This window comes from Stenella coeruleoalba (assembly GCF_951394435.1).
Source record: "Stenella coeruleoalba genome assembly, chromosome: 13".
Lineage (NCBI taxonomy): Eukaryota > Metazoa > Chordata > Mammalia > Artiodactyla > Delphinidae > Stenella > Stenella coeruleoalba.
The window spans coordinates 65158868-65303046 of NC_137159.1; the positions used below are offsets into that span (position 1 = coordinate 65158868).

Below are 144179 nucleotides of genomic sequence, written 5' to 3' on the forward strand. Positions count from 1 at the left end.
ATGCTGACAGCAGTTTCTAGACTTCTACATCTCAATTGCAGTGGTATGACTATGAAGTCAATAGTGAGGTGATTTTGAAGCCCAGCAGCAGTGTCTTGACTTTAAGTACTCCAGCCCCTTTGGTAATTCCCTGCGTGACAAACCTTTCTGCTCAAAATAGTTTGAGTAGTTTCTATTTTTTGCACTAAACTGTGACTAACTTCCATCCCTGTGTGTGCATACACATACACACACCCCATGAGAATTTAAAGTTTTATGGGATTATCAATGAAAACTTCCTGGCCACAGGATAGGTACATGAGGTACCCCATGAAGGGTACATGATGTACCTTTGGACAGTGTTTCTTCCAGGAATATGACTTAATCAGGGATAGAGTTCTTTTAGGAGAATGATATCTTCATAGAGGAATCTACTTCTTAGATTGCAAGAACTAAGGCCTGGCTAAACCTGGAGCTGCTGGAATACACTGCCTGAGGATGAAGCAGAAGAAAGCACAGTTATTAGATGATGAGTGGGAGAGTCTAGTGATGATGGTTGAACCCCTGGATCCAGCTTTGCGTTGAAGCCACCTTTTGGGCTTCCCAACATGAATGAATACATACATACATACATATATATATATATATAATGTATATATATCCTTGCTTAAGCTAGTTTGAGATTGGTTTCTATCCCTTATATCGTAAAAATTACTGCCATTACAGTATTATCATATCCATTTTACTGATGTAGAATATCAGGCTCAGAAATGTTATCAGATGTTCAAGGTCATACAGCTATTAATAGTAGGGGAGAGAACCAATGTTTAGCTGCAAGCCTATTATTTTTTTAAACATCTTTATTGGAGTATAATTACTTTACAATGGTGTGTTAGTTTCTGCTTTATAACACAGTGAATCAGTTATACATATACATATATCCCCATATCTCCTCCCTCTTGCGTCTCCCTCCCACCCTCCCTATCCCACCCCTCTAGGTGGTCACAAAGCACCGAGCTGATCTCCCTGTGCTATGCGGCTGCTTCCCACTAGCTATCTACCTTTCATTTGGTAGTGTGTATAAGTCCATGCCACTCTCTCTCTTCATCCCAGCTTACCCTTCCCCCTCCCCATATCCTCAAGTCCATTCTCTAGTAGGTCTGTGTCCTTATTCCCGTCTTACCCCTAGGTTCTTCATGACCTTTTTTCTTTTTTCCCTTAGATTCCGTATATATGTGTTAGCATATGGTATTTGTTTTTCTCTTTCTGACTGACTTCACTTTGTATGACGGACTCTAGGTCCATCCACCTCACTACAAATAACTCAATTTCATTTCTTTTTATGGCTGAGTGATATTCCATTGTATATATGTGCCACATCTTCTTTATCCACTCATCCAATGATGGACACTAAGTTTGCTTCCATCTCCTGGCTATTGTAAATAGAGCTGCATTGAACATTTTGGTACATGACTCTTTTAATTATGGTTTACTCAGGGTATATACCCAGTAGTGGGATTGCTGGGTCATATGGTAGTTCTATTTGTAGTTTTTTAAGGAACCTCCATACTGTTTTCCATAGTGGCTGTATCAATTTACATTCCCAACAGCAGTGCAAGAGTGTTCCCTTTTCTCCACACCCTCTCCAGCATTTGTTGTTTCTAGATTTTTTGATGATGGCCATTCTGACCGGAGTGAGATGACATCTCATTGTAGTTTTGATTTCCGTTTCTCTAATGATTAATGATGTTGAGCATTCTTTCATGTGTTTTTTGGCAATCTGTATATCTTCTTTGGAGAAATGTCTATTTAGGTCTTCTGCCCATTTTTGGATTGGGTTGTTTGTTTTTTTGATATTGAGCTGCATGAGCTGCTTGTAAATTTTGGAGATTAATCCATTGTCTGTTGCTTCATTTGCAAATATTTTCTCCCATTCTGAGGGTTGTCTTTTGGTCTTGTTTATGGTTTCCTTTGCTGTGCAAAAGCTTTGAAGTTTCATTAGGTCCCATTTGTTTATTTTTGTTTTTATTTCCATTTCTCTAGGAGGTGGGTCAAAAAGGATCTTGCTGTGATTTATGTCATAGAGTGTTCTGCCTATGTTTTCCTCTAAGAGTTTGATAGTTTCTGGCCTTATATTTAGACCTTTAATCCATTTTGAGCTTATTTTTGTGTATGGTGTTAGGAAGTGTTCTAATCTCATACTTTTACATGTAGCTGTCCAATTTCCCCAGCACCACTTATTGAAGAGGCTGTCTTTTCTCCACTGTATATTCTTGCCTCCTTTATCAAAGATAAGGTGAGCATAGGTGCGTGGGTTTATCTCTGGGCTTTCTATTCTGTTCCATTGATCTATATTTCTGTTTTTGTGCCAGTACCATACTGTCTTGATTACTGTAGCTTTGCAGTATAGTCTGAAGTCTGGGAACCTGATTCCTCCAGCTCCATTTTTCGTTCTCAAGATTGCTTTGGCTATTTGGGGTCTTTTGTGTTTCCATACAAGTTGTGAAATTTTTTGTTCTAGTTCTGTGAAAAATGCCAGTGGTAGTTTGATAGGGATTGCATTGGATCTGTAGATTGCTTTGGGAAGTGTAGTCATTTTCACAATGTTGATTCTTCCAATCCAAGAACATGGTATCTCTTTCCATCAGTTTGTATCATCTTAAATTCTTTCATCAGTGTCTTATAGTTTTCTGCATACAGTGCTTTTGTCTCCTTAGGTAGATATATTCCTAGGTATTTTATTCTTTTTGTTGCAATGGTAAATGGGATTGTTTTCTTAATTTCATTTTCATATTTTTCATCACTAGTGTATAGGTATGCCAGAGATTTCTGTGCATTAATTTTGTGTCCTGCTAATTTACCAAATTCATTGATTAGCTCTAGTAGTTTTCTGGTAGCATCTTTGGGATTCTCTATGTATAGTATCATGTCATCTGCAAACAGTGACAGCTTTACTTCTTCTTTTCCGATTTGGATTCCTTTTATTTCTTTTTCTTCTCTGATTGCTGTGGCTAAAACTTCCAAAACTATGTTGAATAAGAGTGGTGAGAGTGGGCAACCTTGTCTTGTTCCTGATCTTAGTGGAACTGCTTTCAGTTTTTCACCATTGAGGACGATGTTGGCTGTGGGTTTGTCCTATATGGCCTTTATTATGTTGAGGAAAGTTCCCTCTATGCCTCCTTTCTGCAGGGTTTTTATCATAAATGGGTGTTGAATTTGGTCGAAAGCTTTATCTGCATCTATTGAGATGATCATATGGTTTTTCTCCTTCAATTTGTTAATATGGTGTATCACATTGATTGATTTTCGAATATTGAAGAATCCTTGCATTCCTGGAATAAACCCCCCTTGATCATGGTGTATAATCCTTTTAATGTGCTGTTGGATTCTGTTTGCTAGTATTTCGTTGAGGATTTTTGCATCTATGTTCATCAGAGATATTGGCCTGTAGTTTTCTTTCTTTGTGACATCTTTGTCTGGTTTTGGTATCAGGGTGATGGTGGGCTCATAGAGGGAGTTTGGGAGTGTTCCTCCCTCTGCTATATTTTGGAAGAGTTTGAGAAGGATAAGTGTTAGCTCTTCTCTAAATGTTTGATAGAATTCGCCTGTGAAGCCATCTGGTCCTGGGCTTTTGTTTGTTGGAAGATTTTTTTTTTGTCGGTGTGCGGTCCTCTCACTGTAGTGGCCTCTCCTGTTACGGAGCACAGGCTCCAGACGCGCAGGCTCAGCGGTCATGGCTCACGGGCCTAGCCGCTCCACGGCATGTAGGATCTTTTGGACTGGGGCACAAACCTGTGTTCCCTGCATCGGCAGGGGGACACTCAACCACTGCGCCACCAGGGAAGCCCTGTTGAAAGATTTTTTTTTTTTTTTTCTCGGTACGCAGGCCTCTCATTGTTGTGGCCTCTCCGGTTGCGGAGCACAGGCTCCAGACACGCAGGCTCAGCAGCCATGGCTCATGGGCCCAGCCGCTCCGCGGCATGTGGGATCTTCCCGGACCGGGGCACGAACCCGTGTCCCCTGCATCAGCAGGCGGACTCTCAACCACTGCGCCACCAGGGAAGCCTTGTTGAAAGATTTTTAATCACAGTCTCAATTTTAGTGCTTTTGATTGGTCTGTTCATATTTTGTATTTCTTCCTGGTTCAGTCTTGGCACGTTTTGCATTTCTAATAATTTGTCCATTTCTTCCGGGTTGTCCATTTTATTGGCATAGAGTTGCTTGTAGTAATCTCTCATGATCTTTTGTATTTCTGCAGTGTCAGTTGTTACTTCTCCTTTTTCATTTCTAATTCTATTGATTTGAGTCCTCTCCCTTTTTTTCTTGATGCGTCTGGCTAATGGTTTATCAATTTTGTCTTCTGAAAGAACCAACTTTTGGTTTTATTGATCTTTGCTATTGTTTCCTTCATTTCTTTTTCATTTATTTCTGATCTGATCTTTATGATTTCTTTCCTTCTGCTAACTTTGGGGTTTTTTTGTTCTTCTTTCTCTAATTGCTTTAGGTGCAAGGTTAGGTTGTTTATTTGAGATGTTTCGTATTTCTTAAAGTAGGATTGTATTGCGATAAACTTCCCTCGTAGAACTGCTTTTGCTGCATCCCATAGGTTTTGGGTCATCGTGTCTCCATTGTCATTTGTTTCTAGGTATTTTTTGATTTTCTCTTTGATTTCTTCAGTGATCACTTCATTATTAAGTAGTGTATTGTTTAACCTCCATGTGTTTGTATTTTTTGCAGATCTTTTCCTGTAATTGATATCTAGTCTTATAGTGTTGTGTCGGAAAAGATACTTGATACAATTTCAATTTTCTTAAATTTACCAAGGCTTGATTTGTGACCCAAGATATGATCTATCCTGGATAATGTTCCATGAGCACTTGAGAAAAATGTGTATTCTGTTGTTTTTGGATGGAGTGTCCTATAAATATCAATTAAGTCCATCTTGTTTAATGTATCATTTAAAGCTTGTGTTTCCTTATTCATTTTCATTTTGGATGATCTGTCCATTGGTGAAAGTGGGGTATTAAAGTCCCCTACTATGACTGTGTTACTGTTGATTTCCCCTTCTATGGCCGTTAGTATTTGCCTTATGTATTGAGGTGCTCCTATGTTGGGTGCATAAATATTTACAATAGTTATATCTTCTTCTTGGATCGATTCCTTGATCATTATGTAGTGTCTTTCTTTGTCTCTTGTAATAGTCTTTATTTTAAAGTCTATTTTGTCTGTTATGAGAATTGCTACTCCAGCTTTCTTTTGATTTCCATTTGCAGGGAATATCTTTTTCCATCCCCTCGCTTTCAGTCTGTATGTGTCCCTATTTCTGAAGTGGGTCTCTTGTAGACAGCATATATATGGGTCTTGTTTTTGTATCCATTCAGCCAGTCTGTGTCCTTTAGTGGAAGTATTTAATCCATTTACATTTAAGGTAATTATCGATATGTATGTTCCTATGACCATTTTCTTAATAGTTTTGGGTTTGTTATTGTAGGTCTTTTCCTTCTCTTGTGTTTTTTGACTAGAGAAGTTCCTTTAGCATTTGCTTTAAAGCTGGTTTGGTGGTTCTAAACTCTCTCAGCTTTTCCTCGTCTGTAAAGGTTTTAATTTCTCTATCAAATCTGAATGAGATCCTTGCTGGGTAGAGTAATCTTCGTTGTAGGTTTTTCTGCTTCATCACTTTAAATATGTCCTGCCAGTCCCTTCCTGCTTGCAGAGTTTCGGCTCAAAGATCAGCTGTTAACCTTATGGGGATTCCCTTGTGTGTTATTTTTTTCCCTTGCTGCTTTTAATATGTTTTCTTTGTATTTAATTTTTGACAGTTTGATTAATATGTGTCTTGGCATGTTTCTCCTTGGATTTATCCTGTATGGGACTCTCTGTGCTTTCTGGACTTGATTAACTATTTCCTTTCCCATATTAGGGAAGTTTTCAACTATAATCTCTTCAAATATTTTCTCATTTCCTTTCTTTTTCTCTTCTTCTTCTGGGACCCCTGTAATTCGAATGTTGGTGTGTTTAATGTTGTCCCAGAGGTCTCTGAGACTGTCCTCAGTTCTTTTCATTCTTTTTTCTTTATTGTGCTCTGCAGTAGTTATTTCCGCTATTTTATCTTCCAGGTCACTTATTTGTTTTTCTGCCTCAGTGATTCTGCTATTGATCCCATCCAGAGTTTTTTTTTTTTTTTTTTTAGTGGTACGCAGGCCTCTTACTGTTGTGGCCTCTCCTGTTGTGGAGCACAGGCTCCGGACACACAGGCTTAGTGGCCATGGCTCACAGACCCAGCCGCTTCGCAGCATGTGGGATTTTCCCAGACCGGGATGCAAACCTGTGTCCCCTGCATTGGCAGGCGGACTCTCAACCACTGTGCCACCAGGGAAGCCCCCCATCTAGAGTATTTTTAATTTTATTTATTGTGTTGTTCGTCGTTGCTTGTTTCCTCTTTAGTTTTTCTAGGTCCTTGTTAAATGTTTCTTGCATTTTCTCTATTCTATTTCCAAGATTTTGGATCATCTTTACTATCATTATTCTGAATTCTTTTTCAGGTAGACTGCCTATTTCCTCTTCATTTGTTAGGTCTCATGGGTTTTTATCTTGCTCCTTCATCTGCTGTGTGTTTTTCTGTCTTCTCTTGTTGCTTATCTTACTGTGTTTGGGGTCTCCTTTTTGCAGGCTGCAGGTTTGTAGTTCCCGTTGTTTTTGGTGTCTGTCCCCATTGGCTAAAGTTGGCTCAGTGGGTTGTGTAGGCTTCCTGGTGGAGCGGACTAGTGCCTGTGTTCTGGTGGATGAGGCTGGATCTTGTCTTTCTGGTGGGCAGGTCCACGTCTGGTGGTGTGTTTTGGGGGGTCTGTGGTCTTATGATTTTAGGCAGCCTCTGTGCTACTGGGTGGGGTTGTGTTCCTGTGTTGCTACTTGTTTGGCATAGGGTGTCCTGCACTGTAGCTTGCTGGTCGTTGAGTGAAGCTGGGTGTTGGTGTTGAGGTGGAGATCTCTGGGAGATTTTCGCCGTTTGATATTACGTGGAGCTGGGAGGTCTCTTGTGGACCAGTGTCCTGAAGTTGGCTCTCCCACCTCAGAGGCACAGCATAGACTCCTGGCTTCAGCCCCAAGAGCCTTTCATCCACATGGCTCAGAATAAAAGGGAGAAAAAGTAGAAAGAAAGAAACGAAGAGGATAAAATAAAATAAAATAAAGTAAGAAAAAATAAAAGTTATTAAAATAAAAAATAATTAAGAAAAAAAAAAAACCCACAAACAAAGACAAAAAAAAAAACGGATGGTCAGAACCCAAGGCAAATGGTGAAAGCAAAGCTATACGGACAAAATCTCACACAGATGCATACACACTCACAAAAAGAGAAAAAGGGAAAAAATAATACTTCTTGCTCTCAAAGTCCACCTCCTCAACTTGGGATGATTTGTTGTCTCTTCAGGTGTTTCACCGAGCAGGGTACATCAAGTTGATTGAGGAGATTTAATCCACTGCTTCTGAGGCTGCAGGGAGAAATTTCCCTTTCTCTTCTTTGTTCACACATCTCCTGGGGTTCAGGTTTGGATTTGGCCCTGCCTCTGCGTGTAGGTCGCCGGAGGGTGTCTGTTCTTCGCTCAGACAGGATGGGGTTAAAGGAGCATTTGATACGGGGGCTCTGGCTCACCTAGGCCAGGGGAAGGGAGGGGTACGGATGTGGGGCGAGCCTGGGGAGGCAGAGGCCGGCGTGATGTTGCACCAGCCTGAGGGCACCCTGCGTTCTCCCGGGGAAGTTGTCCCTGGATCACAGGCCCCTGGCAGTGGCGGGCTGCACAGCCTCCCGGGAGGGGAGGTGGGGATAGTGACCTGTGCTCGCACAGAGGCTTCTTGGTGGCAGCAGCAGCAGCCTTAGTGTCCCATGCCCGTCTCTGGGGTCCGTGCTCGTAGCCGTGGCTCGCACCTGTCTCTGGAGCTCCTTTAAGCAGCGTTCTTAATCCCCTCTCCTTTCGCACCAGGAAACAAAGAGGGAAGAAAAAGTGGCCTCTTCGGCAGGTCCAGACTTTTTCCCGGACTCCCTCCCGGCCAGCCGTGGCGCACTAACCCCCTGCAGGCTGTGTTCACGCCACCAGTCCTCTCACTGTGATCTGACCGAAGCCCGAGCCTCAGCTCCCAGCCTCCGCCCTCCCTGGTGGCTGAGCAGACAAGCCTCTTGGGCTGGTGAGTGCCGGTCAGCACCGATCCTCTGTGTGGGAACCTCTCCGCTTTGCCCTCCGCACCCCTGTTGCTGTGCTCTCCTCCGCGGCTCCAAAGCTTCCCCCCTCTGCCACCCACAGTCTACGCCCGGGAAGGGTCTTCCTAGTGTGTGGAAACCTTTCCTCCGTTACAGCTCCCTCCCACTGGTGCAGGTCCCATCCCTATTCTTTTGTCTCTGTTTATTCTTTTTTCTTTTGCCCTACCCAGGGACATGGGGAGTTTCTTGTCTTTTGGGAGGTCTGAGATCTTTTGCCAGCGTTTAGTGGGTGTTCTGTAGGAGTTGTTCCACGTATAGATGTATTTCTGATGTATCTGTGGGGAGGAAGTTGATCTCCGCGTCTTACTCTTCCGCCATCTTCCCTCTTTCCGCCACCTATTATCTGAATAGTTATTCTATACTGCTTTTAAGGAGCTCACATTCTAACAGAAGAAATGGCTATGTGAACAGAAACTTGTGAGAACTGTGGCAAGTGATATAGTACAGGTATGCAGAAAGTACCATGAACACATGGAACAGAGAGTAATTAATTCTTTCCGGGAAAGATTCATAGGAGAGGTCAATGTGAGCTAGGTTTTGAAGAATGCTTAGGAGTTTTCCAAGCAGATAAGATGAATTTTGTTGTTATATAAATAAGAATCCCTGAATCTAAAAATTTAGACATTTATGCCATTCATCTGTTGGTGTAATCTGCCTTTTAAAAATCCCTCTCTCATAAATACCCAAATAACAATAATAACAACAAAAAATCAAAACATTAGTTTCATTGGTAAAGTTTCCTTGGAGAACACAACCTTGACCTATTAGACTAATACTTTTCTTTTGAATTGAATTGGCTTTCACAAACTAAGATGGAGGAGCTAAAATACCTCAAGTCTTCCTCTCCTTCAACTACAGTGCCAGAGCCTATTTCTATAAGCAACACTTAGAAGAGAGAAGACAGCTAGCATCACTGTGAGGGCTGCTCTGAAAACAAGAGAGGGGACCTCAGGCTGCATATGCATTTATCCTCCAAATCTCCCCATCAGACATATCACCCCCGCCACACACACACTTTATACACCTACCCTGTAGGGAGAATGAGTGAAGGGAGAGGAAAGAAGCTCTCTTCTCTCTTCTCTATACTTCCTAAAACTTTCTATTTTATGGACTAAAATAGAAATTTAGGGAGAGAAAGAAAATTGTTCTTCCTATCCTGGGATGTTCAAAAATAGAGATTAGTTAATGAGGGGTATGAGTAATGTTTCTAAAGTTTCACGAGAAATGAAGTAGCAGGGAAGACCCAGAGAGAACAAAATCGAATCTGTGCTATATACATGTCTCTGTCTAGGAAACTTCTATAGAGCATGTCTTATGGGCCGGAAGTTATTCTAAATTTGAGAGTTTGAAAGGTGAATAAGATGTGGTTCTGAGGGGAACTCATGAGTAGTTGTTTTCAATATGCTACATTGTCATTTAGGGATCTTTGGATGCAAGCAACAGAAACTGACTAAAAATTTTATTGGTGAAGCTACTAACATGAATAATTCCAGATTAATGTTTCTTTAGAAATTTCTAATTAAGGCTAAAGAAAGAAGGTTGTCATTATTGTAAGGGATTTGGGCACTGAAGAAACAAAACTGATTTCCTGCTAAATTCAGAAGGAAAATTTTAAAAACTCAGATTTTATAATGATTCTCCTTTGAGAGACCTAAAGTTGCTTAAAATATGTTTTGTTTCTTTAACTGATTAATATTCTTTATAGATACTGCCTCTCTACTTCTACTTTAGACACTGCTGCTTTATCACAACTTGCTCTTCTTGTTTGCACAAGAGTTGATAAAATCTATCGATCTACCGACATATCAGTCAATCATCTATCCGTCCATCCATCCATCAGCAAATAAATTGGTATAACTTATCTTTCACCAAAGGGGATCAAATATTCAGATTATAATATCTCCTTAATTAAATGGAGCAAGCTTATAGAGACAATATTAAGTGTTTTTATATATGTTAAGTACAAAAAACTGAAATATGTCTAAACTACTGATTCTCAACTGGGAGCAATTTTGTCTCCCCAGGGGACATCTGGTAATATCTGGACATATTTTTGGTTGTCACAACTGGATGTGTGTATACTACTGATATGTGTTACCTAATATTTTGTGCCTGACTTCTTATCATAATGTTTCTGAGATTCACCCATGTTATTGTGTGTATTTTGTTTGTTTGTATTGATGAGTAGTGGTCCATGGTATAGTTATACCACAGTTTTTTTACCCATTCACCTCTTGGTGAACATTTGGGTTGCTTCCAGTTTGGGGCTATTATGAATAATGTTGCTTTGAACATTCAATTACCTGTTTTGTGTGGACATACGTTTCCTTTCTTCTTGGGTAAATACTCAGATGAGAAGAATTACTGGATCACATTGTAAATGTGTGTTTAACTTTATAAGGTACTGCATACTGTTTTCCAAATTGGTTGTACTATTTTACATCTCAAGGTACAAAATTTCAAGTTGTTACACATCCTTGTCAACATCTAGGATTTTCACTCTTTTAAATTTTAACCACTCTTTTGGGTATGTAGTAGTATCACATTGTGTTTTAGCTTACACTTTTCTGATGACTAATAATGTGGAACATATTTTTACGTGCTTATTGGCTATTTGTAGATCTTCTTTGTGAAATGTCTATTAAAATATTTTGCCCATTTTGATTTGGTTGTAGGTCATCTAATTATTGAATTGTAAAAGTTATTTACATATTCTGGATACAATTCCTTTGTTGAATATATGTGTGGCAAAAATGTTTTCCAAATGTATGGATTGCCATTTAGTCTTTTTTAAAAAAATTTATTTATTTAATTTATTTATTTTTGTCTGTGTTGGGTCTTTGTTGCTCTGCCTGGGCTTTCTCTAGTTGCGGTGAGCAGGGGCTACTTGTCATTGTGGTGCGCGGGCTTCTCATTGTGATGTCTACTCTTGTTGCAGTTGCAGAGCACAGGCTATAGTCACGTGAGCTTCATTAGTTGTGGTTCATGGGCTCAGTAGTTGTGGCTCATGGGCTCTAGAGTGCAGGCTCAGTCGTTGTGGTGTATAGGCTTAGTTGCTCCATGCATGTGGGATCTTCCTGGACAAGGGCTCGAACCCATGTCCCCTGCATTGGCAGGCAGATTCTTAACCACTGCACCACCAGGGAAGCCCTCCATTTAGTCTTCTTAAGTGTGTCTTTGGAAAAAGAAAAAAATTTTTAATCTTGATGAAGTTGATATTTATCATTTTTTCTTTTATACTTTGTTCTTTAGAATGTCTTAAGAAATCTTTATCTAACTCCATGTCACAAAGATTTTATGCTATGTTCTCTTCTATAATTTTAATAGTTTTAACTCATACATATAGATCTATGATCTATTTTTAAAGTTGATTTTATATGTAATGGAAGAGTTGGGGTTTATTTTTTCCATAGAGAGATCTAATTTTTCCAGCACCATTTTTTTCCTCCATTGGATAGCTTTGGCAACTTCTGTTGAAAATCAAACTATACTACAAATCTACAGTAATTCAAAAAGTATGTTACTGGCATTAGAATAGACAAATAGACCAATCAAATGGAACAGAGAGCCCAGAAATAATCCCCTGCATATACAGTCAACTAATATTTGACAAGCGTGCCAGAACACTCAATTGGGAAAGGACAGTCTCTTTAATAAACCTTGCTGGTAAAGCTGGATTTGCAGAAAAATAAAATTGGACCCCTACCTTATACTGCTCACAAAAATTAACTCGCAGTGGATTAAAGACTTTAACATAAGACCTGATACCGTAATTCCTAAAAGAAAACAGGGAAGAAACTTCTTGATATCAGTGTTGGCAATTATCTTTTTGGCATGACATCTAAAGCACAAGCAACAAAGGAAAAAAATAGCAAGTGAGACTACATCAAACTAAAAAGCTTCTGCACAGCAAAAGGAACAATCAACAAAATGAATGCAATATATGGAATGGAGAAAATATTTGCAAATCATATGTTGGATAAGAGATTAATATCCAAAATATATAAAGAACTCATACAACTTAATGACAACAACACCAACAAACAAACCAAATAAAGAATGGGCAGAGGGCTTCCCTGGTGGTGCAGTGGTTGAGAGTCCGCCTGCCAATGCAGGGGAGATGGGTTCGTGCCCCGGTCCGGGAAGTTCCCACATGCCGCAAAGCGGCTGAGCCCGTGAGCCATGGCCACTGAGCCTGCACATCCGGAGCCTCTGCTCCGCAATGGGAGAGGCCACAACAGTGAGAGGCCCGAGTACCGCAAAAAAAAAAAAAAAAAAAAAAGGGCAGAGGAACTGGATAGATATTTTTCCAAAGAAGAAATACAAATGGCTAACAGGTACATGAGAAAATGCTCAACATCACTAACCATAAGGGAAATGCAAATCAAAACCATGATGAGATATAACCTCACATCTGCTAGAATGGCTATCATCAAGAAAAGAAGGGGGCTTCCCTGGTGGCGCAGTGGTTGAGAGTCCGCCTGCTGATGCAGGGGACGTGGGTTTGTGCCCTGGTCCGGGAAGATCCCACATGCCGCGGAGCGGCTGGGCCCATGAGCCATGGCCGCTGAGCCTGCGCGTCCGGAGCCTGTGCTCCACAATGGGAGAGGCCACAACAGTGAGAGGCCCAAAAAAAAAAAAAAAAAAAAAAGAGAAAGAAAAGAAGAACCCTGAGAAAACCATAATTCAAAAAGAGTCATGTACCAAAATGTTTATTGCAGCTCTGTTTACAATAGCCAGGACATGGAAGCAACCTAAATGTCCATCAACAGATGAATGGATAAAGAAGATGTGGCACATATATACAATGGAATATTACTCAGCCATAAAAAGGTACAAAGCTGAGTTATTTGTAGTGAGGTGGATGGACCTAGACTGTCATGCAGAGTGAAGTAAGTCAGAAAGAGAAAAACAAATACCATATATGGAATCTAAAAAAAAAAAGGTCAGAAGAACCTAGGGGCAAGATGGGAATAAAGATGCAGACCTACTAGAGAATGGACTTGAGGATATGGGGAGGGGGAAGGGTAAGCTGGGACAAAGTGAGAGAGTGGCATGGACATATTTACACTACCAAATGTAAAATAGATAGCTAGTGGGAAGCAGCTGCATAGAAAAGGGAGATCAACTCGGTGACCAACTTAGGTGGCTTTGTGACCACCTAAAGGAGTGGGGTAGGGAGGGTGGGAGGGAGGCAGATGCAAGAGGGAAGAAATATGCGGACATATGTATGTGTATAACTGATTCACTTTGTTATAAAGCAGAAACTAACACACCATTGTAAAGCAATTATACTCTAATAAAGATGTTTAAAAAAAAAGAAAGAAGAGTTAATAAGTGTTGGCAAAGATGTGGAGGAAAGGGAACACTTGTACACTGTTGGTGGGAATGTAAATTAGTTTAGCCACTATGGAAAACTGTATAGAAGTTCCTCAAAAAATTAAAAATAGAACTACCATAAGATCCAGCTTTTGGATATATATCCAAAGAGTATGGAAACAGGATATCAAAAAGATATCTGCACTCCTGTGTTTATTGAGGCATTATTTTACAGTAGCCAAGATATGAAAACAACCTAAGTTTCTATCAGTGGATGAATGGATTAAGAAGATGTAGTATACATATACAATAGAATATTATTCTGCCACTCGTGACAACATGGATGGACCTTGAGGGTATTATGCTGAGTAAGATAACTGAGACAGAGAAAGACAAATGTTGCATGATATCACTTATATGTGAAATGTAAAAAGCTGAACTCATAGGAATGGAGAGTAGAATGGTGGTTACCAGGGTCTGGGGTGTGGGGGAATCGGGGAGAAGGTGTTAAAGGGTGCAAATGTACAACTAGTAAATAAATAAGTTCTGGAGATCTAATACACAACATAGTGACTTATCTTTTCCCTTTCTTGATGGTATTACAGAAAAGGTTTTAGTCTCAATGAAGCCAGTTTATCTATTTTTCTTTTGTCACTTGTACTTTGTGTCATAGCTAAGAAATCATTGTCTAATATAAGGTCATGAAGATTTACACCTCTGTTTTCTTCTAAGAGTTTTATAGTTTTAACTCTCATTTTATGTGTTTGATCAATTTTGAGTTAATTTTTGTATATGGTGTGAGGTAGGGGTCCAGTTTCATTCTTTTGCATGTAGATATCCATTTGCACCAAGACCAGTTGAAAAGTCTACTCCTTTCCCATTGAATGATCTTGGCACTCTTGTTGAAAATCAATTGACCATAGAGGGTATGAACTGATATTTGGACTCTCAGTTCTATAACATTGGTCTATGTTATTATGCTGGTACCACATTGTCTTGATAATTGTTTCTTGGTAGTAAGTTTTGAAGTTGGGAAATACTAGTCCTTCCATTCTTCTCTTCTTTTTAAAGATTGTTTTGTCTATTCTGGGTCTCTTGCATTTCTACGTGGATTTTAGGCTTAACTTTACCATTTCTGAAAAACTCAGTTAAGATTTTGATAGGAATTGAGCCAAATATGTAGATCAGTTTAGAGAGTGTATTAGTCTGCTCAGGTTGCCATAACAAAATATCGTTGACTGGGTGTCTTAAACAGGAATTTGTTTTCACAATTATGAAGATTAGACAGCAAAGATGAAGGTACTAGTAGGGTTGGTGTCTGGCAAGACATCTCTCCCTGGGTTGCAGATGACTGCCTTCTCAATGTGTCCTCACATAGGGTTGTAGTGGGGAGAGAGAGAGAGAGAGAGAGACTGAGAGATCTTCTTCTCAAAAGGTCACAGTCCTATATCTGATGAGAGCTCCATACTTATGACCTCATTTAACCTTATCACCTCCTAAAGACCCTATCTTCAGATACAATCACATTGGGGGTTAGGGTTTCAACATATGAATTTTGTGAAAGCACAATTTACTCTATAGCAGAGAGCATGACATCTAAATAATGTTAAGTCTTTCAATCCATGAACTTGGGATATCTTTCCATTTATTTAAATGTTCTTTAATATCTTTCAGCAATGTTTGTAGTTTTCAGTGTACAAGTCCTTTTGTTAAAATTTTACCTTAGTATTTTTTTTTGGTGCTATTGTAAAAGAATTGTTCTAGTAATTTCATTTCAGGTTTTCATTGCTAGTTTATAGAAATACAATTGATTTTTGTATACTGATCCTGTATCCGGCAACCTTGCTGAACTTTTGTTCTAATAGTTTTTAGTAGATTGCTTATCATTTTTTGTTTTGCGGTACGCGGGCCTCTCACTGTTGTGGCCTCTCCTGTTGTGGAGCACAGGCTCTGGACGCGCAGGCTCAGCAGCCATGGCTCACAGGCCCAGCCGCTCCGTGGCATGTGGGATCTTCCTGGACTGGGGCATGAACCCATATCCCCTGCATTGGCAGGTGGGCTCTCAACCACTGCGCCACCAGGGAAGCCCTTGCTTATCATTTTTATATATAAGATCATGTCATTTGTGAATATAGTTTTACTTCTTTCTTTCCAAACTGTTCCCACCATCTAACTCTTCTGTGTTTTGTTCTTGTCGTTCCTTTTCTGTTCCCTTCCTTTAGAATTATTTGATTTTTTAAAGATTTTATTTTAATTTTCCTGTTGAATTTATAGCTTTTTAAAATTGAGGTATAGTTGACATATAACATTATATTAGTCTCAGGTATACAACATAGTGATTTGATATTTGTATATATTGTGAAATGATCACCACAATAAGTCTGGTTAACATCCATGCCCATTTATAGTAGTTAATCTTTATTACATTTTTATAGGGTTGCCCTATGGACTTCAATTACATTCATAATTTTCACAGTAAAGTTATAGTTCTATAACTACATATGGTTATATAGAACTATAGTGCAGTTATAGTTATATGCTTCACTTAAAAGATAGAAATATTATAGATAAACAACTTATTGAATATAGATCCCTGTGCTGCACAGGGAACTATATTTAATATCCTGTAATAAACCATAATGGAAAAGAATATGAAAAAGAATATATATATATATATATATTAAAAACTGAACCACTTTGCTATACACCAGCAACTAAAACAACATTGTAAATCAACTGTATACTTCAATAAAAAAAGAAATCTTGCAAACTTATAAACTCATATCTCTTCACCCTTTGTGTTATGATTGTTATATGTGGTATAACAACATACATTAAAACTTCATAAAATAGTGTACTACTTTTAGCTTTTAAACAGTTATATGGATTAAAGAATACTGAGAAGAAAAAGGCAAAAATAGGTTTTTTTGGTTACTTTTATCCAGATGTCCATTTCTTTCTTTTTTTTTCATCAATGATGTGTTTATTGCTGTGGAAAAATAAAGCTCGGGTTGGGCAAAGAGAACAGGAATTTATCACCAGGGCAAGTATCAGTTCACATAAGAAAGACACTTTTATTTGTCCAGAATGAATCTCTCTGGAATCCACAGCTAGAAATCAGGTTGTGTTAGTCAAAGAAGCAGTGATAAATGGTTCACTGTTTTCAGTAAAGCTGCTTGGTTCAAACATTGGAGGAAATAGGAAATATGGTTTCCCAAACATGCATTTCAGAAAATTACACTTACCTTCCTGATTAACACACAATCATGTATTCATCACAGATGTCTTTGTTTTCATTCAGTTTCTTTTTTTAAATTAATTTTTATTGGAGTATAGTTGATTTACAATGTTGTGTAGATGTCCATTTCTGATGCTCTACATTGTTTTCTGAAGATCCATATTTTAATCAAGTATGTTTTCCCTTCAGCCAAAAGAACTTTCTTTACCATTTATTGTAGTGAAGTTATGAATCTTCATAGTTTTTGTTTATCTGAAAATATTTTACCCTCATTATTGAATAATATTTTTGCTGGATATAGTATTCCGGGCATATATTATTTTCTTTCAGCATTTTAAAGATCTCCTCTGATTTACATGTTTTCTGATGAGAAGTTAGCTCTTAATCAGATTGTTGCTCTCCTCTCTATAATGTTGTTTTTATATTGCTGCTTTTATTGTTTGTTCTTTATTTTTGACCTTAATAAGTTAAATATGATTTGCTTCAGCATGGGCTTCTTTGTGTTTTTCTGCTTGTTGCTCATTGAATACCTTGAATCTCTCAATTTCTGTCTTTTATCAATTTTGGGAATATTTCAGCCATTATTTCTTTGCATACTTTTAATGCCCCAATCTGTGTCTTTTGTCCTTGTCTGTTAAGTTGTATAGATTATGGGTTGTATTATTTTTCTCTCATGAATATTATTTCCTTTGTTTTAGATGGTAATTTCCCTGGCTGGTCTTGAACTTCAAACTTTCTTTTGTTTTGTTCAGAATTTTTGTCTTAAGCTGAATTGCTTTGAATCTGTTCTGCATATGTGCAGATGCGGGTAGACAGAATTTGGGGATTCCCTCTCTGGCTCTTTCCTTTCCAGGAATATGGTAGGTTTTTTCCCATGTATCTATGTTACTGCTGTGTAGATGATTCAGACTGCACTTAGGCCAGACTAAGAGTCTCAGAAAAGAGGAACTTATGCCTATAGCTGTCCACATCCCCCTTCCATGTGAACATAAACTCCCCATCAGTATCTGTCTGCTGCTGTTTATTCTCCAGTACCTTCAGGTAGGTTTTCTTCCTCTTAGGTTTTTTTTCTTTTATTTACTTATTTATTTATTTTATTTATTTTTTGGCTGCGTTGGGTCTTCGTTGCTGCACGTGGGCTTTCTCTAGTTGCAGCGAGTGGGGGCTACTCTCTGTTACCGTGCGCGGGCTTCTCATTGCAGTGGCTTCTCTTGTTGAGGAGCACGGGCTCTAGGTGTGTGGGCTTCAGTAGTTGTGGCTCACAGGCTCTAGAGCGCAGGCTCAGTAATTGTGGCACACAGGCTTAGTTGCTCCATGGCATGTGGGAATCTTCCCGGACCAGGGCTCGAACCCATGTCCCCTGCACTGGCAGGCAGATTCCGAACCACTGCACCACCAGGGAAATCCTGCTCTTAGGTTTTATCATTGCTTTCTGGCATGTGTGTGTGTGTTTGTGTGTCTGGCAGAATATTAGTCCATCGTGATACCTGGTAGCAAATCTCCTTATCTTCATAAAAATGAAGGATATTTTCAATGGATATGAAATTCTTGGTTGAAAAAACTTTTTCTTTCAGCATTTTAAATATTTCATCATCCTCTGGCTTACATATTTTCTGAGAAATCTGTTGTACTTATTACCTTTGTTCCTCTATGTCTTTTTTTTCTGGCTACTTAAGGTTTTCCCTTTTATCTCTGGTTCTCAGCAATTTGGTTATGAAATACCTTGGTGTGATTTGAGTGTGTGTGTTTATCTTGCTTGAGGTTTATCAAGGTTCTTGAATTTGTAAGATGGGGTTCTCATCAAATCTGGAAAGTCTTCAAATATTATTTCTTCATTTTTTTTTCTGTCACTCTTCCTTTTTTTTATGGGATTCTATCTATTGTTAGACTTTTTGATATTGTCCAACAGGTCACTGAGTCTCCATTCATTTCCTCCTCCCCCTATAACCCCAATCTCATTTTTCTCTGTTAGAAATCTCATAATTCTTTTAGATTATTTTTATTATGATGTCCTCAAATTTACTAATCTTTTCTTGTGAAATGTCTAACCTATTATTAATCACATCCAGGGAATTTTTCACTTCAAACTGTTTCATTGTTGTAAGTTCCATTCTTATATTTTCCATTTATCTCATTATGTTAATTTTTAAAAATCCTTAAGCATATTGAGTATACTTAAAATAGGTATTTTAGGGTATTTGTCTGTTAATCCAGCACCTCTGTCATTTCTGGGTCTGTTTCTGTTGACCGATTTTCCTCTTGGTTATGTGACACATTTTTTTGCTTCTTGATATGTGTAGTGAAGAATTAAATTTATCCAAAGAGAGGTCTGGTCTTTGTGCCAGTTCCTTCGGGATAGCCTCTAAACCCTTGGGATAAAGAATTTGGTTAGCCCTTTCCCCAGTTCTGGAAAGTGGCCCCGAAATCCTTGGAATTTCCTTAGTGATAGGAGTATCTTTGCTGTTCATGGGTGCCCTGATAGTTTATACTAAGTAGATGACTCAGAATGGGGGTTGGCCATGCCAGAATGACCAACTGTGTGATTAGAGGGTTGGGATTTGAGCCACGTGATATCAGCCTGACCTCTGAGGAGCAGAGCAGGGCTGGAGATTGAGTTCAGTCACATAGCCAGTGATCAATCAATTGTGAATGAAACCTTAATAAAAAATATGGACACTGAAGCTTGGATGAGCTTTCCTGGTAGGCAAGCCACTGCAATTGTCACACACTGATGTGCTGAGAAGGTAGTGGATCCTGACTCCATGGGGAGAGGACAAGAAAACTTCATGTTTGGGACCACCCCCCTTGACCTAATCTCTTTTTTTGGCTAGCTCTGATTTATGTCTTTTTGCTATAGTAAAGCTGTAATCGTCAATATATTACTTTCCTGAGTTCTGTGAGTTGCTCTAGAGAATTACTGAACCTGAAGGTTTAGTGGGAGCCCTCATATTTGTAGTGAGCTGTTCAGAAGTATGTGTGGCCTGGAGACCCCTGAAGTTACTTGTATCTGAAGTGAGGGCAGTCTTGTGGAGGACTGTGTCCTAAACCTCTGAAGTTTGGCTCAACTTGAGTAGTTGGTGTCAGAAGTCAACACAACATGTCTAGTAACTTGGGGGATGTTAGATATTGTGAAGGCTACATTGTTACTTGTCTGTATGTAATTGTCTCCCTTTAAAGAGGGTTGGACATTGTTAAATTACTTGTGAATCATCTTGATCTTTTGGGGGGATTGATTGAACATTTTGTTAGGATGGTAGTCTTCACTGTAAAAATAAATTATTCCTACCACTAAAGCATGACCTTCTGGGATCACTACTGAATTTCCCAGGTGATCTCTTTCTCTGTCTGACACACACACACACACACACACACACACACACACACACACACACATATGCACACACCAGCCATACCCCAATCATCTCTTATATCAGGCTCTTATACTCTGGACCACTATTCGCCTGACTTAATCACCCCAGTGCCAGGTACCAGCCAACTAGAAATAACCCCTACAACCAACAGCCCACTGAAAATATTCAAACTAGCCAATCCTAAGTCTGCTTACCTTACCTTGTCCATTCCTTCCTGCAGAAACCACAATAAAGCTCTTGTCCATGATTTCCTGTCACTCCCTCTGCCTACTGACTGAGCCTGATTCTTCCCTGTGTTGTCTTGTGTGGCTTGCTGTGTCTCCTGTTTCTGGGGATCTGTGAGTATAAACTTCCTTCATGATGGTCATTTCCATGTCTGCATGCCTCACCATACTGATTAAAGTAAATTTCCAGTACCATTAAAACACACACGAAAAGTAAATACTGTATGATTATATTATGTAAAGTTCAAAAGCTGGCATAACTAATTATGATGTCAGAAGTCAGGGTGGTGGTTATTCTGGGAGGGGATGTAAGGAGGCCTGAGGGGAGGATGTAAGGAGGCCTGAGGGGAGCTTCTGGTATGCTAGCAATCAGTTTCTTGACTTAGGTGCTGGTTGCAAGAATGTGTTCAGGTTGTGCAAATCAATCAAGTTGTATATTTCCAATCTGAGCACTTTCTTTATGCATGTAATTCAGAGCAGTTGCATTACTGGTTCCAATTCTCTACCTCTCCCTGTATCCCTGTCCTTTGCCACGTAACTTTGCATTACTTTCCTATTCTGACTGTGGAATCCACGATGTGACTTGATTTGGACAACAGAAAAAGTACAAAATAAGAGTGTACTAGTTCTTGGCCTGAGCCTCAAGAGGTCTTTTGTGTTTCTTGTCCTCTTGTACTTCTGTTATTGAGACTGTATAGATATGGTGGGGCTAGCTCACTTATGCTAGGACCAGAGCCATGTGGAACAGAGCTGTCTCAGCTAAGGTTCTCCATCCAAACCCAGCCTGGAGCAGGCCTCTCAGTTGCTCAGCAGATGAATGAGTGAGATCAACCAAGCCTAGCCTAGGACAGCTGACCTCCAGCTGACTCACAGATGCATAATCTGAAGATAACTGACTTTTAGGGTAGTTTGTTATGCAGCAAAAGCTAACTGATACAGTAGTGGAAAAAAGATGATGAGGGCCAAAATTGGGCAAAGTTGTAAGAAAAAAGAGGAGAGAATTGGGACAGGAGAAATTTCATTAAAAAAAAAGTATTCCATCAAGTTGGGTTTGAAATGTCACACTGCCTATTATCCTGATACTGTATGTTATCAAGAAATATAGGGACTTCCCTGGCAGTCCAGTGGTTAAGACTTCACCTTCCAGTGCAGGGGGTGCGGGTTTGATCCCTGGTCTGGGAGCTAAGATCCCACATGCCTCATGGCCAAAAACCAAAACATAAAATAAAAGAAGCAATACTGTAACAAATTCAGTAAAAACTTTAGAAAGGTCCACATCAAAAAAATCTTAAAAAAAAAAAAGAAATCTAGAATTTCCTGAGTCTGCAAGCCAGCCTCCCAGGGAGGCTATGGCTATATCGGACAGAGAAGAGGTAACCAGGAACACAGAGGGAGGATCTGGGTGTGGGTGGAGGAGAGTGGAGGGGAAGATAAATGGGTTTAGTTTTGGGTAGGGTTGAATTTGAGGTCTCTGAAGGACATCCAAGTAGAGTTGTCCAGCAGGGAGGAAACGCAGATGAGAAGCTCCAGTCTTTGCTGGAGGTCTAGATTTGGGTGTTCTCAACTAGCAAGTGGTAAATAAGGAATCTGGGACTGGATCTGGAAAGCCAGTGCAAATACGGCTCTAGGTATCTGTGAGAGCTGAGCCTGGCCACTCCATTGAGAGTGCTTCAGCCAATATGGGTGGTTCCTACAGGGTGGTCAACTGAAAACTGAAGCCTATTTACAATTTAATTTTTAACCCAACAGGAAAGTGGTGAATACCTCTTCAGCAAGCAGAGGGCATCACCATACACCACCGTGTCCCAGGAATCAGGAAACAATCTCAAACTGGGCAGGTGAAACACTATGTACCTTTCATTGGAATAGCTGGTAGGACAGGGCAGGAGTGGATGGAGTAATACTGAGTGGGGCTCCTGAGCGGCAGTTAGTGGGAACAAAGGGCAAAGGATGAAGAAAGCGCCCCAGAAAGGGGAGGGAGAGCAAGGGAAAGATGGGTGGAGCCTGAAGTAGGGACAAGAGAAGAGAATTAACAGGGATGAAGCAATCAAGGGAGGTGGGACAAGAAGATGAGGAGGCAAACAGCAGGTGGGAAGAGGAGGCCAACCTGGGAGGAGAAAACTGGATTAAAGAAAGAAGAGGGAAAAAGGGGTACAAAATATATGAAGAAGGCAGTTAAGCAAGTCCGGATACTGAATCAGAGAAGGGAAGAGGAAACAGATAATGAACAGATAATGAATGACAGGAGGGCAGCAAATAGAAGGGAGAGAGAAAGAACCGCGTCTTAGGTGTTCTAGAGCCCAGCTGCACTTCAAAGGGCAACATCATATAGGACTCGATTCATCCGCTCCAGGAGGCTGAAGCCCTAGACATGAGCCTGAATCTGGACCAGCTTGGGAAGAGGAGAGGCTAGGGCAGACAGACAGGATCACTACTCAGGGTCGAAATCCGTGCTTCCACGCCCACGCTCAGTCGGCTCGTCTCTTTAAAGCAGAGAGAAAGCAGAGGAAATAAGGGTGGGGAGAGGCTGGTACCTGCCTGGGGGCGAGGTGGTGTGGAGGGGCCACTAATGACGAAAGTGGCCAAGGAGAGCGGCGCCCCAGCGCAGAAGGCCTGGGGGACGCGGGAAGTGGCTGGAGGCTGGGCCTAGAGTCGAAGGAAGGATTCAGGGTTGAGTGGAAGCTGGCGGAGAGTGAAGGAGCACAGGGAACCGGAGGGGTTGGGGAGATTCTGGCTGCGGATGGTCAGAGGGTGGGGACTGCGTGGCCACCACACAGAGGGTGTGTGTTAGAGCGGAAGAACTACCCTGGCTAAGTCGTACCTGTAGTTTTCTATTTCCTAGTCCCAGAAGTTGCAGCATCAGAGGTTGATGGGTGAAGAACAAATCTTCGAAGGGTAGTTAGAAGGAGAGAACAGTGGCAGGATGTGGAGAGGGGCGGACGCGCGGGCGACGGCGCGAATATGGGCTAAAGGAAGGGCGCAGGACACTTAAGTTGGCTCCACGAAAGCCTTCATCCACTCTCCGCCTGGCTGCTTTCCGAAGTGCCAGCCCTGCGAAAGGGGCATCGCTGCTGAGCCTAGCCAGGGCTGGCCCCTCTGAGATGGGAGGTAGGATAGAGGGGCGGGAGCCAAGGCCGAAGGGGCGGACACGGGGTGGCGTCTAGCTCTCCATAAAGGGGCGGCGAGGGCCGCGCTCTCTTCTGCGCTGGCAGCGGCCACCAGCGGGGAACAGGGCGCAATGTCCGTTCGCTGCCAGGAGAGTCCGGTGCTGGCAGGCAGCGCCACTTTGGCTGTCCTGGGGGCACTGGTTCTGTGCCTCGCGGAGCCCGCCGGCTACGGGAAGTACACGGAGAGCCGAATTCCCGTGGCTACCCGCCTGTCCGCCCGCGCCGCCTGGTTCCTGCAGGAGCTGCCCTCCTTCGCGGTGCCCGCGGGGATTCTCGCCTGGCAGCCCCGCTCTCTCTTCGGCCAGCCTGCGACTGTGCTTCTGGGCCTCTTCTGCGCACATTACTTCCACAGGTAGCATAGCGTTTTCCCTTGAGGGTGCGGAGCGCAGCGCACAGCCAGGCTCCCGGCGTCCAGGAGCGCAGCGCGGCGCGAGCCGCTGCAAGGAACGCGGAGTGCCGCGCGAGGGGAGCACCTGGCCGGGTCGGGGCTGCGGGCCAGACGCGGGCTAGTGGAGGAGCGATCGCGGGCAGACGCCGCCTTCACTCTCCACGGCCCCGCGCGCGTCTCGGGTCCGCTTCGAATCCTTGGCCTGCTCCGGGGAAAGCGGTGGAGCGGGGCGGGAGGCAAGCTGGAAAGCTCAAGCTGGGCAGAGCTCTTGGCTCAGACAGTTACCTCTCCAACTCCGCGCCGTCCCGCGTCACCTGTGGCGTCTTGCCCACCACCCCTTCTCGTTCTTCCTTCACCTTTCCTTTGCAGGGTGGGGGCGGGCTGGTTCTGAGATCTTGAGGGAGTCTAAGTATTGGCATCTCCCGAAGGAAACTCGGCTCAGAGGGACTGGATCAACGTATCTCCGCAGGGAGATGGGCAGACCCAGACCCTGGACTTAACGGTGAGAAAGAGAACGTGATGGGAACCCACTGACCTGAGCAGAGTCCCACTTCTCAGGAACCACCGAAAAGGGACCGCACTCACCACCAACTCGTTGCAAATTCCACTGGCACTAAAGTGTGGATGGGTTGAAGTTAACTTAGAGCTCAAATGTTCTGAATTAAAAATCCCAAATTCAGGAGAACTTTACCTTCTGCTCTGAGAAGGAAAGACAGGAAAGAAACCAAGGGCTTTCAAGATTCGGAGAATAGATGTTCAAAAGAGACTCCTAGGAGAAGAGAAGAGCTTAAGATTCAGTTGCCTACCATGCCTAGTCATTTACCGTCTGTCGTCCCATGTAGCCCCATAGTAACCTTGTGAGATACGTATTTACTGTGCCCACTTTATAGACAAAGGAACTGAGGCTGTGTCAGGTTAAGTGACTGAATGAAGATGATACAGCTAGTGCCCAGCCAAATTCAAATCTAAGCCTGTGAAACTCCATGGTTTAAGACTTTCCCACCATGTTAAGCAGGCCGATACTCTGCAAGGAGAAAACAGGATCCATGGACAGAGAAAAGTTGCCAAACCAAATCAAGAACTGGAACAGAGGCACAGCCTTATTTTGCGTAGAGAATTTATGGGGTAAAAAAAATCAAGGAAATCTAGATTAGAAATTAGGGTAAAGAATTCCTCTGGAAGCTGAAAGGCATGATCCTCTCTCATAAGGATCATAAGGGAAAAGTGATGCCTCATTTTGGGAAAAGGAAGTGTAGAGAAACAAGTTTTAACCTCTCTTTCCATATAATCCCTTCTTATCTTCTGGATCTTTTTTATTGGTCAAGATTTAATATTTATGCAATTTTAACTGGGTTCTCACTCTTTTAATAATTATTGCCAAGCAACCATTTCATAAATGGGTGTCCTTTCTGGAGCTATTTACTAACCATTTTATTTTATCCAGATTTAGGTGGTTTAATTTGCACAGAAAGAAGGATGTTGGGTGTAGGAGATAAGAGACCAGCTTTTGATTTCACTGTTTTTGGAAAAGACATTTGACAGAAAAATGTGATTTTATCAGGCAATTACTTTTAACTTCTAAAACTACTGTCTATTAGCACCATAAACAATATTTTTATGAGTTCATTTCATCTTACAGTATTGATTAGTGCTTTCTGACACTCCTATTTACATAAGTTTTAGACTTGTTTTTAAAGCCAAAAGGTACTTTGCCTTAGTAAATTATGACAAGTACATTTAAAAAACCAAGGAAGTAATTACTCATAAAATGAATATCAACATACTGTTCACCTTCTTCAGGGGAAAATTTAAAATGTAAAATTTAGAGGATTTGGGGATTGATTCTGCCTGAGGGAAAATTGCCCACAGAAAACACAACTCAGAGTGAGTTGTCCCTAAGGAATGAAGATGTGATGTTTGTCCACCATTCCCTTTGTGTGAACTCTTTCTTTGTGGCCACTGGACTGTTGAATCTATTATCATTTTGAGTGCTTACAAGGGGTTACGCTCTGTGCTAAACACTATGTGAGTTATCTACTAATCCTCATACCAGCCCATTAAGGAAGCACTATTATCACCCCCATTTTGCAGGTGGGAAACTGGGGTGAGAAAAGCTTAAATAACTTGCCCAAGGTCACAAAGTAACCAGGGAGCCAGGGTTCAGATCCAGGGAATCTGAATCCAGATCTTAGGCTCTTAGCTACCATGATAAACTGTTTTATATTTGTTCTTGCTGCCTTGTTCTTGCCTTTTAAAAACTATATTTAGGCTTAAAATTATTTTTTAATTATAAAAATAATGAATGTTTACTAAAGAAAAAATGAAAAGTACAAAAGTAGAAAAATTCCCATAATTTCAACACTTAAGTACATTAATTGTTAATGTTCTGGAACATTTCCATCAAGGTTCTTTTTTTTTTTTTATCTTTATTGGGGTATGATTGCTTTACAATGGTGTGTTAGTTTCTGCTTTATAACAAAGTGACTCAGTTATACATATACATATGTTCCCATATCTCTTCCCTCTTGCGTCTCCCTCCATAAAGGTTCTAATTTTTCTTGGTCAATTTTTATACATGCTTGCTATATTGAATATATGTAGGTTTTAGTTCTGCTTGATTACTGTCTATAATAAATATTTTTCCACATTATCATAGAATCTTAGTAAATATCATCTTAGTGGCTGCTTGTTATTTCATCTAAAAACAATAATTTATCCATTAATCTATAGTTTTTTGATAATTTTAATATTTTAAAAATATAATTTATATTAAATTGGATATTTAACTTGTCTTTTTATTTTGGCTAAATAAGGTTATGATGTACATTTTTGCACCTAAATTTTTTTCAGAAGTCATCACTATTCTCTTAGCCAGGATTCCCAGAAGTGGTTCAAAGTTATGAGCATTTTTGCCTTGAGGTTTTAGGAGTCATTAGGCTTGATAGTGAGGGCACATTAAGGAAAAAGCTCCAGGCTGCCTTGGCTTTACCCTGTGCTGTGCGTAGCTATGACACAGAGTATACGATGGAGGAACAGGGGTTCAGGAGAAAGCTGGCTCAGCTGTGGCTTAGACTCTTTTGCAAAATGTCCCTTGGGGGCTATTCAGAAAAGCAATATGTCCCATTGGATAGAAGGTGAAACTCTGCACTTTTCTCCATACAAGGGTGACATGCTAGAATGTGAGTCCCACAAGGGCAAGGATTTTTATCTCATTTGTTCATGGCTGTGTCCTCAGTGTATAGAAAAGTGCCAGTACATATTTGTTACTCACTAAAATTTGTTGAATGCATGAATGAACTCTACTTCTGACATCAGTACAGGCAGTCAGAATTGTGGGAGGGCTAGCAATTACTTAGGAATCGTTGCTGAGATTGCATGGCTAGGTCAACTCAGATAATTCTCTTCCCTTCAGAATCTATTGTTGTGGATATTTGGTTGGTTTAGCTACATGAAAATGACTGCTGTGTAAGCATGTTGCCTAATCTCACATCTAGAGTTGTTTGAAGTCAGAGTTATCTCACCTCTTGTTGACCTTGACTATGGCCTGGAATGATCCTTTCCCCCCACTCTCTGATTCATCATTTTCTCAAGATGCCTTGGTGTCTCACGCAATGGTCATCACAACACCTATGCCTGTGGGAGCTTATGTTTTTTCAAGACTTGGGTGTGACCTTGGTATTTAGATGAAAAAGAAAACTGTTTTCAAATAAAGGTGACTATTCTGTAAAAAGTTGCTGGCAGTGTGACCTTCCTTGATGCACATGCAGAAGCAGACGGCAATGCACACATTAGAGTCTGTTTGAATTTGGAAAGAACTTTCCTGGGGTTTAGATGCTGAAAATAATGACATTTTCTATTCAGCCTAATAAAATGATGGATTAAATGGGAGGTCTTTTTTTTCTTTCTTTGAATTTTATTTTATTTATTTTTTTATACAGCAGGTTATTATTAGTTATCCATTTTATACATATCAGTGTATATATGTCAATCACAATTTCCCAGTTCATCACACCACACCCCGCCCCCCCACCACTTTTCCCCCTTTGTGTCCATACGTTTGTTCTCTACATCTCTGTCTCTATTTCTGCCCTGGAAACAGGTTCGTCTGTACCATTTTTCTAGGTTTCACATATATGCGTTAATATATGATATTTGTTTTTCTCTTTCTGACGTACTTCACTCTGTATGACAGTCTCTAGATCCATCCACGTCTCTACAAAATGAGCCAATTTCGTTCCTTTTTATGGCTGAGTAATATTCCATTGTATATATGTACCACATCTTCTTTTTTTTTTTTTTTTTTGCGGTACACGGGCCTCTCACTGTTGTGTGACCTCTCCTGTTGTGGAGCACAGGCTCTGGACACACAGGCTAAACAGCCATGGCTCACGGGCCTAGCCGCTCTGTGGCATGTGGGATCTTCCCAGACCGGGGCATGAACCCGTGTCCCCTGCATTGGCAGGTGGACTCTCAACCACTGTGCCACCAGGGAAGCCCCCACATCTTCTTTATCCATTTGTCCGTTGATGGGCATTTAGGTTGCTTCCATGACCTGGCTATTGTACATGGTGCTGCAGTGAATATTGGTGTGCATGTGTCTTTTTGAATTATGGTTTTCTCTTGAGTATATGCCCAGTAGTGGGTTTGCTGGGTGATATGGTACTTCTATTTTTAGTCATTTAAGGAACATCCATACTGTTCTATATACTGGCTGTATCAATTTACATGCCTGCCAACAGTACAAGAGGGTTCCCTTTTCTCCACACCCTCTCCAGCATTTGTTGTCTGTAAATTTTCTGATGACGCCCATTCTAACTGGTGTGAGGTGAAAACTTGTAGTTTTGATTTGCATTTCTCTAATAATTAGTGATGTTGAGCAGCTTTTCATGTGCTTCTTGCCCATCTGTATGTCTTCTTTGGAGAAATGTCTATTTAGGTCTTCTGCCCATTTTTTGATTGGGTTGTTTGTTTTCTTAATATTGAGCTGCATGAGCTGTTTATATATTTTGGAGGTTAATCCTTTGTCCGATGATTCACTTGCAAATATTTTCTTCCATTCTGAGGGTTGTCTTTTCGTCTTGTTTGTAGTTTCTTTTGCTTTATAAAAGCTTTTAAGTTTCATTAGGTCCCATTTGTTTATTTTTGTTTTTATTTCCATTACTCTAGGAGGCAGATCAAAAAAGATCTTGCTGTAATTTATGTCAAAGAGTGTTCTTCCTATATTTTCCTCTAAGAGTTTTATTGTGTCTGGTCTTACATTTAGGTCTCTAATCCATTTTGAGTTTATTTTTGTGTATGGTGTTAGGGAGTGTGCTAATTTCATTCTTTTACATGTAGCTGTCCAGTTTTCCCTGCACCACTTATTGAAGAGACTGTCTTTTGTCCATTGTATATCCTTGCCTCCTTTGTCATAGATTAGTTGACCATAGGTGTGTGGGTTTATCTCTGGGCTTTCTATCCTGTTCCATTGATCTATATTTCTGTTTTTTGTGTTGTGTACCATATTGTCTTGATTACTGTAGCTTTGTAGTATAGTCTGAAGTCAGGCTATAGTCTGATTCCTCCAGCTCCATTTTTTTCCCTCAAGACTGCATTGGCTATTTGGGGTCTTTTGTGTCTACATACAAATTTTAAGATTTTTTTGTTCTAGTTCTGTAAAATATGCCTTTGGTAATTTGATAGGGATTGCATTGAATCTGTAGATTCCTTTGGATAGTATAGTCAGTTTCACAATATTGATTCTTCCAATCCAAGAACATGGTATATCTCTCCATCTGTTTCTATCATCTTTAATTTATTTCAACAGTGTCTTATAGTTTTCTGTATACAGGTATTCTGTCTCCCTAGGTAGGTTTGTTCCTAGGTATTTTACTCTGTTTGTTGCAATGGTAAATGGGAGTGTTTCCTTAGTATCTCTTTCAGATTTTTCATTATTAGTATATAGGAATGCAAGGGATTTCTGCGCATTAATTTTGTATCCTGCAACTTTACCAAATTCATTGATTAGCTCTAGTAGTTTTCTGGTAGCATCGTTAGGATTCTCTATGTATAGTATCATGTCATCTGCAAACAGTAACAGTTTTACTTCTTTTCCAATTTGTATTAATTTATTTCTTTTTCTTCTCTGATTGCCATGGCTAGGACTTCCAAAACTATGTTGAATAATAGTGGCAAGAGTGCACATCCTTGTCTTGTTCCTGATCTTAGAGGAAATGCTTTCAGTTTTTCACCATTGAGAATAATGTTTGTTGTGGGTTTGTCGTATATGGCCTTTAATATGTTGAGGTAGGTTCCTTCTGTGCCCACTCTCTGGAGAGTTTTTATCATAAATGGGTGTTGAATTTTGTCAAAAGCTTTTTCTGCATTTATTGAGTTGATCATATGGTTTTTATTCTTCCATTTGTTAATATGGTGTATCACATTGATTGATTTGAGTATATTGAAGAATCCTTGCATCCCTGGGATAAAACCCACTTAATCGTGGTGTATGATCCTTTGAATGTGTTGTTGGATTCTGTTTGCTAGTATTTCGTTGATGATTTTTGCATCTGTATTCATCACTCAGTGATATTGGATTGTAATTTTCTTTTTTTGTAGTATCTTTGTCTGGTTTTGGTATCAGGGTAATGGTGGCCTCGTACAATGGGTTTGGGAGTGTTCCTTCCTCTGCAATTTTTTGGAAGTGTTAGAGAAGGATGGGTGTTAGCTCTTCTCTAAATGCTTGATAGAATTTACCTGTGAAGCCATCGGGTCATGGACTTTTGTTTTTTGGAAGATTTTTAATCACAGTTTGAATTTCATTACTCGTGATTGGTCTGTTCATAATTTGTATTTCTTCCTGGTTCAGTCTTGGAAGGTTATACCTTTCTAAGACTTTGTCCATTTCTTCCAGGTTGTCCATTTTATTTGCATAGAGTTGCTTGTAGTAATCTCTTAGGATGCTTTGTATTTCTGTGGTGTCTGTTGTAATTCTCCTTTTTCATTTCTAATTTTATTGATTTGTCCTCTCCCTCTTTTTCTTGATGAATCTGGCTAATGGTTTATCAATTTTGTTTATCTTCTCAATGAACCAGCTTTTAGTTTTATTGATCTTTGCTATTGTTCTCTGTTTCTATTTCATTTATTTCTGCTCTGATCTTTATGATTTCTTTCCTTCTGCTAACTTTGGGTTTTCTTTGTTCTTCTTCCTCTAATTCCTTTAGGTGTAAGGTTAGATTATTTATTTGATATTTTTCTTGTTTCTTGAGGTAGGCTTGTAGAGCTATAAACTTCCCTTTAGAACTGCTTTTGTTGCATCCCATAGGTTTTGGATTGTCATGTATTCATTGTCATTTGTCTCTAGGTATTTTTTGATTTCCTCTTTGATTTCTGTAGTGATCTCCTGGTTATTTAGTAACGTAGTGTTTAGCCTCCATGTGTTTTTGTTTTTTACGTTTTTTTCCCCTGTAATTCATTCTAATCTCATAGTGTTGTGGTCAGAAAAGATGCTTGATATGATTTCAATTTTCTTCAAGTTACTGAGGCTTGATTTGTGAACCAAGATGTGATCAATCCTGGAGAATGTTCCGTGCACACTTGAGAAGAAAGTGTAATCTGCTGTTTTTGGATGGAATGTCTTATAAATATTAAATCTATCTGGTCTATTGTGTCATTTAAAGCTTGTGTTTCCTTATTTATTTTCATTTTGGATGATCTGTCCATTGGTGTAAGTGAGGTGTTAAAGTCCCCCACTATTATTGTGTTACTGTCGATTTCTTCTTTTACAGCTGTTAGCAGTTGCGTTATGTATTGATGTGCTCCTATGTTGGGTGCACATATGTTTATAATTGTTAAACCTTCTTCTTGGATTGATCACTTGATCATTATGTAGTGTCCTTCCTTGTCTCTTGTAACATTCTTTATTTTAAAGTCTATTTTATCTGTTATGAGTATTGCTACTCTTTTGATTTCCATTTGCATGGAATATCTTTTTCCATCCCCTCACTTTCAGTCTGTATGTATCCCTAGGTCTGAAGTGGGTCTCTTGTAGACAGCATATATATGGGTCTTGTTTTTGTATCCATTCAACCAGCCTGTGTCATTTGGTTGGAGCATTTTTCCATTCACGTTTAAGGTAATTATCAATATGTATGTTCCTATGACCATTTTCTTAATTGTTTTGTGTTTGTTTTTGTAGGTCCTTTTCTTCCCTTGTGTTTCCCACTTAGAGAAGTTCCTTTAGCATTTGTTGTAGAGCTGGTTTGGTGGTGCTGATTTCTCTTAGCTTTTGCTTGTCTGTAAAGCTTTTGATTTCTCCATCGAATCTAAATGAGATCCTTGCTGGGTAGAGTATTCTTGGTTATAGGTTCTTCCCTTTCATCACTTTAAGTGTATCATGCCACTCCCTTCTGGCTTGTAGAGTTTCTGCTGAGAAATCAGCTTTTTTTTTTTTTTTTTTAACATCTTTATTGGGGTATAATTGCTTTACAATGGTGTGTTAGTTTCTGCTTTATAACAAAGTGAATCAGTCATACATAAACATATGTTCCCATATGTCTTCCCTGTTGCGTCTCCCTCCCTCCCACCCTCCCTATCCCACCCCTCCAGGCTGTCACAAAGCACCGAGCCAATATTCCTGTGCCATGTGGCTGCTTCCCACTAGCTATCTACCTTACTACGTTTGTTAGTGTGTATATGCCCATGACTCTTTCTCGCCCTGTCACAGCTCACCCTTCCCCCTCCCCATAACCTCAAGTCCGTTCTCTAGGAGGTCTGCGTCTTTATTCCTGCTTTACCCCTAGGTTCTTCATGACATTTTTTTTCTTAAATTCCATATATATGTGTTAGCATACGGTATTTGTCTTTTTCTTTCTGACTTACTTCACTCTGTATGACAGACTCTAGGTCTATCCACCTCATTACAAATAGCTCAATTTCGTTTCTTTTTATGGCTGAGTAATATTCCATTGTATATATGTGCCACATCTTCTTTATCCATTCATCCGATGACGGGCACTTAGGTTGTTTCCATCTCCGGGCTATTGTAAATAGAGCTGCAATGAACATTTTGGTACATGACTCTTTTTGAATTATGGTTTTCTCAGGGTATATGCCCAGTAGTGGGATTGCTGGGTCATATGGTAGTTCTATTTGTAGTTTTTTAAGGAACCTCCATACTGTTCTCCATAGTGGCTGAACCAATTCACATTCCCACCAGCAGTGCAAGAGTGTTCCCTTTTCTCCACACCCTCTCCAGCATTTATTGTTTCTAGAGTTTTTGATGATGGCCATTCTGACTGGTGTGAGATGATATCTCATTGTAGTTTTGACTATCAAACTCTTAGAGGAAAACATAGGCAGAACACTCTATGACATAAATCACAGCAAGATCCTTTCTGACCCACCTCCTAGAGTAATGGAAATAAAAACAAAAATAAACAAATGGGACCTAATGAAACTTCAAAGCTTTTGCACAGCAAAGGAAACCATAAACAAGACCAAAAGACAACCCTCAGAATGGGAGAAAATATTTGCAAATGAAGCAACCGACAAAGGATTAATCTCCAAAATTTACAAGCAGCTCATGCAGCTCAATAACAAGAAAACAAACAACCCAATCCAAAAATGGGCAGAAGACCTAAATAGACATTTCTCCAAAGAAGATATACAGACTGCCAACAAACACATGAAAGAATGCTCAACATCATTAATCATTAGAGAAATGCAAATCAAAACTACAATGAGATATCATCTCACACCAGTCAGAATGGCCATCATCGAGAAATCAGCTTTTAACCTTATGGGAGTTCCCTTGTATGTTATTTGTCGTTTTTCCCTTGCTGCTTTCAATAATTTTTCTTTGTCTTTAATTTTTGCCAAATTGATTACTATGTGTCTTGGTGTGTTTCTCCTTGGGTTTATCCTGTATGGGACTCACTGTGCTTCCTGTACTTGGGTGGCTATTTCCTTTCCCATGTTAGGGAAGTTTTCGACTATAATCTCTTCAAATTTTTTCTCGGGTCCTTTGTCTCTCTCTTCTCCTTCTGGGACCCCTATAATGTGAATGTTTTTGCATTTAATGTTGTCCCAGAGGTCTCTTAGGCTGTCTTCACTTCTTTTCATTCTTTTTTCTTTATTCTGTTCTGCAGCAGTGAATTCCACCATTCTGTCTTCCAGGTCACTTTTCCTTTCTTCTGCCTCAGTTATTCTGCTATTGATTCCTTCTAGTGTAGTTTTCATTTCAGTTATTGTATTGTTCATCTCTGTTTGTTCTTTAATTTTTCTAGGTCTTTGTTAAACATTTCTTGCATCTTCTCCATCTTTGCCTCTATTGTTTTTCTGAGGTCCTGGATCATCTTCACTATCATTATTCTGAATTCTTTTTCTGGAAGGTTGCCTTTCTCTACTTCATTTAGTTGTTTTTCTGGGGTTTTATCTTGTTCATTCATGTGGTATGTAGCCCTCTGCCTTTTCATCTTGTCTATCTTTCTGTGAATGTGGTTTTTGTTCCACAGGCTGTAGGATTGTAGTTCTTGCTTCTGCTGTCTGTCCTCTAGTGGATGAGGCTATCTAAGAGGCTTGTGCAGGTTTCCTGATGGGTGGGACTGGTGGTAGGTAGAGCTGGGTGTTGCTCTGGTGGGCAGAGCTCAGGAAAACTTTAATCTGCTTGACTGCTGTTGGGTGGGGCTGGGTTCCCTCCCTGTTGGTTGTTTGGCCTGAGGCAACCCAACACTGGAGCCTACCTGGGCTCTTTGGGGGGGCTAATGGCAGACTCTGGGAGGGCTCATGCCAAGGAGTACTTCCCAGAACTTCTGCTGCCAGTGTCCTTGTCCCCAGGGTGAGCCACAGCCACCCCCCGCCTCTGCAGGAGACCCTGCAACACTTGCAGGTAGGTCTGGTTCAGTCTCCTACGGGGTCACTGCTCCTTCCCCTGGGTTCCGATGCGCACACTACTTTGTGTGTGCCCTCCAAGAGTGGAGTCTCTGCTTCCCCCAGTCCTGTCAAAGTCCTGCAATCAAATCCCACTAGCCTTCAAAGTCTGATTCTCTAGGAATTCCTCCTCCTGTTGCTGGACCCCCAGGTTGGAACGCCTGACGTGGGGCTCAGAACCTTAACTCCAGTGGGTGGACTTCTGTGGTATAAGTGTTCTCCAGTTTGTGAGTCACCCACCCAGCCGTTATGGGATTTGATTTTGTTGTGATTGCGCCCCTCCTACTGTCTCATTGTGGCTTCTCCTTTGTCTTTGGATGTGGGGTATCTTTTTTGGTGAGTTCCAGTGTCTTCATGTCAATGATTGCTCAGAAGTTAGTTGTGATTCCAGTGCTCTCCCAAGAGGGAGTGTACCTACGTCCTTCTACTCCGCCATCTTGAACGAATCTCTCAATAAGAGGCCTTTTTGCTCGATTGCTCAGTTCATTCTCCAGCACCATGAATTCTTCCCCATCCTTCCAAGACTCAGATCGGGCATCACTTCCTCCAAGAAGGCTTCTCTGTGTCCTTTCTCCTTTTGTAAGTCAAGGTGTGGTTTTCATAGCAGCCAGCGTGGCCTTCCATGAGGCACTTCACACACTGGATCATAATTCTCTATTTTAAGGAAACGTCACATCTGTCTAGCCTCCTCATTTTATAGAAGCAGAGCACCACAAAGTTAAGACAATTAGGGGCAAAGAGGGCACTGGAACTTGAGTCTCATCATGTGCCGTGTCAATGCTTCTCCAATCTTATAAGACCTGCAGATGTGTCAAATATTCAGAAGTAATCAAACCTCATGAAGGAAATTATTCATTGGCTGAGAATCAGGAGGATGATTAATACGGACATTGGAAACCACCTAGAAAAATCTCTCCTCTTACACACTGAGAAGGAAGTCCCAGGCAGAATAAACTGAATTCTTGTGGTCACTTATTCATGTGTTAAGGACATTCATGAGGCATAATTTGGATCAATTAAAATGGGGGTCAGCAAACATTTTTCTGTAGAAAAGCCAGATAGTAGCTGTTTTAGGCTTTGTAGTAATACAGTCTCTGTCACAACTACTCAGCTCTGCTCTTGTAGCATGAAAACAGCACAGACAATTATGTAGACAAATGAGTGAGGTAATGTTCCAATAAAACTTTATTTACAAAAACAGGTATTGGGCTGTATTTGGCCTGTGGGTCATAGTTTGCTAGCCTCTGCTTAAGAAAACCATGTGTGGCATAGCTTTACATTCAGTGCTCTGGTAGTTCTATTATAAAATTTTGTTAAATCCTATAGTAAAGTACTGGGCATAATCTAGAAAATTTCTGCTACATTTAAATAGGAATTTGGTAGTAAATCTGATTTTCTGTGAATTCCTGGGTTGCAAGTCATTTATTTGATCTTTTGTGGGAAATAGTAGGACTCTTGGAGTTTACATTCTAAATGGGATGACATCATAAGCACATCTGAAACATATACAGCTATGTTTGCCAAAAATGTAAACAAGATTTAGAGATCTTGACCACTTTTACCACACTGAAGAAAGGTCCAACTTATTGCTCATTTTAAATCTAATTTAATGTCACTTAACAAACAAGATAAGGAAACAGTGATCCAAGCTGGTTAAGTGATGTGTATGAAGTTACATGGTGAGGAAGGGGCAGAGTGGGGCTTGAACTTAGGTGTCCTAATTCTTTATCAGAGTTCCACATGCTCAGAACTGTGCTGGGTCCTAGGGGAGCACACAAAAGGAACACAAAGCTGGTGCTTGCCCTCCAGGAGAAAGGCAGGAAAACGCATCATAGTGTGTCTGACACTCTTTCTGGTGTGAAAGTTCGGTGGTGGTAATGTCAGTGTGAGAAGCTCAGGACAGGTGGGAAAATGCAAATTGAGGGACATGTGGGCCATGGTCCACAAGGGGGACCATGGTCATGCCACTGAACATGCTGAGGTCTCTGGTGCCTGTCTGTGTTTGAGTGTGCATGGAAGAGTGGGCAGATGGGTGGGTGGGTTTTGAGGGAACCCAATAAATGGCACCCTTCTTCCCCCACCCAAGTTCATAATCAACTGAGAGACAGATCCAGGAATTAGGCAACTAGAGACAAATTACTACCCTTATTAGTGGTAAAGCTGGTTTGGGGCAACATGGCTTCCCTTTTGGATCCTAACACTGTCCCTCAGAAAAACTCAGTGACAACGATGGCTGAATACTACGGGCCTTACCCAGTGGTGCCTGTTTGGAAAGATAGCAGAACGGAAGAAGGGCTGAGCTGCACACACCCCTTGAGAGGTCCTGCTTTCAAATTTACCAATTGGGTAATTTACTCCTCCTTTCCTGAGGAGCAATGAGTGAGGGAGAGTGGAAAGGCAAGGAGGTATACTCAGATGAAAGGTCCTCGGCCAGCAGGAGGGAGAATATTAATGTTTTCTGTTACAAGATAGAATATGAAAGTTGTCTACATGTTGATTTTTGCCAGAGCCTGGCAACTTGGTTCTGGAACCTGGGGCACTTCCCTTTCTGCTTTTTGACTCCTTGCCACATATGGCAATGGAGACATTAAAGGCTGGACTCAAGACGTTTAAAAAGTTGCTGGGCTCAACCCAGCAGCCTTTAAGGAGACTCATCATAGGAGCTCTAAATTTTAAAACCCTCTGAACCAGGGCCAACAATGCAATTTGCCTTCCATTTGGTTATGGAAGGGGGGATATGGGAAGGAGAAACCAATATTTATTGAGCTCCGGGTGTTCCAGGAATTATGTTACGTGTTTTATATCAGTTATCTCATGTTATCCTTGAGACAATCGCTGTTATTAATGCAATTTCACAAATAACTGCACTCTGTCTGATTGCAGTAATTGGTGGGAGTGAGGGGGAGTGATGACTAAGCACTTAGCTGGTCCTCTAAAGATGGTCTATGTGGGTGGGAATGAGATGTTCAGTCGGGAAAAGGGGTCTGTTTGGTGACCTATGACTTAAAATTGCCCTGTGCGCCATATGTACTCCGTCTTAGAATACCTTTTTAATACCAAATATCTTTTGTTTCTTTTAACATCTTTATTGGAGTATAATTGCTTTACAATGGTGTGTTAGTTTCTGCTTTATAACAAAGTGAATCAGCTATACATATACATGTATCCCCATATCTCCTCCCTCTTGTGTCTCCCTCCCACCCTCCCTATCCCACGCTTCTAGATGGTCACAAAGCACGGAGCTGATCTCCCTGTGCTATGCGGCTGCTTCCCACAATACCAAATATCTTTTGTATCTATGCCATAATATCTGATCCTACTATCCAAGCCTTAAATCAGGTCTGGGCCATTTTCAAAATTCTTCCATTTACTTGCTTCATGTTGTCAAGGCTGATCCTAAAAGTTACTGTGAAGAAAATAAGGCAATTTGCTTTTGATATTTTTTCTATTTGACCATGAAAAACCCGCAACTCCCTTTCTGTGTACAGTCTCTGTTTTTCTCTTCTGCTCTATCTGTCCTCTTTCAACAGCAGTACTTGGTCTCACTTCAGTCTCCCAGTGAATGTTCTTTACTTACCCAAAGTTACTATCTGATAAACAAATCTAAATACTAGTGTTTTGGGTCCTTTGTTTTCTTATTATTAAGTTTTGAAAGTTCTTTATATATTCTAGATACAAATTCTTTACCAGATATATACTTTGCAAATAATTTCTCCTACTCTGTGTGGCTTGTCTTTTTCATTCTTTTAACCATATCTTTTGAAAAGCAGAGGTTTTTAATTTTGATGAAGTCCAATTTTTCTATTTGTCTTCATGCAATTAAATCTAAGAAATCTTTGCCTAGTCTAAAGTCACATGGGTTTTTTCCTTATGTTTTCTTATAAAAGTTTTATTATTTTAGGTTTTACATTTATGTCTATTATCTATTTTGAGTTAATTCTTATATGGGGTTAGAAATATGAATCAAAGTTCTTTCTTTTGCCTATAGATAGCCAATTGTTCCAGTACCATTTGTTGAAAATACTTTTCTTTCTCTAATGAAATTGCTCCTGCACCTCATGATATGAACAGATACTTTGCTAAAGAAAACATATGAATGGGAAATAAAAACAGGGAAAGATGCTCAACATCATTAGTCATTAGGGAAATGCTAATTAAACCACAGTGGGATACTACTATGCCTCCATTAGAATGGCTAGAATAAGAAGACTGAACATACCAAGTGCTACTGAGGATGTGGAAGACTAGAATTCTTATACATTGTTGATAGGAATGTAAAATGACTACCACTTTGGAAAACATTTTGAAGTCTCTTAAAAAGTTAAACATAAACATACCATGTGACCTACCCATTCCATTGCTAGCTCTTTTCCAAGCAAAATAAAAGCACATGTCTGGGGCTTCCCTGGTGGCGCAGTGGTTGAGAGTCCGGCTGCCGATGCAGGGGACGTGGGTTCGTGCCCCGGTCCGGAAAGACCCCACATGCCGCGGAGCGGCTAGGCCCGTGAGCCATGGCCGCTGAGCCTGTGTGTCCGGAGCCTGTGCTCCGCAACGGGAGAGGCCACAACAGTGAGAGGCCCGCGTACCGCAAAAAAAAAAAGCACATGTCGACACCAAGACTTCTATACAGATGTTTTTAGCAGGTTTATTTGTAGCAGCCAAAAACCAGAAACAACCCAAATGTCCGTCAAAAAGTGAATGAGTAAACAAATTGTGGTATAACCATATAATAGAATACTACTCAGCAATAAAAATGAGTGAACTATTGATGTGAACTACACTAAGATGAAAGTCAAAATAATTATTCTGTGTAAAGAAGACAAGCAAAAAATATAGTGCATGCGGTTTTTTTTTTTAATAAATTTATTTATTTTTGGCTGCATTGTGTCTTCATTGCTGCGCACAGGCTTTCTCTAGTTGCGGCAAGCAGGGGCTACTCTTTGTTGCAGTGTGTGGGCTTCTCATTGTGGTGGCTTCTCGTTGCAGAGCATGGGCTCTAGGTGTGTGGGCTTCAGTAGCTGTGGCACGCAGACTCAGTTGTTGTGGCTTATGGACTCTAGAGCACAGGCTCAGTAGTTGCAGCACATGGGCTTAGTTTCTCTGCGGTATTTGGGATCTTCCCGGACCAGGGCTCAAACTAGTGTCCCCTGCATTGACAGGCGGATTCTTAACCACTGCGCCACCAGGGAAGCCCAGTACATGCTTTATGACTCCATTTGTATAAAATTCTATGGAATTCAAACTAACCTATGGTACATGAAGTACATCAGGGGTTTCCTGGGGACAAAGGGAGAGACAGAAGGATGAGATCACGAAGAGTATGAGCAAAATTTTGGTAGAGATGGATATGTTATTTTGATATCATGATGGTTTTAAAATTTATCAAATTGCATACTTTAAATACATGCAGTTGATTGTTAATTATACCTCAGTAAAGATTAAAAAAAAAAACTATAGGTAGGCCTTTGAAAAAATCGTTGTATGTGTGGCCCTGTGTCACTGAGAATTGTTCAAACTTTCTGTGAAGCTAATCTGGCAATGTTTAACAATAGCTGAAAAGCAGTTCACTTTTTTTCCCCCAGGAATTTCACTTAGGTAGAATACTCAAGGGCAATAGTCCAAAAGAAAGAAATCAATTTACACAAAGTTATAGTGTTACTATTCACAACTGTAGAACACTGGAAGTTACTTAAATGCTCTACTATTAAGGGCTGATTGTAATCAATATGATTGAATATTACATATAATTCAAAAATATTACCTTCTTGGATCTATATCTGTGATGGAAATAATATAAAGTTATTTAGTGAAAAAATAGCACACAATGAGTATGCTCTAAATAAGTCCACATCAACCCATATGAATTAATATAGATAATGATTAGAATATAAAGTGATGTGAATAGCTGATACTTTTGGTTTATAGATTTTTTAAAATAAAGTTTTAAATTTATTTTTGTCTGTGTTGGGTCTTCATTGCTGCGAGCGAGCTTTTTCTTATTGCAGCAAGCGGGGGCTACTCTTCGCTGTGGTACACTTGCTTCTCATTGCAGTGGCTTCTCTTGTTGCAGAGCACGGGCTCTAGGCATGCGGGCTTCAGTTGTTGCGGCTCATGGGCTCAGTAGTGTGGCTCATGGGCTCTAGAGCGCAGGCTCAGTAGTTGTGGGGCACGGGCTTAGTTGCTCTGCAGCATGTAGGATCTTCCTGGACCAGGGCTCGAACCCATGTCCCCTGCATTGGCAGGCGGATTCTTAACCACTGTGCCACCAGGGAAATCCCTGGTTTCTAGATTTTTATGTAATATTTTCAAAGTGTTTAATGGCATAACTCCCACTATACCTAATAGAAGAAGTAATACTGACATTACAAGATTTTAAGAATTACCTCGCAAACTGAGCATGCAATTAAATGCCAATAGAGATCAAGACATTTCTACAAATAAGCACTGCCTTGAGGGAAAAGTCACCATTAATGTATAAGATCTCTCCCACTAAGCCACTGTGATATCACTAACTTCTGAAATTGTCATCTTTCATATTGATCCTTTGAGTTAGGATGTTGAAGATCCCTTAAAAGGCAGATGTTACCTGGTAAAGTGTCAATACACAGATATCCTTTTAATATGTATAGAATACATGGGGATGTCACCTGTCTGATTCTTGATAATGGTAATGTATGTCTTCTCACTTTTTCCCCTACTCTGTCTAGCTAGAGTTTTATCAACTTTATTGATATTTTCAAGGAACCAGATTTTGGTTTCGTTGAGTTTCTCTATTGATTTTTATGTTTCCTGTTTGTTTTCTGATTTGATCTTTATTATTTCCTTCCTTCTTCTTACTTTGGGTTTAATTTGCTCTCCTTTTTCTAGCTTTTTAAGGCAGAAGCTGAGGTTATGCATTAAGACCTCCTTTTTCTGATTTGGCATATATTGCTATGAAAATCACAAAATACTGCTTTTGGCACCTCACAAATTCTAATATGTTGTTTTTGTTCTAATTCATTTCAAAATACTGATATTTCTCTTTTGATTTCTTCTCTGATCCATGGGTTATTTGGAACGGTACTATTTAGTTTCCAAATGTTAGGGCTTTTCCAGATATATTCTGTTATCAATTTCTAATATAATTTCATCATGGACAGAGAACATACTTTATATGACTTAAAGCCTTTTACTTGTTGAATTAAAACTTGTTTTATGGCCCAGAATTTGGTCTGTCTTGGTAAATGTGCTCTTTAAACTTGAAAAGAATAGGTATTCTGCTATAAGGAGGAGTCTTCTAAAAATGTCCATAGGTTAATTTGATTGAAAGTGCTTTTCAGATCTTCTATATCCTGCTGATTTTCTGTCTACTTTTTCTCTAAGTACTGAGAGAGGAGTATTGATTTATGTCTGATTAAAATAGGACTTCCCTATTTCTCCTCAAAGTTCTATCAGGTGTTTTTCATGTATTTTGAAGCTCTGTTATTAGATGCATGAGCATTTAGGATTGCTATGTCCTTGATGAATTGATCCTTTTTATCATTATTCCTTTATTATCACTACTTCATTATCATTACCCTTATTCCTGATAATATTCTTTGCTCTGAAATCTACTTTTATCTAATATTAATGTAGTCACTATGGTTTTCTTTTTCTGAGGGTTGGCATGGCATATTTTTTCAACATTTTACTTTGAATCTGTCTCTGTGTTTAAATTCACTGTATGTTTCTTGAAGGCAGTATATGGTCAAGTCTTGCTTTTTGCTCAATACTGACAATCTCTGCTTTTTAATTGGGACTTTTAGAATGTTTATAGCTAATGGGATTATTTATGTAGTTTGGTTTAAATCTATCACATTGCTATTTGTGTCTTTTTGTCTCTCTGTTACTTGCGTTCATTTTCCCTTTATCTTCCATCTTTTGAATTGAGTGTTATTTTATTCCATTTTATAGCTTTTGTTGGATTATTAGCTATAACTCTTTCTTTTGTTAGTTTGAGTAAAGCTTTAAAGCACGTATCTTAAACTTATCACTATTTATTTTCAAGTGATGTCATACCACTTCATGTGTACTGTAGGAATGTGAAATAATATACTTCCCTTTCTTCCCTCTTGACCTTTATGCTATTGTTGTTATTTGTTTTACTTATACACATGCCATAAGAAGCTTCAACCTATTGCTGTTATTTTTGTTTAAACAATTATCTTTTATAGAGATTCAAATAATAAAAAACATGTATTTGCCCATGTATTTGCCATTTCTGATGCTCTTTACTTTTGGAGGTTGATCTATACTTCTATCTGATATTATTCTTTCTTTTGTCTGAAGAAATTAATTTTGTTAGAACAGTTTTTTCGTATTTTGAATATCTGAAAATGTCTTTATGTCTCCTTTGTTTCTGAAGGTATATAATTCTAGACATAGCATTCAGATTGACAGTTATTTTCTTTCAGTACTTTAAAGGTGTTGCTCCACTGTTATCTAGCTTGCATTGTTTCCAAAAAGAAACCTGTCGTTTTCCTTATCTTTGTTCCTCTGTACATATGTCTTTGATCTCTGGCTGCTTTTATTTTTTTTGCTGTATGCGGGCCTCTCACCGTTGTGGCCTCTCCCATTGTGGAGCACAGGCTCCGGACCCGCAGGCTCAGCGGCCATGGCTCACAGGCCCAGCCGCTCCGCGGCATGTGGGATCTTCCCAGACCGGGGCACGAACCCGTGTCCCCTGCATCGGCAGGTAGACTCTCAACCACTGCGCCACCAGGGAAGCCCTGCCTGGTAATCTTTGATTGGATGGTCAGACATTGTACCTTGCTGGCTGTTGGATATTTTTGTATTCCTATAAATATTCTTGAGCTTTGTTCCGGGGTGCAGTTAAATTACTTGGAAGTAATTTGGCCCTTTCAGGTCTTAATGTGGTTTATTAGGTGGTTCTAGGAGAGTGCTAGTGGAAGGGCTAATTAATCCCCTCCTCTGAGCTAAGGCCTTTCTGAGTACTCTACCCAATGTCCCATGTATTGTGAGTTTTTCAGTCTGGCTGGTGGGAATGGGTTCTATTCCTGGCCCATTCCAAATGACATCAGGATCCCTCTAAAGCTAGGCTGCAGTATAAAGCCAAACAACTAGAATTAGACAACCACAGCATCATTTTTGCAAATAATGAAAAATAAAGGAGACAAAATTACAGCTTAGAGAAATTATGTATTTGTGTCCAACAGTGAATGTGTCTTGTCCTTATCTTACCTTAGTAGCCTTGCTGAACTTTGTACTTCAAGCTGAAGACCACCCCATGTCACAATTTATAATTTATTAACTTGGTCGTGACCAGTTAGCATGAGTGGCTGAGGAGATGTGTCTACACCATGCCAAAACCCACACCAAAGCAATCAACTTAAAGAAAAAGAAAAGGTAAACTAGTTATTCAAATTAATTGATTAGTTACTCAGGCCGAGAGATTGATCTGGTTCTATTTGTACACTAAGATTTTGATCTTCTAGGGTATAAATAAATAAGGAAGCAAGCAAACAAACAAATAAATAGGGTCAGTGGTCTGTAGCCTGTCTCTTGTAGGAGGTTGTAGCCTCGATGATTACTCTTTTCATCATTCAGAAGATCCTCAAAGTTTCTTAAAACCTTAGTAATTCATTGGATGTTCAGACTGAATTCTGCTTTGATGCAGAGGTGGGAAGAAAGAGGAAAATTGAGTGAGTGAGCAGTCCCAGGGTCTCCCAATACTACCAGGACACAAAGATTAAGAAATAATACAGGAAAGTTAAAAATGGTGTACTGTATTTTAGATCTTCATGAGCTAATCATCTCAATAATTTTAGTATATCTACTGGATCATGACCACCAGGTGGTTCACACCGGATGACGTCTGCAAGGGGTTGACAATGGGGCCTGTCTGTCCTCACTTCCAGGGCATCAGAGCAAGATAAGAAGAAGTCTTAGGAGCTTTGGGGAAAACTTTGTATTGAATTTTTCCCATGGTATCACCCTTAGTAGAAAGTGATCAACCACTCTATTGCAGGAAAAAGAAATGTAGTTTTATTGAATTGAGTCCCTTAAAAAAAACTAGATTTGGCAGTCTAATTTCTCTGTGTGTACATAGTCTTTGGAGAAACCAAACCATCTGGTCACTTCCAATTTGAAAAAGTTAAATTTGCCATTGAAGTTTATGCTGTTAGTGGTTTTTAACCCTGTCTGCACATTAGAGTCATCTGGGGGGACTCGTAAGTGCTACTGATGCTCAGGATCCTATGCCTAAGATTCTGATTAATTTGTCCTCAGTGTGCCTCTTCCCCTTTAGTGTTCCTAAAGCCCCTTAGGTGATTTGAATATGGAACCAGAGGTGAGAACCTCTGGTGTAAACAAATGCTCATGAAACTGATGTTTTTCACACAGTGACTGCAAAGCAAAGTGCTCAAGAGCATAAACTCTGGAAACAGCTCCACCTGGACTTGGATCCCAGCTGTGACATTTCATAGCTGTGTCAACTTGGGCTAATGTAATCTCACTGTGCCTCAGTTTCCTTATCTGTATAATGGGGATAATAACAATATTACCTATCTCCTAGGGTTACTATAAAGATTAAATGAGTTAATGTGTGCAAAGTACTTAGAACATTACCTGGAGCATAGTAAGCAACGTATAAATATTAGCTGTGTGTGGTCCTTTGCTGGCAGTTCCCTTACCGGATGTCTGAACTGAAATTAATTTCAATGACCTGATATTACTCTAACAAGGTGTATTAGTTCCCTGTAGCTGCTATAATAAATTACCACAAATGGGGTGGCTTAAAACTACAGAAATTTTTTCTCTCATCATGCTGGAGACCAGAAGTCTGAAATTTTTTCTCTTGTCATTCTGGAGGCCAGAAGGTGCCAGCAGGGGTCCCTGTGGAAGCTCTAAAGGAAGATCTGTTCCTTGCCTCATCCAGCTTCTGGTAGCTGTCTGCATTCCTTGGCTTGTGGTTACATCTCTATGCTCTGTCTTCACATTGCCTTTTTCTCTGTGTATCTTTCTTTTCTTCTGCTCCTTTCTTGTATAAGGATACATGTGATTGCATTTAGGGTCTATCCAGATTATCCAGGACCATCTTCTCAAGATCCTTCATTTAAACTCATCTTTTGCCATGTAAGAATATTCGCTCTTTTGTTATAATTAAGTAGTATTCACAAATTCTGGGGATTAGGGCATAAACATATTTTGGGGGCCACCATTCAAACCACAACACAAGGTCCATAGTAAAACATAAACTTGGATGGGATGCACCACTGACTCATTCTGTATTTAGTCACCTTTGCATTTGGCCTGCACTTCCCGCTTTCTAATATGTCCGAAACCATTACTTACAATGACAGGTATCATCTGAGTATATAGACAAATGACTGTTCGTTGTCACTGTTTGTTATTTCTTGGGAAGGACTTGGGGAAGTGGGCCAAGGGCTCAGAGGACGGGTTGGCCTAATGCCCTTTGGCATACATAGAGGCTCCAACAAGGAAAGACCTCTTGGTGAGTTCTGCTCCAAGAAAATAATTTTGGGGAAACTCTGTTTTATGATTAAATGCAACTCAAAACCTTCACCAAGTCTGGTTTCAAACTTGGAAAAGTTTGATGCTTATTTCAAAAGAGAACAGTGTGGTGATGCATTAATCAGGACTCTTTCAGTTCCAAGTGACAGAAAATTCAAGTAGGTTTAAGTAAAACCTGAATTTATTAACTCTCATGACCGGAAAATTCTAATTTAAGGTCCAGATTGATGTAGTGGTTCCAAAGATACCATCAAGACCTGGTTTCTCTCTCCAACTCTTGGCTCTACTTCTTTTACTGGCTCTGTTTTCAGAAAGGCTGTCCTTTGGTGGTGGCAAGACAACTGTAACATCTAAGAGTATATGTACTCTCAGATCCAAGGCATGTGGGAAAAAACAGTTCTAGAAAAAAACATAAGGGGTTTGTTGGGTCATGTGCCCATCTCTGAAACAACCAGTGTAATAGGGCTGTCACTGTTCTGATTGACTGAGGATGAACCCTCTCATGGGCTAAGATGGAAAGGGAGTGGAGAACCAGGGTAGTTACCATAAAAAGGAAGAATGAATGCTGGGTGGCAAATACAACAAATGACTACCAGAGATGCAACAAGATCCTTAGACTAAAATGACTGAAAACCAAACATGGATTCTTTTGAAGGGCATGTGAGATTTTTTTTTCCAATTGTATGTTTTGATGTGAATTTTCCTTTCCAACTGGAAATGAGTGAGTTGTTTTGAAACAGGAGACCCTCATTTAAATCTCATCTCTGCTGCCCCTTTGTAGCTGTGTGGCCCTAGGAAAATTACCATACCTCTGTGAGTTTCATATTCTTCACTGGCCCAGTAGTAGTAACACACACGCACACGCACACACGCACACGCACACGTACACGCACACGCACACACACACTCAGGATAGATGCCTTCTTATCAGGACAGCAGGGTGCATAAACAGAATAAGCCTACCTGAACACAATCTGATCGGTACCAAAAAACCATCTGCCCCTACAACTTTTTTCTGTGGCCCTGAAACATGTCTGAAATTCCTACCATTCAAGTGTTTTCTTTGGTTTAAAGCGATGTGTCTCCAGGGAGCCAGGTAAAAAATGCAAAAAAACCCCAAGGAGAGGTAACAGGAAATCTTGCATCACTGACTACTCTTTATCTGCCGTCTTGGAGGGGATGAACCCGAGAAAGTCACCTTGTGAGATGATTTTTATTGCCACATGCAAGGCAACAATTAAGACCTGGAGAAAAATGTTTTCTTTTCCTTCCTCATCTATTTTAGGATTCTTCTCTCACTGTTTCTCCTTTCACTCAGCCAGGGCCTTCATGTTCCCTAGCGATACCCAAAGCCACAGGGAACCTCCACAAGGAAAAACTCTGTGTAATGTTCTCCTTTCCCCAAGTGTCTCTAGTTGTGAAATGACTCTCTTCTCCATAATCGCAATTCTCATTTTCACACTGGAACTGATGTTAGGTAGGGTGAGTGCCATCTGATTACTATTTGATTAAAGTATTTATGCAAAGCATGAATGAGGGACAGGCTCAACTTTCTTTCAGGGGATAAACAATATTTATCTTCAATCTTCTATTTTGGCATAAGAGGTTTTTTTTAAAATTAATTTATTTTATTTATTTATTTTTGGCTGCATGGGTCTTCGTTGTTGTGCGCGGACTTTTTCTAGTTGCAGTGAGCGGGGGCTACTCTTTGTTGTGGCGAGCGAGCTTCTCATTGTGCTGGCTTCTCGTTGCAGAGCATGGGCTCCAGGTGCGCGGGCTTCAGTAGTTGTGGCTCACAGACTCTAGAGTGCAGGCTCAGTAGTTGTGGTGCACGGGCTTAGTTGCTCCGCGGCATGTGGGATCTTCCCGGACCAGGGCTCGAACCCATGTCCCCTGCATTGGGAGGCAGATTCTTAACCACTGCGCCACCAGCGAAGCCCTGGTGTAAGTTTTTGAGAAGGATACTTAGGTCTCTTTCCTAGTCACCAAAGATCAGTTACAAATGTGCTTATAGCAGGTGCTAACTCCACTTCTGAGAGATTATTGCCCATAGGTTTTAGGTGTTGCTTAGAAGATAATAGGAAGTAGAGCATCCTGAGGGATTAGGACAAAGGAATGGTAGGTTTCAATAAAGGAACTGGAAAGAAAAGATTTGAAGACTGGGAAATTTCCAGGAAAAATAAACATTTTGGGGAACGGTCATTCATGTCTGTGTCAGGCATGTCTGGGATCCTGAGAACCTAGGGCAAAGAGGGAAGCAGTGGGAGAGAGCCCCACAGGGGATATGATCTGAGCAGACCCAAAGACTAGGGCACAAAGACCATTTTCACCATTGGTCTTAGGCTGACCCTCGACTTTATACAGAGAAACTCTAATGATATATTTCCTTGGTTGGGGAAAGAAACACTTAGTCATTAAGTTTTAATATGTGCCAGTTACATTAATAATGTCATTTAATTCTTTCAACAACCTTCTGAGGTTGGTTATTATTCTCCTCCTTTTACCAATGGAAAACTGAGGTTCAGAGGAGTTAAGTTGCCAAGGTCATTGTGATAGTTAAAAAAAAATAATAATAATTTTTTTTTTTTTTTTTGCGTTACTCGGGCCTCTCACTGTTGTGGCCTCTCTTGTTGCGGAGCACAGGCTCCGGACGCACAGGCTCAGCGGCCATGGCTCACAGGCCCAGCCCTCCACGGCATGTGGGATCTTCCCAGACCGGGCACGAACCAGCATCCCCTGCATCGGCAGGCGGACTCTCAACCACTGCGCCACCAGGGAAGCCCCCAAAATATATATTTTTTGATATGATTTCCTTGAAAAGATGGTACCTAAGAGAGAGTTAAGAGAGCTCTTTATGCATTCTAAACTTCTAGTTCTTTGTAAGATATGTGGTTTCCAGATATTTTTCCCAATGTGTAGCTTGTCTTTTCATTCTCTTAACAGGGTCTTACAAAAAGCAAAAGTTTAAAAAATTTTGGTTAAGTCCAATTTATGCATTTTTCCTTTTATGGATGGTTCTTTGGGATTTTCTATAGAGACAATCATGTCATTTTCAAACAGGAACAGTTTTATTTCTTATTTCTTATCTGTATGCTTTTAATTTTTTTCTTGCCTTGTTGCACTGACTAGAATTTCCAGCACTTTGTTAAGTGAGAGCGGTGAGAAAAGACATCTTGTCTTGCTCATGATCTTAGAGGGAAAACATTCAGTCATTGACCATTAAGTATAATGTTAGCTGTAGTTTTGCTTTATCAAATTCAGAAAGTTTTCCTTTATTCCTGTTTTCTCAGAGCTTTTATCATTAAAGGGGTTGAATTTCATCATATTTTTTTACAATGATTGATATGATCATAATATTTCTTTTTTTATTCTGTTAAAATGTTGGGTTGCATTGATTGATTTTTCAATATTGAACCAGTCTTGCAGCCCTGGAATAAACCTCACTTGGTCATGCTGTATAATTCTTTTTATATATTGCTGAATTCTATTTGTTAACAGTTTGTTAAAAATTTTTGGCATTAGTGGCTTGTAGTTTTTTTCTTTGTACTGTGTTTGTCTGGTTTTTGTGTCAGAGTAATATTAGCTTTATAAAGTGAAGAGATTGTGCAGAATTAGTGTTAATTCTTCTTTAAATGTTAGGTAGAATTCTCCAGTGAAACCATCTGGACCTGGAGATCTCATTTTTGAGGAGTTTTAAAATTATGAATTAAATTTCCTTAATAGTTATAAGACTAGTCAAATGATCTGTTTCATTAGGATGAGTTATGATTGCTTGTGTTTTTCAAGGAATTAGTCCATTTCATCTAAACTGTCAAATTTATGCATGTATAGTTGTTCATAGTATTTCATTAATATTCTTTTGTTATTTGCAGGTTCTCTAATGTTATCCCCTGTTTCTTTCCTGATTATGTTTTCTCTTTTTTTCTTTATTAGTCTCATTAAAGGTAAATTTTATTAATCTTTTCAAAGAATTAGTTTTATTATTGTTTTACTATTTTGAATTTTATTGATTTTTTGCTCTTATCTTTTTTATTGCCTCCTTGGATTTATTATTCTCTCTTTTTTTTTTCCCTAGGTTCTTAAGGTAGAGGTTTTGAGACCCTTCCTATTTTCTATTATATGTATTTAGTGCTACAAAATTTTCTACGAGCACTGATTTAGCTGTGTCCCACGAATTTTGATATATTGTATTTTTCATTTTCATTGAGTTCAATATAGTTTTAAATTTTCCCTTGAGGCTTCCTCTTTGAAACATAAATTATTTGGAAGTACGATGTTAAGTTTCCAAGTTTTGGAGATTTTCTTATCTTTCTGTTTGATTGATATGGTGTGAGGTGGCCAGATTCTGGAAATATTTTGAAGGTAGAGCTGACAGGATTTGCTAACAGATTCTATGTGGATTATGAGAGAGAGAGAGAGAGAGAGAGAAAAGGAGAAGAAGAAGAAGAAGAGAGAAGAGGGAGAAGTCAGTGAGGGTTCAAGTCCTCAGTCTGAGCAAGCAGAAGAATGAACTGAGATGGGGCAGACTCAGGGAAGTGCAGGTTTGGGGAAGAGTAGGGAATCAGGGGTTTGGGTTTGGATGTATTAAGTCTGAGATGTCCTTTAAGTTAGATGTCTAGTAGGAAGTTGGCTACATGAGTCTGAGTTCAAGGACAGCAGACATCCTGCCTGGAGGCATAAATTTGGGAGTTGTCATTCTACAGATGATATTAAAAGGTATGAGACTAGATGTGATCACATCTACAATGGCTGTAAATAAAGAAAGAAAGAGTCCTGAGCCCTGGGGTACTCCCATATTTAGAGGTCAAGGAGATGAAGAGAAACCAGCAATCGAAAATGAAGAGAAATCAGTGAGGAAGGAGAAGAATCAAGAGAAAGTGGTGTGCTGGAAGCTGCGTGAAGACAGTGTTTCCAGAAGGATGGAGTGATTAACTTGTCAAATAAGAGGGCTGAAAATTGGCTCTTGGATTTGGAAATGTGGAGGTCTGTGGTGGTCTCGCCAAGATCAGTTTCTATTGGGGGGAGGGAGGAAATAAGGAGGAAAAGACACAGATGGAAAGTATAGACAACTCTTTGGAGGAGTTCTGCTGTAAAGGAAAGCAGAAAAATGAGGTAGTGGATGAAGGGGGAGATGGGGTTGAGGAAGGAGTTATTACTATACATAACAAGTAAATGTATACAGGGAAGCCTTGTATTTATATATAGAACTTGAATTTATTTTGATTGACAGTGAAGTCTAAAATTTAATATAGTGAGAAGTCTTCAATAGGCTTGATAATCTCAGCAATAGCATTTATATTTGAAGAAGACTTAGTTAAATATGAGATAGTCTATGCAAGATGTGTAATTTTAAAGGTTTTTCCTTTAGTTTAATTTGGATTTGCAATTTCAGTTAACCCTTTCCAATCAGCATCCCCCCAAATGAATATTTACTTAGCTGTGATAGAAAACTTTATATTTACATAGTGCTTATCAGGCTCTGTATCAGAACAAACACAGAAGAATGAAAATGTACATTAGACGTGTAGGAGGGAATTAAAGGGAATTTGTTCCAAACCCCAGGGAAACTGAGTCTCAGGCCATATTGGGATCTGAAGGTGAAACTCACCTGCAACGCCCCAGAGCACTAATGGTTATTAGCCTCTTGGGTGGACTCTCCTCCCCTTCCTCTCCATTGTTTTTATCACTTTCTACAAGGAAACACTTATTTTAAACAGCTCCCAGTTTTCCAATATCAAAGTTTTTCCGATCAGAAGAATCTTATTTGTTCTCCAGGACTCCTGGCTTTCCAGAGTCTTTTGCCTGTTCAGCTAGGCTGCATTTCCCAGTCGCTGTTGCAGTTGGGTGGCGCCAAAGTGGGACTTATACGTGCTACTTCTAGTCCGCAGCCTGGCCCTTAAGAAAACCTTTACACAATCCTCCACGCTGTCTTTGTCTGTTGGCCAGAGGAGGAAGGTGCACGGAAAGAGCCTGGATCCTCAATGATTATAGAGCAGAGCATCACCCCTGAACAGCATTGTGCTGTTCTTGACACAAGCAAGAAATGAGCTTTTATTACATGGAAACTCTCTGGAGTTGTTTATTATAGTAGCGAGCCTGTCTTGATGAACATACTCTTTGGATGAGAAGTGATTGAGTACTGACTTTGCATTCAGACTTAGACAGTCTGGGGACTTTCCTCGTCATCCAGTGGCTAAGGCTCTGCGCTCCAAATGCAGGGGGCCAGGGTTTGATCCCTGGTCAGGGAACTAGATCCCACATGCCGCAACTAAAGTTCTATTAAAAAAATAAATTAATTAAAAAAAAGAATTACCAAAAAAAAAAAAACAACTTATAACATCCAGAAGGTAGAGGTTGGATGGATACATGATTTAATTTGGAAAATGGCTACATGCACTATGTCCTGTGTTTTCAAAAGGCAAGGACTTTGCCTTTGGGCTTGTTTTGAGGGCATTGTTGGCACTGACAGGGCCACACTGGGAGGCCAACAGCTATCTTTTAATAGGCTTTCTTTAGCCTTCTAAAACCCTTTCCCTCTAAGAACTTAAGCCACCTTCACACCCTCAAAGCTTCATAACCTATATAAATAGGAGGAGAAACAAATTGTTTAGCAATTATCCTGTGTCAGGCAATTTTTCTTACACCATCTTATTTAATTTTTATAAGAATCCAGTGAGGTAGTAATGATTAACCTCCATTTACAGATGTTTATAATCAACTACGGTCATTATTCTTTTCAATACCCAGTTGGTCACAAATTTGGCCAGTGGAATTCCTTTCCAATTGGCATCTATGTAATTTTGACAACTCCTGTCTCCTTTTTAATTTTCAATTGTTTCCTTATTTTCCAACACACAAAAAATTTCTGACTCAACCTTGTACTTTTCCTGACTTTGATCTAGAATGAGCTACTTCTCTGTGGTGCCCTGCTTCCTTTAGGTAATGGTATTTACAAATGAAGACCCAGTTGCTTAGTGTGTTTTTGTTGCTGGTGTGCCATTTCTCCTAGATCTTCGAGCGGGCCAGTTTTAAAAGTCATGGATCCATACTGATATTTTCAATTCAAATTTAACATTACAACTTTTCATTTAATTTTATATTTGTGTCTTCTACACTGAAAATCTTAGCTCTTAGTTACATAGCATATTTCCTTGATTCCTCTATCTGACAATATTCATAAAATAATTTATAAGCTACAATACCATTATTATTGGTAAAAATAGAATAAATTAAAATTTATTATATATTTCCCATTCTTTCCGTGCTTAGAATGAATATAACCCACTAAGGCTATATGGTCAGAGCACTATGTTCAAATGTCACTTGAAATTATTCTTTTTGTGTGTGTGTTACTGGTTTTATACAGTTGGGTTCATATTGATATTTTGGTTTGTTTTCAGTTTTACAATTTGCTTTCTTCACTTTTTGATATTTGATGTCTTTTTTTGTATTTAAAGGCATTTACATGGTCAAAAGTTCAAAACTATATGAAGGAGGTAAATTCAGCAATGTTTCACTTCATGTCAATCCCTTCCACTCTTTATCCCCTCCCATCCTTCTGCCCTTTGTAGGTAAGTATCTTTTAAAATTACTTTCCCATTTATCCTTTTAGGGTTATTTTGGGAGGGGGGGAAGTAAGCAAATATGGTCACTTTGGTAAACATTCTGTCAATTCCTCAAAATGTTAACCATAAGACCCCAAAATTCCACTCCTAGGTATCTATCTGAGAAAAATGAAAACATACATACACATAAAACTTAGATGGGAATATTCATAGCAGCATTATTCATAGTAGTTAAAAAGTGGAAACAGGGAGGGACCTTCAAGATAGTGGAGCAGTAAGACGTGGAGATCACCTTCCTCCCCACAAATACATCAAAAATACATTTACATGTGGAACAACTTCTACAGAACACCTACTAAACAATGGCAGAAGACCTCAGACTTCCCAAAAGGCAAGAAATGTCCCATGTACCTGGGTAGGGCAAAAGAAAAAAGAAAAAACAGAGACAAAAGAATAGGGAAGGGACCTGCACCTTGGGGAGGGAGCTGTGAAGGAGGAAAAGTTTCCACACACTAGGAAGCCCCTTCACTGGCAGAGATGAGGGGTGGGTGGGTGGGGGAAGCTTTGGGGGCACAGAGGAGAGTGCAACAACAGGGGTGCAGAGGGCAAAGCGGAGAGATTCCTGCACAGAGGATCAGTGCCAACCAGCACTCACCAGCCCGAGAGGCTTGTCTGCTCACCCTTCGGGGTGGGTGTAGGCTGGGAGCTGAGGCTTGGGCTTTGGAGATCAGACTCCAGGGAGAGGACTGGGGTTGGCTGTGTGAAGACAGCCTGAGGGGGCTAGTGCACCACAGCTAGCCAGGAGGGAGTCTGGGGAAAAGTCTGGACCTGCCAAAGAGGCAAGAGACCATGGTTTTGGGGTGCACGGGGAGAGAGGATTCCTCCTCCATGTGCCCACAGAAGGCAGAGCACTGCCTAAGTGAGCTCCAGAGATGGGCGTGAGCCGTGGCTATCAGCTTGGACCCCAGAGACGGGCATGAAACACTAACGCTGCTGCTGCTGCCACCAAGAATCCTGTGTGCAAGCACAGGTCACTATCCACACCCCCTTGGAGCCTGTGCAGCCCGCCACTGCCAGGGTCCCATGATCTAGAGACAACTACCCCAGGAGAACACACGGCAAGCCTCAGGCAGTTGCAACGTCATGCCAGCCTCTTGCCCCACATTCCAATTGAGACTACCATACCCCTCCCTCTCCATGGCCTGAGTGAGCAAGAGCACCACAATCAGCTGCTGCTTTAACCCCCTCCTGTCTGGGCGGGAACAGATGCCTAAGGGCAACCTACACGCAGAGGTGGGACCAAAACCAAAACTGAACACCAGGAGCTGTGCGAACAAAGAAGAGAAAGGGAAATTTCCCAGTGCAGCCTCAGGAACAGGGATTAAATCCCCACAATCAACTTGATGAACCCTGCATCTGTGGAATACCTGAATAGACAAAGAATTGTCCCAAAATTGAGGTGGTGGACTTTGGGAGCAACTGTAGACTTAGGGTTTCCTGTCTGCTACTGATTTGTTTCTGATTTTTATGCTTATCTTAGTTTATTTTTTAGCGCTTTTTATCATTGGTGGATTTGTTTATTCATTTGCTTGCCCTTTTTAAAATTTTTTTATTTTAATAATTTTTAAATTTTAATTTTTTTAATTTAATTTTTTTCCTTTTTTTTTTTCACCTTTTCCTCTGAGCCATGTGGCTGACAGAGTCTTGGTGCTCTGGCCTGGTGTCAGGCCTGAGCCTCCGAGGTGGGAGAGCTGCATTCAGGACATTGGATGACCAGAGACCTCCCAACCCCATGTAATATCAATTGGCAACTGCTCTCCCAGAGATCTCCACCTAAATGCTAAGACCCAGCTTCACCCAACAGCCAGCAAGCTCCAGTGCTGGACGCCGCATGCCAAACAACTAACAAGACAGAAACACAACCTCACCCATTAGCAGAGAGGCTTCCTAAAATCATACTAAGTTCACAGATATCCCAAAACACACCGCCAGATGTGGCCCTGCCCAACAGAAAGACAAGATCCAGCCCCACCCACCAGACCACAGGCACCAATCCCTTCCTACAGGAAGCCTACACAAGCCACTGAACCAACCTTACCCACTGGGGGTAGGCACAAAAAACAACAGGAACTATGAACCTGCAGCCTGTGAAAAGGAGACCCCAAACACAGTAAGTTAAGGAAAATGAGAAGACAGAGAAATATGCAGCAGATGAAGGAGCAAAATAAACACCCACCAGACCAAACAAATTAAGACTGCCATTAAGAGGAAATAGGCAGTCTACCTGAAAAACAATTCAGAGTAATGATAGTAAAGATGATCCAAAATCTCGGAAACAGAATGGAGAAAATACAAGAAACATTTAACAAGGACCTAGAAGGATTAAAGAGCAAACAAACAATAATGAACAACACAATAAATGAAATTAAAAATTCTCTGAAAGGAATCAATAACAGAATAACTGAGGCAGAAGAATGGATAAGTGACCTGGAAGATAAAAGAGTGGATAAACTATCATAGAGAAGAATAAAGAAAAAAGAATCAAAAGAATTTAGGATGGTCTCAGAGAATTCTGGGACAACATTAAATGCAGCAACATTCAAATTATAGGGGTTCCAGAAGAAGAGGAAAAGAAAGAGTCTGAGAAAATATTTGAAGAGATTATACTTGAAAACTTCCCTAACATGGGAATGGAAATAGTCAATCAAGTCCAGGAAGTGCAGAGACTCCCATACAGGATAAATTCAAGGAGAAACATGCCAAGACACATATTAATCAAACTATCAAAAATTAAATACAAAGAAAAAATATTAAAAGCAAGGGAAAAGCAACAAATAACATACAAAAGAATCCCCATAAGGTTAACAGCTGATCTTTCAGTAGAAACTCTGCAAGCCAGAAGGAAGTGGCAGGACGTATTTAAAGTGATGAAGGAGAAAAACCTACAATCAAGATTACCCAGCATGGATCTCATTCAGATTCAATGCAGAAATTAAAAACTTTACAGACAAGCAAACATTAAGAGAAATCAGCACCACCAAACATGTTTTACAAAAAATGCTAAAGGAACTTCTCTAGGCAGGAAACACAAGAGAAGGAAAAGACATACATGTAGAAACAAACCCAAAACAATTAAGAAAATGATAATAAGAACATATATATCAATAGTTACCTTAAATGTAAATGGATTAAATGCTCCTGCCAAGAGACATAGACTGGCTGAATGGACACAAAAACAAGACCGTATGTATGCTGTCTCTGTTTAAAAGAGACCCACTTCACACCTAGGGACACATACAGACTGAAAGTGAAGGGATTGAAAAAAGATATTCCATGCAAATGGAAATCAAAAGAAAGCTGGAGTAGTAATTCTCATATCAGATAAAATAGACTTTAAAATAAAGGACGTTACAAGAGACAAGGAAGGACACTACATAATGATCAAGGGATCGATCCAAGAAGAAGATATAACAATTGTAAATATTTATGCACCCAACATAGAGCATGTCAATACATAAGGCAAATGCTAACAGCCATAAAAGGGAAATCGACAGTAACACAATAATAGTAGGGGGCTTTAATACCCCACTTTTACCAATGGAAAGATTGTCCACAATGAAAATACATAAGGAAACACAAGCTTTAAATGACACATTAGACAAGATGGACTTAATTGATATTTATAGGACATTCCATCCAAAAACAACAGAATACACTTTCTTCTCAAATGCTCATGGAACATTCTCCAGGATAGGTCATGTCTTGGGTCACAAATCAAGCCTTGATAAATTTAAGAAAATTGAAATCGTATCAAGATATCTTTGCCGACCACAACCCTTTGACACTAGATATCAATTACAGGAAAAAAACTGTAAAAAAAGAACCACAAACACACATGAAAGGCTAAAAAATACGCTACTAAATAACTAAGAAATAACTGAAAAAATCAAAGAGGAAATCAAAATATACCTAGAAACAAATGACAGTGAAAGCACAGTGACCCAAAACCAATGGGATGTAGCAAAAGGAGTTCTAAGTGGGAACTTTATAGCAATACAATCCTACCTCAAGGAACAAGAAACATCTCAAATAAACAACCCAACCTTAGACCTAAAGCAATTAGAGAAGAAGAACAAAACCCTCCCAAAATAAGCAGAAAGAAAGAAATCATAAACATCAGATCAGAAATAAATGAAAAAGAAATGAAGGAAACAATAACAAAGATCAATAAAACTAAAAGCTGGTTATTTGAGAAGATAAACAAAATTGATAAACCATTGGCCAGACTCATCTCGAAAAAAAAGGAGAAGACTCAAATCAATAGAAGTAGAAATGAAAAAGGAGAAGTAGCAACTGACACTGCAGAAATAAAAGGATCATGAGAGATTACTATAAGCAACGCTATGCCAATAAAATGGACAACCTGGAAGAAATGGACAAATTCTTAGAAAAGCACAACCTTCCCAGACTGAACCAGGAAGAAATACAAAGTATAAACAGACCAATCAGAAGCACTGAAATTAAAACTGTAATTAAAAATCTTGCAAAAAACAAAAGCCCAGGACGAGATGACTTCATGGGCGAATTCTATCAAACATTTAGAGAAGAGCTAACACCTATTCTTCTCAAACTCTTCTAAAATTAGCAGAGGGAGGAACACTCCCAAACTCATTCTACGAGGCCACCATCACCCTGATACCAAAACCAGACAAAGATGTCCCAAAAAAGAAAAGTACAGGCTAATATCACTGATGAACATAGATGCAACAATCTTCAACAAAATATTAGGAAACAGAATCCAACAGCACATTAAAAGGATCATACAGCATGATCAAGTGGGGTTTACCCCAGGAATGCAAGGATTCTTCAGTATACACAAATCATCAATGTGATACACCATATTGACATATTGAAGGATAAAAACCATATAATAGATGCAGAAAAAGTTTTCCACAAAATTCAACACCCATTTATGATAAAAACTCTCTAGAAAGTAGCCATAGGGGGAACGTACCTCAACATCATAAAGGCCATATATGACAAACCCACAGCCAGCGTCGTTCTCAGTGGTGAGAAATTGAAACCATTTCCTCTAAGAACAGGAACAAGACAAGGTTGTGCACTCTCACTACTATTATTCAGCATAATTTTGGAAGTTTTAGCCACAGCAATCAGAGAAGAAAAAGAAATAAAAGGAATCCAAATCGGAAAAGAAGAAGTAAAGCTGTTACTGTTTGCAGATGACATGATACTATACATAGAGAATCCCAAAGATGCTACCAGAAAACTACTAGAGCTAATCAATGAATTTGGTAAAGTAGCAGGATACAAAATTAATGCACAGAAATCTCTGGCATTCCTATACACTAATGATGAAAAATCTGAAAGAGAAATTAAGGAAAGATTCCCATTTATGATTGCAACAAAAAGAATAAAATACCTAGCAATAAACCCACCTAAGGAGACAAAAGACCTGTATGCAGAAAACTATAAGACACTGATGAAAGAAATTAAAGATGATACAAACTGGTGGAGATATATACCATGTCCTTGGATTGGAAGAATCAATATTGTGAAAATGACTCTACTACCCAAAGCAACCTACAGATTCAATGCAATCCCTATCGAACTATCACTGGCCTTTTTCACAGAAGTAGAACAAAAATTTCACAATTTGTATGGAAACACACAAGACCCCGAATAGCCAAAGCAATCTTGAGAAAGAAAAACGGAGCTGGAGGAATCAGGCTCCCTGACTACAGAATATACTACAAAGCTACAGTAATCAAGACAGTTTGGTACTGGCACAAAAACATAAATACAGATCAATGGAACAGGATAGAAACCCCAGAGATAAACCCATGCACATATGGTCACCTTATCTTTGATAAAGGAGGCAAGAATATACAATGGAGAAAAGACAGCCTCTTCAATAAGTGGTGCTGGGAAAAGTGGACAGCTACATGTAAAAGAATGAAATTAGAACTCTTCCTAACACCATAGACAAAAATAAACTCAAATTGGATTAAACACCCTAATGTAAGGCCAGACACTATAAAACTCTTAGAGGTAAACATAGGTATAACACTATGAAATAAATGACAGCAAGATACTTTTTGACCCACCTCCTAGAGAAATGGAAATAAAAACAAAAATAAACAAATGGGACCTAATGATACTTAAAAGCTTTTGCACAGCAAAGAAAACCATAAACAAGATGAAAAGACAACCCTCAGAATGGGAGAAAATATTTCCAAATGGAGCAACAGACAATGGATTAATCTCCAAAATTTACAAGCAGCTCATGCAGCTCAATGTCAAAAAAACAAACAACCCAATCCGAAAACGGGCAGAAGACTTAAAAAGTCATTTCTCCAAAGAAGATATACAGATTGTCAGGAAACACATGAAAGGATGCTCAACATCAGTAATCATTAGAGAAATGCAAATCAAAACTACAATGAGGGGCTTCCCTGGTGGCACAGTGGTTGAGAATCCGCCTGCTGATGCAGGGGACATGGGTTCGTGCCCCAGTCCAGGAAGATCTCACATGCCGCAGAGAGGCTGGGCCCGTGAGCCATGGCTGCTGAGCCTGCGCATCCGGAGCCTGTGCTCCGCGACGGGAGAGGCTACAACAGTGAGAGGCCCGCGTACCGCAAAAAAACCCAAAAACCAAAAAACAAAACTACAGTGAGGTATCACCTCACACCAGTTCGAATGGCCATCATCAAAAATTTCCACTACTGGGCATATACCCTGAGAAAACCATAATTCAGAAAGAGACACATACCACAATGTTCACTGCAGCACTATTTACAGTAGCGAGGACATGGAATCAATCTAAGTGTCCATTGACAGTGAATGGATAAAGAAGATGTGACATATATATACAATGGAATATTACTAAACCATAAAAAGAAACGAAATTGAGTTATTTGTAGTGAGGTGGATGGACCTAGAGTCTGTCATACAGAGTGAAGTAAGTCAGAAAGAGAAAACAAATACCGTATGCTAACATATATATACATGGAATCTAAAAGAAAAAGAAAAAGGTTCTGATGAACTTAGGGGCAGGACAGGAATAAAGACGCAGATGTAGAGAATGCACTTGAGGACACAGGGAGGGGGAAGGGTAACCTGAGACAAAGTGAGAGAGTAGCATAGACATATATACACTACCAAATGTAAAATAGATAGCTAGTGGGAAGCAGCTGCACAGCACAGGGAGATCAGCCCTGTGCTTTGTGACCACCTAGAGGGGTGGGATAGGGAGGGTGGGAGGGAGATGCAAGAGGGAGGGGATATGGGGATATATGTATACATATAGCTGATTCACTTTGTTATACAGCAGAAAGTAACACAACATTGTAAAGCAATTGTACTCCAATAAAGATGTTAAAAAAAAAGTGGAAACAACCCAAATTTCTATCAACTGACAAATGGGTAAACAAAATGTCATATATCCATACAATTAACTATTATTTGGCTATAAAAATGAAATTAAGTAGTGATACAACATGGATGACCCTTGAAAACATTATGCTAAATGAAAGAAGTCAGTCACAAAAGACCACATATTATATAATTCCATTTATATGAAATATTCAGAACAGGCTAATCCTTTCAGACAGATATTAGCAATAGATTGCTGGTTTCCAGGGGCTAGGGAGTGGGGGAAATTGGGGTTGACTGCCACTAGGTATGGAGCCTCTTTTTGTGGTAATGAAGATGTTCTGGAATTAGATAGTGGTGATGGCTACACAGCTTTGTGAATATACTAAAAAACACTGAATTGTGCACTTTAAAAGGTGAATTTTAGGTATGTTAATTTTATCTCAATAAAGCTTTTATAAAAATAAGCAAATCTGTACATATATTCTTATTTCCCTTTCTTGATTATGAAAATGGGCCAAATTTTAGATACTATTTTACAGCTTTCTTTTTTCACTAACAAATGTATCTTAGGGCTTGGATGAATCTCGAGAGAGAGATGCTGAGTGAAGAAAGCTGATTTCAAAGGTTACATATTTATGAGTCCATTTACGTAATATTCTTGAAATGATAAAACTATGGAAAGGGATAACAGATTAGTGGTTACCAGGGGTCAGAAATGGGTAGGCATACATCTGTGGCTATGAAAAGACAGCATGTAGAATACTTGTGGTGATGGAGTAATAAGCAAATATACTGAAGTTTAAAAGTGTCATAAAATACTATCTTAGTTTTTTACAGATGCATTCAAAAACTTGAATAACATGCATGATTTTCTATGAAAATATAAATTTTCTAGAATTTATTAGGATGCCCCAGAAGGCATAGATAATCTAAACAAACCGATTACCATGAGAGAAATAGAAATATGATCAATATGAACAACTCCTCCTCCCAATAATACAGTCCAAGGTAGATTTCACAAAGGGCTTCTACCAAATATTTAAATATGGGTAATTCTGGTGCTATTTATGTCATTCCAGAGCATGGTCAAAGAACAAATGCTTCCAGATTCTTTTTAAAGAGCGGAATGTAACATTTGCAGATGCTGATAGACCTGGAAAATATACTGAAAAAGTATTATAAATAATAAGGGAGTTCAGGATGTGGCTGGGAACAAAATTAATGTTAAAGGCCATCTTGTATATGTAAAACAGTTACAGATGTAAATGGAAAATCCTATTTACAGTAACACAATTTTAAAAAGAAAAAAACCTTTTTAAAACCTTTTAAAAAACCCTTGGGTTTAAACATTAAAAATGTGCAAAATATATATGAAAAAACTTTAAAACCTTTTGAGGGACGCACAAAAAAAGACCCAAATATGTGGAAAGGAACATCCTGTACCTGAATAGAAGAGTAATGTCAACTACAACCTAATAAAGATAATGTTTACAAAAATAACATATTTAATCAGCTTTTATTATTTGTCCTGTTCTAAGCACTTTGAGTATATTAATTCACTTAATCCTTACAATGCTATGAAATGAGCAGAGGAAGAAACAGACGTACTGAAGTTAAGTGACAGGGTCATCCATCTGGTAAGTGGAAGAGGCCCTACAATTTAACCTCTGGGCTCCACTGCCAGAATTTTCTCTTACTTAACCTAAAAAATGGAGATGTAACTCACATATCATAAAATGCACCATGTTAAATGTACAATTCACTGGTTTTTAGTATATCCAAAAAATTGTGCAATCATTACCACTATCTAATTACGGAATATTTTCATCACCCCAAAAAGAAGTCCTGTACCTGGTAACAGTCACTCCCCATTCCTTAATTCCCCATCCCCTGCCAACCTTCAATCTACTTTCTGTCTCTAAGGACTTGCCTATTCTGCATATTTCATATAAATGGAATCATAAAATATGTAGCTTCTTTCACCTAACATACTGTTTTCAAGGTTCATCCATGTGGTTTATAGTTTAATAATATGCCGTCAGTATGGATTTATAACATTTTTGTTTATTCATCAGTTGATGGACATTGTTTCTATTTTTTTGGCTACTATGAATAATGCTGCTATGAACATTTGTGTACAAGTTTTGTATTAACATACATTTTCATTTATCTAGGGTAGATACCTAGGAGTGGAATTTCTGGGTCATATGGTAACTCTGTTCAACTTTATGAGGAACTGTCAGGCTGGTTTTTTTGAAGTGGCTACACCATTTTACATTCCCACCAACAATGTATAGTAGTTCTAATTTCTCCTCACCAACACTTGTTCTTTTCTTTTTTGTTTAAATTATAGCCCTCCTAGTTGCCTTAAAGTGGTATATCGTTATGGTTTTGGTTGACATTTTCCTAATCTCTAAAGATGTCGAGCATCCTTTCATTTGCTTATTGAACATTTGTTTATCTTTTTTGGAGTAATGTCTATTCAAATCCGTTGCCCTTTTAATTGAGTTGTTTGTCTTTGTTGTTGTGTTGTAGTTCTTTGTATACCTGGATATAAACCCATAATCAGATACTGCTTTGAAAACATTTTCTCCCATTCTGTAGATTGTCAATTTACTTTCTTAATAATGTTCTTTGCTGTACAAAAGTTCTTAATTTTGATGAAGTCCAATATATCTATTTTTTTCTCCTTAGCTTTTTTAAATTTAATTTTATTTATTATTTAATTTACACAGCATGTTCCTATTAGTTATCTATTTTATCCATATTAGTATATATATGTCAATCCCAAACTTCCAATTCATTCCACACAAACCCCCACACATACCCACTTTCCCCATTGGTGTCCATACATTTGTTCTCTACATCTGTGTCTTTATTTCTGCCTTGCAAACAAGTTCAACTGTTCCACTTTTCTGGATTCCACATATATGAGTTAGCATACGGTATTTATTTTTCTCTTTCTGACTTACTTCACTCTGTATGACAGTCTCAGGTCCATCCACATCTCTACAAATGACCCAATTTCATTCCTTTTTATGGCTGAGTAATATTCCATTGTATATATTTACCACGTCTTCTTTATGTATTTGTCGGTCGATGAGCATTTAGGTTGTTTCCATGACCTGGCTATTGTAAAGAGTGCTGCAATAAACATTGGGGTGCATATGTCTTTTTGAATTATGGTTTTCTCTGGGTATATGCTGAGTAGTGGGATTGCTGCGTCGTATGTTAGTTCTATTTTTAGTTTTCTAGGAAACCTCTATACTGTTCTCCATAGTGGCTGTATCAATTTACATTCCCACTAACAGTGCAAGAGGGTTCCCTTTTCTCCACACCCTCTCTAGCATTTGTTGTTTGTAGATTTTCTGATGATTCCCATTCTAACTGGTGTGAAGTGATACCTCATAGTCATTTTGATTTGAATTACTCTAATAATTAGTGACGTTGAGAAGCTTTTCATATGCCTCTTGGCCATCTGTATGTCTTCTTTGGAGAAATGTCTATTCAGGTCTTCTGACCATTTTTGGATTGGGTTGTTTGTTTTTGTAATACTGAGCTGCATGACCTGTTTATATTCTTCCTTAGCTTTTGTTTTTTAACATCTTTATTGTAGTGTAATTGCTTTACAATGGTGTGTTAGTTTCTGCTTTATAACAAAGTGAAGCAGTTATACATATACATATGTCCCCGTATCTCTTCCCTCCTGTGTCTCCACCCACACTCCCTATACCACGCCTCTAGGTAGTCACAAAGCACCGAGCTGATCTCCCTGTGCCATGTGGCTGCTTCCCACTAGCTATCAGTGTATATATGTCCATGCCACTCTCTCACTTTGTCCCAGCTTACCCTTCCCGCTCCCCGTATCCTCAAGTCCATTCTCTAGTACATCTATGTCTTTATTCCCATCTTGACACTAGGTCCTCCATGACCATTTTTTTTTCTTAGATTCCATATATGTGTGTTAGCATATGGTATTTATTTTTCTCTTTCTGACTTACTTCACTCTGTATGGCAGACTCTTTACTACAGCTTTACTACATTTGTAGTAAGGCATCCACCTTACTACAAATAACTCAATTTTGTTTCTTTTTATGGCTGAGTAGTATTCCATTGTATATATGTGCCACATCTTCTTTATCCATTCGTCTCCTGATGGGCACTTAGGTTGCTTCCATGTCCTGGCTATTGTAAATAGAGCTGCAATGAACATTTTGGTACATGATTCTTTTTGAATTATGGTTTTCTCAGGGTATATGCCCAGTAGTGGGATTGCTGGGTCATATGGTAGTTCTATTTCTTGCTCTTTAAGGACCTCCATAGTGGCTGTATCAATTTACAGTGCAACAGTGCACCACCCACCAACAGTGCAAGAGGGTTCCCATTTCTCCACACCTTCTGCAGCATTTATTGTTTGTAGATTTTTTGATGATGGCCATTCTAACTGGTGTGAGATGATATCTCATTGTAGTTTGGATTTCTGTTTATCTAATGATTAATGATGTTGAGCATTCTTTTTTTTTTCTTTTTCTTTTTTTTAACATCTTTATTGGGGTATAATTGCTTTACACTGGTGTGTTAGTTTCTGCTTTATAACGAAGTGAATCAGTTATACATATACATATGTTCCCATATCTCTTCCCTCTTGCATCTCCCTCCCTCCCACCCTCCCCATCCCACCCCTCCAGGTGGTCAAAAAGCACCGAGCTGATCTCCCTGTGCTATGAGTCTGCTTCCCACTAGCTATCTACCTTACATTTGGTAGTGTATATATGTCCATGCCTCTCTCTCACTTTGTCACAGTTCACCCATCCCCCTGCCCATATCCTCAAGTCCGTTCTCTGGTAGGTCTGTGTCCTTATTCCTGTCTTATCCCTAGGTTCTTTATGACATTTTTTTCCCTTAAATTCCATATATATGTGTTAGCATATGGTATTTGTCTTTCTCTTTCTGACTTACTTCACTCTGTATGACAGACTCTAGGTCTATCCACCTCATTACAAATAGCTCAATTTCAATTCTTTTTATGGCTGAGTAATATTCCATTGTATATATGTGCCACATCTTCTTTATCCGTTCATCCGATGATGGACACTTAGGTTGTTTCCATCTCCGGGCTATTGTAAATAGAGCTGCAATAAACATTTTGGTACATGACTCTTTTTGAATTATGGTTTTCTCAGAGTATATGCCCAGCAGTGGGATTGCTGGGTCATATGGTAGTTCTATTTGTAGTTTTTTAATGAACCTCCATACTGTTCTCCATAGTGGCTGTACCAATTCACATTCCCACCAGCAGTGCAAGAGTGTTCCCTTTTCTCCACACCCTCTCCAGCATTTATTGTTTCTAGATTTTTTGATGATGGCCATTCTGACTGGTGTGAGATGATATATCATTGTAGTTTTGATTTGCATTTCTCTAATGATTAATGATGTTGTGCATCCTTTCATGTGTTTGTTGGCAGTCTGTATATCTTCTTTGGAGAAATGTCTATTTAGGTCTTCTGCCCATTTTTGGATTGGGTTGTTCGTTTTTTTGTTATTGAGCTGCACGAGCTGCTTGTAAATTTTGGAAATTAATCCATTGTCATTTGCAAATATTTTCTCCCATTCTGAGGGTTGCCTTTTGGTTTCCTTTGCTGTGCAAAAGCTTTGAAGTTTCATTAGGTCCCATTTGTTTATTTTTGTTTTTATTTCCATTTCTCTAGGAGGTGGGTCAAAAAGGATCTTGCTGTGATTTATGTCATAGAGTGTTCTGCCTATGTTTTCCTCTAAGAATTTGATAGTGTCTGGCCTTACATTTAGGTCTTTAATCCACTTTGAGTTTATTTTTGTGTATGGTGTTAGGGAGTGTGCTAATTGCATTCTTTTACATTGTAGCTGTCAAGTTTTCTCAGCACCACTTACTGAAGAGGCTGTCTTTTCTCCACTGTATATTCTTGCCTCCTTTATCAAAAATAAGGTGACCATTTGTGTGTGGGTTGGGAAAATTATCTTTGAGTAAGTAAAACACTATGGAAGGAACTCAAATATTCATCAAAGTAGAATAGATAAGCACATGTGGTATATTCATACATGACAATAATATACAACAATGAAAATAAATGAACTATAGCCATCCACAACAACATGCTTGAGTCTTAGAAACATGATGAGTTTCCTTTCATATGGAATTAAATATGAGCAAAATAAACTATGTTTTTAGGGATGCATACAAATGAGGTAAAATTGTAAAGAAGCAAAAGGAAATGATTATTACAGGAATCAGGATGGTGGTGACCTCTGGGGTAATGGTGGCGCTGTGAACAGGAGGGACCCATAGGAGGCTTCCGGGTGATGGCAATATTCCGTTTCTTGACTTGGGTTAGTGACATTATGGGTATTTATTTGATAGTAATTCATTAAACTATTCACTAAGGTTTATGAACTTTCCTGTATGATGGTTATATTGCACCATAAAAGAAGAAAAATCAAAAACAGGACATAGTTTGCTGTCTAGTATTTAGCATTATATCTTGGGCAAATTTTAATTTTGACATTATTTATATTTTTTAACGTCTTCCTAGATTCCTCTAGATTCATAGCTCCTTGCATTTAAAGGAATCTCTCACTTTTCTCAAGGGGTTCTGCAGCCCACCTTCTAGGGAATGCTACAATATCAGTAATTAAATCATATTAGAGAGACATATGGAAAGCCACATATGTCTGAACGACTCCTATCACAATTCCATTCCGCTGCTACATGGGTTAAGCCTGGCTTTATCTTTCTTCCAGTATAATCTGGATTTCACTTCTAGATCCATGTAAAGCTGATCTCCAGTCCTGTGTTTATAGGATTGAATTTACTAACTAAATTTATAAGGATGAAATTTACCTTTCAAGGCTGTTGTGGCTTGAAGTGCATGGTGGCTACTGTGCATTTTAATGAAACAAGACAAATAGCCTAAATGATTGCTCTAGAACCAGATAATAATGTCCTTTCATTGCATACATTTAAGGGAAATGGTTTTTAAAAATGGGTTTGATGTGATTGCCTGTTGCTTCATCTCAGTGATTGATTTTTTTTTTTTTAACAATGGATCCTGACCTTTCTCCCCCATATACCCTAGGACATTTGTTTACTCACTGCTCACTAGAGGGAGGCCGTTTCCAGTTGTATTCCTTTTCAGAGGCTTTGTCTTCTGCATGGGAAATGGACTCCTCCAAGGCTACTATCTGGTTTACTGTGCTGAATACCCTGCTGAGTGGTACACAGACATACGGTTTAGCTTGGGTAAGTGAATCTGACTACTTCTCACCCATACCCCAGTTAACACACCTTCCCACAGGCTAAATCACCATTACCTCTCCCTATCCTACTGCAATAACCTTCCAAGGATTCCATTCCCCCCACCCCAACCCCACGACCGCCTCCACCCTGGTCTTTTCTCTGTATAGCAGCCTGAGAGATCTTTGAAAAACATCGTGTCATTACCCATCTCAAAACCCTCCAATGCATTTCTGTTACTCTCAGGATAAAATACAAATTTCTTACCACTGCTTACGAAACCCAAATGTTCTTGGCTTGCCCCATTTCCTGACTTCATTTCCTATCTCCATCCATCTCACTGTGCTGTAGCTTCAGTGGCTTTCCTGCTGGACCTGGAATACTCAAGTTTGTCCTGCTCCAGAGCTGTCGTACAGACTGCACCCTCTGTGTAGAATGCTCAGTCCCTGTATACTCGGGGAGCTTGCTCCCTCCCTTTATTTAGGTCTCTATTAATTCACACCTCCTCAGAGAGACTTTTCCTGACCACCTATCCAAAATAGTAGAAAACACTGACCATTGAATGTTTTTCATTATCTGCAAGAGGAGCTAAAGTTCTTTACTAAAGTAAAGGTTCAACTGTTTGTACATTCTTTTGGCTCAAAGGAAAAAGGCAGAGATTATCCTTAATCCCTCTCCTTACATCACATATCACGTTCCCTCCATCAGCTTAGTACAGCTGCCTCTAGTTCTAAAACATGTGCCGACTGAACTCAGCTCTCCATGACTGCACTAACTTCATCCTGGTCTGAGCCAGGATGACCTCTTGCCTGGACTGCCATGGTGACCTTCAAGCTAAACATCCTACTTCCAGTCCTGACCCTCAGTAGCTCCTTCTCCACACAGCGGTCAGAGGGAACATTTGAACACACGAATGGCCAGAGGATTAGTTGTACGAATGCTGGTACATGTACCCAGTGGAGTATTCTGGAGCCACAAAAACAAAGCAGACCAAAAGCAAGGACTGTCTCTGTGCTCGTCTGGAGACATCCCTAGAGCATGAGGTTAAATAAACATAAAGTGTGCACAGTGTGTATAGTGTGCTGCTGTTTGTGTAAAAAATTGGAGGAGGAACTATTGGACTGCTAAAAGAGAAACTGTTTTTAAAAAGGGTATCTGTAGGGTTTGGGGTAAAGAGAATGGGATGGTGGGCAGAAATTTTCTTTTAATAGTTTTGTCCTTTGAATCGTGAAACTTCATAACTTAATTAAAAATCCAAATGAAAGTTGCTCAACACTGAGAACAGATAAATAAATGTACCTAACTGTATAGTTATTAAACTGGTCCCATAACCACACAAGAAAATGATTTATGCCAGTTTACAGGAAATACAAAGAATAAAATAAGTTAGACGCCACCGTGAGGAAGTAAGCCAGTCTTATCTAGAAAGGGGGGCTTTCTGAGGGACCACTGTCTGGTCTTTTTAAGAAGTCAGTGTCGTAAAAAAAAAAAAAAAAAGACAGGGGTCTGGGCTAGATGAAAATGGCCTTAAAGGATGTAATGACCAGATGTCGGGTGTGGTCCTATATTGGACTTTGGTTTACACGAACCAGCTAGAAGTGGTATTCTGGGGACACTGGAGGAAATTGGAATATGCCTAAGATGAAGATCTGGAAGGACATGCACCAAAGTGTTTAATGGTGGTAGTTCTTGGGTGGTAGGAACAAAGTGTCTTGGTTTTCTTATTTCTGCTAATTAGCATTTCATCTTCCACAAAACATATATACTTCTTTTGTAATGATAATAAACTGACATCAGATCCTATTCTCCCCTGCTTAAAACCTGCCATCGGCTTCCTGTTGCAGTTAAAAATCCACACTCCTCACCATATCCTGTAGAGCTTGATGGGATTTTGAAAGTTCCATCCTCTTCTCGTCTGCTCATTACCACCACCACCCCGCCCCCCCACCATCTATCTTAAAGCATTAACTGTAGCACCTTCCTTCTGTTTCTTAGACATGCTAAACCTATACTAGCCTCAGGACCTTTGCATCTGTTAGTCCCTCTACCAGAATGCTCTTCCTCAGATCTTTGTATTCTCATTATTCAAATCATAGGACAGATGCCAGATCTTCAGAAAAGCTTTCCCTATTGACCTCATCTAAAGTAGAGATACTTCCTCCCCACCCCAATTCATTCTTTTTTATCTCCTTATCCTACTTTGATTTTCTGCTTTGTAGTGATATTATGTGATTTAAAATTTTTCATTATTTTAATTCATTTCTGTGTTTCTCCACTGAAATGTAAGCTCTATGAGAACAGACACCTTGACTGTTTTTCTCACTACTATATCCCTGGTGTTTAGGACAGTGCTTGGTACATAGTAAGAACTCAACACATGTTATCTGAATAAATGAATCAAAGAATCAACACATGAATGAGTCTCATACCATCCTTTTAAGATAGGTACTGTTGGAATCTACATTTTACAGATAAGAAAAGTGAGGCTGAGAGAGGTTAAGTGACTTGTCCAAGGACACACAGACATCGAATCTAAGGTGCCTGCTTTTCCACTGCTGTGCATGCTATCTCCCCTCCCTCTCCCACCCCCTTGTCCTCCCTCCACTGGTGTCCCTTCCCAGGTTTCCTTTCTTCCAGGCTAATAATCTTTTGACAAGACAACATTAACAATCATTATTTCATATCATAGCAAATGAGGTGAGAGTAGATGTGACTGTTTTTAATTCAACTGTTCTTGCCTGATGTATTTTGTTTTTTTTAAATTTATTTTATTATATTTTTATTTTTGGCTGCGTTGGGTCTTCGTTGCTGCGTGTGTGCTTTCTCTAGTTGTGGCAAACGGGGGCTACTCTTAGTTGCAGTGCACGGGCTTCTCATTGTGCTGGCTTATCTTGTTGCAGAGCATGGGCTCTAGGTGCGCAGGCTTCAGTAGTTGCAGCATGTGGGCTCAGTAGTTGCGGCACATGGGCTCTGGGGCACACAGGCTTCAGCAGTTGTGGTGAGCGGGCTCAGTAGTTGTGGCTCACGAACTTAGTTGCTCTGCGGCATGTTGGATCTTCCCGGACCAGGGATCGAACCCATGTCCCCTGCACTAGCAGGCAGATTCTTAACCACTGCACCACCAGGGAAGTCCTCTGCCTGATGTATTTTGATCAGCACAAATACACTTGACTGAGAGCTGGGGTTGGGCGTCTGTGTGGAACAGTGAGTGATTCTGGGCCCATTGGGACGTAATACATAGCATCCCTGACCCCAGCTCTCCTAATCTCAGACCAGGGCCCTTTCTGTACCTGTGAATGGGGAAAGGGAGTGTGTGTGTGAACTGGCCGTGGTGGAAAACAGTTTGCTAGGTGCCAAGCTCTCCAATTACTTCCATGAGCGTGGGTATATCAGTCAGTAGTGCTCTCAGCAATAAGTCACAGAAACCCAACTCTTAGTGAAATAATTAAGAATTTATATTTCCTACATAACAAGATTGTCCAAAGGTAGGTGGCTTCTGCATTCCTTCAGCTGCTTGCTGGTGTCATTAAGATCCCAGGCACTTTCTGCTCCACTGTTGTGAGAATATTTACTTCTAGTCCTCATCACAGTCACGTCATGGTTGCAAGACATTTCCTGTAGCTCAAGGCATCGCATCTGGCAACAAAGGAAGAGGGAGGCCATAGAGACACTGGTCCCATTTAGCCCCTTTTATCAGAAAAGCAAAAGATTTCCAAGGAAACCTCCAGAAGACTTCCCTTTACATCCTCTTGGCAGAACTAGGTCACAAGACCGTCTCTCAGCCTCTGTAGTGGGGGTGGCAAAGGAGAAGGGATTAGAGTTGGCTGTTGAGTTTGCCGACCATGTTTTGATTATCTGTGAATGGGCTGAAAGCTTGCTATTTATTCATTCATTTATTTGTTTATTTACTTATTTAAGTATTGCATGATGGTAGGGCCTCCCTCTCTCCTTTCCCGCTTGCCTCTATCACATGACACTGTGCATTTTCAGCCCTTTGGTTTATGAAACAGCACAGACCCTTCATTCAAGTTTAGGACCAGGGTTAGTTGCCCCCTCCCCCCCTTTTTTGCCTTAGTTTCATTCTTAAAATTCGAAGTCAAATGCCCTTCCCTTCATTTTTAGAAAAACGACAGCAACAACAAAAACTTTAGATTGTGAGAAAAACACCAAAAACAGGATATATTCTTAACTTCTCCCTCTCTTCTTTGCCAAGGTGTCTTCTTATTTATCTTGGGAATGGGAATCAACATTCATAGTGACTATATATTGCGCCAGCTCAGGAAGCCTGGAGAAATCATCTATAGGATTCCACAAGGTAATGTCTCCCCTGCCCTCCAGATTCCCACTCCTCCTTGAGAGCCTGTCTCAGGAATTACACTATGAGTAACAAAGGGACAGGGGGCAGAGAGGGCCCAGATGACACAATATATCCCAATATGTCCCTGACTTCTCCTCCACATCCCATCCTATCCCACAGCACATTTGCAGTCCTCATCTGAACCTGGAAGTTCAAGAGAAGAGCCCCCAGGAAGGTTCATGATCACAATAGCCTGCAGGTGGGGGGAGGGAGGGGTTTGGGGTAGGGTGAAAGTAGGCTGCCTCTTAGTTGCAGTAGGTAAGATTATTATGTGCTGTACTGGGGTTCTCCAGAGAAACAGAACCAATAGAATATAGATTTAGACATTGATAAATAAAGAGATTTATTATGAGGAATTGGCTCACATGACTATGGAGGCTGAGAAATCCCATGATCTTCCATGTAGAAGGTGGAGCCCACAGAGAGTAGGCAGTGCAATTTCCAGTCTGAGTCCCAAGGCCTGAGAACTGGGAGAGCTTCCATGTAAGTTCCAGTCCTAATGCAGGAGAAGACCAATGTCCCAGCTCAAAAACAGAGCGTGAATTCTCCCTTGCCCTGTTTTTTGTTCTATTCAGGCCTCCAGTGGATTGGATGCCCATCAACCCTGGGGAGAACAATCTGCTTTACTCAGTCTGTTGATTCAAATGTTAATCTTATCCAGAAACACCCTCACGGGCACACCCAGAAATAATGGTCAACCAAGTATCTGGGCACCCCATGGCCAGTCAACTTGACACAAAAAATTAACAATCATATGTACGGAGTGTCGATCCTTCCTAGGTTAGCAAATGAAGCCTAATCATGCATGACCAACAAATTGGTCCTCTTCAATAAGTCTCACTAGACTTACCTAGTGAGTAGTCAGGGGGTAGTATTTGTTTATTTCCTGCCACTCGTGTGTTCTAAAAGGTGTAGGGAACCATATTTACTTAATCAAAAATTAGGATGGGAAGTCTAACAAGTACAAGTGCATTTTCAGGGATAAAGGTACAGAATATTTGAAGTCCTAACTGTTCCCAAGTAACCAAGCTGTGAGGTTGACAAGTATAAGCAGGTGGGAGTGAATTCGTCCAAGTCATCCTTCAACATCTTTAGGTGGGTATTTGTGTAGGTCAATGGCTCTCACCCTTTTTGATGTAAATACAGCTCTTTATTTACATTTAAAAATTACTGAATTACGACATGATGTTGGCACAGACTAATATCCACTGATTAAAAAAATAATGACAAAGCTACTTTGAATTCGGTAACACTTAAATGAATTTGAATGTTGCTAATATCCTTTCAGTACCTACATCAAACAAAAATAATACTATAGGTTGAGATACACCATTTGCTATATTCACAGACTATTTATAGACCCTTTGCAGTAGGCCAGTGTTAACTCCTGGGGAGTTACAGGTCAGGAACTGCTGATGCAATATCATCCTTCAGGAAGATAGCTTTAAGGGGCTTTGATTTTTTAAGTCTTCATTCAGTAACTAGACAAATAGAGAAGAGCAGAGAAAGCTCTTAAAAGTGAAATTGCCAAGGTTAGTCTCCAACTGTTAAGTTATGTTAGATAATGACTTAAAAACAAAATATTCTTTGTATAAGTATGGAAAGAAAAAATTGTTTGGGGTGGAACTTTCCCAGTTTAGTGTGGGGCAGAAATATTGAGTGTAGATATATTTCCTAACATTATAAATGTGTTGATTTCTAGATACCGTTTTGAGGTCAGAAATAGAGGTTGGATAGAAAAGGAAATCTTTAAAATCAATAGAAACAGACTTCACCAGCCTCCAGTAGGGCAAAACCCTTGCAGCTCCCACTCTGTACTTTAAACTCGAACGAGTGTACTGCTTTGCAGAAGTGGGAGGGCAAATGCCAAAGGAGAATCTGACTAATTCTCACATCAGTTCAGGTTGTTACTGTTTTCACGTGGTGTGTTCTTTTAACTTGTGTATGGTGGACGTGCTGTGTGGGTGTCCAGGGAAGGAGTGAGAAAGTGAGTGGTAGCTGGAAATGTTGCTTAATAGAACGAAACCATCCCCAACCTCCTGCACCTCATCCTTGTCCTGTCCAGAGCCAGTAGCCCAGCAGTTGTTGGAGATTTAGATGGAGCCCATCCAGCAGTTGGGGCCACTCCTCAGAACATTCCCAGATGTTCTGAGGGCTACAGGATGCTGATGCTGTTTTCCCTTCTCCCCAAGAGGATTCCACCAAACTCCCATTACTCTGAAGGCAGTCTCCAGCCCCACATTCATCCTAGGTTCCCTTATGTATTTTGGAACAAAGCACAGGGGTTTTAATGCAGCACTGATCTAGGACTGATGATTGACTTGTTGATTCTTCTGCACGCAGGTGGCTTGTTCACGTACGTTTCTGGAGCCAATTTCCTTGGCGAGATCATTGAATGGATCGGCTATGCCCTGGCCACTTGGTCCCTCCCAGCACTTGCATTTGCATTTTTCTCACTTTGTTTCCTTGGGCTGCGAGCTTTTCACCACCATAGGTAAACTTTTCAATCAAGGTGGCAGCATCCATGTAGCTTTCTTCTCCAAACAGGGTTTTATTAACACACGGAGTCAGATATAGACACGGAAGAGATTTTTTTTTTTTTTTACAAGGTAAGGTTGATACAATTATCCAGACGGATGAATTCTGACCTTTTGGATTTTCACTGAAGTTGAAATTTAGCTGGATGACAGTAACAGTAACAATTTTTTTTCTTCCTATGAGCAAAACCAAACCCAGGTAGATAGGAGCACCAAAGTGACTTGGGAAGCCACATGCCCCCTTGTTGAAGAAGGCTTCCCAGAGAGAAGCACTCGGTGTCCACATGAGTTAGTTGACCCCGGCTCTGTGCCCTCCTATCAGGCTTATCTGGCAGTGGCTGCTGTTTGGCAGTGGGCTACAGGTAAGAGGAGGTACAAGACGTAGATTCCATTTCCGTGCTTCAATTCACTTCCGCCACATCTCTCCAAGTGTGTTCCATAGGTGGGAGCCCAGGTTGCACTTTCCAAAGCTTCACAGGTAATTCTGAGGTACAGCCAGGATGGATAACCGCTGGGGAAAAGTACTAGCCCTGTACCTAGTGTGCCTACTATTTTTAATTCTAGGTTTGGTGCTAACTGTTCAGGTAATCACTGAGCCCTGGAAACTCTAGGATTATTTTCTTGGAATCTGTGTAATACCAGGGCTTATTTTGGTACTCTCCTCCTTCCTCTACCTCCACCCTCCATAAATCATTACCAATGTTATTGCTGGCTTCCTGGGAAGATAGGGTCAACAATTATGTACTTGTGTGGTGCAGTTTCAGGACTGTGCCATCTGTTGGGGAATGCTGGGAATTGCAGGGGTTTAGACCCATTCCCCTGTAGGTCTAGCCTAAAGCTTTACTAACTCCTCCCTCCCTCCCTCCCAATCCCTGAGCCTGGGATGGGGTGGGGACAAAAGAGTTAAGGAAAAGTATCACTGGAAGGGAAAGGGTTACATACTAAGTTGCTATCAGGCTGTAAAGGCAAATGTCAGATCCCTTTGCTGAAATGGGGCTGGAGGAAAGAGAAAGCCTGTGGTTACTGGTGACAGAGGGGATGGATACCCAGAGAGAGAACGGGCTTGGAATCAGGACCCTGAAGGAACCCCTTATACTCCTGCATAGGTGTTTTAGTCCCGCTAATGATTAATTTCAAAGTTTTGAAGGTTTAAATAAGAATGTGTTCTTTTCCTTGGAGTGGAATTTATGCAGAGACCTGTGAGAAATGAATGAAACAGCAACTCCTCATGATCTATTCTTACCCCCTCCTTTGCTTGGTGGGGAAGGGCGCCGGAGGGTCCCCAGCCTGGAAGGGGGTCAGTGTAATAGTTCTCCCCCATTCAGGTAGGCCTGTTGCCCACCAGAGTCAGAGGGGCAGGGGAGAGGACAGGGCATCAGCCAGCAGTTGGAGGGGCCCTGAGAAGGGTGGCCTGCACTGGGCTTGGTTGGGGAGGGATAGCAATCCCACCAGAGGGTTCTAGCTAGTACAACAGCAGAATCCAAACTGAGGCCCTGTCCTATTATGGCAGCCTGCTTCAGAGGGAAGGGCGGAGGGCATCTTTTCACAGGGCTTACTGCAGTTTGTGAGAGGCAGCTCAGCAGACCCCAAATCACAGCACGGAAAACCAGCCACCTCCTGTGACATATTAATACTATTTGTCCCTCAGTTCAAACTATGGTGCTTGAACAGAGTGTATCATCTTAATTATAACTTGAGAGCTGCCAGCTTCAACTAGGTAAGAGAACAGCCTGGTCACTTAAAGGGAAAGCCTTTTTACAAGATGTATTAGTCTCCCTGGGCTGCCGAAATAGATGACCACAAACCGAGTGGCTTAAAGAACAGAAATTTATTCTCTCACAGTTCTGAAGGCAGAAGTCTGAAATCAAGGTGTGGGCAGGGCCACGCTCTCTCTGGAGGCTCGAGGGAAGAATCCTTCCTTGTCTTTTCCTAGCTTCTGGCAGTGGCCGGCAGTCTTTGGTGTTCATGGCTTATAGCGGCCTCACTCTAATCCCTGCCTCTGTCTTCACGTGGCCTTCTCCCATGTGTGTGTGTCTCTGTGTCTCTTCTTCCCCTTCTCATGAGGACACCAGTCATATTGGATTAAGGGCCCACCCTGCTCCAGTATGACCTCATCTTAATAAATTATATTTGCAGTGACCCTATTTCCAAAATAAGGTCACATTCTCAGGAACTGGGGGTTAGAACTTCAGCATATATTTGGGGGGAACACAATTCAACCTATAATACAAGGTAACATTTTTTTGGCGTTTCCCAGGCCTCACGAAGGGATATTTTTCCTGGGAACATGACCAGTTCTCTAGGGTTAACGTTGCCTATGCTCTTTGGGGTCTCTGGTTCCCTGTATTTCTCGGTTGAATCCACTGAGTACTTCTCTCTGGCTATGATGTATTTTTTATTGGGTAAAATATACATAACATAAAATCTACCATTTTAACAATTTTAAGTGTATAATCCAGTGGCATCAGGTACACTCATCATATTGTGCAGCCACCACTGCTGTCCTCTGGCTATTACTTTTTATTTCTCAACATGAGAAGCTTCAACATCTACAAGAGATAGGATGCAGGAGGGAGGAAGAAGATAAATAGATGGCCATCTGGAAGAGTCAGACCCTGAACAACTGCAGGCTGGTTTGTAACAGGGATTCCAAACAGATCAAACCTCAGTCGTTGACCACTGCTTGGTTGTATTTATAATTATTCCTCTCTTGTCTTTTAGATTCTACCTCAAGATGTTTGAGGACTACCCCAAGTCTCGGAAAGCCCTCATTCCAGTCATCTTTTAAAGAAACCAAATAAAAAGGGAACAAAGCTCCCACAATCCTTTTGAAAACCATCAAGCTGCTGAACCTATAACTTTTTTTTTTTTTTTTTTTTTTTGCGGTATGCGGGCGTCTCACCGTTGTGGCCTGTCCCATTGCAGAGCACAGGCTCCGGACGCGCAGGCTCAGCGGCCATGGCTCACGGGCCCAGCCGCTCCGCAGCATGTGGGATCCTCCCAGACCGGGGCATGAACCCGCGTCCCCTGCATCGGCAGGCGGACTCTCAACCACTGCACCACCAGGGAAGCCCTGAACCTATAACTTTTAAAAGTCCCATCGTGTATATGTAATAGGAGGCCTCTGGTGTTCTGGCAGCTGGCCTGAGGATTCTGCATGGGCCCGCTTAGTGTTTCCTCCCATCCTCCCTGTCCAGATCTCCTACTGAAGCTTCAACAAGGCCCTTTTTTTTACGCAAAGACATCTACTTAGCTATTCCTCCTAGAAAGTGCAAAGTTCCCTATGTATTTTTTTCTTTGAAAGACCCAAGTACAGGTGGCTTTATACCTGCTCTGTATCCATCTAAGACAGCTCGGTAGTTGAGAAAGTTTTGAGTTGAGGGCAGTGCTTATAGAATTTATTAAAGGTGCACATTTGACACGTATACAGATCCGCAGCGATTTAAATTCTGAAGCTGCACGGACCCAGAGCAATTTTTCTTCCAAATGAAAACGCACTCACGTGGGTTTTCCTTAGTTAACTGTGAAAAATGTGAAATGATTACGTAGACTTTTAATAGGGGAGCTCTGTCTTCATATTGCTGAAAATGCAACAACGCATTGACCCCATTTCAAATTTGTGCATTGTCTTAGTGCCTCTGTCTTCCTGAAGAGTCCATAATCCCTGTTAGAGATATCATAGGCTAATCCAGAAAACTGGTGTGGGTTTTATTGAAGGTCAGATTTTAATGACCACAGAGAAGAAGAGATGACTCTGGTTGACTACAAAGAGCAGAAAAGTGTTTTACAATAGACCACAAATTCTTATATTCTTAGAAACTGGTGGGAATATCCAAATAATGAGTGTCGGATAAGGAAATCGCCGAATAAGAGCACATGTTGTTTGCCTGGACAAGACATGTACAATGATGGTAAAGCATCTCAGAAGCACCCAACAACTCTTCCCTTCTGGAGTTTCTGCATCACAGTCCTCAGGATCTGATCAAGAAGGCGTTCCCTAGGGGTGCCTTGAACATCAGTTCTCAAAAGTCCTGGGAGCAGAGGCTGAAAATTGCAACCGGAGGGACACCTTTAGGCAGAAAACCTGCTTTGTTTGGCTCTGACAGTGTTTCTCACATAGTCTGGTTTTCTTTTCTTTTCTTTTCCTTTTTTGTGGTACGCGGGCCTCTCACTGTTGTGGCCTCTCCCGTTGCGGAGCACAGGCTCCGGACGCACAGGCTCAGCGGCCATGGCTCACGGGACCAGCTGCTCCGCGGCATGTGGGATCTTCCCGGACCGGGGCACGAACCCATGTCCCCTGCATCAGCAGGCGGACTCCCAACCACTGCGCCGCCAGGGAAGCCCCAGTCTGGTTTTCTTTTTTTGTTTACATTCAAAGTTTCCAAAATTTAAAAATTAGGAGGTTTCTGCATTCTCTAGTGTCCTTTAAAAAGTTGGAGGATCTGGACCCATGGAGCCAGCTAAGAGCTGGGACTGATCAGCTGATAGACATCAGAATTTGCAACCTTGTGGAGGGGTCACCCTTGCATGGGTGCTGAGACTTTGGGCTCTTTAGGGAAGGGGCTGAACATTCATAATTAGAATGTATGATGATATTTGTCTATGTAGGTCTAGGTTTGTACTCAGCATTGGTAATATTTAGCAAACCCCTTTGAGAATGAGCACCAGTTTTATCAGATGTAGTGCTAAGTGCAGAAATTCACTAGGATAAAACACACAGGACACTCAAAAGATCTGAAGATGATGTACATTACTGAAAAATATAATCATATATATACATGTTTTGCTGTTTAAATGCCTCTCAAATCATGGATGTTAAGTAATTTTTTTGAATTAAAAGATCCCCAGACTCACGAAGATTTTCATAAAGTGTTGAGCTGTGTTTGTTCCCCCTTTATTTCTTTTTTCCTCCAAGTGTTGCTTCCTTTTTTTCTCTTCTCTCTTCATTTTGCCAGCTTGAAATTCAGGGCTCTGAGCTGAAAATAAAAGAGAAATATGACTTATAGAGCTTGTCACACAGCTAAGAACTCCAAGCAGGTGCAATAAAGGCGCAGGAGAATGTGCTAAGGCTGGATGCCCCTCCTCGTGTTCAGGCATACACGAGGGAGTGGGAGAAACACACTCAGTGAAATAAATCTTAAAGTGTAGCTTGGCCTCTGTGAAATAAAAGACTCCCTGTTCTCTCCATGACATTGAAAAGTGCCTTTATTAAATCCTTTATCTTATTACTATGTAAAACATCCTTGAAATGTAATGAGTGCTCAACAAATGGTAGCTACTATTTGCCCAGTGTGTGCAATCTCAGGACGAAACTGCTATTCAGCAATCGCATTTTTTTGCCACTAGAGGGTGCTCTCTAGAATTTTATTTAGGCCAACCCTGATTTACTTAGGAAACGCATGTCTGGAAATTTAAGAAATTCTACTGTCATTTCAAGTTAACATGATCGTGGACCTCCTTAATTTAAAAATAGGGTAGAATAACTTTTATGTAATTTTAAATATTTTCTTGATAACTGAGGTATTCTCTGCTGTATGGCTATTCAACTCGATTTCTCTGTTTAGGTCCAGAATATGTATGCAGAAGGAATACAGTAAAGGTCTGGAGCCTTGCTCATCCCTAAACGTATTTCCCCTTTCTCCTAAAACTGGAGTGCAGCAAAAATATGGTTAATTTAGGCTTCTGTGGAGTGGTTTTTGAAATTAGGGGCTAAAATATGACAGTGGCTTTTCCTGGTGGGAATGTTTTCCTACTGGCCTGTAGGAGGTGCTGTAATGTTTTGTTTTCAGAATTAAAGAGCCAAAGCACATTTAAGACATCAGCTAAGATTGGGATTGACATATACACACTACTACATATAAAATAGATAACTAATAAGGACCTACTGAATAGCACAGGGAACTCTACTCAATACTCTGTAATGGCCTATATGGGAAAAGAATCTAAAAAAGAGTGGATATATGTACGTGTATAACTGACTCACTTTGCTGTACGCCTGAAACTAACACAACATTGTAAATCAACTATACTCCAATAAAAAATTTTTAAAAATAAAGTAATAAAATTATAAAAAGTAAAATAAAAGATAAAAACAGGCAAAAAAATGTAAAATAAAACAATCAAAACAAAACAAAATAGTTAAAAAAAAAAAGACATCAGCTAGATCCACCCCTTTGTATCACAGATGCAGACACTAAGACCCAGTGTTAAATGCCTTCCAAGGTGTTGCATAGCTGGTCTTAACTTGTCCCTTTAAGGATCAGAAGTCTTTTTTTCTTTGTAAAGCACAGCAGACTTTTACAAGAGAGACCCAGCAGAGCCTACCCAGATAGGTGTGAATTTAAGGCCTGAACATGCTCATGCACTCAGCAATCATTTTTGAGTATTTATGATGTGAAAAATGGTAAGGGGTGGGAGGATATTGTTGAATTAGACATGACTCTTGCCATTTAGGGGCTGCCATTCGGATTTCTGAAGAACTCCTGCAGGAGAAAAATAGCCAGAGCTTAAGTGCTGTGTCACAATTCAGATACACACTGATTTTCCTGGGCATTGGGTGGAAACTGTTTTTTTTCACTCTGTGGGGGAGGATCTGGCTGAGGCCCTTATCTTTTTTTTTTTTTTTTTTTAACGTCTTTATTGGGGTATAATTGCTTTACAATGGTGTGTTAGTTTCTGCTTTATAACAAAGTGAATCAGTCATACATAAACATATGTTCCCATATGTCTTCCCTGTTGCGTCTCCCTCCCTCCCACCCTCCCCATCCCACCCCTCCAGGCTGTCACAAAGCACCGAGCCAATATCCCTGTGCCATGCGGCTGCTTCCCACTAGCTGTCTACCTTACTGCGTTTGTTACTGTGTATATGCCCATGACTCTCTCTCGCCCTGTCACAGCTCACCCTTCTCCCTCCCCATAACCTCAAGTCCGTTCTCTAAGAGGTCTGCGTCTTTAGTCCTGCTTTACCCCTAGGTTCTTCATGACATTTTTTCCCTTAAATTCCATATATATGTGTTAGCATACGGTATTTGTCTTTCTCTTTCTGACTTACTTCACTCTGTATGACAGACTCTAGGTCTATCCACCTCATTACAAATAGCTCAATTTTGTTTCTTTTTATGGCTGAGTAATATTCCATTGTATATATGTGCCACATCTTTTTATCCATTCATCCAATGTTGTACACTTAGGTTGTTTCCATCTCTGGGCTAGTGTAAATAGAGCTGCAATGAACATTTTGGTACATGACTCTTTTTGAATTATGGTTTTCTCAGGGTATATGCTCAGTAGTGGGATTGCTGGGTCATATGGTAGTTCTATTTGTAGTTTTTTAAGGAACCTCCGTACTGTTCTCCACAGTAGCTCTATCAATTTACATTCCCACCAACAGTGCAAGAGGGTTCCCTTTTCTCCACACCCTCTCCAGCATTTATTGTTTCTAGATGATGGCCATTCTGACTGGTGTGAGATGATATCTCATTGTAGTTTTGATTTGCATTTCTCTAATGATTAGTGATGTTGAGCATTCTTTCATGTGTTTGTTGGCAGTCTGTATATCTTCTTCGGAGAAATGTCCATTTAGGTCTTCTGCCCATTTTTGGATTGGGTTGTTTGTTTTTTTTGTTATTAAGCTGCATGAGCTGCTTATAAATTTTGGAGATTAATCCTTTGTCAGTTGCTTCATTTGCAAATATTTTCTCCATTCTGAGGGTTGTCTTTTGGTCTTGTTTATGGTTTCCTTTGCTGTGCAAAAGCTTTGAAGTTTCATTAGGTCCCAGTTGTTTATTTTTGTTTTTATTTCCATTTCTCTAGGAGGTGGGTCAAAAAGGATCTTGCTGTGATTTATGTCATAGAGTGTTCTGCCTATGTTTTCCTCTAAGAGTTTGATAGTTTCTGGCCTTACCTTTAGGTCTTTAATCCATTTTGAGCTTATTTTTGTGTATGGTGTTAGGGAGTGATGTAATTTCATACTTTTACATGTACCTGTCCAGTTTCCCCAGCACCACTTATTGAAGAGGCTGTCCTTTCTCCACTGTACATTCCTGCCTCCTTTATCAAAGATAAGGTGTCCATATGTGCGTGGGTTTATCTCTGGGCTTTCTATCCTGTTCCATTGATCTATATTTCTGTTTTTGTGCCAGTACCATACTGTCTTGATTACTGTAGCTTTGTAGTACAGTCTGAAGTCAGGGAGCCTGATTCCTCCAAGTCCGTTTTTCGTTCTCAAGATTGCTTTGGCTATTCGGGGTCTTTTGTGTTTCCATACAAATTGTGAAATTTTTTGTTCTAGTTCTGTGAAAAATGCCAGTGGTAGTTTGATAGGGATTGCATTGAATCTGTAGATTGCTTTGGGCAGTAGAGTCATTTTTACAATGTTGATTCTTCCAATCCAAGAACATGGTATATCTCTCCATCTATTTGTATCATCTTTAATTTCTTTCATCAGTGTCTTATAATTTTCTGCATACAGGTCTTTTGTCTCCTTAGGTAGGTTTATTCCTAGATATTTTATTCTTTTTGTTGCAGTGGCAAATGGGAGTGTTTTCTTGATTTCACTTTCAGATTTTTCATCATTAGTGTATAGGAATGCAAGAGATCTCTGTGCATTAATTTTGTATCCTGCTACTTTACCAGATTCATTGATTAGCTCTAGTAGTTTTCTGGTAGCATCTTTAGGATTCTCTAAGTATAGTATCATGTCATCTGCAAACAGTGACAGCTTTACTACTTCTTTTCCGATTTGGATTCCTTTTATTTCCTTTTCTGCTCTGATTGCTGTGGCTAAAACTTCCAAAACTATGTTGAATAAGAGTGGTGAGAGTGGGCAACCTTGTCTTGTTCCTGATCTTAGTGGAAATGCTTTCAGTTTTTCACCATTGAGGACGATGTTGGCTGTGGGTTTGTCCTATATGGCCTTTATTATGTTGAGGAAAGTTCCCTCTATGCCTACTTTCTGCAGGGTTTTTATCATAAATGGGTGTTGAATTTGGTCGAAAGCTTTATCTGCATCTATTGAGATGATCATATGGTTTTTCTCCTTCAATTTGTTAATATGGTGTATCACGTTGATTGATTTGCGAATATTGAAGAATCCTTGCATTCGTGGAATAAACCTCACTTGATCATGGTGTATGATCCGTTTAATGTGCTGTTAGATTCTATTTGCTAGTATTTTGTTGAGGATTTTTGCATCTATGTTCATCAGTGATATTGGCCTGTAGTTTTCTTTCTTTGTGACATCCTTGTCTGGTTTTGGTATCAGGGTGATGGTGGGCTCGTAGAGTGAGTTTGGGAGTGTTCCTCCCTCTGCTATATTTTGGAAGAGTTTGAGAAGGATAGGTGTTAGCTCTTCTCTAAATGTTTGATAGAATTCGCCTGTGAAGCCATCTGGTCCTGGGCTTTTGTTTCTTGGAAGATTTTTAATCACAGTTTCAATTTCAGTGCTTGTGATTGGTCTGTTCATATTTTCTATTTCTTCCTGATTCAGTCTTGGCAGATTGTGCATTTCTAAGAATTTGTCCATTTCTTCCAGGTTGTCCATTTTAGTGGCATAGAGTTGCTTGTAGTAGTCTGATGATCTTTTGTATTCCTGCAGTGTCAGTTGTTACTTCTCCTTTTTCATTTCTCATTCTATTGATTTGAGTCTTCTCCTTTTTTTTTCTTGATGAGTCTGGCTAATGGTTTATTAATTTTGTTTATCTTCTCAAAGAACCAGCTTTTAGTTTTATTGATCGTTGCTATTGTTTCCTTCATTTCTTTTTCATTTATTTCTGATCTGATTTTTATGATTTCTTTCCTTCTGCTAACTTTGGAGTTTTTTTGTTTCTCTAATTGCTTTAGGTGCAAGGTTAGGTTGTTTATTCGAGATGTTTCCTGTTTCTTAAGGTAGGATTGTATTGCTATAAACTTCCCTCTTAGAAGTGCTTTTGCTTCATCTCATAGATTTTGGGTCGTCGTGTCTCCATTGTCATTTGTTTCTAGGTATTTTTAAAATTTCCTCTTTGATTTCTTCAGTGATCACTTCGTTATTAAGTAGTGTATTGTTTAGCCTCCATGTGTTTGTATTTTTTACAGATCTTTTCCTGTAATTGATATATAGTCTCATAGTGTTGTGGTCGGAAAAGATACTTGATACAATTTCAATTTCCTTAAATTTACCAAGGCTTGATTTGTGACCCAAGATATTATCTATCCTGGAGAATGTTCCATGAGCACTTGAGAAAAATGTGTATTCTGTTGTTTTTGGATGGAGTGTCCTATAAATATCAATTAAGTCCATCTTGTTTAATGTATCATTTAAAGCTTGTGTTTCCTTATTTATTTTCATTTTGGATGATCTGTCCATTGGTGAAAGTGGGGTGTTAAAGTCCCCTACTATGAATGTGCTACTGTCGATTTCCCCTTTTATGGCTTTAGTATTTGCCTTATGTATTGAGGTGCTCCTATGTTGGGTGCATAAATATTTACAATTGTTATATCTTCTTCTTGGATCGATCCCTTGATCATTATGTAGTGTCCTTCTTTGTCTCTTCTAATAGTCTTTATTTTAATGTCTATTTTGTCTGATATGAGAATTGCTACTCCAGCTTTCTTTTGATTTCTATTTGCATGAAATATCTTTTTCCATCCCCTTACTTTCAGTCTGTATGTGTCTCTAGGTCTGAAGTGGGTCTCTTGTAGACAGCAAATATATGGGGCTTGTTTTTGTATCCATTCAGCCAATCCATGTCTTTTGGTGGGAGCATTTAGTCCATTTACATTTAAGGTAATTATCGATATGTATGTTCCTATTCCCATTTTCTTAATTGTTTTGGGTTTGTTATTGTAGGTCTTTTCCTTCTCTTGTGTTTCTTGCCTAGAGAAGTTCCTTTAGCAGTTGTTGTAGAGCTGGTTTGGTGGTGCTGAACTCTCTCAGCTTTTGCTTGTCTGTAAAGGTTTTAATGTCTCCATCAAATCTGAATGAGATCCTTGCTGGGTAGAGTAATCTTGGTTGCAGGTTTTTCTCCTTCATCACTTTAAATATGTCCTGCCAGTCCCTTCTGGCTTGCAGAGTTTCTGCTGCAAGATCAGCTGTTAACCTTATGGGGATTCCCTTGTGTGTTATTTGTTGTTTTTCCCTTGCTGCTTTTAATATGTTTTCTTTGTATTTAATTTTTGACAGTTTGATTAATATGTGTCTTGGTGTGTTTCTCCTTGGATTTATCCTGTATGGGCCTCTCTGTGCTTCCTGGACTTGTTTAACTATTTCCTTTCCCATATTAGGGAAGTTTTCAACTATAATCTCTTCAAATATTTTCTCAGTCCCTTTCTTTTTCTCTTCTTCTTCTGGAACCCCTATAATTCGAATGTTGGTGCGTTTAATGTTGTCCCAGAGGTCTCTGAGACTGTCCTCAGTTCTTTTCATTCTTTTTTCTTTATTCTGCTCTGCAGTAGTTATTGCCACTATTTTATCTTCCAGGTCACTTATCCGTTCTTCTGCCTCAGTTATTCTGCTATTGATCCCATCTGAGTATTTTTCATTGCATTTATTGTATTGTTCATCATTGTTTGTTTCATCTTTAGTTCTTCTAGGTCCTTGTTAAATGTTTCTTGCATTTTGTCTATTCTACTTCCAAGATTTTGGATCATCTTTACTATCATTATTCTGAATTCTTTTTCAAGTAGACTGTCTGTTTCCTCTTCATTTGTTAGGTCTGGTGGGTTTTTATCTTGCTCCTTCATCTGCTGTGTGTTTTTCTGTCTTCTCATTTTGCTTATCTTACTGTGTTTGGGGTCTCGTTTTTGCAGGCTGCAGGTTCGTAGTTCCTGTTGTTTTTGGTGTCTGTCCCCAGTGGCTAAGGTTGGCTCAGTGGGTTGTGTAGGCTTCCTGGTGGAGGGGACTAGTGCCTGTGTTCTGGTGGATGAAGCTGGATCTTGTCTTTCTGGTGGGAAGGTCCACGTCTGGTGGTGTGTTTTGGGGTGTCTGTGTTTTATGATTTTAGGCAGCCTCTCTGCTAATGGGTGGGGTTGTGTTCCTGTCTTGCTAGTTGTTTTGCATAGGATGTTCAGCACTGTAGCTTGCTGGTCGTTGAGTGAAGCTGGGTGCTGGTGTTGAGATGGAGATCTCTGGAAGATTATCGCCGTTTGATATTATGTGGAGCTGGGAGGTCTCTTGTGGACCAGTCTCCTGAAGTTGGCTCTCCCACCTCAGAGGTATAGCACTGACTCCTGGCTGCAGCATCAAGAGCCTTTCATCCACACGGCTCAGAATAAAAGGGAGAAAATGTAGAAAGGAAGAATTAGTAGAAGTATAAAGAAAGAAAGAAAGGGAGGGAAGGAGGGAGGGAGGAGGGAGGAAGGAAGGATGGAGGAAAGAAAGGTTAAAAGAAAGAAGATAGAGTAAAATAAAATAAAGTAAGGTTAAAATATAATAAAGTTATTAAAATAAAAAAATAATTATTAAGAGAAAAGAAAAAAAAAAAAAAACGGACGGATAGTGCCCTAGGACAAAGGAAGCAAAGCTCTATAGACAAAATCTCACACAGAAGCATACACATACATACTCACAAAAAAAGGAAAAGGGGAAAAAAAATCATAAATCTTGCTCTCAAAGTCCACCTCCTTAATTTGGGATGATTCTTTGTCTATTCATGTATTCCACAGATGCAGGGTACATCAAATTGATTGTGGAGCTTTAATCCGCTGCTTCTGAGGCTGCTGGGAGAGATTTCCCTTTCTCTTCTTTGTTCTCACAGCTCCCAGGGGCTCAGCTTTGGATTTGGCCCGCCTCTGCGTGTAGGTAGCTGGAGGGCGTCTGTTTTTTGCTCAGACAGGATGGGGTTAAAGGAGCCGCTGATTCGGGGGCTCTGGCTGACTCAGGCCGGGGGAGGGAGGGGCACGGAGTGCGGTGCGTGCCTGCTGCGTCAGAGGACGGCGGGACGTTGCACGAGCCTGAGGCGTGCCGTGCGTTCTCCCGGGGAAGTTGTCCCTGGATCCTGGGACCCTGGCTGTGGTGGGCTGCACAGGCTCCCCGGAAGGGGGGGTGTGGATAGTGACCTGTGCTCGCACCCCGGCTTCTTGGTGGCGGGAGCAGCAGCCTTAGCGTCTCATGCCTGTCTCTGGGGTCCGCGCTTTTAGCCGCGGCTCGCGCCCGTCTCTGGAGCTCCTTTAAGCGGTGCTCCTAATCCCCTCTCCGTGCGCACCAGGAAACAAAGAGGCAAGAAAAAGTCTCTTGCCTCTTCAGCAGCTCCAGACTTTTACGCGGACTCCCTCCCAGCCAGCCGTGGCGCACTAAACCCCTGCAGGCTGTGCTCACGCCGCCAACCCCAGTCCTCTCCCTGCCTCCGACCGAAGCCCGAGCCTCAGCTCCCAGCCCCGCCCGCCGTGGCGGGGCAGCAGACAAGCCTCTTGGACTGGTGAGTGCCGGTTGGAATCTCTCCGCTTTGCCCTCCCCACCCCTGTTGCTGTGCTCTCCTCCGCGGCTGCGAAGCTCCCCCCTCCGCCTCCCAGTCTCCGCCTGCAAAGGGGCTTCCTAGTATTTGGAAACCTTTCCTCCTTCACAGCTCCCTCCCACTGGTGCAGGTCCCGTCCCTATCCTTCTGTCTCCGTTTATTCTTTTTTCTTTTGCCCTACCCAGATACGTGGGGGGTTTCTTGCCTTTTGGGAGGTCTGAGGTCTTCTGCCAGCGTTCAGTAGGTGTTCTGTAGGAGTTGTTCCACGTGTAGATGTATTTCTGGTGTGTCTGTGGGGAGGAAGTTGATCTCCGTGTCTTACTCTTCCGCCATCTTCCCGGAAGCCCTCGCAATAGCCATCTTGACTTCTTGTGGTAACCTCATGGCAGTCTCACGAAGAGAAAGCTCTTGGCATGTGAAAGAATGGACTTGTGAGGGGTCGTTTCCATTCTTGCCTGCCTTTTTGATTCTCTAATAGGCTGTGGGCTGAGGTCCGGGCATGGCAAATAAGCAGAGTAGCAATAAATGTAAGGCAAAACCTTCTAGAGAAGGCTGCTGATTGTTTTAAAGCATCTATACTGTCTCATGATAAAAGAAAGAGGCATGGTGCCACCTGGTAATGTGGGTGCTTGGATGATTTAATAGCCATTGAATGGATTTAATTTCTAAATAAGAGATTTGCTTTTTCTCTCTGTAAGTCCACTGAGCCTTGATCTTAAAAGGTTCTGTGTTACCTGTGTCTTATTTCTTCCCACTAACCATAGCTTGGGATTTGGATGAGTGAAATATGTTTTGGGGGAAGGTTAAAGTATGTACTAAGGTGTGTTAGTTCCTTTTGTTCTAACCTTTGTGGGTGCAGGGCTTGGCTTTGCTCACTGTAGTCAGAGTCTAAGTGAAGGATATCCGGTATCCTCTCCCACGTGGCAGCCTGGCTGGGAGCAGGAGGGGAACAGAGAGAGAAAGTGGAGGAAGGTGGGGACTTAGGTGGGAGGAATGGGCTGCGGTGGCAGAAGGTCTGCAGTGAAGTGAGGCAAGGGGCCTTGGGAGAGGGTGGCCTCTCGTGACAGAGTAGTTTCTTCTCTTTCCCTTGTGTCCAGGTCTGCATAAGCCAGATCCTTTCTTTATCCTCGCAGGGAAAAAAAATTCCTCTGAGAGAGAAAATAAGCTCTTCTTCGAGCTCCTTTTTTATAAGGGAAGAAGCTGAGTTTCTTTAAACACAAGCCATATGGCTGTGCCTCACCATAAATAATTTTATTGTATTTCTGTCCGCTCACGTCATAAAGATGGTTTTAAGTCTGTGCAGAAGTGACACTTGTGAAAAAGAGGTGAAGGAGTTGTTCTGAGAAGCGTATGGCAGCATCCAAGTTCCGTGAGGCCAGTGGGGAGGGAGAGCAGCCAGAGGAGTCAGCATCCATCAGGGTTTTCCCTTGTAATGGTCTTTGTTTTCCGTTACTCCAGAGGCCTTAGAGAAGAGGATCCTTTTGGGGTGCATTTTTCAGCACTGACCAGAAAGCAAATACCATAAAAATCCATTAAATTTTGTTAATTCATTAATGCATTAATTCATTTTCAATAATGTAAGATTCTTAAACTATCCAGAGAGAGGTATAAATATAAATGTAAACTGTGTTAAGTTAAAGATATATATATTGTACAAACTCTAGGGCAACAATTTAAAAAAGAGATATAAATAATAAACTAATAGTGGAAAAGAAAAACAATCACAAAAAACTACTCAATCCCAAAATAGTGCAGTAAAAGCAGAAGAAATTAAAAAACAAAACAAAACAAAACCCAGAAGGCGAGAATAGAAAATAGTGAGATGGTATTTGTGAGGAGTCTGGGAAGGGTTCACAGGGGCAGTCACATAAACTGGGCCCTCATTATGTCCATTATGAAACTAGAGATGAATTTTAAATATGGACAAAACTCTCAATATATTTTATTGAAAATTTGAGATAGAAAAATTTAAGGGATGAAAATGAGCCTTGTAGCCTTCTGTACAGTAGTCATTTGGACTCTGGGGGCTCTATCTAATCCTTATCTGGTCTTCTCAATGCAACTGAAGTCTACTCTTCCCTGACATATGAGGCATTACTCTTCCCAAATTTATAGGTGCTAGGAATGCTCTAACCCTCTCCATCCCCCACTTGGCAACTAGCAGAATTATTAGCAGAGCCTCATGTAGCTGAACCACCACCACACTTTATCAACAGTTCTAATGCACTCTCCACCCTAAAAGGCATAGAAATATGTTAGGTAAAAGCAGATTTTTTTCTGCCCTGTACTATTTGATAGATTCATCATTTTCCTTTAGCCTATAAGAACTGTAAGAAAAACCCAGATGCCTGGTGATTGCTGAAGACACGTCCTATCAAATTTTTCATTCATGAAGCTAAGTTATATTGAGATAGTTGGATATCCACATGCAGGAGAATGGATTTGAGTCCCTATCTTACACAATGAACAAAAATTAACTCACAGTGAGTCATAAAGCTAAATGTAAGAGCTTAAATTATAAAACCCAATGGAGCAAACATAGGAATGAATCTTTATGATGTTGGATTAGGCAATGATTAATTAGACATGATGCCAAAAGCACAAGCAATAAAAGAGAAGATTGGCAAGTTGAACTTTATCAAAATTAAAACCTTTTTTTTTTTTTTTTTTTTTGCGGTACGCGGGCCTCTCACTGTTGTGGCCTCTCCCGTTGCAGAGCACAGGCTCCGGACGCGCAGGCTCAGCGGCCATGGCTCACAGGCCCAGCCGCTCCGCGGCATGTGGGATCCTCCCGGACGGGGGCACGAACCTGCGTCCCCTGCATCGGCAGGCGGACTCTCAACCACTGTGCCACCAGGGAAGCCCCAAAATTAAAACCTTTTGTACCTCAAAGGGCACCACCAAGGAAGTAAAAAGGCAACCCACAGACTGGGATAAAATATTTGCCAATCATACCTGATAATGGACTTATATCCAGAATATATAAAGAACTCTTACAACTCAATAATAAAAAGACAGATAACCCAATTAAAAATGGACAAAGGATTTGAATAAACATTTCTTTAAAAAAGATATACAAATGTCCAATAAGGACATAAAAAGATGCTCAACATTATTAGTCATTAGGGAAATGCAGATCAAAACCACAGTTAGATGCCATTTCGCACACACTAGAACGGCTATAATCAAAAAGACAGATAATAATGAGGGTTGATGAGGATGTGAAGAAATCAGAACCCTTATACATTGCTGGTAGGGATACAAAATGGTGCAGCATGTTTGGAAAACAGTTTGGCAGTTCCTGAAATGTTCCTGAAAATGTTAAACTTAGGTTACCCTATAACCCAGCAAGTCTAGGTATTTACCTTCTTCTAGTTGGGTTAAAGCACCAAGTGACCTGAAATGACACTCGGTTAAATATCTCTTGGCAGGGCTTACTTTGGTTGACCCTTTGTCACAGGGTCGGCCTGCAGCAGGGCAAAGAAATGGAAGCAGAGGAGGAGCCGACAGAGGGGAGAGACTGGGCAGTGCTTGGGGTGCCCTCTGGTGGGGATTGTTTAGACGTGCAGCAGGGGCTGTAGGCAACTGGGGGTTGGGATGAGGATTATGGGCACCCCATGGACTGGGGAGAGAGGCCAGAAATGAACCAAAGGGTAAACCTTAAGGGAGAGAGATTTGGTTAACTATAAGGAAGACAAAGAACCTGGCTGTGAATTCCCCATCACTGGAGCATTCAAGATGAGGATGGACTATGGAGAACAGTATGGAGGTTCCTTAGAAAACTACAAATAGAACTACCATACGACCCAGCAATCCCACTACTAGGCATATTCCCTGAGAAATCCATAATTCAAAAAGAGTCATGTACCACAATGTTCATTGCAGCTCTATTTACAATAGCCAGGACATGGAAGCAACCTAAGTGTCCATCGACAGATGAATGGATAGAGAAGATGTGGCACATGTATACAATGGAATATTACTCAGCCATAAAAAGAAACGAAATTGAGTTATTTGTAGTGAGGTGGATGGACCTGAGACTGTCATACAGAGTGAAGTAAGTCAGAAAGAGAAAAATAAAGACCGTATGCTAACACATATACATGGAATCTAAAAAAATGGTTCTGAAGAACCTAGGGGCAGGACAGGAATAAAGATGCTGATGTAGAGAATGGACTTGAGGGCACGGGGGGGGGGGGAAGGGTAAACTGGGACGAAGTGAGAGAGTGGCATATACTTATATATACTACCAAATGTAAATAGATAACTAGTGGGAAGCAGCCGCAAAGCACAGGGAGATCAGCTCGGTGCTTTGTGACCACCTAGAGGGATAGGATAGGGAAGGTGGGAGGGAGACACAAGAGGGAGGAGATATGGGGGTATATGTATATGTATAGCTGATTCACTTTGTTATAAAGCAGAAACTAACACACCATTGTAAAGCAATTATACTCCAATAAAGATGTTAAATAAATAAAAATTAAAAAAGAAAAAGAAGAGGCTGGAAGATGACTTGGGGAAGCTCAGGTTGAATGGAAGCCAGGGTTTAGACTAGTGTCCTCTAAGCCCTTCAAAGTTTCTGACTCTAAGCGCTAGGCATTGACACAATTCCTGGTTGATAAGTTTTCCTGGGCCAACCTGGCCTACAGTTCCAATTGGTTTATGGAAATCAATCCAGCCCTGCCTAGGATCTCTCGAGGCATCAGTAATTCAGTTGCATCGGGTTCTGGGTCTGAGCCAGTAACACCTGGATGTGTGTGGATGGAAAAATGCAGGACTCAAGAGGCTTAGCTCAGTTCCAGGGAAAGCTGTACCTCCTGGAGCACCAGATTCTGGACAACAGCTATGGAACTTCTGTCTACAGAAGTGGGGTTAGTGCTCCAAAACACTTGTACTACTTGCATTCAAGGGAACTAGTGAAGGAAAAAAGATGGAGAAACTGTGATAGAGGAGAAGAGGCTCTAGAAAGATGATATATCAGTGACTTGATTATGTAAATCACTTTATTAGACAAACTTTTTTCATTCATTTTTAGGAGAAAGAAGAACATAAGAAAGCAAAATGATAGTAGAGATATCTTTTCCTTATCAACTTGATAAGAAATAATTTATTTACAACAAATTGCATCTGTTTCAAGTGTATATATGATGAGTTTGACAGTCATATACATCAGTGAAACTACAACTGTAATCAAGATACAGAATATTTCCTCATCCTCATAAAAGATTCCTTATGCTTCTTTGCAGTCCATTCTTCCCTTCACCGCTAGTCACAGACAACCACTGATGTGATTTTCCTCACTACAGGTTAGTTTGTATTTTACCTAAATGGAATCATACAGTGTATACTCTAGTATGTGTTGGTTCCTTCACTGGGCATAACACAGCAGTCATGAGACTCATCTGTGTTATTGTGTGGATCCCTATTCATTCCCTATTATTGCGAAGTAATATTGCATTAAATATTGCATTAAATTTGCCAAAATATATACATTTTATTTATCCTTTCACATGTTGATGGATATTTGAACGGTTGCTAGTTTTTGGCGATTATAAATAAAGCTGTTATAAACATTTATGTATAGATTTTTGTACAAACAAAAATTTAATTTCTCTTGGGTAACTGCATAGGAGAGGGATTGTTGGATTATGATATGCATATGTTTACAGGAAACTGTTTCTGAAACTGAAATGGTGAACGTTTTTGTTTTTGTTTTTTTAGTTTAAACGGTTTTATTTTTTAGAAAAAGAAGAAACTGTCAAATTGTTTTTCCAAAGTGGCTGCATCATTACTTTTTTTCTAGACGTTTTGTAGTTTTATGTTTTTCATGTAGGTCTATAATCCATTCTGAGTTAATTTTTTGTCAGATGTGAGATATGAGTTGAGATGAACTCTTTCACATATGAATATCAAATTGCTCAGACCCCATTTGTTGAAAAGGCTCTCTTCTCCATTGATTTGTTTTGTATATTTGCCAAGAACCTGTTGACTGTATTTGTGGGTTCTATTTCTGCACTTTCTATTCTGTTTCACTGCTCTGTGTGTCTATCTTTTTACCAATACCACACTGTCTTGATAACTTTAGATTTATAAGTTTCAATATCAAGCAGTGGGATACTCCAACTTTGTTTTCTTTTTCAAAATTATTCTGGCTATTGTAAATCACTTGCCTTTCCATATAAATTTTAGCATCAGCTTATTATTCTCTACAAAAAACCCCTTTTTTATATTTTTATTTGTATTTCACTGTAACTAGAGCTCAATCTGGAGAGAATTGATATCTTAATAAGATTGAGTCTTCCAATCCATAAACATTGATTTAGATCTTACTTGATTTCTTTTATCAGTGTTTTGTAGTTTCCTGCATACAAATCCTGTACATATTTTGTAGAATTTATATCAAAGTAGTCCATTTTTGGATGCTATTGTAAATGGCACTGTTTTATAAATTCTGGATTCTGTTTTGAACTCTAATTTACTTTTCCTAATTTTTTTTTTTTTTTTTTATTCGGTACGTGGGTCTCTCAGTGTTGTGGCCTCTCCCGTTGTGGAGCACAGGCTCTGGACGCGCAGGCTCAGCGGCCATGGCTCACAGGCCCAGCCGCTCCACGGCATGTGGGATCTTCCCGGACCGGGGCACAAACCCACGTCCCCTGCATAGGCAGGCAGACTCTCAACCACTGCGCCACCAGGGAAGCTCTACTTTTCCTAATTTTAAAAAGTAGAATTTTAGATTTCTTATTTTCTAAGTATTTGATGCTATAAATTTCCCTATAAGCACTGCTTTACTGTATCCCCACAAGTTTTGGTATCTTGTATATCCATTATCATTCAGTTCAAATATTTTATTTCCTTTATGTTTTCTTCTTTGGCCTTGGACTGCTTAGAAATGTTTTATTTAGTTATTGATTTATAATTTGCTTCCATTGTGGTAAGAACATACTTTGTATGGATTGAATCCTTTTAAATTTATTAAAACTGTTGTTATGACCTAACATGTTCTATGCTTGTAAATGATCATGTGCATTTGAAAAGAATGTGTATTCTGCCATTGTCGACTATAGTGTTTTACAAGTACAAATTAAACGAAAATGATCAAAAACAGGTTCTACTTTTTTTTTTTTTTTGCGTTATGTGGGCCTCTCACTGTCGTGGCCTCTCTCGTTGCGGAGCACAGGCTCCGAACGTGCTGGCTCAGCGGCCATGGCTTATGGGCCTAGCTGCTCCACAGCATGTGGGATCTTCCCGGACCGGGGCACGAACCCGTGTCCCCTGCATCAGCAGGTGGACTCTCAACCACTGCGCCACCAGGGAAGCCCCAGGTTCTACTTTTTTAAGTGATTTTTTGGACTAGTTATTCCATAAATTACTGAGAGAATGTTAAATTTTCCTTTTATAATTATGAGGTTGTTTATTTCTAAGTCCATCAGTTTCTGCTTCTTGTATTTTGAGGCACTTTGTGTGTGTGTGTATATATATACATATGTATGTTTTATTGTTATATCTTCTCAATTAATTAAGCTAAAAAGCTAATAGATAACATTAACATTATGAAATACATCTCTTTATATTTGACAATACTCTACTCTTTATCTGAGAGTCTGTTTTATCTGATTTAAATATATCCATTCCAGCTTTCTTAAGCTGGCTTTTACATGCTATATCTTTTCCCATGTATTGCTTTCAGTCTTTCTGTGTCTTTATATTTAAAATATGCCTCTTGCACAGTGGTTGAGAGTCCGCCTGCCGATGCAGGGGACACGGGTTTGTGCCCTGGTCTGGGAAGATACCACGTGCCGCGGAGCGGCTGGGCCCATGAGCCATGGCCGCTGAGCCTGCGCGTCTGGAGCTTGTGCTCCGCAACGGGAGAGGCCACAACAGTGAGAGGCCCGCGTACCGCAAAAAAAAAAAAAAAAAAAAAAGCCTCTTGTAGGCAACATAGGTTTAATCTTGCCTTTAAAAAAATCTAGTCTGATAATTTTTGGTATGTTTAGTCCATTAGCATTTAATGAAATTATTATGATGATTGGATTTAGGTCTACCAATTTATTATTTCTTTGATTTGTTCCCTCTGTTCACTGTTCCTCTATTATCCTTTTTTTGCCTTGTTTATATACATTTTAGAAATCCATTTTAATGTTATATATTGGATTTTTAGCTATATTTCTTTGTGTTATATTTTTAGTTAATGTTTTAGGGATTACATATTCCTCCTTAGCTTTTTATGGTCCTAGAATTAATCTTAGACTTAGTAACTTAGAGTTAACCTTATATCACTTCGTCTATCTATCTATATTCCTTGCAATTGTAAAGGTCCATTCATTTATGCCCCCACTATGCTTTATGTTGTAGTTGTCATATGTATTACATCTACGTTCATAGTAAAGTCTGTAAGGCAATGTTAAAATTTTTTCTTTAAATAGCCATCTGTATTATAAAGGACTTAAGAGAAGAAATAGTCTTGTACCTACATCTCTATATTTACTCTTTCCTGATTTTTCTTGTGGTATTATTTTCCTTCAGCCTATAGAACTCACTGCAACATTTCTTATAGTGCAAGTGTGGTAGTACCCTTAGTTTTCCACTATTTGAAAGTATCTTTATTTCACCTTCATTCTTGAAAAGTATTTTTTGTGGGATACAAAATTCATAGTCAACAGGTTTTTTTTAACCTGTCAGTGCTGTAAAGATGTTTCACTGTATGCTGGCCTCCTTGGTTTCCGATGAGAAGTTGTGATCATTCAAATAATTGTTGAACGTTACGTGTCATTTTTCTCAGAAATCATACTTCATGATTTTCTCTTTATCTTTGTTTTTCAACTGTTTGAACCTCATGTGCCTCTTCAAATTTATCCTGTTTGGGGTTCATGAAACTACAGAATTTGTAAATTTAAATCCTTTACCAAATTTTGGAAGTTTTTGGACATTATTTCTTCAAATATTTTTTCTGCTCCCTTTTCTCTCTCTTCTTTGTCTTTAATTACATTTACACATATGTTAGACCTTTTGAAATTGTTCCATATATCCAAGAGGTTGTGTTGACTTTTTTTCCTGTTGTTTAGACTGTATACTTACTATTGATCCATCTTCAAGTTACTGCTTTCAGAAGAAAGTCACAAGAAGGGGATGTTATTGTTTTCCATGCAGCAGATCTCAACTCTCCTCCAAAAACTGCCTGCTTTTGTTCCATCTCTAGAGTCTCGGGTAGTTGTTTTTATATTTTGTCCAGATTTTATAACTCTTACTTGCAGCAAGATCAGGTTTTTAGGTGTTCATTTCCCAATACAGTAAGCAGAAACTAAAGGTAATATTTTGCCTTGAAGTCAGCATGGGTTTAACCCAACCACTCACGATTTATACAGCCGTATTTCACAGATGGTTCTCAATGAATCAAGAGGTATAATGACTTAAAGTCTGTAAAAAATAGTTAAAGAAAAATTAAAAACTGTTCATTAATAACACACTTATTAATGAAGAAGAGAACTCATACATCTATAACATTTTTCATTGATTTACTCCTAGTTAACTAGAAAGATCTTGCCAACTCTCAATGCCTCGGTTTCATTACCAGTTTAAAAAAAAGTTAGACTATACTGACCTTCCCTGAAAAATATTCTACAGTGATAAGAGACGTTGCTTGCAAAATTGTTGGGTGGTTAAGTATGTTCGGAATCTGTAGGATTAAGCAAAGTTTAATAGGGTTCTTTTCTGCAGTATTTTTCAAAGCCTTTAATATGCTAATACATGTTCTGAGTTTCCAAAAAGAGGACAAGATATTACTTATTTTTGCTTTTGTCTCAGGCTTTAATATGGCTCAGTGTGCCACTGTTACTGATTCTGCCTTTATTTAAAACCTTGAGGGCTTCCCTGGTGGCACAGTGGTTGAGAATCTGCCTGCCAATGCAGGGGACACGGGTTCGAGCCCTGGTCTGGGAGGGTCCCACATGCCGCGGAACAACGGGGCCCGTGAGCCACAATTACTGAGCCTGCGCGTCTGGAGCCTGTGCTCCGCAACAAGAGAGGCTGCAATAGTGAGAGGCCCGCGCACCGCGATGAAGAGTGGCCCTCGCTCGCCACAACTAGAGAAAGCCCTCGCACGGAAATGAAGACCCAACACAGCCATAAATAAGTAAATAAACAACAAAAAAACCCTAGATATTTTGCTTATCATGGACTTTTTGTACATTGATTTGTCTTTTAAATGCTGCATTAGAATATTGATTACTGAGTTTTTTGTGCCTTCTTAAATTTTGCAATAGAGGCAAGTGCCTCTTTCACCTCACTTGCCTCATTCTAGTCCTGGCCCTTATAGCAGCTAAATTGATAGATTTACTAATAAGGCTTTGTATTTCCCCAAACATGAAATCAAACGAAGCTATCAGCTTACAAGATCTTCTGTGGCTTGACTCTTATGAGCCCCTTATCCACTCTTTCTATACTTTACTTCCTTCTTGTCACATGAACATTCTGCACTCAATTACCCCTTCAAGTTTTTGTTCCTTTTCTACCCAAACTAGGAATGTCTCCCCCACTGCATTTCTTCTCCTCAGCTAATTCAAATTCTTCTTCAGAATCCTGCTCAAGTGTCACTCCCTTCTTTCAAGTTCCCCAGACGCCCTCCCTCTGCTGATTTGTAGTTCATGAATTTCCCAGTGGTCCCACACGACTTGGTCATGATTTACATCCTGCCTAGGATGGTTTCTCGATCATTTTATGGATCCATGTCTAGTCCCCTCTGAGTTCTAGAGCACATGTCTCACACTTCAGTATACTTTCAGCACAAAGCATTGTGTGAAGGCATACAGGGCTCAGTAACTGCTGCTGATTTGATAGGTTGCTTCAGAATTCCCTCAACTCACTCTTCTTCCCTTGCCTCTCTGCTCTTCTCTTTTTCTAAGTTTCAGGTGTTACAGCATTATAATTTGACATCTGTGTATGCTACAAAGTGGTCACCACCACAAGCCTAGCTGCCATCTATCACCGTACAGTTGACCCCCTTCACTCATTTTGCCCACCCTCTAATCCCCTCACCCCCTGGTAACCACTAACCTGTTCTCTGTATCTTTGTTTTTATTTTATTTTGTTTGTTCACTTATTTGTTTTAGATTCCACATATGAGTGAAGTCATACAGTATTGTCTTTCTCTGATTTATTTTGCTTAGCACTGTACTTTCAAGGTCCATTCATGTTGTTTCAAATGGCAGAATTTCATTCTTTTTTATGGCTGAGTGGTAGTCCATTGTATATTTATACCACATTTTCTTTATCCGTTCATTCATTGGTGGACACTTAAGGTTGTTTCCATATCTTAGCTACTGTAAATAATGCTGCAGTGAACATAGAGGTTCATATATCTCTTCAAATTACTGGTTTCGTGTTCTTCAGACAAATACCTGGAAGTGGTATAGCTAGTAACTCTATTCTTAATTTTTTGAGGAACCTCCATACTGTTTTCCATAGTGGCTACACCAATTTACAGTACAACCAACAGTTTATGAGGGTTCTCTTTTCTCCGTATCCTATCCAACATTGTTATTTCTTGTGTTTTTGATAATAGCTACTCTGACAAGTGAGAGGTCACATATCATTGTGGTTTTGATTTGTATTTCCCTAATAATTAGTGATGTTGAACATAGTTTCATGTGCCGGTTGGCCATCTGTATGTCTTCTTTGCAAAAGTGTCTATTCAGATCCTCTGCTTATTTTTTAATCTGGTTGTTTGTTTTTATCTTGTTGAGTTGTATGAGTTCTTTATATATTTTGAATATTAACCCTTATTGGATATATGATTTGCAAGTATCTTCTCCCATTCAGTAAGTTACCTTTTCTTTTTTTGACAATGGTTTCCTTCTCTGTGCAGAAATTTTTTGTTGGATGTAGTCCCATTTGTTTATTTGCACTTTGTTTTCCTTGCCTTTAAAGTCAGATCCACAAAAGCATCACTGGGACCAATGTCACTGCTTATGTTTTCTTTTGAGAATTTGTAGTTTCAGGTCTTAGATTCATTACCCATTTTGGATTAATTTTTGTGTATAGTGTAATATAGTTGTCTTCTTTCATTCTTTTTTGTGTTGCTGTCCAGTTTTCTCAACACCATTTATTGAAGAGTTTATCCTTTCTCCCTTGTATGTTCTTTGCTCCTTTGTCATACATGAATTGTATGTATGTATGGGTTTATTTATGGGCTCTCAATTCTGTTCCACTGATCTGTGTATCTGCTTTTGTGCCAGTACAATACTGTTTTGATTACTATAGGTTTGTAGTATAGTTTGAAATCAGGGAATGATACCTCCAGATTTTTTCTTCTTTCTCAAGGTTGTTTTGGCTATTTGTGATCTTTTGTGATTCCATAAAATTTTAGAATTATTTGTTCTAGTTCTGTGAAATATGCCATTGGAATTTTGATAGGGATTCCACTGAATCTGTAGGTTGCTTTGGGTAATATGGATATTTTAATAATATTAATTATTCCAATTGATGAACACAGAATATATTTCCATTTATTTGTGTCTTCTATTTTTTTCATCAGTGTCTTATAGTTTTCAGTACACAGGTCTTTCACCACCTTGGTTAACTTTATCCATAGGTATTTCATTCTTTTTGATATGATTTTAAACGGGATTGTTTTCTCTTTCTGATACTTCATTATTAGTGTATAAAAACACCATAGATTTCTGTATATTGATTTTTTATCCTGGAATTTAATGAACTCATTTATTAGTTCTAAGAATTTTTTGGTGGAATCTTTTTTTTCTTTTGTGGTACGCGGGCCTATCACTGTTGTGGCCTCTCCCGTTGCGGAGCACAGGCTCTGGATGCGCAGGCCCAGCGGCCATGGCTCACAGGCCCAGCCGCTCCGCGGCATGTGGGATCTTCCCGTACTGGGGCACGAACCCATGTCCCCTGCATTAGTAGGCAGACTCTCAACCACTGCACCACCAGGGAAGCCCCTGGTGGAATCTTTAGGGTTTTCTATATATAGTTTCATCTCATCTGCAAATAGTGATGGTTTTACCTCTTCATTTCCAGTTCGGATTCCTTTTATTATTTTTCCTGCCTAATTGCTCTAGCTAGGACTTCCAATACTATGTTGCATGAAAGTGGTGAGAGAGGTCTTCCTTGCCTTGTTCCTGATCTTAAGGAAAAACTTTCAGCTTTTCACCTTTGAGTATAATGTTATCTGTGGATTTGTCATATATAGCCTTTATTATGTTGAGGTACCTCTAGACCCACTTTTTTGAGAAGTTTTATCATACACAGATGTTGAATTTTGTCAAAAGGCTTTTCTGCATCTATTGAGATGATCATATGATTTTTATCCTTCATGTTGTTAATGTGATGTATCGTGTTGATTTATTTGTGGGGGTTGAACAGTTCTTACATCCCTGAAATAAATCCAATGTGATTGTGATGTATAATCCTTTTAATGCATTGTTTTATTTGTTTCCTAATATTTTGTTGAAGATTTTGTACCTATGTTCATTAAGGATATTGGCCTGTAACTTTCTTTTTTTGTGGTGTTCTTGTCTGGTTTTGGTACCAGGGTAATGTTGGCTTTGTAAAATGTGTTTGGAAGGATTCCCTCCTTTCACTTTTTTTGGAAAGTTTGAGAAGGATAAGTATTAAATCTTCTTTGAATGTTTTGTGGAATTTGCCAGTGAAGCCATTTGGTCTTGGGCTTTTGTTTATTGGGAGATTTTGGTAACTGTTTCAATGTCCTTACTAGTAATTGGTCTGTTCAGATTTTCAGTTTCTTCATGATTCAGTCTTGGAAGATGTGTTTCTAGGAATTTATGCATTTCTTCCAGGTTGTCCATTTTTTTGGCATATAATTGTTCATAATAATCTCTTATGATCCTTTGTATTTCTGTGTTGTCAGTTGCTGCTTCTCCTCTTTCATCCCTGATTTTATTTATTGGAGTCCTTTCTTTTTTTTCTTTGTTAATCAAAGGTTTGTTGATTATGTTTATCTTTTTAAAGAAACAGCTCTCAGTTTCATTGATTTAAAAAGTTTTTTCAGTCTCTCATTTATTCTTGCTCTGATCTTTATTATTTCCTTCCTTCTTCTAATTTAGGCTTTATTGTTCTTCTTTTTCTAGTTCCTTTAGATGTAAAGTTAGATCGGTTATTGGGGATATTTCTTGTTTCTTTTTTTTTTTTTTGAAGGAATGGCTACTATTTTTAATGAAATCAAATTTAATATTTCAATTAGTTTTTTTTTAACATCTTTATTGCGGTGTAATTGCTTTACAATGGTGTGTTAATTTCTGCTTTATAACAAAGTGAATCAGTTATACATATACATATGTTCCCATATCTCTTCCCTCTTGCGTCTCCTTCCCTCCCACCCTCCCTATCCCACCCCTCCAGGCCGTCACAAAGCACCGAGCCGATATCCCTGTGCCATGTGGCTGCTTCCCACTAGCTATCTACCTTACGTTTGTTAGTGTATATACGTCCATGCCTCTCTCTCGCCCTGTCACAGCTCACCCTTCCCCCTCCCCATATCCTCAAGTCCGTTCTCCAGTAGGTCTGTGTCTTTATTCCTGTCTTACCCCTAGGTTCTTCATGACATTTTTTTCCCTTAAATTCCATATATATGTGTTAGCATACGGTATTTGTCTTTCTCTTTCTTACTTCACTCTGTATGACAGATTCTAGGTCTATCCACCTCATTACAAATAGCTCAATTTCATTGCTTTTTATGGCTGAGTAATATTCCATTGTATATATGTGCTACATCTTCTTTATCCATTCATCCGGAGATGGGTACTTAGGTTGTTTCCATCTCCGGGCTATTGTAAATAGAACTGCAATGAACATTTTGGTACATGACTCTTTTTGAATTATGGTTTTCTCAGGGTATATGCCCAGTAGTGGGATTGCTGGGTCATAAGGTAGTTCAATTTGTAGTTTTTTAAGGAACCTCCATACTGTTCTCCATAGTGGCTGAAGCAATTCACATTCCCACCAGCAGTGCAAGAGTGTTCCCTTTTCTCCACACCCTCTCCAGCATTTATTGTTTCTAGATTTTTTGATGATGGCCATTCTGACTGGTGTGAGATGATATATCATTGTAGTTTTGATTTGCATTTCTCTAATGATTAATGATGTTGAGCATTCTTCCATGTGTTTGTTGGCAGTCTGTATATCTTCTTTGGAGAAATGTCTATTTAGGTCTTCTGCCCATTTTTGGACTGGGTTGTTTGTTTTTTTGTTATTTATCTGCATGAGCTGCTTGTAAATTTTGGAAATTAATCCTTTTGCTTCATTTGCAAATATTTTCTCCCATTCTGAGGGTTGCCTTTTGGTCTTGTTTATGGTTTCCTTTGCTGTGCAAAAGCTTTGAAGTTTCATTAGGTCCCATTTGTTTATTTTTGTTTTTATTTCCATTTCTCTAGGAGGTGGGCCAAAAAGGATCTTGCTGTGATTTATGTCATAGAGTGTTCTGCCTATGTTTTCCTCTAAGAGTTTGATAGTTTCTGGCCTTACCTTTAGGTCTTTAATCCATTTTGAGCTTATTTTTGTGTATGGTGTTAGGGAGTGATCTAATCTCATACTTTTACATGTACCTGTCCAGTTTCCCAGCACCACTTATTGAAGAGGCTGTCCTTTCTCCACTGTACATACCTGCCACCTTTATCAAAGATAAGGTGTCCATATGTGCGTGGGTTTATCTCTGGGCTTTCTATCCTGTTCCATTGACCTATCTTTGTTTTTGTGCCAGTACCATACTGTCTTGATTACTGTAGCTTTGTAGTATAGTCTGAAGTCAGGGAGCCTGATTCCTCCAGCTCCGTTTTTCATTCTCAAGATTGCTTTGGCTATTTGGGGTCTTTTGTGTTTCCGTACAAATTGTGAAATTTTTTGTTCTAGTTCTGTGAAAAATGCCAGTGGTAGTTTGATAGGGATTGCATTGAATCTATAGATTGCTTTGGGTAGAATAGTCATTTTCACAATGTTGATTCTTCGACTCCAAGAATATGGTATATCTCTCTGTCTATTTGTATCATCTTTAATTTCTTTCATCAGTGTCTTATAATTTTCTGCATACAGGTCTTTTGTCTCCTTAGGTAGGTTTATTCCTAGATATTTTATTCTTTTTGTTGCAATGGTAAATGGGAGTGTTTTCTTGATTTCACTTTCATATTTTTCATCATTAGTATATAGGAATGCCAGAGATTTCTGTGCATTAATTTTGTATCCTGCTACTTTACCAAATGCATTAATTAGCTCTAGTAGATTTCTGGTAGCCTCTTTAGGATTCTCTATGTATAGTATCATGTCATTTGCAAACAGTGACAGCTTTACTTCTTCTTTTCCGTTTCGGATTCCTTTTATTTCCTTTTCTTTGATTGCTGTGGCTAAGACTTCCAAAATTATGTTGAATAAGAGTGGTGAGAGTGGGCAACCTTGTCTTGTTCCTGATCTTAGTGGAAATGCTTTCAGTTTTTCACCATTGAGGACGATGTTGGCTGTGGGTTTGTCCTATATGGTCTTTATTATGTTGAGGAAAGTTCCCTCTATGCCTACTTTCTGCAGGGTTTTTATCATAAATTGGTGTTGAATTTTGTGAAAAGCTTTCTCTGCATCTATTGAGATGATCATATGGTTTTTCTCCTTCAATTTGTTAATATGGTTTATCACATTGATTGATTTGCGTATATTGAAGAATCCTTGCATTCCTGGAATAAATCCCACTTGATCATGGTGTATGATCCGTTTAATGTGCTGCTGGATTCTGTTTGCTAGTATTTTGTTGAGGATTTTTACATCTATGTTCATCAGTGATATTGGCCTGTAGTTTTCTTTCTTTGTGACATCCTTGTCTGGTTTTGGTATCAAGGTGATGGTGGCCTCGTAGAAGGAATTTGGGAGTGTTCCTCCCTCTGCTATATTTTGGAAGAGTTTGAGAAGGATAGGTGTTAGCTCTTCTCTAAATGTTTGATAGAATTCGCCTGTGAAGCCATCTGGTCCTGGGCTTTTGTTTGTGGAAGATTTTTAATCACAGTTTCAATTTCAGTGCTTGTGATTGGTCTGTTCATATTTTCTATTTCTTCCTGATTCAGTCTTGGCAGGTTGTGCATTTCTAAGAATTTGTCCATTTCTTCCAGGTTGTCCATTTTATTGGCATAGAGTTGCTTGTAGCAATCTCTCATGATCTTTTGTATTTCTGCAGTATCAGTTGTTACTTCTCCTTTTTCATTTCTAATTCTATTGATTTGAGTCTTCTCCCTTTTTTTCTTGATGAGTCTGGCTAATGGTTTATCAATTTTGTTTATCTTCTCAAAGAACCAGCTATTGTTTTATTGATCTTTGCTATTGTTTCCTTCATTTCTTTTTCATTTATTTCTGATCTGATTTGTATGATTTCTTTCCTTCTGCTAGCTTTGGGGTTTTTTTGTTCCTCTTTCTCTAATTGCTTGAGGTACAAGGTTAGGTTTTTTATTCGAGATGTTTCCTGCTTCTTAAGGTGGGCTTGTATTGCTATAAACTTCCCCCTTAGAACTGCTTTTGCTGCATCCCATAGGTTTTGGGTCATTGTGTCTCCATTGTCATTTGTTTCTAGGTATTTTTTTATTTCCTCTTTGATTTCTTCAGTGATCACTTCGTTATTAAGTAGTGTATTGTTTAGCCTCCATGTGTTTGTATTTTTAACAGATCTTTTCTTGTAATTGATATCTAGTCTTATGCCGTTGTGGTCGGAAAAGATACTTGATACAATTTCAATTTTCTTATATTTACCAAGGCTTGATTTGTGACCCAAGATATGATCTATCCTGGAGAATGTTCATGAGCACCTGAGAAAAATGTGTGTTCTGTTGTTTTTGGATGGAGTGTCACATAAATATCAATTAAGTCCATCTTGTTTAATGTATCATTTAAAGTTTGTGTTTCCTTATTTATTTTCATTTTGGATGATCTGTCCATTGGTGAAAGTGGGGTGTTAAAGTCCCCTACTATGAATGTGTTGCTGTATGTTTCCCCATTTATGGCTGTTAGTATTTGCCTTATGTATTGAGGTGCTCCTATGTTGGGTGCATAAATATTTACAATTGTTATATCTTCTTCTTGGATCGATCCCTTGATCATTATGTAGTGTCCTTCTTTGTCTCTTCTAATAGTCTTTATTTTAATGTCTATTTTCTCTGATATGAGAATTGCTGCTCCATCTTTCGTTTGATTTCCATTTGCATGGAATATCTTTTTCCATCCCCTTACTTTCAGTCTGTATGTGTCTCTAGGTGTGAAGTGTGTCTCTTGTAGACAGCATATATAAGAGTCTTGTTTTTGTATCAATTCAGCCAATCTGTGTCTTTTGGTGGGAGCATTTAGTCCATTTACATTTAAGGTAATTATCGATATGTATGTTCCTATTCCCATTTTCTTAATTGTTTTGGGTTTGTTATTTTAGGTCTTTTCCCTCTTGTGTTTCTTGCCTAGAGAAGTTCTTTTAGCAGTTGTTGTAGAGCTGGTTTGGTGGTGCTGAACTCTCTCAGCTTTTGCTTGTCTGTAAAGGTTTTAATGTCTCCATCAAATCTGAATGAGATCCTTGCTGGGTAGAGTAATCTTGGTTGCAGGTTTTTCTCCTTCATCACTTTAAATATGTCCTGCCAGTCCTTTTTGGCTTGCAGAGTTTCTGCTGAGAGATCAGCTGTTAACCTTATGGGGATTCCCTTGTGTGTTATTTGTTGTTTTTCCCTTGCTGCTTTTAATATGTTTTCTTTGTATTTAATTTTTGACAGTTTGATTAATATGTGTCTTGGCGTGTTTCTCCTTGGATTTATCCTGTATGGGCCTCTCTGTGCTTCCTGGACTTGTTTAACTATTTCCTTTCCCATATTAGGGAAGTTTTCAACTATAATCTCTTCAAATATTTTCTCAGTCCCTTTCTTTTTCTCTTCTTCTTCTGGAACCCCTATAATTCGAATGTTGGTGCGTTTAATGTTGTCCCAGAGGTCTCTGAGACTGTCCTCAGTTCTTTTCATTCTTTTTTCTTTATTCTGCTCTGCAGTAGTTATTGCCACTATTTTATCTTCCAGTTCACTTATCCGTTCTTCTGCCTCAGTTATTCTGCTATTGATCCCATCTGAGTATTTTTCATTGCATTTATTGTATTGTTCATCATTGTTTGTTTCATCTTTAGTTCTTCTAGGTCCTTGTTAAATGTTTCTTGCATTTTGTCTATTCTACTTCCAAGATTTTGGATCATCTTTACTATCATTATTCTGAATTCTTTTTCAAGTAGACTGTCTGTTTCCTCTTCATTTGTTAGGTCTGGTGGGTTTTTATCTTGCTCCTTCATCTGCTGTGTGTTTTTCTGTCTTCTCATTTTGCTTATCTTACTGTGTTTGGGGTCTCGTTTTTGCAGGCTGCAGGTTCGTAGTTTCTGTTGTTTTTGGTGTCTGTCCCCAGTGGCTAAGGTTGGTTTTGAGCTTTGTGTAGGCTTCCTGGTGGAGGGGACTAGTGCCTGTGTTCTGGGGGATGAGGCTGGATCTTGTCTTTCTGGTGGGCAGGTCCATGTCTGGTGGTGTGTTTTGGGGTGTCTGTGGACTTATTATAATTATAGGCAGCCTCTCTGCTAATGGGTGGGGTTGTGTTCCTGTCTTGCTAGTTGTTTTGCATAGGATGTCCAGCACTGTAGCTTGCTGGCCGTTGAGTGAAGCTGGGTGCTGGTGTTGAGATGGAGATCTCTGGGAGATTTTCGCCATTTGACATTATTTGGAGGTGGGAGGTCTGTTGTGGACCAGTGTCCTGAAGTTGGCTCTCCCACCTCAGAGGCAGAGCACTGACTCCTGTCTGCAGCACCAAGAGCGTTTCATCCACACGGCTCAGAATAAAAGGGAGAAAAAGTAGAAAGAAAAAATTAGTAGAAGTGGAAAGAAAGAAAGAAAGGAGGGAGGGAGGGAGGAAGGAAGGAAAAAAAGAGAGAAAGAAGATAAAGTAAAATATAAAGTTATTAAAATAAAAAATAATTATTAAGAGAAAAAAAGAAAAACAATTAAAAACAACAACAAAAAAAATGTACAGATAGAACCCTAGGACAAATGGTGGAAGCAAAGCTATACAGACAAAATCTCACACAGAAGCATACACATACACAGTCACAAAAAGAGGAAAAGGGGAAAAAATCATAAATCTTGCTCTCAAAGTCCACCTCCTTAATTTGGGATGATTCTTTGTCTATTCATGTATTCCACAGATGCAGGGTACATCAAGTTGATTGTGGAGCTTTAATCCGCTGCTTCTGAGGCTGCTAGGAGAGATTTCCCTTTCTCTTTGTTCTCACAGCTCCCAGGGGCTCAGCTTTGGATTTGGACCCGCCTCTGCATGTAGGTCACTGGAGGGCGTCTGTTCTTCGCTCAAAAAGGATGGGGTTAAAAAGCTGCTGGTTGCGAGGAGGGAGGGGCACGGAGTGCGGGTCGAGCCTGTGGCGGCAGAGGCCGCCGTGACGTTGCACCAGCCTGTGGCGCGCCGTGCGTCCTCCCGTGTGAGTTGTCCCTGATTCCTGGGACCCTGGCAGTGGTGGGCTGCACAGGCTCCCCGGAAGCGGGGTGTGGATAGTGACCTGTGCTCGCTTACACGCTTCTTGGTGGCGGCAGCAGCAGCCTTAGCGTCTCATGCCTGTCTCTGGGGTCTGCGCTTTTAGCCGCGGCTCGCGCCCGTCTCTGGAGCTCCTTTAAGCAGCGCTCCTAATCCCCTCCCCTCACGCACCAGGAAACAAAGAGGTAAGAAAAAGTGTCTTGCCTCTTCGGCAGCTCCAGACTTTTACCCGGACTCCCTCCCGGCCAGCCATGGCGCACTAACCTCCTGCAGACTGTGTTCACGCCGCCAACCCCAGTCCTCTCCCGGTGCTCCGACCGAAGCCCGGGCCGCAGTTCCCATCCTCCGCCCGCCCCGGCGGGCGAGCAGACAAGACTCTCGGGCTGGTGAGTGCCGGTTGGTCCTGATCCTCTGTGCGGGGATCTCTCCGCTTTGCCCTCTGCACCCCTGCTGCTGTGCTCTCCTCCGCGGCTCCGAAGCTTCCCCCCTCTGCCACCCGCAGTCTCCGCCCGCGAAGGGGCTTCCTAGTGTGTGGAAACATTTCCTCCTTCACGGCTCCCTCCCACTGGTGCAGATCCCGTCCCTATTCTTTTGTTTCTGTTTATTCTTTTTTCTTTTGCCCTACCCAGGTATGTGGGGGGTTTATTGCCTTTTGGGAGGACTAAGGTCTTCTGCCAGCGTTCAGTAGGTGTTCTGTAGGAGTTGTTACATGTGTAGATGTATTTCTGGTGTGTCTGTGGGGAGGAAGTTGATCTCCGCGTCTTACTCTTCCGCCATCTTCCCGGAACCTCTGCCAAGCTGTTTTTGTCCGCATGGTGACTTTGTTGTAAAAGTGAGCATGAGTTTGGGGAATGAGAATTAATTCTTATGTAGCTGTTCGTTTAACTGAGCTGACCGTTTGCCAACTCCCAGGATCCCCCAAGATTAGCCACAGTGGCCAGCACAGGTTCTCCAGGGAGCTACACAGAGGAAAAGCTCCAGGAAATAACACTGTATTATTGCAGTTTTTCCCTCAAATACGTGGTGAGCTGGCTGACTACTCAGCTTCAGAATGGGTTAACACTGACATCAAAAGCAGGTAAGGGGGTCTTTTGATCCCTTGTCCTGGGACATTCCCTATTCTCAGTCTCCCCAGTGAGGAAAGTTTAAGACATGTAAAGTCAAGGAAAAGCCCATTAAAGGCTAAAGGAGGAAGAGGTTTTCCTGCTAAGGTCTGGTTCAGAAGTCACCTAAGTCAATTTATTTGTGCCTTCTTACTTCGTGTCCAAATTTCCCAGCAGGTCAGAGGACAGAGTAAGGGGTTTCCAAACAAGAGGAAACAACAGAGTGATCTTACCAGCCCAAACCACTCACAAGACAATGAATACTAAACCCAAGAGAGATGCGTAGAAATAGAAGGATGGTATCCAAGACTGGTGAACATGTGACCAACCATTTACACCCTGCTGACACAGATTCGCATAGGATACAGCTATATATGCAGATTCACCTATAGTTTCGTGCATATCATTAATTTATTATTTTTAATCACTATTATTTTATGGTATGAATATACTGCAATTTATTTTTCTTATTTCACTTATTGATGGACATGGGGGTTGTTTCCATTTTTGGCTATTGTGAAAAAAGCTGCTATTAGGAAAAGACCTTTTGTGGACATATATTTGCATTTCTCCTAGCTATATACATGGAAGTGGAATGTTTGGATAAGATGGGTGTATGTTTATCTTTATTAGAAACTACCAAAGAGTTTGGACCATTTTACACTCACACAATGAGTTTTAATTGCTTAAATTTAATTTAATGGGAGTTTTAATTGCTCCACATCATCATAGCACTACTTTCTCAAATCTTTTTACTAGTAGCCATTCCAGTGGGTTAGAAGTGGTATCTCATAGTATTTAAAAAATAAAAGCTTATGACAGTATATTTACACACAATAAAATATAGTTTTAAGTATACAGCCAATGAGTTTTGAAAATTTATGCACCTATATAACTATCACCACAACCAAGATATATATATGTGTGTGTGTATATATACTGATATACATATGCATGTATGTTTCCATCATTCTCGTACCCCTTTCTAGTCAGTAATGATCCCACTCTTACCTCAACTTCAGACAACCACAGAAGTGTTTTTGTCACTGTTGATTAGTTTGTTTTTTCTAAAATTTCGTATGAATAGAATCATAAAGTATTTACTGTTTTTCAATCAGCCTGATGTTCTTGAGTTATAGCCATACTGTTGTGTATATCAATAGTTTTTTCTTAACTGAGTAACATTTTATTGAATGAATGCACCATAGTGCATTCACTTGTTGATGGACATTTGGATTGTTTCCAGATTTTGGCTACTACAAATAAAGCTGATACTATCTTATTTTGAAGGTACAGATATTAAGGTAAGCATGCAATAGAGTTGGGGAGAAACAACTAGGCTACTGGAATAGAATGTGGACCTTGAAACAAATAAATTCACAATGATGATGATGGTGATGATGATGGTGGTGGTGATGATGAGTGTTTTTTATATATTTATTTATTTACTTATATTTATATATATAAATAAAATCAGAAATGGTAGTTCCTATAAATGGGGGAAAGATGAGCTCTTTATATACTTTTCTGGGATAATTGACTAATTGTTCATTTGGGAGAATAATTAGCTTCCTAACTGACTTCATACAAAAAAAATTACAGATAGATTAAAGGTCTAAATGTGTGAAAAGTACTTTTTTAAAAAAATATAAAAGGATATATTTATGAATTTGAAAAAAATTATTTAAAAAAATCACCAAAAAAAGTGCAAGAAAGAAAACAATTGATAACATCTTAACTTTTTAAAAAACCCTGCAACTTCTGTGGAATAAAGATACCATAGAGAAGGTAAAAAGATAAACCATAGCCTGAAAAAAACATATTAGCAATAAATAAATCCAATAAGGAACAGTAATCAAGAATGTATACAAAACTTTCACAAATTAATAATCCTCCAATGGCAAAGAACTTGAATAGGCAATTCATGGAGGAAGAAATCTGAAATGACAATTAACATATGATTAGAAGTTCAACTTCATGACTGATCAGGGAAAAACAAACAGAAATGAGATATTTTGTACCCATCAAATTTCCCAAAATTAAAAAATCTTTCAATACTAAATTGTTGGCAGGGATGTGGAGAAACGGAAACTTCCGTACATTCCTGTTAAGAGTGAAACTGGGACAGTTGCTTTGAAGAGCAATTTGCAATACTTGGTAAGGTCACTTTGTTTACATTACAATTCGACAGTTCTACTTTTAGGCATGTGCCCTATAGCTGCACTCTCTGTTACAGTAATCTCTAGCCACATGTAGCTATCTGAGCACTTGAAAAATTAAGATGTAATATAAGTGTAAAATAAGCATCAGACTGAAAAGAGTATAAGAAAAAGAATGTGTAGTATCCGATTCATAATTTTATATTGATTATTTATTGGAATGATAATACTTTGGATATATTGGTTAAATAAAATATAGTATTAGAATTAAAATTCAACCTATTAGTTTTAATTTTTAAAATGTGGCTACTGGAATATTTTAAATTACATGTGTGTGTTGCATTATATTTCTACTAGACAGCACTGGTCTAGGGAAACTCTCACACATCTACTCAAGAAGACATGTACAAGAACGCTTATAGCAGCATCGTTTGCAGTCACAAATTTAGAAACAACCTCTATGTTAATCAATAGGGCTATGAATAATTTGTCCCCATGAAATGAAATTCTATACAGAATTAAAATAAATAAATTAGAGTTACATATGTAAGCAAGGAGAAAACTCAGAAACGTGTTATGGAATATTATGCAGAGTACATTAAGCAAAAAATACAGGTTATAGAATATTATATAAACTGTTATACCATTCATTTAATGTTTTAAGAACTCCACAGAAAAATAACAAATGTTGTTTATGAATATACATATACAGTGAAAGTATAAAAACACAGGAATGATACAAACCAATTTCAGAATAATTATTGCCTCTGGGAATGGAAGGAGGAAAATGAGATTAGGAAGAGTTATATTAGAGACTTCAACTGTATTATTAATGTTTTATTTTCTTAAACAGATTGGGAGGAAAAATGGCAAATTGTTAGAATTTGTTAAAAGTTGTCATTGGGTACATAGATTAATCTTGTGCGTTATTCTCTATGGTTTTCTCTATGTTAAAAATCGTGAATCATAAAAAGTAAATGAGAAAACTATATTGTGTGAGACAGTTTTTGAAAAGACTAAATTTCAAAGACTTGGTGAAGATATTGCAAAGTAATAAAAGTACAGGGAAGGGGGTTCTATTTACACCCATGAACTGGAAATACAGTAGCTTCATGTAGTGGCAAATGGTAAACCTTTGGAGAAAGACCACCCAGGTTCAAATCCTAACTGGGCTGTTTTTAAACTATGTAACCTTGAGCAATGTGGTTAAATTTTCATGTTTGTAAAGCAAGGATCACAATATTTGCCCTGCAGGGTTGTTATGAGGGTCAAAGTGACATACACATCAAGTGTCTGGCACGGTAGACATTCTATAAACTGTAGGCTCGTGTACATTAGTGCAGATTTTCATTCCCTCCCTTTTTGTCTGAGACCTTCCATGTACCTCCTGCTTTTCCCCCAACTTTAAAGCAGGGAGAAGCGGAACTCTGCTCAAATAAGAATAACACCATAAGCACATGTGACTGTGTCCCTGAAAAAAGTGAAAGGCTACTAACATAATGAATATACCTATAGTAAGTCCCATGCATACGGACGAGTTCCATTTGGAGAGCACGTTCTAAGTCCAATTTGTTCTTAAGTCCAACAAAGTTAGCCTAGGTACCCAACTAACACAATCGGCTATATAGTACTGTACTGTAATATATTTATAATACTTTTCACAAATAATACATAAAAAACAAACAAACAAAAAATAAAACATTTTTAATCTTACAGTACAGTACCTTGAAAAGTACAGTGGTACAGTACAACAGCTAGCATACAAGGGCATGTTCGCATCTTTGAAAGCTAGCAACTTGAAGATTCATATGTAGAGGACTTACTGTATTTTTGGCAGAATGGAATTTAGTCAAAGCTTTGTTGTGTAATGGGATTAACACTTGCCTAACTGATCTCACACAGTAGCTATGAAAACGAATTGTGATGACTAGGAAAGCCTTCTCTGAATGCTGACAGATTCTTGCCTCTTCTGCAGCAGTCGATTTGTGGGACTTGTTCTCATTTTGACAGGTTTGAAGTGGAAAACACACAGCCATGGGGGCCTCTGAAACCAAGAACTGGAACTGCAGAGACATTAGATGCTTATTATCAGAATGACCTTCACCTAATTCCCAATGAGTGACAACTAGCTGTCAGGACTGAAAATTATCTTTAATGCCATTGTCTCATGTGTTCCCCACAGATATGCAAAAATGAAGTAAGATAATCCTAAGGGATACATTCTACTTATGGGGGTGCTCCAAGGATAGACAAAATTTCCAGAGTTCCTTTCTGTCAGTCAGTCCACACATACATTTATCCACTCAGAAATTCATCCTTCCATCTGACGCACAGACCAACCTGGCACAATGTGAGAGGGACCACACGGGGTGTGAATACCAACAGGTGGGGTCAGTGGGTCCATCTTTCAGTCTGTTCACCACATTCACTAAGGTCACCACTAAGGACCTCTTACTGGCCCAAAACAGCAGACATTTAACTATCCTTTTCAAGTACTATGGACTGCATGTTTGTGTCCTTCCAAAATTCATATTTCGAAGCCCCAATCCCCATTGTGATAATATTAGGAGGTGGGACCTTTGGGAGGTAAATATATCGTGAGGATGGAGCCCTCATGATGGAATTAGTGCCCTTATAAGAAGAGACGTGAGAGAGCTTGCTTCCTCTCTCTCTCTCTGCCGTATGAAAACATAATCAGGAAGAGTGTTCTCACCAGGAACTGAATTGGTTGGCACTTTAATCTTGGACTTCCTAGTCTCCAGAACTGTGAGAAATACATTTCTGTTGTTTAAGCCACCAAGACTATGACATTTTTGTTACAGAAGCTCAAACTGAGTAAGATACCAAATAAGGGATTCTACCCCATGTATGATTTCTCTCACCTGACCATTCCCTCCTTAACCCCCTCTTCTCTCTTGATGTTTGTCCCCTGCCTTGGTTTTCTTTCCACTTCTTGAGTGGTTAATTCTCAGTCTCCATTCCTCCTCCTCCTGCTTCCTAAGTCTTGGTGGGCTCCCAGGAAAATGCCCTCAGGTCCCTAATTTCCTCTCCCAAACTCGGTGGCCCCAAACTGAACCCATAATGTTCCTTTCATACCTTGTCTTCCTGTGGTCACCATCAGTTACTGGTCTGGGACCTCAACTGCTCCCCAACATCAGGGGTCTCTGCAAAGTCAGAGTGATTGGGTGAATCAGAGGTTGCAAATTATGGAGCCTCAGGAATATTTTGTTTGTTTAAACTAAATAGTGTTTACAATAAATGAAAAATCACAAAAATCCAGATTTTCATTTACCCTTTAAACCTGAATTTCCACATGACAACAATAAGTGGGAGCTGATTGGCAGCTGCCCCCTTTATTCTAAGTACACACTGTCCAATATGCTGTGCAGTTTGTCATGGTCCCCACTACTGCCTATTGATCTCCAGCAAGATACCTGACATGTTTTGCTTTTTTAAAATTATTATTACTTGCACAGACCTTGTAGTAAGTTGTGTCATAGATTTGTGTGGAAACATGATGGTGCTTTTGCAGAATTTTTCACTGCATGTGCAAAGAATATAGATACTATTGCAGTAGTATAGGAAATGTGGGATTTACCATTGCTCCAGCTCAACCTCTAAATGAAGGAAAATGAAGCCAGGTTTCCTATGAATGAAGACTTGTTCCTTTTAGTATCTGTGGTAGCTGCTGTCTGCCCTGTTTTTTTTAATTATGTTTTTCATTAAACATGGCAAATAAGCTGTGTGTTAGAGCATACTTAGTCCAAAGACTGTAGTTAAGATCCCACCTGAGCTCAATGAACGAGCCACTCAAGTTTGCTCAGTGATTTCTGCTCTCTTAGTTGGACCCACTTATATGAGTTGCTTGGGTTGTTGCTGAATACAGCTCTCCAGGTCATCTGTTTTGATAAGAGCTGTGTCATTTTTTTACACCACAGGTTTATTCCAGTGGGTGTGGAGTCAAGCGCCCAGGAAGTGGGGCAGTCGCTCACACTGTTTGGAGATTTAGCTCCTTCCTGAGCTGTGCTTTCAGGTAAGAGATTGTGCCAGGCTTTGGAAACACTGGGTTATGGGTTAGTAGCCTCAGCTCCATGTAACAGGGTTTTCCAGGGCCCACACCTGAGCCCGAACAACTGTTTCTTTATAAATGGAACAGAAAATGATGCTTTTGAAAACTCCAAACAATAATTTATTATATTATTAAATCAGGGATAAGTATCATGTAGGAATAGATTATAAACAAAGAAAACTGCTACTAAGTGGTAGATGGTCTGTTTAATCTGTTTCAGTCCCCTGATAACATTTTGCAGGTGTAATCAGGGTTCTGCTCTGCTAAACTGAGCCACAAATCACCTTATCTGCCTGCAGTTTGCTGTTTGTATTTATAATCGTATTATTTCCACATATAAAGATCTTCAGGAACTAATTTTTTCAGGGCCCTCCAGCAGTATATATACTGCTCCCCCATTTCCTGTCATAAAACGGGGGAAACATTTTAAGAATAGGTTTATTTGAGAGGGTGTGCCTATAGTAGCTTTTTCTCTTTTTCACTATACTAAGCTATATTATATAAATAAAAATATGGTGTGAGCCAAATACATTCCTATTTCAACAAAATAGAGTTTCTCGGCAGGCATTGAGATTTAAGTATCCTATCAAATGAAATCAACTCCACATTGACTTTCCCTCTCTGAGCCACCATATTTCTGAGATCTTACTACTTTTGGCAACAGAAGAAACTGGTCATTTTTACAGTAATTCAGGTTGAACAGGTTGGGGAGTGAAACCTGGTCTCCTCAAATCAAGTGAAGCCAAAGAATGAAGTGAGTCTCAAATGGCAGCATTTGCTGCTTTAACCTGGGAGTCTTACTTCCCATCATTAAAAGTAGGGTTTGAGAATGTGAAAGCAACTTGGCCATCTGCCTCAATTTCCTTTTTATCTTGGCAGATCTCCTCTGGCTGAGTGTATACAAAGTTGACTCAATTCAAGAAGAAAGCAGGATAAAAAAAGAAGAAAGGGAGAGTAAGTAGATATTGGGGGAAGGGAGTGGGAAAGGAAACCTTTACTGAGGACTGACTATAGCCAGGTATTTTGTATATTTTATCCTATTTAATGTCATAAAACCCTGGTAAGTAGGTATTATGTCCATAATATTGATGAAAGATGTGAGATTTGAAAGACTGGCTAACTACCAAACCTGTATTCTTTCTGTTACTACCTGGAGGATAATAAAAAGTGAGAAGGATTATGACCCATTCACTTAAGGGATATGTTGAGAAGATGGTGCAAGAGAGGTGTGGAGCTCAAAAGGCTAATGTGAGGATGAAAGACTAAGAAGTATCATTTTATTTTAAAGGCTGAGAATCAAATACAGGGAGATTTGGCAAACCTCCTGATGCCTAGGCTTGCTTTTTGATGGTTTGGGAGTGTTTGGAAGAATTTTATGGTTCCTTGACTTAGCCTCAGGTGAATGGTGAGCAATGGAGAACACAGTATGTTCTATCCATTAAGGCGCTCAAGTGGACAGGTGCCAGACATGAGCAAACTTAAGTGTTAAAAGAATGACTCTGATTGCTTTTTGGAGAGTAGACAATAAGGACTCAAATATTAAACAAAGCAAACCAACCAGGGGTTAGGGCAGTTGTCTAGGGGAGATAGGGTGGTGGCAAGAACCAGAGTGGTAGTGATGGAGAGAGTGAGGAGTGCTTGGATTTACATTATATTTTAAAGGTAGAGCCAATATCATGGCTGATGGATTGGATGTAATGTGTGAGACAAATAGAGACGTTAAGGATAATGCTAAGGTTTATGGTTTTTTTGACCTGAGCAACTGATTGAAACTGTGATGGGGGACTATCTGAGGAGAAACATTTTTAAAAAGGTAGAAGAGGAATTGAGTCCAGTTTAGGGTAGAATAACTTTGATATACCTAGTAGTTATTCAAGTGAAATTATTGGGAAGACAGTTGGATGCACACGTCTGAAGATACTGTATATGAGTTGGATATCAGGGCTGGAGGTGTATACAGAAATATATGGCATTTAAATCCATGAGATTGGGTGTGATCACTATGGGCGTGAGTGTAGAGGGGTCAGAGAAGAGGTCTGTGGATCAAGGGCACTCTGGCTTTTGTTGTAAAAATTGCCACTGAGCCATCTTGGAGCTATCCAGAACTTTTCTCTCTTATAAACTCCACATCCAATTCATCAACAAATCCATGTTCTAACCACTGCCACAGCTATCACCCCAATCACAGCTGCCGAGATCACTCCCCTTGACGATTACAGTAGCTTTCTAGCCTTATTATGGCAGCCAGAGCAGACTAATACAGATGGTAGTGACTTTTGTAGTGCCTGATCTCTGGGTGACAGAACCTCTCCCCAACTCTCCCCACTTTGGTTCTCTAGTCCTTTTTAACACTTTTAAGCAATATCTCCTGCATTAAATACCTTTGAGCTGAAAATACCTAAGGTGATTTCCATTTTTTTCTGAATAAATCCTGATGGACACAGTATTTGCTACCAAGGATGATGGCATTCATATTGGATCAAACTGCATCTATTGATATAGATACAATTGCCAGAGATTTTGAAAACTCTGTGTTATTGTGAGCAGCTGGAGTGATTGCTATCAGCTTGCTTGTTTAGTTGACTGAAACCTGGACTCAACAGTGGCCTAATTCAATGAATCTGAGGTGCTATAACTTCTTTGGTGAAACAGAAAGGAAGAAATCCTGAAGCTTAGGGAGAAGAAAGCTGGAATACATTTTTCAGGTGTGAACCTCCTATATTCCACTGTGTCTCGAGGAAGACCCAAAGCATTTAGAAACGCATTGATGAGGGAAACACCATAATTTTGTAAAGCTCTGTACTGTCTGTCTCTTGCTACCTGGGCATGAAAGTGATAGATGCCACTTTACAATACACCCCCAGAGTGGCTGAGACCAAGTGCCAGCACTTAACTGCCTGAGACAACATGGGCCTAGGTCCTGAAATGGTCAGTAGGGATGGGACAGCAATGTGAATATTGTGACCCATTGTGACAATTTGATCTGTGTCCTTAGGACTGATAGATGGGCATTCAACGAAAGTAATAAATATAATCAGAAACATTTGAGACCTGGACACAGATCTTGTAGAACTGTGTGCTCTCACCCTGATCCCAGACTCAAGCCAGTTCAGTGACTTGTAGCCTCTTGAATGAAGAAGGGACTGAGTCTCCTTGAGGAAGGAGCCCGTGACAGGACCAGAGTTATAGAGTGTAAATATTCCTCCAAGATTTCCCCCAAAGGACCTGCATCCATATAGCATGATGATAGTGAATTGAGGAAAGAAAAATAACAATATCTTTAGGAATTGTAGACAATAATTTGGAATGAATGTTAATCCCTGGGGACCTGAAATGCATCCGTAGTCTGCCAGAGTGGGGGCCTGTGGAGGTTGGGTGATAAGCAGAGTTTTAGTCTAAATTGACCTCACAGTGGGTCTAGAAAGTCTGAATTTACCTCAGGTTATTTCCTAAGTTCCCAAATGCATGATTGGAATAGACACACTGGTAAGTGGCAGAATCACCAAGTTCATTCCTTCACTTATGGGCTGAAGGTTATTAAAGTAGGGAGATCCAAGTAGAAGATGCTAGGGCTTCCTCTCCCTACTAATCCCTGGGTGAACTGCAGTTGTTGGTACTACCATTAAAGGCTGGAAAGATGCAGAAATGATGATTCCTTCCATATCCTTACTTAATTTTCCTGTTGGTCTGGCCATAAGGCAGATGCATCTTGGAGAATGACTGTACATTTTTGGAAAGTTAATCAGGTATAATTCCAATTGTAGCAGCAATACAGCTGGAGTAGGTGCCATGGAAGACTGAGCCACCCATCATCAAACTGCTTATGTTTTAGAACCATTTCTACTCAGTTACAGCTTGGTGTCATGCATGCCCAATGCTATAAACTGGGATTCAGATAATACCCAGCTCACATGCAAAAGAATGAAATTAGAACACTCCCTAAAACCATACACAAAAATAAACTCAAAATGGATTAAAGACCTAAATGTAAGGCCAGAAACTATAAAACTCTTAGAGGAAACCATAGGCAGAACAGTCTATGACATAAATCACAGCAAGATCCTTTTTGACCCACCTCCTAGAGAAATGGAAATAAGAGCAAAAAATAAACAAATGGGACCTAATGAGACTCAAAAGCTTTTGCACATCAAAGGAAACCATAAACAAGATGAAAAGATAATTCTTCCTGAGAGGTTGAACCAAGATGGTGGAGTAGAAGGATGTGATTTCACTCTCTCTTGTGAGAACACCAGAATCACAACTAGCTGCTGGACAATCATCAATAGGAAGACACTGGAACTCCCCAAAAATATACCCCACATCCAAAGACAAAGGGGAAGCCACAATGAGATGGTAGGAGGGGTGCAACACAGCAAAAACAAATCCCATAACTGCTGGGTGGGTGACTCACAGACTGGAGAACACTTATACCACAGAAATCAACCCATTAGAGTGAAGGTTCTGAGCCCCACATCAGGCTTCCCAACCTGGGGGTCTGGCAACAGGAGAAGGAATTCCTAGAGAATCAGACTTTGAAGGCTAGAGTGGTTTGATTGCAGGACTTCAACAGGACTGGGGGAAACGGAGACTCCGCTCCTGGAGGGCACACACAAAGTAGTGTGTGCATCGGGACCCAGGGGAAAGAGCAGTGAACCCAGGGGAGACTGAACCAGACCTACCTGCTAGTGTTGGAGGGTCTCCTGCAGAGGCAGGGGGTGGCTGTGGCTCACCGTGGGGACAAGGGCACTGGCAGCAGAAGCTCTGGGAAGTACTCCTTGGCATGAGCCCTCCCAGAGTCTGCCATTAGCCCCAACAAAGAGCCCAGGTAGGCTCCAGTGTTGGATTGCCTCAGGCCAAACAACCAACAGGGAGGGAACCCAGCCCCACCCATCAGCAGTCAAGCAGATTAAAGTTTTCCTGAGCTCTGCCCACCAGAGCAACAGTCAGCTCTACCCACCACCAGTCCCACCCATCAGGAAACCTGCACAAGCCGCTTAGATAGCCTCATCCACCAGAGGACAGACAGAAGAAGCAAGAAGAACTACAAACCTGCAGCCTGTGGAAGAAAAACAACATTCACAGAAATATAGACAAGATGAAAATGCAGAGGGCTATATACCAGATGAAGGAACAAGATAAAACCCCAGAAAAACAACTAAATGAAGTAGAGATAGGCAACCTTCCAGAAAGGAATTCAGAATAATGATAGTGAAGATGATCCAAGACCTCGGAAAAACAATAGAAGCAAATGTGGAGAAGATGCAAGAAATGTTTAACAAAGACCTAGAAGAATTAAAAAACAAACAAACAGAGATGAACAATACAATACCTGAAATGAAAACTACACTAGAAGGAATTAATAGCAGAATAACTGAGGTAGAAGAACAGGTAAGTGACCTGGAAGACAGAATGGTGGAATTCACTGCTGCGGAACAGAATAAAGAAAAAAGACTGAAAAGAAATGAAGACAGCCTAAGAGAATTCTGGGACAACATTAAATGCAACAACATTAGCATTATAGGGGAGCCAGAAGGAGAAGAGTGAGTGAAAGGACCTGAGAAAATATTTGAAGAGATTATAGTCGAAAACTTCCCTAACATGGGAAGGGAAATAGGCACCCAAGTACAGGAAGCACAGCGAGTTCCATACAGGATAAACCCGAAGAGAAACACACTGAGACACATAGTAATCAAATTGGCAAAAATTAAAGACAAAGAAAAATTATTGAAAGCAGCAAGGGAAAAATAACAAATAACATACAAGGGAACTCCCATAAGGTTAACAGCTGATTTCTCAGCAGAAACTCTACAAGCCAGAGGGAGTGGCATGATACACTTAAAGTGATGAAAGAGAAGAACCTACAACCAAGATTACTCTACCGGGCAAGCATCTCATTCCGATTCGATGGAGAAATCAAAAGCTTTACAGGCAAGCAAAAACTAAGAGAATTCACCACCACCAAACCAGCTCTACAACAAATGGCAAAGGAACTTCTCTAAGTGAGAAACACAAGAGAAGAAAAGGACCTACAAAAACAAACCCTAAACAATGAAGAAAATGGTCATAGGAGCATACATATTGATAATTACCTTAAACGTGAATGGAATAGTGCTCCAACCAAAAGACACAGGCTTGCTGAATGGATACAAAAACAAGACCCATATATAATCTGTCTACAAAAGACCCACTTCAGACCTAGGAACACAACAGACTGAAAGTGAGGGGATGGAAAAAGATATTCCATGCAAATGCAAATCAAAAGAAAGCTGGAGTAGCAATACTCATAACAGATAAAATAGACTTTAAAATAAAGAATGTTACAAGAGACAAGGAAGGACACTACATAATGATCAAGGGGTCAATCCAGGGGGAAGATATAACAATTATAAATATAGATGCACCCAACATAGGAGCACCTCAATGCATAAGGCAACTGCTAACAGCTCTAAAAGAGGAAGTCGACAAAGACACAATAATAGTGGAGGACTTTTAACACCTCACTTACACCAATGGACAGATCATCCAAAATGAAAATAAATAAGGAAACAGAAGCTTTAAATGACACAATAGACCAGATAGATTTAATTGATATTTATAGGACATTCTATCCAAAAACAGCAGATTACACTTTCTTCTAACTGCGCCCAGAACATTCTCTAGGATTGATCACATCTTCGGTCACAAAATAGCCTCAGTAAATTTAAGAAAAGTAAAATCATATCAAGCATCTTTTCTGACCACAATGCTATGAGATTAGAAATGAATTACAGGGGAAAAAACGTAAAAAACACAAACACATGGAGGCTAAACACTACGTTACTAAATAATCAAGAGATCACTACAGAAATCAAAGAGGAAATCAAAAAATACCTAGAGACAAATGACAATGGAAGCATGACAATCCAAAACCTATGGGATGCAGCAAAAGCACTTCTAAAGGGAAGTTTATAGCTGTACAAGACTATCTCAAGAAACAAGAAACATCTCAAATAAATAATCTAACCTTACACCTAAAGGAACTAGAGAAAGAAGAACAAACAAAAACCAAAGTTAGCAGAAGGAAAGAAATCATGAAGATCAGAGCAGAAATAAATGATATAGAAACAAAGAAAACAATAGCAAAGATCAATAAAACTAAAAGCTGGTTCTTTGAGAAGATAAACAAAATTGATAAACAATTAGCCAGGCTTATCAAGAAAAAGAGGGAGAGGACTCAAATCAATAAAATTAGAAATGAAAAAGAAGTTACAACAGACACCACAGAAATACAAAGCATCCTAAGAGACTACTACAAGCAATTCTATGCCAATAAATGGAAAACTTGAAAGGAATGGAGAAATTCTGGGCCTCCCTGGTGGCGCAGTTGTTGAGAGTCCACCTGCTGATGCAGGGGACATGGGTTTGTGCCCCGGTCCGGGAAGATCCCACATGCCACAGAGTAGCTGGGCCTGTGAGCCATGGCTGCTGAGCCTGTGCATCTGGAGCCTGTGCTCCGCAATATGAGAGGCCACAACAGTGAGAGGCCCGCATACCGCAAAACAAAAACAAACAAACAAAAAAAACAAAGGAGAAATTCTTAGAAAGGTATAACCTTCCAAGACTGAATCAAGAAGAAATAGGAAAATATGAACAGACCAATCACAAGTAATGAAATTGAAACTGTGATTAAAAATCTTCCAACAAACAAAAGTCCAGGGCCAGATGGCTTCACAGGTAAATTCTATCATACATTTAGAGAAGAGCTAACACCCATCCTTCTCAAACTTTTACAAAAAATTGGGGAGGAAGGAATACTCCCAAACTCATTCTATGAGGCCACCATCACCCTGACACCAAAACCAGACAAAGCTACTATAAAAAAAGAAAGTTACAGACCAATATCACTGATGAATATGGATGCAAAAATCCTCAACAAAATACTAGCAAACAGAATCCAACAACACATTAAAAGGATCATACACCATGATCAAGTGGGAATTATCCCAGGGATGCAAGGATTCTTCAATATATACAAATCAATCAATGTGATACACCATATTAACAAATTGAAGAAGAAAACCCATATGATCATCTCAATAGATGCAGAAAAAGCTTTTGACAAAATTCAACACCCATTTATGATAAAAACTCTCCAGAAAGTGGGCAGAGAGGAACCTACCTCAACGTAATAAAGACCATATATGACAAACCCACAGGCAACATCATTCTCAATGGTGAAAAACTGAAAGCATTTCCTCTAAGATCAGGAACAAGACAAGGATGTCCACTCTCACCGCTATTATTCAACATAGTTTTGGAAGTCGTAGCCATGGCAATAAGAGAAGAAAAAGATATAAAAGGAATACAAATTGGAAAAGAAGAAGTAAAACTGTTATTGTTTGCAGATGACATAATACTATGCCTAGAGATTCCTAAAGGTGCCACCAGAAAACTACTAGAGCTAATCAATGAATTTGGTAAAGTTGCAGGATACAAAATTAATGCACAGAAATCTCTTGAATTCCTATACACTAATGATGAAATATCTGAAAGAGAAATTAAGGAAACACTCCCATTTACCATTGCAACAAAAGGAATAGAATACCTAGGAATAAACCTACCTAGGGAGACAAAAGACCTGTATGCAGAAAACCATAAAATACTGATGAAAGTAATTAAATATAATACCAACAGATGGAGAGATATACCATGTTCTTGGATTGGAAGAATCAATATTGTGAAAATGACTATACTACCCAAAGCAATCTACAGATTCAATGCAATCCCTATCAAAATACCAATGGCATTTTTTACAGAACTAGAACAAAAACTCTTAAAATTTGTATGGAGACACAAAACACCCCGAATAGCCAAGACAGTCTTGAGGGAAAAAAACGAAGCTGGAGGAATCAGACTCCCTGACTTCAGACTATACTACGAAGCTACAGTAATCAACACAATATGGTACTGGCACAAAAACAGAAACATAGATCAATGGAACAAGATAGAAAGCCCAGAGATAAACCCACGCACCTATGGTCAACTAATCTATGACAAAGGAGGCAAGAATTTACAATGGAGAAAAGACAGTCTCTTCAATAAGTGGTGCTGGGAAAACTGGACGGCTACATGTAAAAGGGTGAAATTAGAACACTCCCTAACACCATACACAAAAATAAACTCAAAATGGATTAAAGACCTAAATGTAAGACTGGACACTATAAAACTCTTAGAGGAAAACGTAGGAAGAGCACTCTTTGACATAAATCACAGCAAGATCTTTTTTGATCCACCTCCTGGGGTAATGGAAATAAAAACAAAAATAAACACATGCGACCTAATGAAACTTCAAAGCTTTTGCACAGCCATAAAGAAGATGAAAAGACAACCGGCAGAATGGGAGAAAATATTTGCAAACGAATCAACAGACAAAGTATTAATCTCCAAAATATATAAACAGCTCATGCAGCTCAATATTAAAAAAACAAACAACCCAATCCAAAAATGGGCAGAAGACCTAAATAGACATTTCTCCAAAGAAGATATACAGATTGCCAAGAAGTGTGTGAAAAGCTGCTCAACATCATTAATCAGTAGAGAAATGCAAATGAAAACTACAATGAGATATCACCTCACACCAGTCAGAATTGGCTTCATCAGAAAATCTACAAACAACAAATGCTGGAGATGGTGTGGAGAAAGGGAACCCTCTTGCACTGGTGGTGGGAATGTAAACTGATACAGGCACTATGGAGAACAGTATGGAGGTTCCTAAAAACAGTAAAAATAGAACTACCATATGACCCAGAAATCCCACTTCTGGGCATATATCCTGAGAAAACCATAATTCAAAAAGAATCATGCACCACAGTGTTCATTGCTGCTCTATTTACAATAGCCAGGACATGGAAGCAACCTAAGTGTTCATTAACAGATGGATGGATAAAGAAGATGTGGCACATATATACAATGGAATATTACTCGCCATAAAAAGAAACAAAATTGAGTTATTTGTAGTGAGGTGAATGGACCTAGAGACCGTCATACAGAGTGAAGTATGTCAGAAAGAGAAAAACCAATACTGTATACTAACACACACACACACACACATATATGGAATCTAAAAAAAAAAATGGTTTGAAGAACCTAGGGGCAGGACAGGAATAAAGATGGAGACATAGAAAATGGACTTGAGGACACAGGGAGGGGGAAGGGTAAGCTGGGACGTAGTGAGAGCGTGGCATGGACATATATACACTACTAAATGTAAAATAGCTAGTGGGAAGCAGCCACATAGCACAGGGCGATCAGCTTGTTGCTTTGTGTCTACCTAGAGGGGTTGGATAGGGAGGGTGGGAGGGAGAGGAAAGAGGGAGGAGCTATGGGGATGTATGTATATGTATAGCTGATTCACTTTGTTATACAGCAGAAACAAACACACCATTGTAAAGCAATTACACTCCAATAAAGATGTTAAAAAAAATAAAAAGATAATACCCAGCTCATAATGAATAGCCATGATGGAATTGTACCTTGAGCTCCATGGTCAGGCATTCAGTCTCAACTAGGGCTCAGTAGTAAGCCAGAAGCTGTTTCTCAAAGGCGAATAGACATTTGAAGAGGAGGACATGGCTTTGCTTCAAAACCTTAGGGTTCCGTACCTCTACTGGGGCTGGACAGAAATTCCATTCAATATCCTTACCTGCTGCAGACACTGTGATCATTGCAGGATCTTCTGGGTTACCAGGCCCAAGTGGCCAAGCAACTTTCATTAATCGGACTAATTGCAGAGGCTTCTCTTGCTCTTGGCTGAATTTGAATGAGGCAACCTTGTGGGTTTCTCAATGAGTCACAGTAACTAATGCAATTAAATGTGGCATATGTGTAGCATGACCTTCCATTCCAATCTGCCCAGGCTAGTCCCAGTTGATTCTAAAAGATAAAATCTCAACCACCACAGCGTCTTTAATGTTTTATTCTCTTGGATGCTTTTACTTTTATATAGATCTTCACCATTTTACTCTGCTGGTAAAATACTTTGACTCTTTTATAGAGCTTCAGTACTTTACTCCCTTGGACAAATGTCATAGACCTTTATAGATGTTTATTATTTATTGGGCAAATACATGTCTTCTTTTGAATGTTTGCTATCAGCACCCATTTCAAATAGCTTATTTGGAAATTATCTAATTTATGATGGCAAAATCTAATCCCACCCTCCTGCTGAGGTCTTATCTCCCCTTTCTGGGGCCTCCTCCTCTGTTGACCTCAAGGAAATTCTCAGAGGATTCTTGGATTATATTTATGTAGGAAGGAAACATGAATGTGTTAAGGGAGTGGTAGTTAATGCCCCAAGCTGGTAAAAACTCACCACCTTTTTTCCTGCAGACAGTTTTTACAAATATGACTCTTATTTTTTAACATCTTTATTGGAGTATAATTGCTTTACAATGGTGTGTTAGTTTCTGCTTTATAACAAAGTGAATCAGTTATACACATACATATGTTCCCATATCTCCTCCCTCTTGTGTCTCCCTCCCTCCCAGCCTCCCTATCCCACCCCTCTAGGTGGTCACAAAGCACCGAGCTGATCTCCCTGTGCTATGCGACTGCTTCCCACTAGCTATCTATTTTACGTTTGGTAGTGTATACGAGTCTTATTTTTAAATTTGAAGTCTGAAGATTATCTGTAACAGTTGCTACCTGCCATTCCCATGCAAATGCTTTTCTAAGCCTACATGGAAAATCTTGGTTAGGAAATTAAATTTTTTTTTTTTTGCACTTTGCCAAATGATTGTACTTTAGGCCTTGGAAAAAAATGCTTTGCATTTCAGGTTAAATATAAAAGCCTGTAACCATCAATGACTCAGAACAGTAGAGTAGATCTCTAAATAACAGCCTTTCTGTTTAGGAAAAATAGTGCTTTCTCTCTGCAGGTGTAGAAAAGTCCCATGTCAGATGTGTAAGGCATCATTTTATACATGCATTAAGAATGCTGGTTTATAGTACTTTTAATAAGAAAATGAAAAGAAGTGTTCATAATGTAAAGGTTTATTTAAAGTGTAGCTGAGTTCCTTCATTACAAACAGTACTCCTAAAAGCATGCTTACCATATCCTTCAAATTTTACTATATATATATTTATCCACAAACTTTCAAGAGAATCTTTAAATATTACATTTCCCATTTTTAAGACAGATTATTTTGTGGATCGAAAAACAGTTATCTTTTTCGTAGCTCTGTTCAGAAAGCATTTCCTTTAGTTTTCCCCTCAATTTCTCAGTAAGTCATATTGTCACAGTATCACTGACACTGACAGAGACTGATGAGTGCTTTCTTTTTTTTTAAATAGTGTCATTCGTTTATTTATATATTTTTTAGCATCTTTATTGGAGTATAATTGCTTCACAATGTTGTGCTAGTTAGTTTCTGCTGATCAACAAAGTGAATCAGATATATGCAAACATATATCCCCATATCCCTTCCCTCTTGCGTCTCCCTCCCACCCTCCCTAGCTCACCCTTCTAGGTGGTCACAAAGCACTGAGCTGATCTCCCTGTGCTATGTGGCTGCTTCCCACTACCTATCTATTTCATATTTGGTAGTGTGTATGTCACTGCTACTCTCTCACTTCATCGCAGCTTACCCTTCCCTCTCTCCATGTCCTCAAGTCCACTCTCTACATCTGCATCTATATTCCTGTCCTGCCCATAGGTTCATCAGAGCCATTTTTTTTTTTTTTAGTTTCCATATATATGTGTTAGCATACGGTATTTGTTTTCCTCTTTCTGACTTACTTCACTCTGTATGACAGACTCTGGGTCCATCCACCTCACTACAAATAACTCAATTTCGATTCTTTTTATGGCTGAGTAATATTCCATTGTATATATGTGCCACATCTTCTTTATCCATTCATCTGTCGTTGGACACTTAGGTTGCTTCCATGTCTTGACTTTTGTAAATAGAGCTGCAATGAACATTGTGGTACATGACTCTTTTTGAATTATGATTTTCCCAGGGTGTATGCCCAGCAGTGGGATTGCTGGGTCATATGGTAGTTCTATATTTAGTGTTTTAAGGAACCTCCATACTGTTCTCTATAGTGGCTGTATCAGTTTACATTCCCACCACCAGTGCAAGAGGGTTCCCTTTTCTCCACACCTTCTCCAGCATTTGTTGTTTGTAAATTTTCTGATGAAGCCCATTCTAACTGGTGTGAGGTGATATCTCATTGTAGTTTCGATGTGCATTTCTCTAATAATTAGTGATGTTGAGCAGCTGTTCATGTGCTTCTTGGCCATCTATATGTCTTCTCTGGAGAAATGTCTACTTAGGTCTTCTGCCCATTCTTGGATTGGGTTGTTTGTTTTTTTAATATTGAGCTGCATGAGCTGCTTATAAATTTTGGAGATTAATCCTTTGTCAGTTGCTTCATTTGCAAATATTTTCTCCCATTCTGAGGGTTGTCTTTTGGTCTTGTTTATGGTTTCCTTTGCTGTGCAAAAGCTTTGAAGTTTCATTAGGTCGCATTTGTTTATTTTTGTTTTTATTTCCATTTCTCTAGGAGGTGGGCCAAAAAGGATCTTGCTGTGATGTATGTCATAGAATGTTCTCCCTATGTTTTCCTCTAAGAGTTTGATAGTTTCTGGCCTTACCTTTAGGTCTTTAATCCATTTTGAGCTTATTTTTGTGTATGGTGTTAGGGAGTGATCTAATTTCATACTTTTACATGTACCTGTCCAGTTTTCCCAGCACCACTTATTGAAGAGGCTGTCCTTTCTCCACTGTACATTCCTGCCTCCTTTATCAAAGATAAGGTGATCATATGTGCGTGGGTTTATCTCTGGGCTTTCTATCCTGTTCCATTGATCTATATTTCTGTTTTTGTGCCTGTACAGTACTGTCTTGATTACTGTAGCTTTGTAGTATAGTCCGAAGTCAGTGAGTCTGATTCCTCCAGCTCCGTTTTTCTTTCTCAATATTGTTTTGTCTATTTGGGGTCTTTTATGTTTCCATACAAATTGTGAACTGTTTTTCTAGTTCTGTGAAAAATGCCAGTGGTAGTTTGATAGGGATTGCACTGAATCTGTAGATTGCTTTGGGTAGTATAGTCATTTTCACAATGTTGATTCTTCCAATCTAAGTACTTGGTATATCTCTCCATCTGTTTGTATCATCTTTAATTTCTTTCATCAGTGTCTTATAGTTTTCTGCATGCAGGTCTTTTGTCTCCTTAGGTAGAATTATTCCTAGGTATTTTATTCTTTTTGTTGCAATGGTAAATGGGAGTGTTTCCCTAATTTCTCTTTCAGATTTTTCATCATTAGTGTATAGGAATGGAAGAGATTTCTGTGCATTAATTTTGTATCCTGCTACTCTACCAAATTCATTGATTAGCTCTAGTATTGTTCTGGTAGCATCTTTAGGATTCTCTATGTACAGTATCATGTCATCTGTAAACAGTGACAGTTTTAATTCTTCTTTTCTCATTTGGATTCCTTTTATTTCTTTTTCTTCTCTGATTGCTGTGGCTAAAACTTCCAAAACTATATTGAATAATAATGGTGAGAGTGGGCAACCTTGTCTTGTTCTTGATCTTAGAGGAAATGCTTTCAATTTTTCACCATTGAGAACAGTGTTTGCTGTGGGTTTGTCATATATGGCCTTTATTATGTTGAAGTAGGTTCCTTCTGTGCCTACTTTCTAGAGAGTTTTTTATCGTAAATCAGTGTTGAATTTTTTTTTTTGGCGGTACGTGGGCCTCTCACTGCTGTGGCCTCTCCCGTTGCGGAGCACAGGCTCTGGATGCGCAGGCTCAGCGGCCATGGCTCACAGGCCCAGCCGCTCCGCGTCACGTGGGATCTTCCCAGACCGGGGCACGAACCCGTGTCCCCTGCATCGGCAGGCGGACTCTCAACCACTGCGCCACCAGGGAAGCCCAGAATTTTTTCAAAAGCTTTTTCTGCATCTATCAAGTTTATCATATGTTTTTTATCCTTCAGTTTGTTAATATGGTGTATCACATTGATTGATTTGCGTATAATGAAGAATCTTGCATTCCTGAGATAAACCCGACTTGATGATGGTGTATGATACTTTTAATGTGCTGTTGGATTCTGTTTGCTACTATTTTGTTGAGGATTTTGCATCTATGTTCATCAGTGATATTGGCCTGTAGTTTTCTTTCTTTGTGACATCTTTGTCTGGTTTTGGTATCAGGGTGATGGTGGCCTCATAGAATGAGTTTGGGAGTGTTCCTCCCTCTGCTATATTTTGGAAGAGTTTGAGAAGGATAGGTGTTAGCTCTTCTCTAAACGTTTGATTGAATTCACCTGTGAAGCCATCTGGTCCTGGACTTTTGTTTGTTGGAAGATTTTTAATCACAATTTCAATTTCAGTGCTTGTGTTTGGTCTGTTTATATTTTGTTTTTCTTCCTAGTTCAGTCCTGGAAGGTGGTGCTTTTCTAAGAATTTGTCCATTTCTTCTAGCTTGTCCATTTTATTGGTATATAGCTGCTTGTAGTAATCTCTCATGCTCCTTTGTATTTCCAGACTCAGTTGTTACTTCTCCTTTTTCATTTCTAATTCTGTTGATTTGAATCTTCTATTTTCTTTTCTTGTTGAGTCTGGCTAATGGTTTATTAATTTTGTTTATCTTATCAAAGAACCAGCTTTTAGTTTTATTGATCTTTCCTACTGTTTCTTTCATTTCTTTTTCATTTATTTCTGATCTGATCTTTATGATTTCTTTCCTTCTGCTAACTTTGGGGGTTTTTTGTTCTTCTTTCTCCAGTTGCTTTAGGTGTAAGGTTAGCTAGTTTATTTGAGATTTTTCTTGTTTCTTGAGGTGGGCTTGTATTGCTGTAAACGTCCCTCTTAGGACTGCTTCTGCTGCGTCCCATAGGTTTTGGGTTGTTGTGTTTTCATTGCCGTTTGTTTCTGGGTATTGTTTGATTTCCTCTGATTTCTTCAGTGATCTCTTGGTTATTTATTAGCGTATATTTTAGCTTCCATGTGTTTGTATTTTTTATAGTTTTTTTCCTGTAATTGATATCTAGTGTCATAGCATTGTGGTCGGAAAAGATACTTGATATGATTTCAATTTTGTTAAATTTACCAAGACGCAGTTTGTGACCCAAGATATGGTCTATCCTGGAGAATGTTCCATGAGCACTTGAGAAGAAAGTGTCTTCTGGTGCTTTTGGATGGAATGTCACATAAATATCAATCAATTCCACCTTGTTTAATATGTCATTTAAAGCTTGTGTTTCTTTATTTTATTTTCATTTTGGATGATCTGTCCATTGGTGAAAGTGGGGTGTTTAAGTTCCCTACTATGATTGTGTTACTGTCGATTTCCCCTTTTATGGCTGTTAGCATTTGCCTTATGTATCAAGGTGCTCTATGTTGGGTGCATAAATATTTACAATTGTTATATCTTCTTCTTGGTTTGATCTCTTGATGATTATGTTATGTCCTCTTCGTCTCTTGTAATAGTCTTCATTTTAAAGTCTATTTTGTCTGATATGAGAATTGCTACCCCAGCTTGCTTTTGACTTTAATTTGCATGGAATATCTTTTTCCATTCCCTCACTTTCAGTTTGTATGTGTCCCTAGGTCTGAAGTGGGTCTCTTGTAGACAGCATATATATGGGTTTTGGTTTTGTATCCATTCAGCTAGTCTATGTCTTTTGTTTGTAGCATTTATTCCATTTACATTTAAGTAATTATTGATATGTATTTTCCTGTTACCATTTTCTAATTGTTTTGGGTTTGTTATTGTAGGTCTTTTCCTTCTCTTGTGTTTCCTGCCCAGTGGAGTTCGTTAAGCATTTGTTGTAAAGCTGGTTTTGTGGTGCTGTATTCTCTTAACTTTTGATTGTCTGTAAAGATTTTAATTTCTCTGTCATATCTGAATGAGATCCTTGCTGAGTAGAGTAATCTTTTTTTTTTTTTTAGTACGCGGGCCTCTCACTGCTGTGGCCTCTCCCATTGTGGAGCACAGGCTACGGACGCACAGGCTCAGCGGGCATGGCTCATGGGCCCAGCTGCTCCGCGGCATGTGGGATTCTCCTGGACCAGGGCACGAACCTGTGTCCCTTACATCGGCAGGTGGACTGTCAACCACTGTGCCACCAGGGAAGCCCGATAGAGTAATCTTGGTTGTAGGTTTTTCCCTTTCATCACTTTAAATATATCCTGCCACTCCCTTCTGGCTTGCAGAGTTTCTGCTGAAAGATCAGCTGTTAACCTTATGGGAATTCCCTTGTATATTAGTTGTTGCTTTACCCTTGCTTTTAATATTTTTTTCTTTGTATTTAATTTTTGATAGTTTGATTAATATGTGTCTTGGCATGTTTTTCTTTGGGTCTATCCTGTATGGGAGCCTCTGCACTTCCTGGACTTGATTGACTGTTCCCTTTCCCATGTTAGGTAAGTTTTCAACTATAATCTCTTTAAATATTTTATCAGACCCTTTCTTTTTCTCCTCTTCTTCTGGAACCCCTGTAATTCGAATGTTGGTGCATTGAGTGTTGTGCCAGAGGTCTCTGAGACTGTCCTCAGTTCTTTTCATTGTTTTTTCTTTATTCTGCTCCCCGGCAGTTATTTCCACCATTTTATCTCCCAGCTCACTTATCCGTTCTTCTGCCTCAGTTATTGTGCTGTTGATTCCTTCTAGAGTACTTTTAATTTCAGTTATTGTGGTGTTCATCACTGTTTGTTTGCTCTTTAGTCCTTCTAGATCCTTATTAAATGTTTCTTTTCTTTTCTCCTTTCTGTTTCCAAGATTTTGGATCATCTTTACTATCATTACTCTGAATTCTTTTTGAGGTAGGTTGCCTATTTCATCTTCATTGATTTGGTCTTGTAGGTTTTTACCTTGCTCCTTCATCTGTAACATATTTTTTTGTTGATTCTTTTTTGTTTTTTGTTTTTTTTGCTGGGTGGGGCTGTATTCCTGTCTTACTGGTTGTTTGGCCTGAGGCGTGCAGCACTGTAGTTTGAAGCCAGTTGGATAGAGCCTGGTGTTGGTGCTGAGGTTAGGACCTCCAGGAGGCCTCACTCCAATTAATATTCCCTGGGGTCTGAGATTCTCTGTTAGTCCAGTGGTTTGGACTCAGAGCTCCCACCACAGGAACTCGGGCCTGACCTCCAGCCTGGGAACCAAGATCCCACAAGTTGGTGGCTTGGGGTTCCTCCTGTCCCTTTTGGTGTCCATGATCCCTGGTCCCCCACTGGTGCCTGGTAGGTGCCCTAGTTGTGCAGAGACAGGAATTCTGCATCCTCCTAGTCAGCCATCTTGTCTCCGCCCTCTGCCAAGTACTTTCTTCCTTCAGTTTCTGTCATATCAGTTGCCCTGTCTGCATAGAGGCTGCTCTTATGCCATACTGTCTCCTCGAATGTGCATCCACTGTGTGCAAGCAACTACGCTAAGTCCTGTAAGAGCTACCAAATAATGAGATCCTACCAGGTGCTAGGCTTCGAGCCATCAGGCAGGCTGGCTCCTGAATGGTAAGCACACTCTGTGCTGGTAGTTGCCAAGTCCGGAATTCCGCACCTGGAGAAATTTTTCGGCCAATGGGGCAGCCACAGGGAGGTGAATGGGGGAGGAAATTAATTTTAAGGATCCAGTTTGAGGGCATTTTTATTAAGGTTAAGTAATGGGAGCATACACTGGCCCCCACTCTATTGCCATTTTCCCCATGGTTAGAATAAAAGATGTAGATGTGGACGCTGGAGAAGAGTTATGATGAAAGAAGAGAAGGAATCTGGGGGTGGTGGACATTTGTAGGCAGATAAAGTGACAAAGAAAGTGTTGGGAGGAAAAGCTGCTGAGGGTAAACCATCCTGTTCCTTTTCCACCTGCAGAACAGGACACTTGAGAGGAAGATGGTCTATTTTGAGGGTAACACCACCTACATTTGGCAGAAAACCAGACCCTGGCTAGGTGGTTGTGGGCCTGTCCTACTTGCTGTCCTATGTGGAAAATTGATTCTCCCATCGCTGTGAAACCTGGCATTGCTGGCTCTTGCTCTCATTTCCAACACTGGACTCTCAGCCTCCTGAAAAACACCCTCTCCACCTCTGGTGTCCAGTCCATTCAGTTACCCTGTAATTTTCATCTCTTTCTCCCTCTCCTCTTCTGCTTCTACTCAGTGCTGTATGAAGAGGTAACTGTGACTTTGGGGACCTCTTGAGTGTCTCCCTCTGTCTCTGCTCCAGGGGTCCTGGGGGCCAAAGCTGAGTCACATTCTTCCTCCTTAACCAAAGCCAGCACCATGCTGAGCCACATCAGTGCCTGGGCCCAAAGGAAAAACGTGCACCCCTATAAATAGGTCTTTACCACTCTTTTAATTTCTTTTTCCTGGAACATTCAAGAAGTTGAACCAATATTGAAAAATTAACCTCTCTGTGCCTCAGTTCACTCGTCTGTAAAATGGGAGTTAATTACAGTCCCTGTCTCATAGCGTTGCTGTGAGGTTAAAGGCCTCTGGCTGACTGAGGCTGCTGCCTTTCTGCAATTCACTCGTAAGGCGCTGGAGAGGCAGTGATGAGCTGACCGGGTGCAGTCCTACTCTCCTGGAGCTGACAGTCTGGGAGGGAAGAGGTAATTAAGCAATAACAGAGTAACTCATGGGGTAAATGGCTTCATTTTTCTGACAGAGAACAAGCCTCCACAAGCTTGTCTCTCCACAAGCTCTAAGTCAGAAAACTTAGAAGATCTACTTCACTGTCTTTCTCATCTATCTTTCTTCAGTAGATCCTGATACTGCAGTGAGCAGATCTTTGTAGAAAAGCTTAGGGCTGTGCTGTAAAGTTTTACAGGGTGGGGCTGCTGGTGGTGGTGGCAGGAAACCAGGCACTGTGTCATGGGTTCTGCTCTCATGCTTCCCTGTTTTATCCTGAGCAAGAGGTTAGTTTCCTTGCCAGGTCTATGATATATTGGGTGGTGGAGTTCCATGTGAGGGGGGTTCTTAACTCTCCTCTTCCCATTTCTTGCTGCCCTTTCCCTTAATCCCTTTTACACGACACTTGCACACACCCTGCATATATACATACCTTTGCCATAAGACATGCCACATTTCCCTAGAGAAGTAGTCAAGCCTAAGTTCTCATCAGCCCCCTCTGGGTCTTGAAAAGTCCTAGTCTCAGGTGGTCCCTGTGTGTTTGCAGCTTTTCCCTTTCCTTCAGTCACGGCTGTTTCAAGGAGGGGGCTTGTAGCTACATCATTCCAACCTCTGCCCCCATCTTCACATGACAGTATTCTCTGTCTCTATGTCTTTTCTTCGGTCTCTTATAAGAACATTTGTCGTTAGATTTAAGGCCCATATGAATAATCCAGGATGATCTCATCTCGAGATTCTTCACTTAATTATGTGTGCAAATGTCTTTTTTTTCCCAAATAAGTTCACATTCACAGGTTCCAAGGGTTAGAATGTAGACATATCTTTTGCGGGGGTGGGAGGATGCCATTCAAACCACTATATACACAATTATTTCTTACCAGGATCAGTGCAATAGCTTTTTTACTGGTCTCCATGTTTTAATTTTTGTATTTCCCTAAACACACACACAGAATTTATTTTAGAATAAAATGTAACTTCTTACCATGGCCCACAGAGTAGGTAAATCTAATCTCTGACCTCATTTATCAGATACTACTGATATTATCCAGGCTAGTAGGTGACCCTCAGACAGAGAAAAACAGGGGCCAATCAGATTCTCATGAGCATGGGAGGTCAGCCATTCTAAGGAGAGGCATGTAAATAACACACACACAAAGCTGAAATCAGTATGTACATTTCACGGAGGAGAGAGGGAACAGGCAGGGAGTGAGATGGCTGGGAACACTTCCAGGGGTTGGGACTCAGAAGGAGGTGGGCAGAGTAGACATCAGAGGGCGAAGTCAGAGGCACACGTACGGGGTTTAGCCTTAGGTGGGTGAGTCCATGAAGAGGCACAGCATTGTTACAGCTACTGAGGTCAGTCTGTTCATTCCTCCTCTGCATTCCTGGGTCCTGCATAAGTGTTGTACCACCAAGGGGCAAGACGCCATTAGAGGATGGTAACTGAACTGCAGCAGTCACCTTGTGTTCAGGGAATAAAGCCTTCGCAAAAGTGAATTATCCAGATATGTGAATATCACAGCGGTGGAGTAAAAACAATATGAATTAGACACCTGCTTTTAAGTTCCAGTTCTTCCACTTACTAGACTTGTTTAAGTTACTTTCCCTCTTTGGAAAATTCATCTGTAAAACGGGCATAAAAGCACCTGTGCTGGATGCTGTGGATTGGGTCACCCAGTCTCCATTTTAGCATTCTTCTCCCTGGAGAGGCTGGAAGACTAAAAACTACATTTCTCAGATTTCTCAGTTCAAAATATGAATTTGATTTTACCAATTTGATACACTTGTATGATTTTTAGAAAGCTAGAGGTAAAAGGAGGCCATTATCTGGGGAAAAAATATTGTAGAAACACATGACATCCCTACAGATGGTTCCAGGGTCAAGTCTCCAGTTTCCTGGGGATAGAGAAAGAGTGGTAGTGTCCACAGCTGCTTGGTATGACTTCTAATCCTGATCACAGATTGGGCTGTCCATTCTCCAGTTTTCTGAGCATGAGAAGTAGTTGGCAGGGCAGTGGCTTTTTGCTTCTATAGCTACAGTGACAGTCTCAGAGGAATAGCTCCCATGGTGGATCAGTTCTCCATTTCTGGGGATTATTCCAAGAGGACCAGTCTGGAACCTGATCCTTAAGCCCTTCTGATGATTTTGAAAAAGGCCTAATCTTAGGAACCAAATCCTTTCTTGCTTAAAATTCTCAAAGTAGTTTCTATTTCCTGAATTGGAGAAAGGGACCCTTAGAAAGGCATGAGGGGTGTTGCCTGGGAAAGACCAGTTCAGCATGAAGAAGACTCACAGTATACTGTGGTATTTACCTTGCAGAGTACACTTGAGGCGCAGGTCTGGCCTTTGGCTTACCGTCTTAGGACCTGATGTATTAGGATTGATGGGGCTTGGACACTGACTCATGCTAACAAATCTCTCAAGATGAGAATTTATGAAATCAGAATGCTGATTTAGTCATTTATAATGAGAAAGGCACTGCCAAGAAGACCAGATGCAAGTTTTAGCCTGACTAGAAGCTCTGTCAATTGTGGTCAAGCCACATGGGAATTTAAATTATCAAAGGCTGCTCAGTGAACAAGCTATAGAAACAAAGAAAGAGCCACACGGAGATGGAGTTGCCTCCTGTGCCAGCCTAACCATGGGTCTCGGGCACCTGGACGGTGTGTGGAGGGGACTTTCCAAAATGGTGTCCCTGAGGTCCTCCTTTCCATGCTTTTAAGGCAGACCAGAATTCCTTCCGATTCTAAACATCACAAATCCTAAGACCTAGGAGGCATTCTGCTCCTTAGGTAATGCCTAAGAATATCTCTATTATGTTTCATAATTAGTGGATTCTCAGTTTTACATCTCATAAGATAAACTTACTTCTCCAATTTCCAAGGTCTTAGAGAAAAACTACCCAAAGCACATACCTGTCAAGGTTGTTGTGAGGATTAAATTAAGTAAAATCAGTGTATGTATTCAAAATACCTACCATAATATCTGGCATATAGCTGCATATTTAATAAAATTAATTTTCTTTTTATGATCCTTTTTTCCTCTCCCAGATTTGAGCATAACTTTAATAATATTAAACATCTTAATATAAATCTTTGGAGAGTACGTTGTTTACTTATCTGCCTTCCTAAAGAAAGGATACCAAACTTAACTTGGCTTTTTCTTATTGACTTTTGGTTATCAATATAAACAGCCATTACTTTTAATGTAATGATACTCTCTGGGGTTCATTTGGATATAGATTAACTTGTTTCGAAGTCAGATGGCTCTCCCTTCCTTTGTTTTTCTTGTTCCATGTCTCCTACTTAGGATTTATAGTCTCCTCCTTTAGAGATAATTGGTACTTTGTTACTTCTAGGTACTGCCAATTTGCCTGTCTTTATCAACCATGACCTACCTGTAGGTTACACATCAGGTACTAAGCCTTGTCAGAATTGCTTATCAAATAAGAACTGTCAAAGCTCTGAGTGAGCATCTAAGCATTGCCTATGGGTTCTAGGCAGATGAGAGAAATTCTAGGTGGAGAAGAAGCAGTAAGTTTGAGAGCTCTAGACAGGATGAATGCAGGGAGGCCAACCAAAAAGTACATGCAGGTGTCATAAGTCAGTCCAAAAGCATCCTGAAATCAAGAGGTCAGTGCTAACAAGTATAGCTGAAGTCCTATTGGAGCAGAGGCTGTTTTCTCTCTGCTGCTGCATACTGCCTGCCAATCAGGTGGAATTTATCATAAATATGAAAGAACTGCAGAAAGCAGGGAGAGGAGCCCAGATCAGTCAGTAAGAAAAGTCTTTTGGAAATTACCCTGTGGGATTTTAATCCTACAGCCTCCACCAAAAGAATAGAATGTCTCTTTGTAATTTCCAGACTTTGGTTTTTGGAACTGCACCTCTTCTTCTTCAAGTCACCCTTATGTATTTTGAAGACATGAATATTAGCACTTCTTCTGGCACCTTAACTTTGCCTTGGGTACAGAGGTGAAGGCCTTCAATCAGCAGCCCTTAGAAGTCCATGCTCAATGAGAAAATGTAACTGGGCTTCCAAGAGGGGGCTAGGAAGTGTTGACACAGAGACAATGTTAGCGCGAGTCCGTGTGCCTGAAGCACAGCGAGGCCAAACAAACCGAAACGTTGGACTTTGGAGCAGAGAAAGTTTTATTGCAGGGAGACAGGTGGCTCGCAAGGAGACAGGTGGCTCATGCCCTAAAAATCCTTGAGCTCCCCAAACGATTTTGGCAAAGCATTTTTAAAAGCCAGGTGAGGGATGGGGGTCACAGGGTACGTGATCAGCTCGTGCACAAGTCTCTGATTGGCTGATGGTGAGGGAACAGGGTAATGTCACAGGGGTTAACATTATTAGTCCTTAGGCTCCAGGACGTGTGGGGGCTATGTGCTCAGGGTCGTTATGTAGTTAACATCTTCCACTTGGGAGGAGGGTTCACATCTGTAAAACAACTCAGGAAATGTGCATCAAATACTGTTATCTAGGTACTTCAGAGAGGAGCTAAGGCAGAGGATATGGGGAAAGAGCCTGTCCTGGGAAGGCCCCATAGGGTCCTGCTCCCTTACAATTGGACTTGGAGGTGCAGGCAGGCAAGGGAGAGATTGCAATGTAAACATAGATTGCACCTCTCTAGGCAATCTGCCAGCAAAGGACTCAACCAGGACTTTGCCCTAATTTCTGTCTAACTCCCAGTATCTTTAGAAAAATATGTAAGATCTGAGCAAAGGTCAGTTATCATCAGGAAGAGTAGGCTTAATATTGATTAATGAAGAGTAAACTCAGACTCTCAGAGAAAGGATTATATTTAGCAAAACATCTTGATAAGCTATGTTTTGACATGAAAGAGTAGCCCTCAAAGAATTTTCTGGACTGGCTGGCATCAATCAAAGAAGACAAAACCATTTCTGCAAAAATCATGAAAGCAGAATTTTGAGTGTCCAGGGGCAACCGAAGAAGGAAAAAGGTGAGGACAGACCCGACCCCTTTATTTTCCTCCTTCCACCAAAGGCACAAGGAATAATCAAAGGGAAGGGGAGAGGGGGTATTGGGGAGAGGACTTAGCAAGATGAACACCGCTGAGGAGAGGCATGGAGAGGTTCTGTATCCAACCTTGGGGAATTTGTAGGGGCTGCGACCTCCATGTCTGTGTCCCAAGATCCTTAATAAAACCTTTCTCTTCATAACTGCTTATGTGGTGTTGCTTTGGAAAAACAAGGGAAAGGGACTGAGCTCTAGGTTTGGGTTGCTGCAAGATGGAGAAGAAAAAGCACTCCACGAGGGAAGATGGCGGAAAGTACGAGAATTCTGTGAAAGGAGGAGGTGGATTAAGCAGTTGAAGCCAAATCTGGCCTCTGTACCCCAACACCGAATTATATCTCGGAGACAGAGTTTTGGGTAAAGTAGAAAAGAATAGCTTTGTTGCTTTGCCAGGCCAAGGCAGGACACAGTGTGCAGATGCCCTCAAAACTGTGTGTCTCAACCTGGAGGGGGTAGTGAGGAGTTTTATAGTAATGGTTCAAAGAGGGTGTGATCAGCTCATGGACATTCTTCTGATTGGTTGGTGGTGAGGTAAGTGGGAGTCAACATCATTAACCTTCAGGTTCCAACCCGTCTGGGCAGCATACCATTAATTTCTTCCACCTGGTGGGGGTTTCAGTATCTGCAAAACATCTCAAAGATATTGTTATGTGTGTCCCTTGAGGGGGAAACAGGACCCTGCCGCAAGGCTGCACTATTGTTTCTTTTGACTGTTCCTCCCTTGTCTCCACATACCCTCCCTTCCTTAATTAGCAACTGTTTGAACCTGCCCCTTGGAACTCAGGGAAGGTCATGGAAGCTGAATGAAGCCTATTTCCTGTAATCAAGAAATGGGAGAGACAGAAAGGCTTTTGCACCCAGGAGCCCCACAGGGTCCTGCTCAGTATCACAATGATTGGAATATATAACTCACTAAGAATTTCCAGTGATCATGGTGGAAGGAGAGTGCTGTGTGTTCATACTATGCAGGATCAAGTTCAACCCATTTTTATTTAAATCTCAAAGGACTGGCAATCTGGGTGGGATCGAGAGCACAGGGCACCCAGAGTCAGTGCAGTCAGGAGCTACAAGGTTTGGCTTAAAGAAGAGGAGGGTGTCAAGTACAAGACAGCATAAGTAGACCCTTGTGTCCTGCCTTTGGAACAGATAGTTCAACTTCTTACAGTTCCCCTTGACCTCTTGGAAGATGTTAATAACTTAACTTTCCAGAAGCCAGAGAGGGAAGCTTTTCTTCTAGTACTTCCTAGACTTGTTTCCTCCCGCACTATGTTGTCTGACTGGCCAACACGGTTTTCTGCTAATTCCTAAAATAATCCCTGAACTTGCTTCCCATTGTGTTAATACACAACAGGAGATCATACTGACTCATGCTTCTCAGGCTTTAAAAAGCCCATAGCACCAAATAGTACTTCCTCTTTGTTCTCTAAGTCTTAAAAGACCTTTGATGGAGATCAGTAAAATTCTGTCCCACTAAATATGTTAACTGCAGGGTTTTAACTACTTGATGAAAGGCCCTTTCCCTTGAGAAGAAAACATCTTCTTCCAATTAGAAACAACTGATCCTCAAGGATAAGTCACACAGCTCACTGCCTGGCGCCCACGTGAGGCTTCTCAGGACTCGCGTTTGGGTTTGAAGTCACTTTGTATAAGGGACTTCTCGTTATGGAAGGGGACAAAGCTGAGTGGAGGAGTAGGAACATGAGTTCTCTGGAAGGTTCTATGCTGCTGCCAAATGCTTCCACTGAAAGAGTGGAACAGAGTGTCTGTGAGACATTTTGACACCAGATTACCCAAAGCTTTTAAGAGCCTTAGTCAGGGCCAGAAACCCTTACTCATGAGTAAGGATCTTGTGTGTGAAAGGAGTGTTCTGGCCTAAGTTTTTTCAACTTCATAAATAGAACCAGAGTGAAATCTGAGGTAAATAAAACTTAATGAGTTATAGCAGTGTTGTTCACAATAGCCGAAAGGCAGAAGTGGCCTAAGTGCCCATCGACAGATGCATGGATAAACAAATGTAGTATTGTTTGGCCTTAAAAAGGAAGGAGACTCTGATACAGGCTACAACACGGATGAAACTTGAAGACATTGTGCTAAGTGAAATAGCCAGTCACAAACATGCTGCATGATTCCACATGTATGAGGCACCTAGAGTAGTCACATTCACAGATACAGAAAGTAGAGTGGTGGTTGCCAGCATCTCGGGGGAGGGGAGAATGAGAAGCTATTATTTAATGGGTGCAGAGTTTCAGTATGAAAAGATGAAAATAGATCTGGAGATGGAGGTTGGTGATGGTTGCACAACTATGCGAGTATACTTAATGCCACTGAACTGTATATTTAAAAATGGTTACAGTGGTAAAAATGATAAAATTTATGTTACGTATATTCTACCACAATAAAAAAAAGTTTAGTGAGAAAGATATTGTGCTGTTTGCAAAATTTTGCATTTCTTTAAATCATATTTTTCCACGTGTGTTCCATGAAAGCACTCATGAGAAAAAGATTCTGTTGTTTGAATCAGCTAGGGAACTCTCCATACACAAAGCACATTAAGTACAGAAAAGTCGCTGACAAGACCTGCATTGAAATTTTTAAAGCTTTGTTTAAGCCAGCTTTTCACATATGTATTTGACCCCAGAACACCTTTTTCTCAGAGATCCCTTAAATACCTGTTAGAACTGGTATTCCATAAAACATCAGCTTGGAAAGCACAATTTATTTATTTTTTAAATATTATTTATTTTTTT

General features: G+C 39.9%; 2 protein-coding genes across 2 annotated transcripts in view; both read left to right on the forward strand.

Annotated features, from left to right (window-relative positions):
• The first annotated feature begins 23581 nt into the window (after positions 1-23581).
• On the forward strand, positions 23582-80823 carry SRD5A2 (steroid 5 alpha-reductase 2). Its single transcript, XM_079941275.1, has 5 exons — positions 23582-23904; positions 68429-68592; positions 72800-72901; positions 75287-75437; positions 78202-80823. Exons 1-5 carry the CDS (start codon positions 23624-23626, stop codon positions 78266-78268), a joined length of 765 nt encoding a protein of 254 aa, XP_079797401.1. The 5' UTR covers positions 23582-23623; the 3' UTR covers positions 78269-80823.
• A 30963-nt stretch (positions 80824-111786) lies between these two features.
• The window catches only part of LOC307196046 (xanthine dehydrogenase/oxidase-like), a gene marked incomplete at its 3' end in the record, with an annotated part of 102556 nt that continues 70163 nt past the window's right edge, over positions 111787-144179 (forward strand). Inside the window, exons 1-5 of the mRNA XM_079940775.1 lie at positions 111787-111861; positions 112630-112714; positions 114727-114913; positions 116655-116749; positions 117665-117739. The remainder of the gene's footprint in view (positions 111862-112629; positions 112715-114726; positions 114914-116654; positions 116750-117664; positions 117740-144179) is intronic.

What these genes read in the sequence shown, in the direction of transcription:
- SRD5A2 (XM_079941275.1), top strand. Translation starts at nt 23,624, where the DNA reads ATGTCCGTTCGCTGCCAGGAGAGTCCGGTGCTGGCAGGCAGCGCCACT. An exon ending in CATCTATAGGATTCCACAAG is followed by an intron (nt 72,902 to 75,286) that starts GTAATGTCTCCC and finishes TTCTGCACGCAG; the next exon opens with GTGGCTTGTTCACGTACGTT. An exon ending in CGAGCTTTTCACCACCATAG is followed by an intron (nt 75,438 to 78,201) that starts GTAAACTTTTCA and finishes CTTGTCTTTTAG; the next exon opens with ATTCTACCTCAAGATGTTTG.